The sequence below is a fragment of the Accipiter gentilis genome, chromosome 11 (genome assembly GCF_929443795.1).
Source record: "Accipiter gentilis chromosome 11, bAccGen1.1, whole genome shotgun sequence".
Lineage (NCBI taxonomy): Eukaryota > Metazoa > Chordata > Aves > Accipitriformes > Accipitridae > Astur > Astur gentilis.
The window spans coordinates 33110362-33223338 of record NC_064890.1 but is presented as its reverse complement, the minus strand read 5'-3'; the positions used below and the strand labels follow the sequence as shown (position 1 = coordinate 33223338).

Sequence of the window (112977 nt, the reverse complement as noted above, 5' to 3'; positions counted from 1 at the left end):
TTGGGAGAAATGTTTCTAATTGATTCTTCCGCCTTTATATACGAAGAGAATGGGATGGGATACAGCGTCTGCTACCAGCACAAGACTCGGATACAGTCACCAAAGCTGTAAATTCTGTTTTGTGTTATTAGAAGTAGCACCTATAGTCCAAGTGGAGCTTATACCGTGGTAGGCACCTAAGCATCACACAGCTGCTCACTCACTACCTGCCCAGTGGGATGGGGGTCTCTTATCTCAGAAGGGTTAAAGTAAGAAAACTCGTGGGTTGAGATGAAGACAGTTTAATAAGTAAAAAACCCAACCCAAACCAAACAAAAAAACCCCAAGTGATAAAAAAACCCCGGTTAGTTACTCTCCATCAGCCAACCGATACTTAGCTAGTCCCTGAGCAACAGCAGCCCTGACAAACTTCTCCAACCCCAGCCATTTTATTGCTGAGCGTGACGTCCTACGGTCTGGGATCTCCCTTGGGTCAGTCGGGGTCGGCTGTCCCGGCTGTGTGTCCCCCCAAGCCCTTGTGCCCCCCCAGGCTCCTCGCTGGTGGGGTGGGGGGAGAAGCAGAACAGCCCTTGGCTCTGGGTGAGCGCTGCTCAGCCGTGACAGAAACATCCCGGGGTTATCGACACTGTTTCCAGCACAAATCCAAAGCACAGCCCCATACCAGCTACTAGGAAGAAAATTAACTCTATCCCAGCCAAAAGCAGTACAACCTTCATGATGGTGAGAAATACTAGGGCAATACATTATCCTCAACAAAAGAGGAAACCTTGCAAAGATGCGTCCTTCTCCAATACAAGACAATTAGCTCCTTTCGTGTCCGTAGTGGTTTTATCGCTGATTTTCACGCTAACTGCTTTACCTTGTCACTCAAAGCTGCCAACTCAGCCGGTGGGGTTACAGATCCATTCAGAACCGCTCTGGCCTTGGCAGGTACCACTGAATTTCCACACTCCTTTCCTTCCTTTTCCTTTTCCCTTTTTATTCTTTTAAGGGTATCTGCACATTAACAAGTGCTAGGAGTCAGTTTTGTTTTCAGGAGCTCTGAAGGTAACAAAGAAAAGAAATTCCTCCAGCACAGCATCTGGTTCCTTCCACCAACGTTCTTTCTACCCCTTTCCAGGAGTCCCATCGAGGCTGGCCACAAGAGCAAGGACAACTTTTTACACTGATATAAATCCAAAGTATATGTTTGCTTCTACAAGAAGCAAGACTAAAACCCATGTTTCTTGCTTAAAGTAAGGGACTGGCATAATATTTTACTTATGTCGACAGAAAGCCTACATCACAAAAGGTGAAATGTGAACATTCAACATAACAACAAGTATTAAATGGAAAACCAGTTACCTATCACTCATGAATGTGAATTAAACCTTTCACAGAAATAGCAATTATAAAAAAAATTCAAAAGGCTCCTTAGTTCATGAGTAAAATTTAATCCATTCTAAAAAAAAAAAAAAAAAAAAAAAGTCAGATTAAGCTAAGGGCAACCTAACAAACTTTTGAAAGATCTCACTTGCAGAGAGATCTGGATAGACTCGAGAGCCGGGCAATCGCCAACCATCTGAAATTTAACAAGAGCAAGTGCCAGATTCTCCACCTGGGAAGGGGTAATCCTGGTTACACTTACAAACCGGGGGACGAGAGGCAGGAGAGCAGCCCTGCAGAAAGAGATCTGGAGGTTTGGGTTGATGGCAAGTTGAACACGAGTCAAGAGGGTGCCCTGGCAGCCAAAAGGGCTGACCGTGTCCCGGGATGCCTCCAGCACAGCATCGCTGGCCGATGGAGGGAGGTGTTTGGCCCACTCTACACCACCCTGGTGCGGCCCCACCTCGAGTTCTGTGCGCGGTTTGGGACACCTCAATATAAGAAGGACATCGGACCGTGAAAGCGTGTCCACAGGAGGGTCACCAAGATGGTCAGAGGCAAGACTTACGAGGAGGGGCTGAGGTCACTTGGCTTGTTCACCTTGGAGAAGGGAAGGCTGAGGGGTGACCTCATCGCCGAGGGGTGACCTCATCGCCGAGGGGTGACCTCATCGCAGTCTACACCTTCGTCATGGTGGGCAGCGGAGGGGCAGGTGCTGATCTCCTCTCTCTGGTGACCAGCGACAGGACACGAGGAGATGGAATGAAGCTGCGTCAGGGATTGTTCAGCTTGGACATTAGGAGAAGCTTCTTCGCTGAGAGGGTGCTCGGTCGCTGGAACAGGCTCCCCAGGGAAGCGGTCGCAGTTCCAAGCCCGTCGGTTCAAGGAGAGTCTAGACGACACTCTTAATCATATGGTTTAATTTTAGGCAGTCCTGTGAGGAGCAGGGAGTTGGACTTGATGATCCTTATGGGTCCCTTCCAACTCCAGATATTCTGTGATTGTAAGCTTAGGTCTTACTTTGCAGAAGAACACTTGAAAAATCAGATACTTTTATCATAGTAAATTTAATCAGGCTTCTAACAAAGGAGACCCCTAACAAACTGTACAGTAATAATGGACATTTTTAATCAAAAATATATTAAACACAATTTCAGTATTTTTTCATTAGTATTTCTAACCCAGAGCAGAAACTCTGATGTAACACCTTGAAGGCTCTCGGTCCTGTAGACAAGTAGTGAAGCACTGTAGTTACATTTCTGCCTCAGAGAAGACTTTGCCTGTGGTTTCAAGACTGATCTTGGTAAACCGGGTTGTTGCCAGAAGGGGCGGGTCAGGTCTAGCTACTGTGCCACAACAGGTTGCCTCTTCCCCCCTCTCCCTCCCCAAATTAGCATCCTGTAGGATCTGCGAGCTGATTCCCACTCACTGTGCAGCCCACACAATCCCAGGTGCCAACAAGGTAAGGTGCAGGTCATCTCCTTTGAGCAATGTGAACTCGTAGAAACCAACAAAAGCCAACTACAAAACCACACCCTACTGACATAAAAACTAATCAGGCATCTCGGGAATCTGATGTAATATATATTTAATATACCATATCAAGATTTGCATGTGTAAGATGCTGTGATACATACAGTACCTTGTACATGCAAAATCATTGTTATTTCATTTACTTTTCTGCACACCATTCTGATGAAATCTGAGAAGCTACCTTGTAAGGGGGCTGAATTCAATGACACTTAATTTTAAAATACCGTGCACTTTGGAAATGGTGAGCTTTGGTCATTAGAGTCCTTTTACAGAGTTTCAAGTGTTTCTAAATGCAAATGTATACAAAACAATCGTGCTTACGCTTACCTGTTTGTGATTATGACTCAAATTATCCCCTTCCTAAAACATTCATAAAAACCAGTACCTTATTAAATGTAAAGCTGTACACAGTCCAATAGTCAGGATACCGTCAATGAGTCCTAAATATTTTTCATCTCTGACAAGTAATCATGTAGCATTGGCAGCCTCTTGACTCACCTCAACCACTGTTCCCCAACTACAAGTTGCTCTACCAGGTCAAAAGTGGTGCCAGATATTACCCAGAACCACCTAGGTTTGAAATGATGATGAATTTGGGGTCTTAGGGTTCAACTTTACATTACACCTAATCCAAAGCAACTTGGGAGTTACTACAGAGACGGTCCTGCTCGCTTTCCTTGCCCCACTTTGCCACCCCAAATTCCTGCTCATTCTTGATGTCAGAAATAAAGATTACACACAGCTTCCTAATTGTTAGAACTGATGGATCACAAGTGGTGAGAAGGCGTAAGGGGGGAGAGGGAGAGAGTAGAAGGGACCTTTCCCTGCTCAATGGCTGCCTGCAGTTACACTCTGGAAGGTGTAGTCAAAAACATAACAAAGGAAACGTTTAGTAGCAAATAGTAACAAAACCTGGAATTCATCCTACATAATATTGCTTGCTAGTAAGGACTCGTGATATGGAAAACACCAAGATTTAAAAGGCGTTCGCAGAACCTGCAATTAGAACAAAAATACAGCACTTCTTATATCAAGTAGTTTGAGTTGCTCTGGCAGCCAGAGACTGGAGATAACACCTAGTGTAATTTTACAGAATTAATCTGAAGTTTAAAATTAAACTATAATAAATAATCTAAATCATAGTTGCGACCAATTCTGCAAGTCTTCCCTTCCTATAGCGTACATGAAAACAAGACATATTTCTGCGTAAGTTGAGGAATGAAGAGCTGCTTCTTGTTATTTTAATAAAAAATACAGTGTTTGAAGTTACACTTATAAACATCGAAATGTAAGTGTACATACATTGGACTGAACATTTTTTCCTAGGTAACTGTGTAAAGGTTTCAAAAATAGTTTGTCACTTTACAGCATTTTTGAAAAGAACATCCTTTGAAAGGAATATACGTCAACAAGTACAGGTAGGAAGAATACAATTGTGGAGACCACAGTGAACAAGATATAGTCGCCTGAGCTACTGCAAAGGAGCGCAGGCCTTGGGTTCAAATCTCCAACAAGATCTCCTCTTTCCCCGCAAAAAACAGATTTATGTATTATGGCATACACAATGCAGAGGATCTGAAAGGGTATTTTTGTCCTTAGTATGAGCCCTCTTTGAAGGATTCTGATAGATCTTGATTGGCAGCATCGTACTGAGCAATGAAATGTTTGAGTTCTTCAATGCATCGCTCACCTATTTCATGTAAATTCTGCCTCAGGGCAAACTGAATGGACTTCTCTAATGATGGATCTTTATCAATTAGCATCTTCACTACCATGCCAAAGGTTTCACAGTCTTGTCTGTAGACCTAGAAAGAACACATTTTAGAAAGCGATTAAATGCAAGACTCTTTAACACACCAACAGCCCTCATTGAATTAGGTGCTACTGCAGATCCAACCCAAACAAAGAATATTGGATTTAACGCAAGTTTCAACTCCAAGATGTATTTGCCTTTTCTTCTCTTCTGACCTGCGCTAACACAGATGTCACTAGTTCAGAACTATCTGGATAGAAGAAATAACTCTTATTGGAAGAAATGCCTTAAAGAGAGATTAAGTTCCTTTTGCAGCAATATTTAATGAATAATGGCAAAGTGCAAATGCTAAACCAGATTTTCATTGCAAATATATGTAAAATTAATTTAATTGTGGCATCTCTAGCACTCAAATCTTCATACAAAGCACCAATAATTTAGTTTGTAATCTTTCCTAATCCTTTAAGTACAAGTTGCGCTTAAATAAATTCACCAAATTATGTTTGTTTGTTTGTTGGATATCTGTTTCTCGTAGAAGTCCTTGACAAATACGACTTTAATTAGTTTGATTGCATTGGTGATTCAGCCACAAAGGATAAGAGAAGCGCTGGCAGTGGTTTACGTGAACCTGTCTGATCTTGTACTGCAGGGAATGAAGAGTTTGCAAGTCAGTTAGGTACCACAGTTGAGGAGAAGTAACTTCTCCTTATCACTGCAACTGTTTTCCAAACAAATATCTGACTGTGCTCTTAGGCGGTTTTCAAAGTAAATAGTGGCCTTTCAAATTTTTTTTTTTTTTTGGATTCCAGCTAAGGTTATTAATCTAAACACCCACCAAAAAAGGAACTTGTCAAAGTCTTCCAACTGCCAGATGCAGTTCATTTTCACACCTCTTTGGCCAATTTCCATTTAGAAAATACGCTGGCTTTTTGAATGAAGATAAGTAAGTTTTGTATCTCCGTATGTTTTTTAGGAGAAAAAAGAAGCTAAAATGTTGATATTCCTCAAAGCATGATTATCATCTAGTATGTGTGACTGTGTTAGAACTTGGTTTTTTACAGAGATGCGTGACCCTTTCCTCCCACATCTATCTATATTGTGGACACAAAACATACAACTGTGTATAAGCAATTTCCCATTAGTAAAAAAGAAAGAAAAAAACAAACACACCCCCCCCCCCCAATCGAACACCACTACTGTTTTATTCATAAGGACCAGTCCAAGGGCAGCTCAAGCGTATTCATGTCAGAGGAGCAGTAAAAAAAAACCACCACACCAAAACAAACAAAAAAACCCCCAAACCCAACATTCTCCACACAAATTAAACTATTCTCAGAAACACACTGATTTAACATGATACCTTTAATACAGTTCTCAAGTGTTTGATAGTCTATTCTATAAAAATAGTTTAAGATGAGACCCACTTTTCAAATACTGGTTGGCAAATAAAAGAAAACCTTTTGGAAGAAACTCATTTTCAATGGAGATTAAGAAGTCAAAAAGAGTGCAGCCCAAACCAAACTGGTGCTAAACATCTTAAGTGTGGAACCGGCGTGCACGTGGCATTTTTTCTGAGAGGGGATTTGTTTCCTGCTTTGTATGTTTAGTTCTTTGGCAGTAAAATATCAGCACAAAACCCAGACTCTCAGAGTTCATGTTCCATAGCAAGTAAAACACGGCACTTGCTAAGAGAACTTCAAACAGAGTAAATTGCGGTTACTTTTTTTTCTGACTTTTTCCGAGGAAAAAGCTCAGGAAGAATTGCTGTCTCTGATTAGCCATATGACAGACAGATGGTATTGCACTTACGGATAACCCGTGCCTTTCAAGTGCTTGCAGCACGCTTGCTAGCACCTTCACAGAATGATTTCTGAAAAGTTTTTTCTCTCCCCAGCCATTATGTTTTGGGGGGAAATAGTTCAAAACTTTGGGTTTTTTCCTCCTACTGATTGCATGTCTATTTGTCCTATTTTATCACCTTTGAAGTGGTCAGACCAAGGATGTGTGAGTGATCTTCCACAGGTAAGCGAACCTGGTAACTGTCAGTCTTCAGAGGACGCTGTGCAACACTGGCACGGGTGAAATCCTGACACTAATAGAGACTAGACACATCGCCTCGTCTTCTGCACGGGAAGGCGCCCAACGCTACAACTGAAGGAAACGCACTACTTTTAATCAGTCTTCAAATTAATGGCAAATACTGCTATCTGCTGTTTCTCTCGCACACCACAAAGAACTAACCCCGATGAAATTCCCTGACCCTTAGCCTATAAATATTAGCTCAACCCAAGTACATTTTTCTTCAAAACTTCCACAAAAGACGACTTGGAGGAAAATCAAAAGAGCCATCGTTGTCACTGTGTCTGGAGTCAGAAGTCACTTTGCTGTTACAACCACCTGAAAAGTAAACACCTTCATACACGAGATGAACGTTTTCAATAATTTGTGACAAAAGACTCTTAAAAAAAAATAGAACTGACCTAAAATAGGGGAAAAGGGCGAAGGTGGAGCAGGAAGGCGGTTCTAACAACAGAAAACAAAGGAAACAGCTCAGCTCCTCTAATAATAATTGAGCAATTTTCCCTCAACAAGCCTTCTACCCCAGCTGCTAATTCTGAGCCTCCTGGTGCCTCCTTCTCAACCGTGCTGATAAACCTATTTGTATAGCTGCGACGTAAATTGCATCACTGAGATGATCCCTTTTAAAATTACTTCCCCGCAATTAATGTGATTCAGCGATTCAATTCTAAAACCACATGCATCGGCACAACTGAAAGAACTGAGAGCCACAGTCGTGAAGTGGAAATAACTTCATCAACCAGTTTATATCTGAAGCCAGTGCACAACTACCAACCCTGAGAGAAGTTACTATGCTTTGCAGAAGGGAGTAGAGATTATCAATTACAAGAATATCAATTACAGGAGATATTAATTACAGCTTAATGGTACAATCAACTATTCGAAAAAATTGTGAAAGCACTCAAAGCTCTTTTTCAAGAGGATGGTGGCATGGTTTAACCCCAGCTGCAACTAAGCCCCCCACAGCCACCTGCTCACTCCCCCCCAGTGGGACGGGGGAGAGAATTGGAAGAGTAAAAGCAAGAAACTCGTGGGTTGAGATAAAGACAGTTTAACAGGCCAAAACCAGCATACATGGCATATTAAAACCCATCTCCGCCACAAAAGAGAAAGAGGCTGTTTCTGGAAAATAAGCTGAGAATGTGATGCTTGAGGAAGAAAGAGAACTGAAGAGAAGACTCCAAACAAGCAAAAAAGCTCTCTGTTGGAGAAGAATACTAGAAGAACTTGTGACCTAACAAGGTTTGAAAATAACCCTATCTTTAAAATTCCAGCTGATACTGATTTTGAGCTCAGGCCATGGAAGGCTCATCCATAAACATCTGGAACTAAAAAACTGAAAATGCTTCCATGTGTGGGGAAAAAAGAAATAACGTTTTAATATTGAAAAGCAAGAAAGGGAATGATACCAACAACACGATTATTCTGTCTGATATATATGTCAGGTAATCCTGAAAACAGCTAAAGCCATAGGGTGATCATTTACCAAGGCCCTAGCACACTTTTATTCTCTGACCTAAGCTATACCACCAGCATAATGGAAAGAATGTATAACACTTTAGTAAGCAGATGAAGGAGAAGCAGAAACAGCTGTTTGATTCCCAAATACATAAATACATTTATATTTATTTTATATATACACACAGAATATATACAGTCTTGATTTTTCTGTGCATGAGAAGTATATCAGCTGCATTCAAATTCTCTTTGAAGAGTTTTACAAAATCAGCACACCTGGCACCTGTGAAGTCAGAGGACCACAAATATGCCTACTTTTATACTATTCTGATGGCATTTTAGCTCTTTTTATTCTTAAATGACGATAGCACAGAAGCTCTGGCTGAGACCAACCCTTCACCATGCTAGTCTCTGTATAAGCACTTGGCTTTGTCTAGATGCAAATCTAAAGGTGTGATGCACCTGCCGCATGTTAGTGAACGCTCCTCGTATTTAAGAAAACTAACCCAAAATTTGCACTTTGAACTGTTTACGTATAGCTAAAAGACATTTACTTCCAGATCTAGCTGGAGCAATGGAGATATTAGTCCCCCAGGCTGGAGGTGATCAAGACCTGAAACTCAGCAGGCAGAACGAAACTTTTGAGAACTTCCTAATCTGCGTCTGTGCAAACTTTTCCCAGTTAACCTCAAGGCACCATCAGCAGTGACTTAAATTACCATGTACGTTAACGTGAAAGAAATGAAGGATACCACCCATTCTGTTCTTCCAGGCCAGCTCTGGGACGTTAACCTCTGATGGGGAAGAAAGAGAGGCAGAAGCAAGCATGTGGGGACTGCTCACGTCTTAGACTGCTATATCCCTCCTGCTATGATAATCGAAAAATGGTCTTGGCTTAAACCAAAGAAAACATATCAAATGGCTCAGCCGACGGGTGGAAAGCACCTTCACCAAAACTTTGTTGTAAACCTGAACTCTGGGCGTGGATGAAATCACACCTAGCTAGGGAATATCTTGATGACGCGTCTACTACTCACCGACAAAGTCCGCGTCATTCCCTTTCTCTGCCTAGCACAGCCCCATGCTCTTCTCCAAAACTGTTCCAAAGCTGCCTGTGTATTTTGCGCAACAGAGCTGCTGGACAACATAAATAGTAACGAGAACAAAAGCTAGAACTTAAGATGTCCTGCCCTGCAAGTGACTACAGTCTGCAGAAGAGTCAGAGACTTTGTCATCTTGGTCTTAAAAGTCTTGCACACCTGGCCAAAAAGCAGCTTCATTTCAACAGCAAGAGTAAACACAATATTCAAAGGCGACGAGGCCAGGAAAAACAGAGAAGTTAAAATGGAGATATTTGCAACCCTTATTTCAACCCACACCCCCCAAGTTTTCCCAGCTTAGCTCTACAGTCCGTACAAAGAAAGGCTTTTTAACTTCCCAAGGCAATTCAGAACAGCTAAAACTACAGGTTCTGCTCTAAGCAGCCTTTGAAGAAGAGGGAAACAAGAGAGAAGTTCCCAGATAACTGGAAAGACCCTCAGGAAGACCGGCCCCACCACGGTGCAAGTTAGCCTCTACATCTCCCACGTCCACAGCAGGTAGAAAGTACAACTGAGTAGCAAATGGGAGATGCAAATTTCTCCTCTCCAGCTCAGAACTCAAGTGAATCTTCACCTCTCATTTCTGGGAGAATTGTTCTAATGAACGTGCTTTATTTTATATAAAGGTAGACAACATTAACTACCTTCTCCAGCTATGCTTTTGAACGGATATGACTGTGGCACTTTTTTTGAACGCTCTTGGCTTTATGCAGACGTAAAAGCCCCTTGAGTAGGAATTATCAAGAGACTTGTGCACGCAAGGCTCAAGCAAGCTTTATGCAAGAGACAGGCAAATTCATTTCAACGCAGAAGGTGGTACTTCGGCTCACAAACACAAGCAGGACCACCAGGCATGAGGAGGACCGCATCCATGAAGTGAATGTGATGATTTAGCAAGTGAAATTGATGCCCGTGATTTAATCTGTAATTTTCAATCCCTTGCTCTTTTTCGGCATAATCTTTCCTGCATTTTTGAGTATTCTTATCATTCCATACATTTACAGATTGATCTAACACTTGCTCACCTCCACCAGGACTCCTTCACAGCAGCCCGCCGTGACTCTAGGCTCTCTGAGCAGCTCTGCACCGTATGGATGCAGCCCACCGTCACTGCTTGCGAGTCGGTGCTCCTCCTCGGAGATGCCTGTTCTGAGCTCCTCATCCAGAAAGCCAAAGACCCTCAAGACTCAGTTCACACAGAGAGTTAGGGTTGTGGCTCAGAAACCACGTTAAACAGCCTGCAACCCTTAGATGTTAACTCACCGCTGAGAAGACCCAACATGCCCAGCAATCACAATCTTATATCTGTGATTCATGCAAGTATTCATTTAATATGTTATCTTTCCGAAGACAGCAACTTTTCAGTTACTAAGGGCACATTCCCACAAGTATCAAATACCCCATGCAAGGACGAAAAGAAGCAACATGCTCACTGGTAGTTTGATTTCTGACAAAGGCAGAGCTTGAACTTGCAGAGCACAAGTTTGAAAGCCGTACCACATCCCTTCTAGACACCCCAGTAATGAAAAAGCAAACTGCCCGAAATCTCTCTTGCTTCAGTGATGCCCCGGGGCTCCTCTACACCAGGCAGAGGTAACAGCTTTTGTTCCCCCAGCTAAACCACGATAGCTAGGTTGGTATAGCCCTCTGGTGGTATAAGCCAGCTTCTTATTTCCCCTCTTCAGCTGACCTAAAATAAGTCTGACAAAGCAATCTCCTGTTAACACAGCCACATCTACGCCAGGTTTTCCCCTGCATGGGTAGACAGACTACGGAGTGTAATTTTTCTTGTACTCCTAACTAAGAGTAATACTAAAAGATTCTGTAATGTAGACCTAGCTCTAAGCTGATTGTATACGCAGCAAGATTTTGCATTATAATTGTGCATGTAAGCTTTAGCAAATTAGGAAACTACTGCACATTGAATGACTTCAGTATTGCTGGTATCACAGTATTTTCTTCGCCAAAGACATCTTAAAAGGAATTATTACCTCTCCCCAAATCACTTCTTTTTAATTTATTTACACACTATCTTGGATTTTTCTCAACCATGCAAATTAGACTGTACTGAAAGAGTGCAGAGAAATTTTCATGACTGCAGTGGTAATGTAATTGTACTGTTATGTTTATGAGTACAATATACAAATTATAGCTCCACAGTGCAAAGAATGCTCAGAACTGTCATTAAACCACGTTGAGACAATTCTCATGATCAAGACATTTAAAATTGGTTTTCAACCAAGATGAACTATTTTTCATGGCTACAAAAAGCTAAATTAATGTACAACAAATTTAATACTCTGTTACAATAGCGGTATACAATTTTTAATTATAAAATATCAACAAGTCTACTCCCTTCTTAAAAATGCACTAACAATTTTGTCTTGAATCTATGTAATAATTTCTGCACCCATTAATCAATGTGTTTACAGACCAATTAGATATTCATTGAAATGCAAATTGGGGGAAACAAGTTATTTAATCTACTATGTAATAATGAACAATTTCATGTTAATTTGCTACTTACTGAAGAGATGCAAAATATTAAAGTTATTTCCACTTAAATGCAATTCTGCCTCCCTTTCCAGCACTTGGTTTTATAGATTTAATCAGCTTTCAGAACGTAAGCCCACCATTTTGGGCATTTAAATACCTGACTGAAAGGTCTGCTGGCAGTCCCTCACGTGGAATAGAATAGATGCTGATACAGCCATCCTTTTAAAAGAAGCGTGAATTCCAATTTGAACTCTGCTTTGCCCTCAAGGCCCGGGACCAGCAACGCGGGGGATGGCGTGTGAGCACGGCGCGGCAGGGACGGAGCTGGGAACTGCGGAGCTGGGAAGAAATCCCCTGGGAACAGCAGCTGAGACCACCCGGCTCTGAACTCCCCAGGATTTGGTCGCTGCTCCCTGCACCGGGCCACGGCGGTTCTGTTTCAGCTGGTCTACAGCATCGTGCTTCTAGGACACGGCATCTCCTGTCTGCATTTTTATTTGTTCCTTTGATTAAACTAATTTGAAAGAGGAAGATGCAGTCTAAAACAGCGCTGCTGCAGGGCTTCCCGCTTCATTTTGAAGTAGAATTCTAGCATGAAAAGAGAGGAAAAGTGCTCTGTAAAACTGGGGTGGGGTGTCTATGCCTACAGTAACAAACTCCGCCGAGTTTACATATATGTTTTTAAGGCTGAAAACCCTGACGAGTTGGCTTGGGTCCCGAGACACAACTCTGGCCTTTTCCGCGCTGTGTAATAACACTGGGAAGAAAACACGCAGGCTAAATTATTTACTCGCATGAAACCATTATCTCCAGTTTAAGCTCAAGGCATCAGCTGGATACTCCTTTGCTTCATATCATGCCCTGGTGACACCCCTTGCAGATTACGGTGAAGTTATGGGGTTTGCTCGGTGCGGAGCCCATCGTGGCTCCGGAGAAGCCCGGGACCGGCCGGGACGCGCGATAATGGCAGGAGCACCCGAAAAAAGCCCCGCTGCCTTGTCCTCCTATGGCTTTTGTTGCGCCAGCTCTGCCCCTCAGCAATAATACTTCTAATCATCACCTCTGTAGAGAAGCAACATCCCTCCTCAACTCCTTTCTTCTTCCTCTCACCGCCCGAACAAAAATTTCCACATTTTCAGGCATTTACTCAATGCTTATAAAGCGATTTAAAGATGGAACGTACAGCTGCTGTATGACACTGTTGAGCAGTGCCAGCAAATAATAAAAATAAAAAGCGGTTAAAAAGACAAGTCCTCAACGATGGTAGTGAATGTTTACAGCTCCAGTTAAACAACAAGGACAGCTCTGTAGAACAAGGCTATACGGTTCTGAACATTCATAGCAAAACCAACCAAATCGGTACCATTTAGAAAACTGTTCTTACGAACTGGGGAACTGTCTCAGCTCTCTCTCGAGTCAAAGTGAACCGGGAAAGCATCACATACAAAGTATTCACCACAGTGCAAGATAAACCTGAAACTGCTATGACTCGTACTGCCTGGCAATTAAACTAATACCTGGAAAGTTCAGCAACAGAGTTTTGATTTATGAAAACTTAAAATTTTCCAAATAGTTCCCCATTGCCTTAAAATTATTACAAACAAGTTTTCAATAAGAAGCAAGAAGTTTACTTTAAATATATTGCTAGGAAATCCGTATATTTACTTTCATCATTTTTAATACTACAGTGGAGGACTTTAAGCGAATGTTTAAATGAAGAAGAATTGATACGCAACAACGATACATGACAATACACTTCATTTAATGTTATGTTTTGGCAAGAGCAAGTGCATTAGTTCTTCAAGAAATGTCTTGCTCAGTCAAGCAGAAGTAGCTCCCATGTGGGAGAGCAAGGACTATTATGTTACATGGTTTTACTGGAGATAATTCTTTACTAAACCAATCAGACCACATAATAACAGCATTCTAACACCAACTACAGGCCCTTGGAGACCAGTTTGTGTGTGGCCTAGATTTCATAGGCTTCTTTACAACAGATGTGTTGGATGAGGGTAGTGTTACTTCATATATTAGCTTGTGTGTTCCTTAGGTAAAACGGCAGTATTAGTTTAAGTTCCACCTCTTATATATTCTTATAAAAAATGTGTGCCTTCTGCAAGCAGATGATAAATCTGAATTCAAATAATCCATAGCAATTACAATTCATCAGTTTCTAAACCTCACTAGAAGTACTGATAATCTCTTAAAGATGTATCAGGGACACCTCTTCAGCTCACGTGGAAGAATACCCAGCCACATGTTTAAGAATGTCCAGCTACAAAAAAACCGTGCAGCTAAGTCCAAAAATTGTCTGAAAGTGCAACAACTTGTGTATCTATTATTTCCCTTTGTTCTATAATGATCTTCAAGTCTAGAAACTGCATTTTCATAGGGCCATAAATGAAAACAAAATCATAAAAGCTCTCCTCTCTGATAGATGCTAAAAAAATCCCATTACTTGAAATGCACCAGTTCAGGATTAAACAGGAAATAATCAGCTTTATGCCAAAGGAAGGACCTCGCCCTGCAACTTTTTATTTATAAAATACTGAATTGATGGAAAGCTATTTCCTAAATCTGCTCCATGGTAAACTTATTGCTCCATCCAAAACAGGAAGGGTGAAGTTTATCTACAAAAGACTCTGTCTATGTTAATTCTCATGTTAAAAATGCTTTAATAGCTTTCAGTTATGTCCACTGCCCATAAAGGAAAGCGATATTCATTTAAGCTTCATCAGAATGGGCTGTATATTAACAGCAACAATTATGTGACAAACCAATCTTCCTTGTCATAAAAACACACAAATATTTTTGTACGGAAAGTACAGTAGTTTAAAATCCATATATACGGACCGTGCTGCAGTCAAGATCAGCAATGATGCATGAGCTTTTACCAAAGAGTAACTTGTGGTGATTCAGTTTTGCCTCAATACAAGTCTTCACACTTCCAATTTCAACAAATATCCTCAGCTACAAATATTCCCAGATTCAACACTCTACATTAAGAGGGCTCACTTTTGTTAAGGGCAAGAGAGTTTTATTCTGAGGTGTGGATCACCTATATTTTCTTCAATGGCGCAATGTAAATGAGCAGCAAGAGAAGAAAACAAAACAAAAAAATCTTCCTTTTCCAATTGAGAGCAACTCCCAGCAGCCCAGTTGCATGATTAACTGGCAGCAGCATTGTTAGTGTGAACTCAGAGCTAGTGGACCGATGAGTTTAAAGAACCAGCCCTTAAATGAGAAGGCTTTCTCATCATCACCGTCTAAAAAAGCAACTTTTTTTTTTTTTTTTTCCTTCTTCTTAAATGGTTAAAAAAGAATGCTAAAGCAGGTTTTGATATGCATGCCAAAGGCTAGGTTTTTTTAATCACATGTGCAGCATAAAGAAAACACTACACAAAATAAGTACTGTATGTAACAGACAACTTTTCCGAAAGGAAAAGCAACAGCTGCAAGAAGAAAAACAATTACTTAGATTACCAACATTTTATTACTTAGTTTATGTTAAACCTTAAGGTTTCTGAAAGTTTAGAATTACTTCACACATTATATTGGCCTCACAAATCAGTTTTATTAGTGCCTCAATAACGGATCAAATTTTTTTCATGTCCAAGTCATGGTCCTGTCTCTACCCTCTAAATAGTCAGTTTCATCATTTACTTAAGCACTCATTTCAAATATAAAAATCAAATAAAGGAAAAATAAATTAAGACCATGTTTTTGAAGACTTCTGTAAGCCTTCCCTAGCTTGTGGATGGATATCTTTTTCCATATGCAGCTGTGACGGCTGAAAAGGCTATTCCCCCTTCCCAGCTGTCACCATCCCCATGCTAGAAACGATCACCCCACTTGTTTGTGTGGGCCAGTACTACACAGGACTACTCCTAAAATTCATTTTTGGGCAAAATCAATCTGATTAGGTCACATGCTAGCACACCAGTTGGGTTGCAGGGAGGAACCACCTATTCTGGGTGAGAAGGTGATGGGCAGCTGTGGATGACATCTAAAGAGAACATTTATCTATAGCCTTACTAGCGTGTCCAGTATCTTTGAGCTCATCTGGGACCACTCACAGAACTGGTACCTAACCCAGGCAGACAAAGCACACAGGATTTGTGTTGAAATATTTGCGTATCTTAGCACATATCTCGAGTCAAATACAAAATACATAAAGAAACAGAACGTAAAGCTAGCACAAAGGCTGGGGGTGAAACAGGTCAGAAAAGCTGTATGATGAAGCCTCATTTCTTATTGCAAATATATTCGTTCCTTCTGTATTTTTAGCATTCAACACCCAAACTATCTCTCCTGAATCTGTTCCCACAATTCTAGCTATTTCCACTTCAGTTTGGAAGCAGAAATCCGATCCAAAAATTGGTAAAAATAGAAAGCATGTCTCTCCCCAAAGAGAAAGCCACAAGGAGTAGAGATTGTCTTTTACGGTTAGCAAATCACATGTCTTAGGGCAGTGATTACCAGTTGTGGTTCCAAGGGAACGTAGTAGGAGTTCCACGTTTACTCAGTGGATACACCACTGACTGTATCCCACAGTACTTGGAATTAATTATTGGATAAGTTTGGGTTACAGCTGGTAAGTAATATTGAAGAATCACAGCGACTAGCTGGTTCAAAAAAGCTTGGGAATCACCGTTTTTTCCAATGTGAACTATTTTGCCATATGAAAAACAAACCTATTTTGTATTTAAAAAGATCTTCTGAGAGTAAGAACATTCGGTTTCTACTACCTCGTTACAAGCCTTTACTAACGAGATAGTTAAGCAATGCTGCAGCGTTTCAGCACAAGAACTGTTACCTATCAAACTCATTAAAGGAATGTCTGCCCTGTTCAATCCAGTGTCACTGAACATTTTCCAGAAGTTGTCTGATGAGGTGAACTGACAGAGGACGGATTTGGAATGAACTGGGCAAGGTATGTGAACACGCTCATGACTTTTTGAAGTGTTCGCTTGTCTTCAGATTCTGGCATCTACTGAAAAGCTTTGATGCTTTTCGAGTCTGGCTTCAGTCAGTCCTTATAAAAAGTATTACGACCAATAGAAGAAAACTAGGACCATCAATTACTGTTTTGTGTTGGGGTTTTTTGAGACAGAGTTTTTGAGAGCTTTACCTCTGTATTCTTCAGATAGCTCAGAGCAGCTTTCTGTGATCCCTGACATCTATAAACTGTGATAAGAGCATGATGCAACAAATCTACTAAGTCAAAAAATAACAGAGATATGTCTAGTAATCGAGACACAAAATTTAGAAGCACAGAATCATTTAGGTTGGAAAAGACCTTTAATATCATCAAGTCCAACCATAAACCTAACACTGCCAAGTCCACCATTAAACCATGTCCCTAAGCACCACATCTACACATCTTTTAAATACCTCCAGGGTTGGTGACTCAACCACTTCCCTGGGCAGCCTGTTCCAAAGCCTGACAACCCTTTCAGTGACAAATTTTTTCCTAATATCCAATCTAAACCTCCCCTGCCGATTTCCTCTTGTCCTATCTCCAGCCACCTGACAGAAGAGACCAGCACCCACCTCACTACAACCCCCTTTCAGGCAGTTGCAGAGAGCGATCAGGTCTCCCCTCAGCCTCCTCTTCTCCAGACTAAACCCCAGCTCCCTCAGCCGCTCCTCATCAGACTCGTGCTCCAGGCCCCTCACCAGCTTCGTTGCCCTTCTCTGGACACGCTCCAGCACCTCAAGGTCTTTCTTCTCATGAGGGGCCCAAAACTGAACACAGGACTCGAGGTGCGGCCTCACCAGTGCCCGGTACAGGGGGACGATCACCTCCCTGCTCCTGCTGGCCACGCTGTTTCTGGATACTAGATTTCAAGGATACTAGAGGTCTAGACTCAGTCCTCTAAGATGTTTCATGAAATAAATCTGATCTACTCTAACTGTAAAACAGGGAGGCTGATTATGGTACCAGCATTTGTTTACTAGTAACAATAGTAAAGCCTCATGTAAATTAACAAGTCAATGAAATAAAATATAGCTCGAACAAATTAGCGGCTACACAGCAACTCTGTCAACTTCCTGCAGGTTAAAGATGTGCTGAGTATCACCAGCGGCATTATGAATTGTGGTCACGTCAGAGATGCAGCAAGTTCTGCCTCTGGCCAACACTCCAATGCGTAGAACCTCACTCTGGCAAATCACACAGGCAACTAAAGGTATGCAGGAGTTGACCCTCCAACTAAACACTTTATAAAATTTCACATTAGCACCAACACCTTGAGGATTTGAAGATCTCCTCAAATAATGAGGAAATCTGTTATATTTGCAAACATACTTTGCCATATTAATCTTATCTTCAGAGATACATAGGCTATTGTTTGAATAGTCTACAACAACTCACTTTAGGGCAGGCAGCAAAACAAATAATTTCAAGTCAAACAGCTAAAATCGAGGGGAAGAGTAAACTAATAAGGAGGTAATACAAAAGAAGATCTAAACTAGATAATGAAACCGGAAACCACAGAACTATATATGAAAGTATTTATTGAATAAAACATACTGCTACAATATAAAACTATTTTATGCTGTATCTCTAAGCAGAATAATAGCTGTTCCTGATAAAGCCTACTGATGCTGGATTGATACAGTGTGTTTTGGATAAGAACAGCATGGAAAGAGAGCAGTGAAGTCTCTTTTGATAAGCAGAACTAAATAGTTTACTGCCTAAGATAAAAATAGGTTGCTAAAGGTCAGACACTTTAATGCAATAGCCAAAAGAAACAGTACCATGCCATTTACCTTTTAACCTTACTTCATAGAAGATTACCATGTGCTCTCAAAGATACAGAATAGACAGGGGTTATTCGTACAAACATATCCTGAAAAATAAGGCATTCCTTCCTTCATGCAGCCTTCCAGAACTTTTTTTTTTTTAACAAAACAGTTCACGCTAATAAAGATCTGGCTGAACTACGCTGTCTGGAAACAGAATTAAATGAGGAAAAAAGATTTAATTGTTTAGAACAGAGCAAGCCAAATTAAATAAAAAAAACCCACAGTGAAAATGAACAACATTTTCTCATTTCATTTAGAAATTCCAGTGGGCTTTTTGTTTTCTAAAATCACGTAAGGGTAGAAAGATTGCAAACTTCCTATTTTCAAATCAGCAGGTAAGACATTTTGCTATTTCAAGGATTAGTATCCACAAAGAATTGATTTACATGCTAAACAAAGGATAATTTCGTTTATTTATTTATGAGTACTATGGACTGTGTAGAATAACAGTGACTGTTTCATTTAAAAAAAAAAGTTGCCTTCTGCAGGGTAAGTCAGTAGCTTACACTCCTAATGAAGAAAATAAGACTAACACTTTCCATTTGTTGGCTGCAATGCACTGAAACCAGATCTTAGAGTCATTGCTTAGTTTTAATGTGATCCATTGACTCACTTCATCTCACCTCAACTTAGTATTAACCTCTCTTTCACTTGTTTACCTCTTCTCTTTGTTCACCTTAGTTCTCCATTGCTCAGAAAACTACACTGTGGACAAAATCAAATCACTCTTTCTGCTCCGAAGATGCTGCAGTTGGCCAACATGAACCACTAACTGCCTCTGACTACCTCTACTTCTGCCACCACAATTTTATCTGAGTCCTCCCCGTTCCCTTGGCAAGTCTTCACTCAAGCTCTCATATAACCTAGCTCTCTGAAAAATCAGAAATTCCTTGAAAAATATTTCATGTCAATTAGAATTATCTGAGCATCTTTGTATTACCTTGTGACATAAATGCGTTTACACTTCATGCATTTCTATCAAACATGAAAACATAAACAAAAGGTATGTTTCTTAACTAAATGGAAACATTTAAAGAGCAGAAACAAACACTGCTCACTGTATACATCATGTACATATGCACACATGTTCTTTCTGGGCTTTAATATAATATATAATACAGCAGCTTTAAGGAATACCGTAAAAAGCTACTCGCTTACCAGTTACACATACATGCTGAGCAATTCACATTGAAATTAATTGCAAGCATACCAATGAAAGCTTGTATCCTTATATGCATAAAACCTTACCTGACACTATACATTGAGTATTCATACTCAGTTACCATGTTAAATGACCGTGCCTCCTTTAAAATCTTAGTTGATCCACAATGGACAAAACCAAGCTCAGCTCTTTATCCCTAACAGACCTCTGCAAATCTTAATACAACTCTTCAGCAATACGCACATGTATTTTTCAAGAATACTTAGTCTTACTGTACAGAAACATTTAGTCAAACAGCAACAGACTGAAGAGAAACTGAAGCCTGAGATAAAGAAATAAGACATGAGCCATGTTACTATAAAGACACTAGACTTTCAAAAATACCCAGTATAATTCTTAACAAAAGAGTTACAAGTGATCGAATCCTGCTTTTCCTCAAGTAGAAAGGATCATTTTTATAATAAATATCATGATTCAAAAGAGTGAACACTGGTCCATACGCTGAGTAAAGAAAGAGGATTGTGTTGCAAAGCAAAGGTTACATTCTTGGAAGTCCCCAATGTATAGCACAGGTCTAAGACAAGCAAGGAGGTACCTTACATTTTCACTGCACTGTCAGAAATACATACATGCAAAAATTATGTTTCTGCCATCAAAAAAAAAAAAAAAAAAAGAGTATTTGGATCAATATAAATGAACAAGGAAGGAATACTCTTTACAGTGGATGAGATACTTCTCTTTGGAATGAGTGCTCTGGCTGCTTACCATGACACAAGTAACCCCTACACTACTTAAAAGGCTCCAGAGCCAACTCATTAGAATGATACATGCTTTTCCTGGTAGCAAACAAGCCCATCCCGCTTTAATTAGAAAGGAACGCTCCTAAAACAGATTTTCTTTGGTAACTTATCTGGGACATGAGAGACCATTACTTTAAACTCAAGATTTTTTTGACCACCTCCCATTCCCCAAATACTGGCTGGCAAACGATGTAGAAAATTCACACGCCAAGAATGCATACTGTATTTAACTAAAAGTCTCTTATCAACTTGCATATAGATTCGCAATTTCAGATTAATCACATCTGGATTACGTACGTTAATGACTCAATACTACAACCATTTTACTGTATATTTACTAGTGTCCAGATGATAATGGTCACATTCGGAATACAGATGTAATTCCCGATCCAAAAGGAGACGGCAAGAATAACAAGACCAATAATTTTGTTGCATGTATTATGAAACATTTCGCTGTTATTAAAAGCACCAAGCACTCATACGTGGGCTCAAGAAACTAACAGCCTAAACCAAATCAAGGCTGAGTGAGAGAGCTTTCCAAAGCTCAGAGTTAAACATTTAGGTATCCTGTTACTAGAAAACCAAAGGAAAAAAAGCATTAAGTGACCTCAGTGAAACAGGAAACAGAATCTTAGGAGTTTATCTTTGCTTCTGATTTTAGCAAAAACATAGTTGCAAGAGAACATCCTTCAACAGCAACGTAAGAAAAAGGAAAAATTGTACAATGGGCTTTAATTATGCCTAATAGTACCTTGGAGAAAAAACTATGAAAAGTATTTAAAAATTAATCAGGGCATTTTTTACTTATGGCTAGACCTACACTTGGGTAAGAAGATTAATAATTTCATTAAAAACTAATTTTTACATTGAGAAATTATTCATATAGGTTTTATTTGTAGTTGACGAGAAATGCAGTAACTGAACCAAACGGACAACAGAACGATCAGCAGCGACGGACATGTTTATCAAATTGTTCAGTAAGCGATTCCAGGTACTTGACGCAGGAACGCTGCATTTTCCGCCTTATGATCGATCGTAGCTTCCTGCAGATGCCTCAAGGGCATCCAGAGGGGAAGACACCCAGCTGGAAGCACCTGACTGCTCCCCACTTGTTTCTGGCACCAGAAATAGCAACGAGTTTTCTTGCATGATGTAGCGTCTCCACCCTCCAGCCAGGGAGAAACTCCACCGCATTTGCCCATGGGCTTTAGAGCTCCTGTGGAATTAATTCCCATCTCCACCCATGTTCCTCTTGTTCCCCATCTCATTCTTTTCCCCACCCTCTTGGCTGCAGCTCCTGATCGTGGCAGAAATCTTTTTTTTCTTCAACTGCAAGTCCAGTCCCACCCTCGCTCGTTGCTTCCCACACTCCCAATTCCCAACCCTACCTCTGCTGTCACCACAAATCCTTTCATCTCTTCCAGATTTCCTCCACCCTCCGATTCAGAGGTCACTTCATTCCTCAGCTAGACACAGTTCCACTCTGCCTCTTCCTCAGAAACTCTGCATCCTTTTCCCCCTGCCTTCTGGGTGCTGCTCTCCTGCATCCAAGTCCTCCTCCTATCTTTCCTTTGGCACGGTCCACCTCTCTCCATAGAGAAGGCACTTTGACAGGAAGATTCCTAACTTGGCATTCACATGCCTTCCTACACTGGTTTCTCTCCTTTCTACTGTGTGAAAAAACCCTGAACTTTTGCTGCGGGTGGAGGGCTGCACCACTCATTGCCAAGAGCTGGGGAAGGTACAGTCTCCATCCCCTTGCTCGGGGAGCTATGGGTGACACTGTCCCACCAGTAGAAGTCATCTAATGACACGTTTCGAGGAGGCTGCATCCAGCTCACAGGTCCCCCCAAAAGAACAAAGAAACATCTTTATCTTAAACCGTAACAGTCTTTCTTGCAACTTTCCTATTCAGTGGCAGCTAACAGATGCATTCAAAAGGGCATTCGGCTTTACTTCACAGTGAGTTGTGCCTTGCTGTGGGGATATTTCTCCGTAACTGCACACTTCCAGTTCTCAATCACATCAGCTGACAGGCAGTAAATAGATAAAACATTCAGAAATCTTTTGATCTTCACTTTCCTGAAGTGCAAATACGTTAACGAACTCTAAGAGATGGGAGTTTGAATTAAAAGGGACCACTTAGTTTATAAAACTGGGATATCTCACTACCAAAAATACTGGTTATTGTGACTGCTCTCTCCTCTCAAGATCTACTCAGGAACTTCAGGGGCTGGAGCGGCTGGGTACCAGCTTGGTTCCCAACTAGATCAAAATCCAGCTCCAAGAGGCCGGCTGGAAGCAGCTGTTATGAGGGTGTCTAGCGACGCACTAGTGCTCCCAAATGAGTACGTTCTCCAAAATACGTAGAATCACGGCTACTGAAGTTAGTAGACGGTGAGGTATCCTAAAGGAAGACGACAGTTCTGGTCACGGCAGCTTTAGATAGAAATTAAACAGAAATATTTTTAAAAGTTTTATCTTCCCCATGATGAAAATAAATAGTTCCTATGCAAATACCACCAAAGACTATCTCTTTCTATAGATATCTGCCTGATGATTAAATAACTTTGAGTGTCTAAGGCAGTGCTTTCAAGATACCGAATATTCAAGACGGTAGTGGCTCGACACATAACACAGCACGGGTACTCACTTGTGGCAGCAGACACGTTTAAGGAACCACACTGTGAATAAGAGAACTGGTTAAAGAAGTATCTGCAAACTTTTCATTCTTTTTCCTGATCTGATTCATAGCCAGGCCCCACAAAGACTACTGTGCCAGCACAGGGACGTCATTTCTTAAACTATGGCTGCCACCAAACTCTTTGTTACGTGCAGCTGAGGTCTGCAATGGTACAAGTTGATCGTTTTGGTTTGTTTTTTAAAGCAACTGCAGCACTTGCTTAAGGGGACTTTCTGATGTCTAATGAGATGCAATCATATTACAGTCTTTCTCCACTGGAACTCTTACAGTTTCTGCTACTGTCTGTTTTCATAAAGCTTGTAACAACTAATCATCTTGGTTTATGCCTAAATTGAATTTAGTTGAAACCTGACAATAGAGTCAAAAGATACACAGCACAGATACTCTGTGATTGCATAAGCTAGTTTCTCCAGGAAGCCAAGCTAAAAAAAAAAGGAATAAAATGGGCAAATTTCCAGTTGAAGATGATCACTGAAAAGCTTGTGTCAGCATACCCTAATCTATTTCTGATTTTCTGTTTAAAAATGCTTATGTGGAGATTTATTTAGGTAGCACATGACCAAAAAAGTTTGTATATAAATTATCTACTATACTAAGGTGGTAAACTGCTTGTGGGGAGTAATTATGGTCAAGTAAGTACACATAGTACCCACATAAGTACAACATTCTATGTGAATGAAACCAAGTATTTAAGCTATCTAGGGGGCAGGAAAGGGGGAAAGACTGCTAGCAAGGCAATTAAACCATGGAGAAACAGTATCAAACCCATCTATTAAAGGTTAATAGTGTCATTCAGAGCAATATTCGAAGTTCAATAGTTCAGAAAATTAATGTATAAACAGTCCTTCTCAAGAAGCATGAGAAGCTAAAGAACCATGAACGACATGACCCACTTGATTTTGTCAGTATTCAACTTCTGTGATTTTATAAGTCAGGTTGACTCTATTAGCCTTTCGAAGTCAAAGTATCAAGGTAAAACAGGCACACTATAACCTTTGTCCTGTGGAGAATCTTGACCCTTGTTTTTCTGCCATATTTTGTGAAGCATGCCATTGTGATATCCATACGAGTGTATGTCCAGACAATCAATGAGGTCTGAAAGTCACAACATCAGTGCAAGTAAGAGTCAAACAAAACAGGAAAGTGATCCTCGTGGGTCAGTGATAAATGATGATGTGCATTAGTCATTTACACCCCAAGATAAAAATCTAATGTTTTTATAATCTTAACTAACAGAAGAAGCACATGCATAAGCAACTTATGCAACAAAAGATTTTTTTCCCATATCATTTAGGAAAGTAAGTTCCCAATTCTGATGCCTTTTGGAATTACCTTTCTAAAAGTAATAAAACTATGCAAAAGAACCATAAGATTACCTTATATTTTTAAAGGTCAGAGCAAATGAATACTTCCTGTGCCAAGCTTTTATGATACAAACCTATATAATAAATGCTATATGCACTCAAAATAATTTGAGCAAAACCCACATAACGGTCCTCTGTACGTTGTAGCTTTTTCATTTTAAATAATTTGCTTGCTTTCCAAATGCCACCCAATTAATGGCTGTCAAATCACTAATGTTCACAGAAAAGAACAAGCTATTAAAAAAAATGTAGCCTACCCATCTTTAAAACATATTGAGTTTAACCTGCTCAGTGAAACAACTGCCAGAGAAAGAAGATACCAGGCTAGGCACTGAGATACAGAATATAAAAAAGAAACTTAAGAACCAGGTGGCAAATACAACCTGTCACCAAAGTGTCTTTGGTCACAGATGATCCTATATTTATACATGAATCAGTGTTGTATACAAATCAGATTACAAACGAATTAGAGGATTCAAGTACATGCACCAGCAAAACTGCCATCTACAAAACAAGTTTCTGTTACATTAAGATCAGCCCTACAGTCTGTAAAAGACGCACAAACCCCCATAAAACTGCAGATTCACACTTCCCTACCTACAGGTTGTCTGTGTGCTACTCTTCTGTCGCTGCCTACTCCAACCTCCTGAGGCCTAAAAGACTCTTGTCAGTGCAGGAGAAATGAAAAACCACCTTCCATGCCCAACATCACGTCCCTCCTGTCACCTGCCTTCCTACCGCTACCTTTCATTTGCCACTTACCAGGGGTTTTTGCACGTTCGCTCAGTTACCACCTTCCCGTCACCACATATGGTTTCATGAAACCTTTCCTTCATGACACTGTTCTCCGTTTGCCCTACATACCTCCTGTTTTAAGCTCCGCTTGGATTTCTGCTTCATCTCTAAGTCTTTCAGAAGATCAACGCTCAGACCGTATCGGGAATACTAATAGAGCTGACGTGAAATCAGGGTTGGGGGTGGGAGGAATAGATGCTAGACAGTAGTTCTTTGAGCTAGGGCTATTTCTGAGGCAATTTACATTTCTGGATCTAATTATTAGGTATGTGGGGCTGATCCTATTCTCATTCTGTTTCAATCCAGGAAGCAGCACGTTTCTCCAGTAGCAATGCTGAAATATTCCTCCAAAATTTAAAAGATGCCTTGATCAAGACACGGTAGGTTATAAGAAAGAAAAATGCTAAAAAGTTAGAAGTTTAAGCCTCAGTTCATTGAGCCAACTAAGAGAGAATTTTATCTTCCACCCTTAAAACAGTTCAAAAATAAAATCAAACAACACTGCCAAAACCACCTCTCAAGTCCACTGGTGCCCTTCCGTTAAAGCAAGAATAAGTTGGAGACAATGTTGGAGAGGAGGCTCTCTCTATCCTCTAAATTAAATTCAAGTTACTAAAACCAACAACAACAGAACCCCAACAACAACAACACGCCCCCGAAAAACAATAACCCTTACTCCCACAGAAACTACTGCCTTTATCAAGGCTCAGACTACTCAGCATTTCTGATTTTTTCCTTCAGCTTTCTCATGAGGTTCGCCAGTGTCAATTCTGCTTATCCATCCAAGCATCTTAACTTCTGACAGTTTTTTCAGCAGGCAATTTCTCATAATTAGTTCCTAATTGCATATCAAGGCCCACACATTTTTAGAGAGTTTCTTCTGTTCCTAATGCCTTTTCCAATCCTGTTTACACTCATCGTCTCTTGAAACTAATCTGTCTTCTTCCTAGCCTACTTGGTATTACAGTTTCCAGGTCTTCTTTCATCCTGTCATTCAGTTCTTCTGGTTTCTCACAACAGAACAAGAAATTCTAAATCAATCAAGCAATCACTGCTAGCTGTTGATTGAAAAAATACTATTTAATGGACAGCTCCCTAGATTTTCACTTTATCTGACCAAAAAGTGGATCTTGTCTTTCAGATTTGAACAGCTGGGCAGTGAGTGAAACAGGTACAACCTTCTTTCACATTTTTTTTTTGGTTTCAACAAAGTCCAGCAATTTTTTCAAGTACCTAACTACTAACCCTCTCTCATTTAAGTTTTCCAGAGATCTGCCATCAAATTATAACATCTGTCAACAATCCGCATTAAACAGTCCTCTGAGATCTTGCAATCTGCAGTACTGCTTGATCACATAAATGAAGGGCCACGACATCAAATACTATATCAACGACTACATTTATCAACAGATTGAGTCCCCAGCATTCACCAACTTCAAAATTATGTGCTCAGCACGGGCCAGGAACTGTTTACATTAAAAAACGTAAGGCAAAATAAACTGTCAAACACAAAATCTTCCATAGACAGGTAGTGATAGAAAGCTAATGCATTCAAGTCTCTCTGAGAAATACCCTACTGTTACTGGATACATGCGTACATTTCTGGTGTTAAGTTCCCTTAAACGTATTGCCCTATGAGCATTGCATATTAAATAACACTCACTTTTTATCAGCTTTCCAATGAAAAAACCTGCTGGCAAAAAGCTGAAATGTGGTAATACACTTCCTTATTAAACTATACCTTCAGGTGGTGAAGTAAAATGAATGAGTTGTGCTGATTTTGCATATGCAGCAGTTCGTAATTACGAACACTGCAGTGCATACCAAATAACCCACTAACGTCCATGGAAAGGGAAGAGAACATAGAAAAACAAATGGAAAGTGAAGGACTGCAGCTTTTAAAGCATGGTGACCCTCACACAAGAAAAGGAAAGTAGCTAAAGTTTTCACATCCTTTTACAAATATCCTGCTTTAAATCAATGTATTTATAAGGAGAATCGATGATACTACGAAGATACTGACCAAAAGCTTTTATATTTTCCATCTTGCAGTTTCATAATCATGAAAATGCAGATTTCTAACAAACAGCTCAGATTTAGAAAATTGAAAGATCCCAGCACAAAAAAGACTTAAGGCAAGTGTGAACTATAAAGATGCAAAAAAGCATAATAACTTAACTGATTTGATTTTGCCATGGTCAAAATTAAAGAGGTCTAGAATAAATAATAAAAGACAGTAGAAAAGTCAGTGAGTCAGAATTAAAATGGAAGAAAAAGTGCCTAAGAATGTGTAAAAAGTAATAAATTACTTGACTTGTATATAAGGAGAGGGGTACTGCTAAAAGGAAACTAATAAACCACAAAAGGATGAAACAAGATCATAGGCAGATGATATCGTTAAGTAAAAGAATCATCATCAATTTTTCTGAGAAGCCTAAGGCAAAATACCAAGACCTGAGACAAATGTTTTCTTGATTAGGAAAAAATAAACACACTTAATTGCATCTTACATTTAAATAAAGCAAACATAAGCTCAGTGGAAGCATGATACATACTATGCTACCAACCAAATTAGGCTGCTGCTGAGTCCATCATTAAGGCCTTGCTACTGTGTATTAAGTACACGAGGCTTGAAGGACAGCAGAAAAGCTAGGAGGGAACCAAAATCTGCAGCTTCCCCATCTTTTACTCTCATCTGGCCTGTTACTCTTGTCTGGTCTACTCCTGTCAGAAACAAAGCATGTCTGACCTCATCCATAATCGGAAATAATCCTTTAATGTGTTTTCTAGTTACTGTTCCAGTTCCTTCAGCTTCACTTAACTTACCTACCTCTTAATTCATATTTTAATTAGGGGTTTTTTTTTCTAACCCAGATAATTTTGCCTGAAATGAGCAACAGCACAAGCAGACCAACAAGTTAATCTAAGGAAACAGTAGCCTGTTTTCCCTGGCTCAGCTGACATCGAAAGAAAAGGTACATCCAAGGCTCACTTTGACAGCCTCTTTCACTCCTTCCTGGATTCCCATTATTCATTTATTTATTTTATAACAACTGCTAAAACTTAAATGTTTAATCTAACATTTCCAGAACTTATAAAACTTTTCTGATATACTTACCACAGCTTCTCATTAGCTTCTTCCTAGCCAAAATGCAGAAGCTTACACTTTTGAAGCACTGTAAACCAGTTTTGTTTGAAGCAAACCAAAACTAGCAATGGACACGGGAGGGGTTGGGGGTGAGGAGGAAGGCATGCAGTATACTTGCATACATTATAGAAACTGTAACTTTTATCATGACAGAAATGCCTGCATATTTTTTTATGGTCTGCTATTAAAGCCAAAACTTTCTTAAGAAAGTCTTTGCAATGTAACGTTTCACTTTGAGAGCTGTCAGTCTTCTCTTAGAGCAGCACCTCTAGAGAACCGAGTCCTATTAAAAAGTGTTAAATACACACAAAGGCAATTCAGTTATTGCTATATAGATCTTAACAGAACAAGAGATCTGTCAAAGCAGGAGAACAAGAAACAGTTCTTCTAAAACTACACACAGCTAAACTAAAAACTACAGCTGCTAAAACCTAACTGCTTTTCTTAACTGCAACTTCTAGGCCAAAGATTTAAGTAGTTTACCTAAAAAATGAAAGCAGTTAGACAGCAGGTCTGGAAAGAGAATCTGGACAGCCTGTTGACCCAGTCACACACCAATTTTTCCTTCTTTCCATGCACCATATCTATGAAGTTTCAAATGCAAGCTTTAGAAAAATCTGTGATTTTCAGCATCTTCCACCAAGAAGGCTGTCCAATTAGGCTAACAGTTCATTAATACAACTGAGGGCTGTTAACAAGTAATATTAATTTAGAAAGTCAAGTAAACAAATGTTTGAAGATATATTATTCTGCTGAACGTTAAAAAGATTGTTAAACTGAAAGCATCCAGTCAGCCAGTAATTCCATTAAGAAAAAAAGCATTCATGAATGTATTAATTCCTATGCTTCCTTCTTAGATGCCAGAGCTCTGGGGTAATAGACAAATTGAGGTCTGAGTGTCAAATCTCATTCAGAAACATAAAGGTTTGATTTTTTGCCAAAATCAAGGAAGGTACTTGGCTCATTTGGTAAAATTTGTCTGCAGAAAATAATAGATTTTCAGAGGTAAACCATGTCACTTCAACTTGCATATGCAACGTTTAAGAAACTGGACACATAATAATGGACTAATTAACACAGTGTTGCAGACTTGATGTCTAGACAAGATAAGACATTTCAAGAATCCCTGCGACTCATGCTCATAAAGGAACAACAAAGAGATAGCCTTTTGTGTAACACCAACGCTGAATCGCTCCAATTGTGAATTTAATACCAGCGACATATTTGTCATCACTTCCGAAAAAACCCACACTTCAGCACATTACGTGCTAAAAGCATAAGCTGATCCTTAACTATATAAAAACAGAAACTAAATAACTCCAAAACAATACTTTAATGTATACTGCATGTTATTAAATGCAAAAATCTAGAAAAGCGCATGAAATTGTGTACATCAGCAACCTATGGACATTCATTGACCTTGACAGCCAATGCAAAATTCTCTGCTACACTGTTTTCAAGTACCCAGACCAATCTTTTAAACACCTAGTTAATGGGCTCCTACGCACTGTGCTCAGACAACATATAACACCAAATTTCAAAATTATAATTGTGGAGGAAAGATGGAAAGGCATATTCAAAGGAAACACCTAGCTTCAAAAAAAAACCAAAAACCCAAAAACCCAACTCAAAACAACCCAGAAAGCTAATTACCTCACTATTTTTTCTTTTTCTAAACTCTCCAAAGTTTCTGATTGCTTAGAAGTAGAACACTGAAAGCCACATCATGGATCTAGACCCTACTTTATGGGATATATCAAAACATGAGATGTACATTAACACTGCAGAATTTTCATTCACTTGCAAAGAGGCACAAAGATGGAAAAGAAGATGCAGTTTTCCCAGTACGTGCCACGCCGAAGTGCCAGGAAAGACCCTGTTCTACCCAACCACAAAGTGGCAGAGCCAGAGGGTTCCCAGGAACTCAACCCTTCCCCGAGAGCAGCCGAGCCCAACTCCAGGCAGAGCACGACCCGAGGGGCAGGCGAGGCCAGCCAAAAGCAGGGGACCACAGCAAGGAGCCGGGATTCCGCAGTTCACGGATGGGGAGAGGAAACTGCCAAGAGGAGCAGGGAGCAAAAACCCCGTCCTTGGTGGAAAGAAAGTGGAAAGGACTGCGATGGCAGCTGAGCTCAGATGGAGAGCCAGTGAAACACCGACACAGGCTGTCCGGAGAAACGCGGGAGTCTGCCTCACTGGAAATATTCAGGACCCAACTCGACTGACCTGATCTAAGGCTCCGTTTCAACAGGAGATTGGCCCAGGCGAGGCCAACCTGGATGTTTCCATGATACCGTCACTATGCCTGTCATTTTAAAGAAGCGACCGGGATTCTGCGGTCCCAGCTCAGCAACGTTCTCAAGCGCCTGTTCACCTTCAACCGTGTTCTTCCTTCCAAAGTAATATTGGCAGACTTCAAATTAACCATATGCTTTGGAGTTTTTCTAGTTTGGGAGTCACACAAATAATTCTTGGCTCTGTTCAAACAGCGTTCGGATTTTTCCAAGCCTTTACCCATGAGCACAGCTTCCATTCTCTCTGTATGTTAATACTTGCAAAGCAACTGCAGACTCTTAAAAGACAGTCACTAAATACCAAACAGCAACTAGCACTTGTTTGACAATTTTTGCCCTGCCATAGTCAGCACACAAAGAATTTTATTTTTCTTCAAATTACAGTATTTTACATGAATGCTTGCAGTAAGTCCCCCATCAAACAAATAACAAACAAATATTTGGCTGATGAGCCGGAGCGACCGTTTACAATCACGTTCCATTTAAAATTCTGAATTTGGCGACTGTGTTACTGTAACTCAGAGGAAAGGTACATTAGTACCCTCTGTGTACCGTAACTGAGAGGAAAGGTAGAGGGAACTTTACAAAAGAGTGATACGAGCGACACATAACAGAGATGGACTTAAACAGAACACCTGTATGAATATTTCATTCAATTGCTTAAGGGATTTGTTTTGTTGTTTTTTCTTAAGAGAAATAACAGACTGTATCACAAGCTGCCACCCCCGCTCCCGCCCAGGGCATCAGGCTGCCTGTTTCCCTGCTGTACAGCAATGAATTTGCTCATTGCGACGCTGTACGTGTTCCGTCAGCACTGGTTTCTGCCTCTGGGTTTACCTGAAGTAGTACCGTACTATGAATTAAAAGCACATATTTGGAAAATTTTGTTCTTTTTCCTGGTTGGGGCTGTAGAGACAGAGGGATATGGAGAGGACAAAGCAAAGAGGGCTTTATCAGGAGTTTGGAATGGCAAGAATACCTGGGAATCAGGATGAGAATAAATATGAACTGAAAAGGAAACATCACTAGATCCGGTGCCCCAAGAAAAGAAGAAATATTTGGGAAACATTAGCAGAAGAGGTCTGATGGGTCAAGGCTTCTAATGAAGCCTCACTTTCTCAAACACTAGCTGGACCCTCACCAATTCTTAGACGCATACCCAGTGGTACAAGACGTTATTTCTACCCCGATTGATTTATTTATTTGTCTAAAATACTTTAATAGCTGTCCAGTGAAAACTGAAAACCAATCTTCCGGGAATCTTGCTTTGCAGAAGGATTACAGCTTCACCATTTTTGCAGCATAACTCTTTGCAATAAATATTTTACTAATCCTTCCATAAAATTACATTCCAGAAATAATACATTAAAACTAGGTATTCAGAAGCTATTTTAAACACCTGAATGAAATTCAACTGGAAAAAAAGTCCACAGAACAAAAAATTTTTCTGCTGTTATTTAAGACTTCGAGACAAATAATCAGAAACAAATTATGAAAAGGCTTTCTTATAAATATATTCTATAGTTCATTATCAAGTCAGTCTTCCTATTCCTAAAGTGTATTATAGCCTACAGTTCACTTTTAAGGTTTAAATGTTACATCTATACAAACAATATAGCATGACTAGCCATAGTATTAAATTTGCATGTTAAGGACTAATTTTACTGTGCAAAACCCAGAAACATACTTTCAGTTAAACAGTAGTAAAATCAGTATAAATTATATTGAGAAGTTCACCCAAAAAACCTTTAGTAAGAAGTTTACCACAGGACTGAAATTTAGTTTCCATTCCACTCTTTGCTCCCTCTCTTATTCTTTGTCCAAGGCAGAGAACTCGAGCCATATAGAATTAAACCAAATTTACTTTTACATGGTGACAACTCGAAGTCAACGGAACAGCGTATACATTTCTACAGAGAGACTGCTCCCATATACAGTAGGAAGATTCACAGTATTTCACAATTATGAAAATTGTCAGGACTATTGTAACAATAAGTTTTCTGGATTTCTTTTTTAAATTGCTAGAGCAAAAGTTACTTTTCGACATTTATCTGAAAAACCATATAGGCCATTTTACAGATTATTAAATACATATCTTGTCTAGCCTTCAACAAATTCACAGCACCTGATTTTATAAAAAAATATGCATCTCATTCAGTTGAATAAAATGTATTGAAGATGCTTCCGCTATCACTCTAAAATCTTATTTTAATTCTGCGGAAGCTGACAGCTTCAATATTCAAATCAACAACAGGAGAAACTGGTTCTATGAAATCCAAACCTTTTAAAGTTATTCCTCAGGCTTTTCTGAGCTAAGTTCCTAAAAGTATTCTGTTTTACAGAGCATAATGTAGATTTTTTTCAAGATAAGTGCAAACTCTACCGAACACAATAACGTTAGACCATATTGAAAACAACATTTGTTTTTTATGACCAAATTTTCATCTGTGTTCACTATAAGCCTGTCCTTATGACCTAGGGGAAAATAAACCAATGACAGATACACCAGCATCAGGCTAAATAATCACAACTGCTATTTTTTTTTTTTTTTAAATCTGCTCCTTGCCTTCAGTTTTTTCAGTTCGTCATTTTTAAATATCCTAAGTTTATGCATTTGGTAGTAGCTGATCTCCACGTACAACCTGGAGATCAGACACACGGGGATGAACAAACTGCATCGTGACCCTCACAGCCACAGCGTGCTCTGGTTTACCCCATCCCAGACAGACCCAGCACACATGCAAAGCCATGCTCACCAGGAAAAAGTCAACATCAAAAAAAAGAAAAAGAAAAAGAAGCAAAAACAATTCAGTAGAATTGACATCAACAGAAGTTGTTTTTCAAGTGTCAAGAAAAAAGGGAACAACAGTGTTACAGCACAGGATACGGACTCACAAGCGACGAAGTCCGCTAGAAGTAAGACGGAAAACAAAGACTTAGAATAAGCTTATCTCAAACAAGACCAGAGACCTATTTTCTTGAAGATGTTATTATAAGATAATCACGAGGGGGAAAAGTGATCTATATTTCCCTTCCACCCACCCCAGGCATACACTGTCAATCAGAGCAAGTTTGAAGAAAATAATCTCTTTCTCCCACAAAAATTATAAACTTTAAATGCAATTTCTAGAGTTGGGCAAAGCTGCACTTACATCAGAAAGATCAAGTCAGAAAAATCTCCAACCTCTCCATTTAAAGCAAAAAAAGTATGGAAACAAAACACTTCAATTGTTTATGACAAATGAAATTGAAGGTTATTGTAGATAATTTCCTCACTGTGAGGTGACATGATATTAAAAACTAATACACAAATAAAATTCCATTGAACCTCTTCAAAAACTCAATGTTACGAGAGTAATAGAAATCTTGTTTGTATTAAGCCAAGCCCCAAATACTCAACACAAAAGAGAAAAAGAATAGAAATTTTGAACACAATATCCCTCCCTCATCTAGATACAAAACACTGTAGTCAAAGCAAAACTTAAAGGTTTTTAATCTTCAGAGAATGACAAAGGCACTGAGATTCAAAGCTGACTTAAAAAATCCCCACAAACAACAAACAAAAAACAAACAGAAAACCACAACACCCCCCTCCCCCCGGCCACCTTCCTCCCCAGCCAAAAACCCCGAACAGGCAGCTTCGAGTGTTCAGTCCCAAGCTGTGTATATTTAAGTTCAGGAAATTACAGCATGAAAGTAATTTTTGATAATTTGATCTCACATAAAGCCTTACTTTTAAATTATATTTGAAATTATTTGTATTATATTTGATTTTAAAACAATTATTCAAAGGAGCAGTCATTTCCTTGGCTTGCAAAATAGCAGGTATTGCATGTAAGTTACAGAAAACTACCATTAATTCCCACGTGCAGGTAAACGCCGTGCTTCTTCAGAATTAAATAGATGGGGATGTTATCATCACATCACCTCAAGAAATCTGATTACACTCATATTACACTCCAAGAAAGAGGAACAAGTAAATCAACATATTCTACCAGATCGAACCATTACACAGGTACTGTGTGAGTGACAAAACGCCACGAGGACTCACCCGTTCAATCTCCTTTGTCTTAGTTGCAATTGCTTTTGAGCGACCAAGAAGCTGGCCATCCTCATATAATTCCTTACTATCTGTTAGATTTGTTTCTGTTTCCTCTGTTTGCTCGATGTATAATGGAGCTGAAGATCCAGCCTTTATAAAACAAAACAAAAAAAAAAATCAGTTTTGAGAGCAAAATAAAAACCTCAAAGTGTGAGAGCAAAAATAAAACCCCAAATACAGTCATTCAGTTAGATATGAGTTTGCTCATCAAGACCATTAGTGAAGTATTATTGCTACTATCTACAATCTAACAGATACAGAAATATGGATTTTAAACATGTAGAGAACATGACATCATTAAAAAAAACCCCTGTGACTCAGTCTTAACTGTGTAAAGACAATGATGTCAGATAACCTTTACCTGCCCTTCTGCTGAGAAGGACTTGTATATGTGATATTTACAACATCAACTAGCAAGAAAAATCCACAATGAAAGTGGGATTCATTTTCTGGGAAAGGATAAAAGTAACAAAATCAAAGGTAAACAGGCATCGACAAAAATCAAACTGCTGTCAGAAAGAACTCTTGCAGCATTCACGACCACAGGTTGAATATTAAACAGAGAGACCTATTGTATAGCAAAAGCAAACATGCCCTTAGAGGATTCCTGATAATACGAGAAATCTTACTGAAGTACCAAAATTGTAAAAGCTTCCCTCTAAACCAGAAATTAAGACAGTATCCCCGCACCAAAGAAAACAGACTCCCACTCTAAGGAGTCCATATAGAAGATGTAAAAAGAGAAGAAATTACTACAGCATATTTCAATCCAATACTATGGAACAGATTTGTAAAGTAGTAAACTATTTTTATTTTTTTTTACAAAATAAGATTTGAGAATTGAAGAAGATGCATAAAAGTATTTTCTACTATTCAAAAATAAAGAGGTAGAGAATCTTAAGACTTAACTAATGTGAAAGAGAAAAGCATTAGACACACACACACAAAAAAGCTTAAGCTCCTATAAGCATCTGCTCAAAACTTAGCAGCAATATAAACCAGTAAGATTGCATGCCAAATCTTGTTACTCAGTAAATCATGAAACCCCTGAGAGTGAGTAAAGGCTGCAAAACAGTTCAGTACAACACAAAGTTCAGCTATTAAGCACTATGTAAGATAAACTGGAAAAAGCTAAAGACTCTGCAATTCATACATGACAGCCTACTAATCAAGGTGAGAAGTATCCTTTCTTCTAGGACTCAGAATGAGATGCCTCACCTCCTTCCTTAATATTCCTGTTGCACGCTTTCTTAGTCAATAAACCATCTCAGACTCTGCCATAATCAATTGCAATTGTTTAATTTTGAATCTTTCTTAATTGTGAATCTTTTTGCCACTGCAGTTTTCTCTGAGGCACAGCGAGAGCTTTAAACAACTCTTCTCCATATGGCCCACTGTTCTTTCCTTCCTTGCGTTACCTTCCACTCATCAAGAACAAGGAGCGACATTTCTCTTCACGGTTACTCTCCGGAACCTCTCAGAAATGTCCATGCATATGTTCTTTGTATGGCATCCTCACTCCCCCTCTCCCCCCCCCCCCCCCTTTATTTTTTTTTTTTCTTGGAGGGAAATGAACAGGTTATTTATCCAACTGGATCTTCCTGTCCAGTACCAAGAAGCTGCTGATGCACTCAGCCATTACATCAATGGACAGGACTTAAAAGTTCAGATAAATATGGATCCAGTGAGTTCATTTCTATAATCAAGCCCTTAGGTTCCACAAGCATGAAATACAGGGAGGAAATCTGATGCTTGCAAGACGCTTTTATTTTCCCTCAAATTATTTACAAAGAAATATAAAATACAAAGCCATTAAAGTTTAAGACACGTGACTTTGTAAAGTAGGTACTATTTTGTTTTTGTAACAGTGCCTCTGAAGTTGAAGCAAAGTGAAAGTTGGAAGATGAAGTGATCACAGAATTAAACCAGACTATTTTACAAAAAGACATTACATGACATTTTGTTTGTTTTAAACAACAAATACATCTTCCACTAACATAGCAGAATCCAAAAAAGACATGCTATCCAAGAGCAGCATAACAAAACAAAGACTGAAAAGGGCTCTAATCATACCTCAATATAGCACGGGGCAGAAGACAAGGAGGGGCAAGAACAGATGGGTATAAACTGGTAATTAATTAATGTCGATTATTAATGAAATACAGGTTCTGGAAAAAAAAAAACCCTACCCACTGTAGTACCAAGGCAAAAGCTTAATTTTTAATATAGGGGAGGACTGCTTTCTGAAAAAGAATACATGACACGGCAGGCTGACATGGCATGGAACTGAACTCAGTAAACCAGAGTTTCTCTTCTAGTCTTATGTTTTACATGTACACTTGTATTTTGACTCAGAAGCCCCCTGCTAATTCTAAGGAGTTCAGTAGGCATACAGACTTACACTAGTGCAAGAGCTCCTTGGAGAACCCCTGGGAGAGCTGGAGCCTTATTTTGTCAGTTGTAGTGCAACATGAATTTAAATGATGCTAACAAAACCTACTCTGGTTTTGTGTATTTTTAAAAACAAATAAATCACAAGGCTTTAGTCTCACTCCCTTTCAACAAACATTTAATAGCATAGGCAGACAAATTCAGGGGTAAGTTAGAAAATGTGCCTTTCAGGAGAGTACAGAAAAACAAGAGCCTATTGTTCTAACACTTTAAAATAAATCGATTAATAATCCTGTCTTACATCATACTCCGTTATTTCGGGTATATTGCTTTCATCGGCCTTCTCTGACTTTTCAGCTGCCCACTTGCTTGCAGCTTCTGCAAGTTCCTTTTCCGATAGTCTGTTGCTCTTATCCAAGGCCTGCACAAAAACATTATAGTCAAGCTTTAACATGAAATATATTTACACATGGCAAAACATCTTCAAAGCTAAAATAAACAGTTATTCAGATCCTCAAAACATTTTAAAATAGGAAATAAGGAAGCTGAAGCTATTTCATTTGCCTACTGATTTCTTTAAAAAGAAAAGTGCGTGGGGAGAGAGCAGAGATAAAAGAGAGAGGAGAAAAAAAGATAAATCAATGATGTTCAGTAAAAAAAAAAAAGGCACCATACTTTCAGAATCAGTTTTATTAAATTAACGGGACAGAAATAACAAACATTATTTGAGACCAGTTGAGTTTAGAGACATGGATCAAATGGGCACTAAGAAGTCAGATACAAATGTGCAGTGATCTAATAATTCAATGTGATTTTCAAGCATAAAAGATTGTAACTAATTTAAACTAAACTATTAAATACTGTGTAGGGTATAAATCCCAAGCTAATTAAGGACAAAAAGTATTTTATACATACTTTAAATGATCAGAGCGGCTTCTGTTAAAATTCATTAATTTTTATTTGGGGGGAACATTGATCATTTATAACAGAATCAGTCATGGCTTTATGGTCTTTTAATCTTCCTTTTCAGATGGAAATACTCACATAAATAATATTTAAAAATTCACTTTGCTCTAAGACTGTGATTTGGCTTTTAGTAACAGAGCAACAAACAGACAATGACAAATACCCAGGTACCAAAACCAGTTTAGGAATAGCTACCTTACAAATCTTGTTACCGCTATGCGGATATTTCATTTGAATCAACTGTATGTATGGAAGCATCCACCCAAGAATCTACACCACTCTAGTATTAAAAAACTGCAACACTAAGATGGATATCTAAAAAAAGATACAAAAATCCTATTGCCTGAAAAAGGTTGTCCCGGTTTCCACCCAATACCTGTTCCATCTTTGCAAACAGGTGGACAAAAAAAAAAAAAAAGCAAACATGAAACGAAACAAGAAAACCAACACTCCCCCCTCTTATTATTAGTTCATTCTAAATTACGTAAACGGCCAGCAGAAGCAAATACTGTGACTTGTAATAAGACTGCTTCATCTTCAGACCTTTTGCGCTGACCTCAAGTAAAATATTACCCAAACATCTCTTTGTGCTGTAGTATGGCATAAGTATACAATTCCCAGAACCCTTCCAGGATTCTGTGTCATAGACACCACCTTCATCTGAATCCAGAAGAGACATGCAACACAATGTTCAAATAGGAATCTCTCTTTTCTAGAATTGTAAATTACAGAATTATAACCAGCAAAGTCAGGAGGTGGCAAAGTTCAATATGTAGGGGTATGAAGAGAGTTTTTAAAAGAAAGGTGTGATACAATTCATAGAACAATTAGCCCAGCTCACCTTTCCAAACTACACAATTATCCTTATACTAGTCTCACTACAAACTATCTGCTGCCAAGTTTTTTTCCCCCGATGTTCTTATTCCCCACAGTATGCCTGACTTTAACCTGACTTTTCCCTAGCTGCCAAAATCTTGTACTCTGGTTCTATTATTAATCTCTCCCTTTCCTCACATGTAACTCTGGCCAACACTAACAAAAAGAAAAGACCAGTATCTTTGTCACCGACAGTCAGCTTTGCAAGAAATGAAGATAAATAAAATCTCACATGACCTACAATATTTCTACAAGCCATAAACAGAAACTAACCACTCCAGTATCTACTGGAATACAGCAAAAAATCTGTTTAATTTAATCTCACTAAATTTAATTCTATAGGTCTCATGTCAATAAATACATATTAAAAAATCCTGAGTGCACTTTATGTAATAAAGTAATGGTATTTCCACAGGTACACTACAACTGAAGAGAAAGAACAGGAACACATTTCTTGGAGAAAAATGTCTGCAGCTGCTTACGCTGCAAACTTGGAAGAAATGAACAACCTAGTGTATCTCATAAAAAAGCAACCAAACTTCCCCCTGCTCGCCTCAAAACAGAGGTGTCTTTCTTTTTTTACCTTATGCATAACATAAGAACAGCAAAAACTTGTCAGTTTTCTGCTATCTTTGCTGGGAAGTTTTCCCTGTCTCACACATCTGCCTTTTGCTCCAATTATGTTGGATACAGCCTCCAAGGCTCACAGTCCAGACAGCTATTAAAGCAAAACACAAAAGACTTCACGCCATAGTCAGTTAAACAGGTGCTTAAGATCAGATAACAGCAACATGTATTAATTCACAGGCATGAATATGTAAAAAATTAATTATAAGACAGATAGGAATACCTTTTCAGATTTGCATATAGTTACTACAGTAAAAAGAGATACTGCTGCAGAAGCATACACCTTTGTAAGTATTTCAAAGCTAAATTATAAACTTAGAGCATTGAAAATTATCTCCTTTAATCTATAATATAAAGTATATAACTCATTTCTCAAGTCTAAGTAGATTGTAAGACCCTGGCCCTAGAGATGGTCATCATGTTTTGCCAAGAATTTTTCCTGTCAATATTTCTATGTCAGTGGAGCACTTCTATATCTTAACAGGTTAGTGTGACCCAGCCTCAGCCCAAGAGGCTCCACTGATACAGGCCAGTACATTGCAAGCAGATTTGGGGACTTCAAGAGAAAAGCAATAAAAGGTAACTGAAGTACTTCCATTTCTGCAGCTGATGCAGACCCAATAAATATTTGTATTGTCTGAAGCAATGATTTCCATCAAGCAGAGAGTTTCACTTTGTGTAGATTATATCAAGTGGATATCCACTGCCAGCAGATATGCGCAAACTGCTGGCAGAAAACCAAATACAGCATAGGTCAGACCTGACTGAAGAAGAAAGCAAAACATTTAAAGAATACTTTATAGTTCAAGCTCACACTGCATATTAATACAAGAGCAAGAGATTTTGTGATGCCTCCTTGTTCTCAAAGGTTTGTATTAACCAAGGATTATTAAGCTCCAGTATGCTGAGTCTGTAAGCAAAATAGGCGAACTAATTATAAAGTGTATTTTATAATCCAAATTAGTGTAACTTGTACGTAAGAGCTTTTATCTTACTTTCCTTATTTACATGACTGAAAATATATCGCTTGCCTCCCCCCCCTTAAGGACACTGGCAATTAGCTAATGCCCAGCACACCAGTTCTAAAAGAGCTGCATAAGGGATAAGTACTTAGAATGACATCGCACAACTAAAGCCTGATTATTTTTTTTCCCCACCTAATTATTTCCTTCGGTTTCACCTTCTCACAACAAAAAGTACCTTTCTTTCTTCCCTGGTTTTTTTTGTGTGTGCAAGCATTCCACTGCTTTTATTAAAAAAACCTCAAGCACCATGCTAGTACACCATGCTACTTAGGGTGAATGCTACTTTTTAATAGGACCTTATTCACTTAGAACAATATAATGCATTGTTTCTTTATTTCTCATTAAGGTATTTCTCTACAATTTAGAGAAAATACTCCCGTGGAAGTGTGCATTTTAACCTCAAATATAATTTACAGGCAAGCAGTCTGTGATGTGAAAATGTTTTTGCTGCCACAGGACAGCCAGAACAATATTGAATGCCGATTGTTTATTAGTGTTTATTAGCCTGTCCGTTTAACTAATTAGCAAGATGATGTAGTTGGTGCTCAGCCCACAAGATTTGATGGGAAAATAAACAGCATCATTTAGAACATAAAACGACATTTACCAAACTATCCTGCAATGTGGCTCCCTTCCCAAGTAAATGCTATCGTTCTTGCCACATCCTCAAGCAGCCCTGCTTCCAAGCCAACTCTGCTATTCACATTATCTTCCCAGTTAGTCAGACACTTCACCACTCTGTTTCCAAATCCAGTCACAGCTTAGGAATCACTAAAGGATGGAGTTCAGTGCAAGTACAAGCTTGTCCAATTGATCTGTTGCTCCTAAAAACGGCTTCCCCATTTTTCTCCTTGCCATTCCTTTTCTAGCACACTCTGGACTTTGGAAAAGGACAATTTTAAACACATACCAAACTCCCTTTCTCCTGAAGTGAGACCGTGAATACAGAATAAAAAGGTTTGTCAGTGTCATCATTAGATACACAGCCTTATCAGCACCTTCCTGCCAGAAAAGGGAAACCTATCTTCTGCTGGATCGCAGAGCAATTCGAGATGCTCCTTTCCTTAACAGCTGTCTACAGTATCTCCTTCCAGCTGCGGAAAAAATCCAACAAGACTGAGAAATCTGAAACCATGCTGAGAAGCACTCGAAAAAGAAAATTCACCTTTGATGATGGTACTGCTGTGGAGCCTGAAGGTGATGCATCTCTTGATGTTTTCAGTGATTGAACTGACGTCCTCTCTTTACCTACAATTAAGAAAAAATTAATGACTGTAAAATTATATTAAAGTTACATGTTGCAAATATAGTTATTGGCTTAGAAAAATTGCAGTGAAATTCACTCAAGTCAGACATGAAATCTACATGCTCCATCTGATAAATATTGATAACGCATTCTTTTCTTTGCAAAGAGAGAAGAGATATAGCTATATAGATAAAGATATTTAGGAAAACCCATTGTCCTTTTTTTCAACATTAACTGAAAGGGTGTATCGATACGATTTGGCAAGATGATATGGTTTTACTTTTTAATATTCCTGTAATAATATCAATGAGTGAAATATTAGACACCAGCTGATCACTCCAGGAAACCAGGCAGCGAAGGAACTGGTTGAGCAGGCCACAGTATGTTGAAAAGCCCTGCCGTGGGAAACAGTCCTGTACTGTATCAACCACAGGCTAGATGCTCTTAGCGTCATTAGTGTTTTTCTTGTAAGTTAAAATCGGCAAAATCACAATTCAAATTCTCTGTGCTAATCACAGTCTGTGCATAGCCTTGCCACAGGCCGGTTACAGGCAGCCTGCAGCAGCAGAACTGGTTGCAGTGTAAACTACTAGTTTTCAACCTGCGGTCCATGGATTACATCTAAGGGATCTGCAAAAGGTAAATACAAAGAGCAAATGTGTTGTCAGTAGGCCTAAATTAACTAGACCCTTCACACTCACTGGGAAATGGTTGACTGTTCACAAATGGAAAACAACATAGACTTACCTTGGTTTCCATTAAATTTGTATCAATACAATTAAAGGGATGAATTAAAAAGTCTATCAAATACTTATGAAAACCAGGAAATTATTTGAGAACTGTAAACAAATACAGCTTTAATTTAATGAGTCAAAGCACTAAAGAGCAAACATGGCATCTCACTCCTAATAGCTGAGCTATTTTCTTATTTTACTCAATGCCATAAAATAAGACTGCATCATGTTGTGTATTTTAAAATACCATTACCTACACAAAGAATTTAAGGAAAGGTCTATGCAAAATGCAGACTTTTAACAATAGGAAATGTTTAAGAGGTATTTGAAAAGGTGGTCTTCTACTCCTTGCCCACATTTTCATAACATATGTATAGTGTAGACTTAATACAAAGCGAAACTCAAACACCTAGGTCATCTCTGCACACTGTTAGAAGCAAGTGAGTTACTGCTATGATGTTGAAGACCTACTAATCCATGCAAAAATCTTCACAGCTACTGATGGGTCTTTCGAAAATGCTACTGAAAATAGTTCGGGAAAGTCCTCTGGCAAAAGCAAACATTCCCAATTGCAGTTTAACCCTCGATTTGAAGATGATGCTAAATGGAGAGCGTACCTAAAAACATAGCAAGCAGCCTTCTTAAGAATTTCCAGTAGCCATAAAAGATGAATTATGAATTATCTTTAACTACAGAAGTTCTTTAAAAATGAAAAGAAATAGCAAAAAGAAAAACTGTGAAAAGTTAAAAGTTCCTATAAATACAAATTAGATGACAAGACCAAAAACATGAAGATAGAAATAACCACGTCTTTAATCCATCACACTCCCCAAAGCACAGAATGTCTCCCTTACACCACCAAGTAACAGAAGTTTTGCTCCTGTGATACCTGCTCTTCAGCCCCATGGATAAGCCACCTCCTTTTAAATTTACAGACTACTCTAACTCTGCCTCCTACATGCCTCCTTCATCACCCTGGATTCTTTAAAGATTATCTCAGTTGAGTGGATTATATGTTTGTGCTTGAATAGATGAAATAAGCTGATACAAGTGGCAGTAAATCATTCAAAGTTAAGCAGAGAGTGAAACCACCATTTAATTTGGAGACATTACTAGGCCATTTTTTCTGAATGCGCGTGGCTATTTTGAACCCACAAGCCCTATCTGTACAATTGAACATGATGTTTTCCAAGCACCACTAGTCACCGTCTTGCATCTCCTTGGCATACCACTCTAGAGACCCCTTACTGACTGCCCCGGTGAAGTAATACCCCCCTGCTTCTCTCCATGCTCTCCACCACAGCTGAATGCCTGTCCTTTCCCACCAGCCCTTCCTCTCCCTTTACCAAGCTCCTTTACGTCCCCCCAGTTTTCTTTGTTCAAATCCTGTATTCTTCCTAATTTATGAAGGGCTAGAGAGCACGGAGTATTCATCCTTCGGTGGAAATCAGGAAGCCAAACTGATTCAGACTGCATGACTTTAAACACTACTACGATATTTAAAAAGACAGCGTATTTTAAGTTCCACATGAAATAGTGCATACTTCGCTTGTTGTAAATCCATTTAAGTACAGACTAAAATGTACTGCTGACATATGAGACGTGTCCCACTTTATGTTCCTTTTACATATGTAATACATGAGCTTACCTAAGACAAGTCATATCCAAACACGATTCTAAAAGTATTATTTAAGCCACGTATACCTTGCAAATGGGCCATTTTAATTCAGACATCTAGAGGAACAGTTTAGTAGTACTATTTGACAGTGAACAGGCAGTTATAGTCTAGTGTACGAGCCATCTGGTCTCTTAAAACTGATTTAAAGATGATGGGAAGAGGTGTTTAACCATGCAATTGGAAAAAAATCCCAAAAGCCACAGACCTAAATGCAACCTCCTCTCCTGACCAGCATCTTTTCTGGTTTGTGAAGATGTCTGCTTCTACTTTGCTACCTCCACTACTGTTTGAGTAATTCTGCCAATATACTACAAAAAGTCGGCTGAAAATTTTTAGAAAACCTTGAAACATTCCAAAATTTCATATGGTTTCTCTCAACAATGTTTTCCTGTTCCTGGTAATTACGAACTGCACATCTACAACACTTCTACAAATTTAGTTGAATATCATATTTTTCTATTCCTCTCCTACACGTAGAGGAATTCACATTCACTGACTATTGCTACAAAATGTTAAAAGAATTGCAACGATGAGCTAGAAAGATCATTTGTATTCTCCAAGGAGCGAAATGATTCCTCTAAATATGTAAACAATGTTAATTAAACTCCACCAGATCTTTTTGGTCAAGAAGTGCTACATAACAGTCCAGTGTGCCACTCCGGAAACACATACAATATGCCTATCAGTGAATAAAAAAAAATCTAATTAGTTTCTTAAAAACTGCCAATATGAACAGTAGGTTTGTATAGTTCACTAGAAAGCATTTGCAGAAAGGGAAATCAAATCAGAGTAACTTACATAAGCTGTACAAACAGCAGTGGCTCAGATTGTAGTATACTAAAAAAAGCAGTTTTGCCTGGTTTTTTGCCAATTATTTAAATAGGGAAACCTTAAATATTTTCAAAACAGATAATTCATTAGATTTCTGGGAAAGATTAACAGCCAAGCTTTTAAAAGGCAGAACATACACAGTATAGACTTAACTATGTTTCACATTTCTTTGAGGAAAGCAAGATTTGAGTGAATCTGATAAGATGAAATCGCTAAAAAACAACCAGATTCAAAACCCTAATAATACAGTTCTAAGAACATCTTTAACTTCTCCAATTTCTTTCAATCCCTCTTTTCCCCTGGTTGCAGGAAGAAAAGTCTTCATCTGCTATACATGACAGAAAAGTTTCTTATAAGGGAATCCAACAAAGTACTTAAAGAAGTAACAGAAGCAGTTGATGCTAAAAGGAAAATAACATACGATACTGGAAAAAGCTGTGCAGCTGAAACTCCTACAGTCAGTCTAGAGATGCTACCGAAATAACACCTACAGTCTCCCACACGAAATACATAAGGGAACAGAGAGTACAATGAAACAACCAAAGAGCAGACAACACATAATTGGTACAAAATGTCTAGTTTTCTCATTGTAAAAGACAGCACGTAAAGAAAAAGGGCTTATATAGCTAGTTGCAGTTTCACCTCACTAACCAGTTATCATTAATCCAGCATTACCTTGCTGAGAAGAAATATTTCTTTTATGTAAAGATGACATACTTCTGCTATGCTGGGACTGGTGGAACGGATAGGCTTTGCTTCTTTCAGGGGAGTAGCTCCTGCTGCTGACACTAGAGCCAGATCTGCTGTGCGGAGAATCCCTTCGGCTCCCTGGCGATTCCCTGAAGAAAGGAGAGTCCCTCTTATGAGGGGATCGCTCTCTCATATAATGAGAAGGATAGAAGCTTCTTCTTCTGAAGCCATCTCTGACGTCCCTTTGAAGACAACAGAAAAAGAAAAGCTACTTGGTTATCCTTCCTATGTTTCTGGAACAGCATGAGATAATACAATGGCAACATTTTACATCTGGTAAATACAAATAGCTCAGCTGTCATCTGCAGAACACACCTGAAATCTTCAGCATTGTTAAAGTACAAGGCAACAAATGAAAAACAAGTAGGAAAGTAGAAAAAACAGTATGTATATGTATGTAATTTTTTTCAGATTTCATTCAACCACTTCATCACTAGAGGCTAATTCCTTTCAATTTCTCGATAATACAGCTAAAATATAAGAGAAAGAGACATTCAAGAAATTGGGACTCTCACATTTCATTTCTTCAGATTCACTCCACGCTCCACTTCACCTGGAAATTAAGCCTTAATTTACAGTAGCTAAAAATGCATATGCAAACATTACTCACGCTATTTGACTCTTTTTCAATTCTATTTTTATCCTACCCTTATTTTCAAGGGACTACGTCCCTTGTTTGATTTCAAACACCTTGCTATGGGAAATATCATTGAGGGATTTCAGTTTATATCCAGCAAGGACAAAAACAAAACTGCAGAATATCTATCCTCATGCCTATGTATCCAGCCAAGGTCAAACCCTGAATGAAAACACAAAGATTTATACCAACTAAAAAGTCTATCTTTCACAATACACAATATTCAATCTGAATGAACTTTACTGCAAAGTGCCACAGACACACTCAGCGTTACATGAAACCCAACCGATTTGAAACCATAATCTAGTAAACACCAAAACTTTCTACTAAATTTATATATTGTTACTCCAGACCATACCCCAAATGTCCTGGTTACCTGCAAATTATATTAAATACATATATATATATGTAAAGGTCAAAAAAACAGTATCACACTGAACTTTTCCTAAAGAATCTCAAAACTAACAAACATGAATGCAAACACCTACTGAATCTAGACTTGTGACATTTGCCTTGGTCAGAAGACACATTGCTAAGAGAAGCAAGTACCTCTCAGCTCCTCCACAGCATTACTAAGTAAAAATAAAGACTTCACAGCATTTCTAGTAAGCCAGAATGTACCTTATTGCACTGCTTTTCTCTCCTATTTCTCATCATAGTCCAATATTTTAAGTAAGGGAATGTCTCACAAAGGCAAGCAAAGTTCTGGTGGTCTCATTTCGCACAATGTAGCTATAGCTAATTTTATGTTGGTGGATAAAGGCAAAAAAGCCCTCTAGTGTACAATTCCTATAGCATGTTACAGGCCCACATTTGTGACAGGTAACAAAGGACTTCAGTGTGCCAAAGGTGTTTTGGACTACTGAAACTACACAGGTAGCACCACAGTAATACAAACCCTATTACCCTGGTGTGTTTTATACAGTGCTGATTTAATTTTTGCGTGGAAAGCACATCTGCATGAGTGGTTCTGCTTCAGAGCACAAATATCCCACACCACCACTGAGGTTATTCTGCAACAGAAAAATCATTGGGGTGGGGATATAGCCAGTAAAAATACAGACAATCCATCAGCTTATTTCTCCAATTCTAGATGGAACAAAAGTATCAGGAAAATAAAACAAATCTTTATTTTGAAAATTTTCATACGAAACTGAAGTACGACTCAATAGCTCTCAGCCACCCTGGTTTTCAGTAAAACACCAGTGAAGCAAAGCCAGGTTTTACAGTTAAAGAATTACTTCACTGTTAACAGACTACAGGCTTTTTATAGGTATCTTATCTTACAGAAAAACATATTTTACAGGTCTGCATACCAAAACTGATACAAGACAATGTTGCACAGATTTATACCTAACAGGTGTGTTAAAAATCAATATTAATTTCCTTACTAAACATCTTTTTCTTCTTCTGTTTCTTGCAACACTTCCTTCTCCCCAAGCCAGCCAGCAAAAGAAACAATTACAGAATTGTTAAATAGTACTCTAGTTAATAGCTGCTATACAGTAGCAATTGTATAGATACTTACATCAAAGAATGAATCACCCCAGAATACACAGAAGGATAATCCTCCTGTCTTCTTCAAAGGCCTGAAAGCAATGTCCCCACCTTTGGACACTACTCCTTAGAAAATGTGTAGATTAACGGGAGACTTTCCAGAAGGAAATAACTGAAATTATCAGAGACTGAGAAAACATGTGTAACAAAGAAACACTCAAATCCCTTTGTCCATTTGAATTTAGCAAAAAGAAATCTAAAGCAGCCAGGCAAGTTCTCAAACCTATGAGATGTAGCTGAAAATAGGGGACTAAGGCTTTATCTGCATTACATGCATGAACGTTTCATGTAGCAATAGAGTTAAACTGAAAGTTCAGACTTCAAATATACTAGAAAGATTAGCTCAACACTGAACTAGTTTGTCTAGTTAAGTGCGTGGGGGGGGCGGTATTTATTAAAGTACATGTTGATCAAATATTTATCAGGATTGAGTTAGGTACAGCACACTTTTTCTTCAGTTTCCTTGTAAATCTCTCTCTTTAAATAATCTTACCTATTTTTAAAGCACAAACTTTCTGGCAGACCAGTACACCACTTTTATGCCCAAAGCACATTTTTATGAGCAAGTTATTAAGCCCTAGTATACAGAGAAGTTTATTATGGAAATGTTTACAGAGCTGCAGCTATTGCAGACGGATAATAAATGCTCTAATATCCACACAAGAATTTACAAAATATCATTGAAACACACTTTTAAACAGGAAAACATTCAAAAGCCTTGCTCTACAATAACATTATGCACAAAAAAGTAGAATCCTACTTTCATTTTTAAAATTTTCATTTCATCACTTCATGTTAATTCTTAACCAGACCCTATCTCATACTGAACACTCAAGCTACTAACTATATTAAAACAGTTTCGGACAGCATAGCATTTCTGATGTTTTCCATTAATGTAACAAACTACACTGAACAGAACAAAATAAGCATTGTTTTACTCCCCCCCCCCCCCCCCCCTTAAATACTTAAGCTAACATACACCTGCAATTTGGTAATGAAGGCCCCAATTCAGCAAAGCAGTTAAGCACATGCTTCAGATTCCAACACATACTCAAAAGGTTTATTGAGCAGGGACAGTATTTAAGAGAGATGCAAAATTTTGTGCTCAGCTGTAACTTTAAAATAGAACTACTGCCCTTAATAACAAATACGGGATTAATCCCTTTTATATAGGATCCCTCTTATCTTTACTCTTTGTAATCACATCTCGCACTTCGTCCCAAAAGCGCAAGTTAGTTCTCTCAGCAGGATTGCAACAGGAAGTATTAGCATTTTTAACCCCCATGAAACTTGACCATTAAATTCTCACTAAAGCTGATAATCTTGGATGAGCTCCTGAGATTTTATAAGTAAACAGCCATACCCTGATATACCATCCACCAAGGGCAGATGAGGGAAGAGCAGAAGCCTGAGAGTTATTTCAGTTAACCATCAGTTCCAGTTTTCTGGAGGAAAAACCACAAATACAGAATAGGCAAAGGTACAGCTTTCCGCATAGCAGGAGACCAAGAGAATACAACACAAGGGAGCTTTTCAGTCGCCAAAGAATCAGAGACACCACCTTTCCTAAGCTACCCCTACTACACTGAGCACTTCTGGTCTCGTGCCTCCCAGCCATTTTTAGCCCTGCAAACCATTCAGCACCAAAGTTGTGGGAAACTGAGGGCTACAGAAAACCCTCCAGTTTAAAAAAAGGGAGTGCTACAGATTAAGCTATGTGAAACAAAGACTAACACAAACTAGTGTGTCCGTTTTATAATTTAAGAGTACATAAAGGCAAAATTCAATCACTTGCGAGATTTGAAATGCCTGGAACGGAAGCGTACTTGGGTACATGAAAGCACACCACTTGGAACACGGGAAAAAGTTTTCTTTGTAAAAGGAATCTTAGTTCACCCTCATTGAATTTATGCTACTGGACAACTGTGTACAATACTTTGTGCTTACTATTCTCCTGGACTTCTACATCCCAATCTACGTCCCAAGACGTCCATCTTTTCAACTAAAACATTAATCTACGATGCAGTCCAGCCACAGAGGATGTATCTCAAACTGGTGACACTGCACTGAAGAGACTGGCAACTCAACGGCACATCGCTGTGGAGCAGAAACTGTAGGTTCTTTCAGTGACTCAAAGGTGAGTGCAGTCTATCACCTAGATAAAATGTCAAGAGAAGTTTATGTGAGCCCTTCCATCTGAGAAAGATCATTGTTATTGTCAAAGGGGTTAAACATTCCATTTATAGGTTTGGGATTGATTACTAACCTTGCCTAAAAGTAATTCACACAATTTTATAAAGAAATTGAGGAAATTATACACATCTCCTAAGACACCAGAGTTCAGTGCAACTAGATAAAACAGACAAGATTTGAACCATGCTTTTTAATGCAATGCACTTTCCCTGTCTCATAATAAACTGGCAAGAGGAAGGGGGAGGAAGAGTGAAACAAAAAAAAAAGTCCTCTTGCCTTCCTTGTCAGGACAATGCAGGGGCTAATAGAGCTACCAACATAATTCAGATGACGTAGAAAACATTTAATAAAATATACCACACCCCTGACCTCCAAGTTTCTCAAAAGATTTGCTGTGTTAAACATCCAAAAAGCAAACACAAAGAGTCAAGAACACCTCTACTTTTAACACCTCCAAAGTAAATGTAGGTGGTAGAAGATTCCAACCACCATCTTCTCTCCCAGAACTCATGCCCTTTCTTTGGAAGTACACAGAATGTGTTTGTGCAACTAGTCCAAAGATCTTTATGCTGATTTATCATAAGCTAAAACAATACAGTGAATTACACCATTGTAGATACAAGTAATTGAATCTGATTCCATCAGCTTTCATATGAACATTTGAAATGATGACTGATTTCTTACGACAACTGGTTTTCAACATTTGATGACTAAGCAAGTAACTGCAGTACTTGTAAGTGATATTTGTGTTTGCTTTAAATGAAATTAATGTAATTAGGTCTAGTCAATGTAATCTTATTAACAGCTTTTCAGATGAAAGCAAAAGGAAACAGACATTGCAGAACAGTAGTCACTGTCATGAAGAGGATAACTAGACATACCAAATGTACAACAAAATATTTAAAATATATAAATGCTTCATGATTTTTATGCTGCCTGTGGTACTATAGAAGTCATCATATGCAAACACTCCAACTTGACACTGATGCCACTTGTCTACCTCACTCAGTATGAAAGCTACTAACTTCATCTTCCCCCGCCGCCACCTTGGAATGTCATGACAGATTGCGCAATAAAAATTAAGAAAACTTGAATGTTATAGAAACATTAGCGAGAAATGCCTGCTCTGTTCCTTAATTGAATAGCAAAGCTCTGCACTTCACCTGAAACTGGAAATCAGATTACACACCTCTTTATCCTTAGTAGGGAGTACCCTCTTTTCTACTGTCATCAATAACATATTTTATTAAACTTGCCAGAAGATAAGCCCACACAATAAAAGTACATTTAAACTCAAACACTCTCTCTCTCTCTTATTTGACAGAGAGAAACTATGGTCAAGCATAGAGATTAGGACAGAGGACCAAGAATGAAATAAAGACTTCGGAGTCCAGAAAAACACAGATTTAAGTTCCAAAGAATTAAAAGCAAACAGCTTTACACAACTGTATGCAGAATAAAGACAAAATATTAATTAGACAAATCAAGAGCAAATTAGACAAAATAATTGCATTCAAATACATGTGATCTTGGCTTCTCTTCTTTTTGAAAATGAGGCCTTAGTAAGTCCATGCAATTTCTCTACAATAGAACATAAGTCATAGGTCTGAAGTTCCAGAGTGCTATATCTGCTTGAAGTGATGGAACAAAGTTACAGTTCCTATTAAGAGTTAAAACAGCACAGAATTTCACTAATAAAATATTTACTGGCAGACACTGCTGTTGGACCAGATTTCACATTCTCGACTTTGTGACCAGCAGATCATCCCAGAACAGTCAAGCAGTTCAGATAACTATGTCAAGGAATAAACTTCTCAATATAGTAGCAACTGAATCAATTCCTAAACAGCCTTAATTCAAAATGGAAACCATTCAAATCTGGTATCTCAATATACAAGCTTAAAATTGGAAGGAAGACAGGAAGCAAGATAGGTATCTTCACAAACTCGTATTTTTTTTCCTGATACCATAACAGACCACAGAAACTGGCCATCATTATTGCTTCTAGAGAAAGTTCTAATGGGACAGACCTTCCTAAGCAGGTGCTCGCACATTTACTGTCATCCTGCCTCAGGCACCAAGACCAGCACGTGGGAAAGAACTTTAAAAAGCTTCCCTGTGGTACCAAAGAGCATGGGGTTGATGGGGTAGGAGACAGAAAAAATTCCTAAGTACTACCCAAAGCAAGCATAAAGGTATTGAGAACAAGCATTTGTGGAGAGTAATGGACTATGAAACACAAGTAAATAGCTCTACGGAAATTTAAAAATAATTTTATTGTTTAAAGATCTTCTAAATAGGTGTGGGAAATGACATGAGACTGCAGAGAAAAAAAATATTTGCTGTTTAGAGACATGCAACTGTATATTGCCAAATTTCTAAACAAAACAAGTTGGGAGGAGGGGGGTTGGTGAGGGGTTTTGTTTGTTTTGTTGTTTGGAGGGGGTAGTTTTGGTATTTTGTGGGGGTTTTGTTTGTTTTGAGGTTTTCTTTGGGGTTTTTGGCTTTGTTTTTTACTTCAGGTCAGTGCTTGCCAAGAAATTCAAGGTAGGCAAAGATTTGTCTAATAATATACACATTAAGCACCTGAAAAAAAGAAGGAAACACTTTTGCACAATATTTTAAGGGCATAAGTGAATTTTATGTTCAGCAAGTTATTAATCTTTTTTCCCAAAGGCTATCTTTAAAATTCTTAAATAGAAGAACCCAGAAACCATGAAATATCTGCTGAAGGAGCTCTTAAGGCTTTTCATCGGTATGCCACAGAATGCCATTAGTTCATTGATACTTAAGAGAAAGCAACAAGTAGCGTACTGTACTAGTATATACTGAGTTGATCAACCCTTGTGGTTGACTTTCTAACACTATCAATAAAAAGCTGCAAAAGGAAAGAGCAAGTTGTGGAACAGGTCTGTAAGCAGTAATATCTTATGTCAGTTATACTGACACACAATACCCTTATTATACTTAGTTTTCTTCTCTTTCCAAATCCCTTAATGAGATCTATAAATCAGAAAAACACTCTATTTTTCTCTATATCAGAAAAATGCTCCACAAATTGCTATGTTTTTATTCTTAAATTAAACTGAAATTTGAAGCAACTGGGTCAAATAGGTTTCATTTGCTTTTGCCCCAGAAGTTTAGTAATATTGGTACAGAGTTCTGCATAGCAACTTTAAATAAAAGTTAGCAAACTACCTCTGCTTTTGGATTTTTTGAAGATAAAAGATATCATATGTATATGAAGAAAAATTTTGTTGTACATAATGGGTTTTTTCCTTATTTGATCTCATTCCTCCCTGTCAAGTATGTAGTTTGTTCAAAGTCAGAAAGCCCCAAGTTAAGACATAAGTTTCCTCTTATAAATTATTCAGCCATGTAGCTTTATCTTTTTTTTTCCAGTTTGCTTTTTTCCTTTCACTTTGCTTACAGTTTACAATCACTATAATACACATTAATGTCTCCCCACCCTCCCCACCCCCCCACCCGCCCTTTATATTACAAATAGCACTTACTTGAACATACTTAACAAGCCGTGCTCCTTGGGTAAGCTCCTTATTAAAAATCCTTTTGCAACTACTGTATGCCTTCAGTTATTTCAGTGATTTACAGTTAACTTTAGAGCGCACCTCGATGACAAGTCATACTGATTCAAAGTGGTGCTGCTACAATCCTAATCTTTTCGACCTTCCTTGAAACCATATTCCCACTCTATGTCTAACCTGGCATTGATATTTTCTCTCTGGCAACCAAACTGGTAGATAATTCTTTAACTGATTGCGGTGGGTTAGCATGCAGGACCAGCTTACTGAAGAGTACTAACACCTGCAGCAATACCAGGGAGAGGGAAGGACTGGAATGGTACCAGCTTAGATAGGTTTAAACTACTGTGGAAACAGATTTTTAGTTTAGAAAGATCAGTCTCCTTACTGCATTCATGACTTTTATTTATCCATGATAAATAAAATAGGCCCCTTGACAGAATTTTAGAGTAGTCAAAGTAAGCATCAGTAAGACTCAAAGAATACATATTTTTTTCCTAAAAATAATAGAAGTACATATCTAAGCATGTCTAAGTACATATCTATTGTGAAAACACAATATTCTGGCTGTAATAAATGTAGATTCAAAGATAAATTTTTAAACAGAATACTGTTTAACAGAGACAAGTTTTAGTAGGGTATAAAAATTAACAGTAGCTGAAGAGAGTTTTTGAATAAGATAATTCATTGCTTTTCACTTCAACCTCCTCTGTTAACATAATCCTTTGCCTTACTTAAATAACCCTTGTACAAAATTCTTCCAAAAAATGCATCTAGTAAGATAAAAATTGCAGAACACACACAGAGTTTAGTACTTCATCAAACCTGAATTGTTTTGCCCCTCTACTCTGCTCTGGTGAGACCCCACCTGCAGTCCTGCGTTCAGCTCTGGGGTCCTCAGCACAGGAATTTCATGGACTTGTTGGAGCGGGTCCAGAGGAGGGCCACGAAGACAATCAGAGGGCTGGAGCACCTCTCCTGTGAGGACAGGCTGGGAGAGTTGGGGTTGTTCAGCCTGGAGGAGAGAAGGCTCCAGGGAGACCTTATTGTGGCCTTTCAGTACTTAAAGGCGACTTAAAAGAAAGATGGGGACAGACTTTTTAGTAGCGCATGTTGCAATAGGATGAGGGGTAATGGTTTTTAAACTAAAAGAGGGCAGATTTAGACTAGATAGGATGAAGAAATTTTTTATGATGAGGGTGGTGAAACACTGGCACAGGTTGCCCAGAGAGGCTGTAGATGCCCCATCCCTGGAAACATTCAAGGTGAGGCTGGACGGGCTCTGAGCAACCTGATCGAGTTGAAGATGTCCCTGCTCATGGCAGGGGGGTTGGACTAGGGGACCTTTAAAGGTCCCTTCCAACCTAAACTATTCTATGGTTCTATGAGTCAACACATTAAAATAGCTTTTCCATTCTACTTCCAAATTGCATAAACATGCTCTCAAACATAATTTCCAAAAATAATTAGGCATACTAGACTAGGTAAGGTAGGACTTCATGTAACACGAAGCGACTGTTAGAAGTCAGATTTCAGAAGAGCAAGACATTCCCACAGCTGGCTGACACAACACTGTCGTGTCTCATGGCATCAATAGTCAGTTCCACTTAGACAAAAGCATTTGTTATTAACTCGCAAACTAATACTACGAAGCTTCATATACTAGGGAAAGAACCTTGTATGGTTATGCAAATGTATATCATGAATAAATGTCAAGACTAACATTAAGAATAATTTGTTAGCATACAAAAATAGCATCACCTTTTAAAAATAATACAAATGGCTTGAGAGCATGGAATTGCTTTACTGATGAACTTTTCCTCAGATGTAGATGATAACACACTCAAACACAGCAGTAGGTGGAAATGGCATATCAAAAATCTTCTCTTTGCAGCAAAATGCTCAACAAAAGGATGCCTATACTGTCAGTAACACCAAATTTTTTTCTCTCCTCTACTGAAATTTACAGTGCATCTCATTTCATCAATTCAGGTGGGGGAGCAACTCGCATTCATGTGAAGAAACAACATTTAAGCAAAGCCCATCCTAGTATTCCCACCCTCTCTCAATGGGAATTAAATTCCCTGAAATATTTAGTATGTACAAAATACAACAAACAAGTCCCTGGAACCTAACAGATCAAGAATTTATCTTCCTAAGGGAAATCATGTACAAGTCCTTTGTGACAATACTCCCCATCCTGAGAAAGCCATGACTGCATTAATTAAGTCAATTCACTGGCTAGGCGTTGAGACAACTTACTTAGATGCCCATCCTAACAGTAGTTGTCTGGACTCAAAGACAGACTAGACTCCCTTCTCTTTCCCTCCCTACTGTCTCTCAGTACCTAGCTGGTTTTCAACATGTTTGTTAGGAAACCCTTTTAGAATAATCAAGTACTACCCACAGGAGTTTGCTTCATTATTTTCCAATACAGCATTAACTTGCTAGTTTGATACCATCTACCAGCCGATTATAATGCTAGCTATAAAACTGGACCAGATGAGCTTGCTTTTTAAAGTCTTCTTTAAAGTGAGGTGTTAGCCAAGATCTTACAGTGTAGAGGTACATAATCTTATCTTTAGGCATGTTGCCCTATCATATGTTGTAAACAGAGAAACTCCTTACAGTTTATTAGCATTGTGTAAACATCATTGATAAGAAGAAAATAATCCTTTTCCCAAAACGTGACTTAGTTTTAAGCAACAAATCCATGTTATTACAAAATTTAACTGAGTTTGCACACACGACTGAATTTTTCCTTACATCTTGTCCTGGTTTCAGCTGGGGTAGAATTAATTTTCTTTCTAGTAGCTGGTACAGCATTAGGTTTTGGATTCAGTATGAGAAGAATGTTGATAACACGCTGATGTTTTCACTTGTTGCTGAAAACAACTGAAAGTTGTTTACACTAAAGTCAAGGATTTTTCAGCTTCTGATGCCCAGCCAGCGAGAAGGCTGGAGGGGCACAAGAACTCGCGAGGGGACACAGCCAGGACAGCTGACCCCAACTGGCCAGAGGGGTATTCCAGACCATGGGATGTCATGCCCAGTATAGAAACTGGGGGGAGTTGGCCTGGGGGGATGGCTGCATCGGTCGGTGAGTGGTGAGCAATTGCATCGTCCATCACTTGTTTCGTATACTCCAATCCTTCCATTATTATTGTCATTTTTATTATTATTATTATCATTATTAGTTTCTTCCTTTCTGTTCTATTAAACTGTTCTTATCTCAACCCACACGTTTTACTTTTTATCCCTGATTCTCTCCCTCATCCCACTAGGTGGGGGGGGAGTGAGCAAGAGCTGTGTGGTGCTTAGTTACCAGCTGGGGTTAAACCACGACACGTCTATATCATAACATACTAACAGCTGTAGTAAACAGTTCTCATGCAATGACCACTGTAAAAATATACTGATGACACTAATTCCATATGACAATTTACAACCTTACAAAAACTGCAGTGGGAAACAGTTATACACACAAAAAGCCATAGATCCTTAAAACATACTATAGCTTTGGATCAAAAGCAAATTAAATAAACACATGATAGCAGCTGAGAACTGCTGTGATGAAAACGTCTAGGTTTTTTGTTACCAAATTTGGTGTGTTTACTGTAATTGTTGCAAATAAATGAGAGCCAGTTTACTACCTAGCTGTTGTTTATTCAACAATAATTCAGGCTGGGTTTTTAAGAATACCAAAATGTTCTTTGAGAAGAATATAACAACCTGTCTTTAGCCCAAAGAATACTTTGTCAGTCCTTTAGAGTCACAACATAGAGACCATATTTAAATGTAACTGAAATATTTCAAAGGATCAAAGTATAAGAAATACCATACACACAGAATCTGAAATTACCTATCTGAAATTATGCCTTTCAGAAATAAGCTTACTGAGTATTCTCTTACAGCTCTCAGAGTTAAAACCAAGATTTAGAAGCGTTCTACATTTCATATGAAGGGTAAGCTTTACTGCATGACGCTGTATATTTACAAGCTCAGCAGGAAAAAAAAAACCAGGTAGTAGGAAGTTCTGCTAATTTGACAACTCCCATATATGAGAAACTATGAAATGTTTTGATTAGAAAAACAAAGCTTCCATGACATCATTCAAAAATGAAATAGAACAGCCAGACCCATCTGTTACCAAAAACAGCCAAAGGAGTCTCCCACCAGGTAGGAAGGGAAAAAAAAAAAAAAAAGGAAAAAAAAATATCACAGCTCAGACTCCTGTGGGAGGCTCCAGGGTCCTGGCTGAATAGCAGGAATACTGGCACAGACCTCAGAAGGTCATCAGGAAAAATGGTTAAGAGAAAAAGAAATTAAATTATCAATACAGCATATATTATAACTTTAAAGTTTAAACTCCTTCTCCTCAACCAGAGATGGAAATTGCATAAGTAATTAAATCAGAGTGCCACAAGATCCGCTATAAGGAATAAAATTATCAGGAAGCAATTTTCAAAAACAAACATGTTTTTTAGAATGGGAATGAGAAATTCTGCAAAGAAATAAAAGAAAATGGGCCTTCCATAATGATCACGGTCAATAGTTATGCAAATAAAAATATTTTAAAATTAAAAGCAATCATTCAACAGCTACAACTAGCTGCCAGTGAAAGCAACACTCACCTTACAGAATAATCCCACAATTAGCTGAAACATGCAAAAAAATCCAGTTGAAAACAAGACAAATTTTTACCTCATCCCCATATTTTTACATTGTAGGATGGGGGCAAAAAAATTTCTGCAATTGAAACTCTGTCCACCAGTCTCTCCTTTTCTCCCCATTCTCTCAAGTGACAAACATTTCAGAAGCGGAGTGACAGCAGTCTTGCTTTGAATGACATTTGAGCATAATCTAGATATAAATAGAGCTGGTCTGACCAACATAAGTGGCAGCAGAAACTCAGTTTGACATAATAGTCTTCGTAAGAAAACAGCCAGTGTTCCCATACATAGTTTTAAGTCTCTGGGTTCTAAGTTAAATGGAGGAAAGAGTTTCATCACAGCAACAAAACTAGACTTATCTGAATTGAAACTTTTTTACTTCTGATTGCATTGACCTGCAATAGTGGACAGTCCCAAACTGTTCTTAGTTATATACAGCCTTCAGTAGAGGCAGTTTTAAAACGCTAAGTGATATCTGCATGAAAAGATTCCAGTTCTTAATATCCATTCAAAATAAAATCCTGTGGTCCAAAGGAACCCAAAGCATTAGTAATACAATTAGACATATATAATTTTGGCCAAGTAATGAAAATCAAATTATAAAACATAAATCTCAGTTTGCAAACAAATTGGTTGTCCCAAGCACAGAAGAGCTAAAGAAGCAGTGGAGCAGAAGACAGCCCTCAAAGAAAACGTTGCAACTACTGAATCAGTAAGACTGCTGCATGAGACTTGAAGTGTAATATGAAGTCATTAAATGTTTAGTGTAAACCAGAATCTACTTTTAAGTTAACTTATCTATTACCTATTATCTTGTTCCAAAAAGTTCTAACTCCCCCCTCCACCCCCCCCAAATACCATAAGCCAAGGTAAACTAATTTAGCTAGCAGCCTAATACAATGGGTCTTCTGAACTAAAGATTTCACAGACAAGTCCTTGCCTGGAGTTGTAGACAGGTATAACGAATCTACCACAATGACCTATTATAAGGAAACTGTAATTTCGTATATGAATAAACAAGTTGCTCTAGTAGTTCATGTGAATACCTCAGAGGTTCGATGTTCTGGCAGAGATTTTATTTATTTATTTATTAAAAGAAAAAAAAAAACATGCGCTAATGAATATGATTAGAACTCTGCTTATCAATCTCTCTGAAAAACAAGACCATTTTCTTTGGGTGATTGCCATATTTATTTTCCTCCACACATATTTTTTAATGAAGAGTGAGGTTCTTGTACGGTGTCCCTTAAGACCTGTCAAATATTGCAACAGAACAGCAGACTTACGTACATTTTTAACACCGTCTCATAAATCCCTTTGGCCAAGTTTCTCTTCTATAAGCAAGACAAAGATCAGTTTACATTACAAGAAAGTTTAAATCGAAAGCCTAAAGACCTCCCACAATATAAAACGCTGTTTTAAATGAGTATGAAATATTTAAACAGGTTCACTGTTTCATTCATTAGAGAATACATACGGGGCAGGGTGGCGGGGATGGAAGAAGAAACAAGCTACCCCCTGTAATTCCAAGGTGATTGCACAGGGATAATGTAAAGATAACTGCCTTGGCCTATGACACATCTGAACCCTCAATATTAAGTCCTGCTTTATTGAGAGAAGAGTCAGTGACCCTTAACTTCTACCTGGAGACTCTCTCATCAATGGTTTTGTTTAAAATAACCATTCTTGCCAAAGAACAATTTTCTTCTTAATGTACAATCTTCAGACCACTCCTCTAGAACATCCTGTCATCACATACTGCACCTGCATGGGGTGAATCACCAAATGGAAGAGTAGTTCAAGCAGAGATCACAAAGCCACAATTGCTGGGCTTCTATCCCCCACTTTGCTACCAATTGTCTCCATGGTCTTCAGTAAACACAATCTCACTGTGAAGGTTTATGCATCTACAAAAATAGTTACCCTAAAGAGGTAACTTTAATGTTCAGAAAGCCACATAAAGTTTTCAGAGGACAGGCGTGCCATTGATTTAAAGGATTTCCAAAACAAAATAAAAGAACTGACTAATTAATCTTAGTTGTTCACAGATCACTACTTGTTTAAAATGCAGTTTCAACATTTTGCCAGACAGTTTTCTTTCATTTCTAGCATCAAAATTACTTTTTTATTATTCTATTTATTACAAAATATTTCCTGTGCCCACCACAGATAACCAGATGTGTTTTATATACACAAATACATAGGTATTAAGACTGGACTAAGACTTCCTAATTTCACACAGGACATGAAAAAAAACCACCAACAACCACCAATAAACAAAAGAACACACGTAGTAGCAGCAAGTTTCCTTCATTAATAAAGGAAAACTTACTCATTTCAACAACTTTAGAGGAGATATTCAAAAATGTCCTACATGAGCCACTACCCAGGAGTCTACATTATATGAACCAACATTACTACTAATGCAGAGTACTTTGTCTACAAATATGGCAATCCTTATTTTACAAAAATCTGGACCTCAGATAATTTCAAGGATCAAATTTAATGCATGTATAGCCGGGATTTACAAGTGCGTCATTTTGTAATTTCTCTTTGAAGATGAGTCTTACCCATCTTAAGTTGCCAAGTTTTGCATATTTCACATCTTATGAACTCAGTTTGGCTAGAAAAAAAAGAATGAAGTAATGCTCTGTGCACTCAAAAGGATTAAAATTTGGTATGACTAAAGCGAACAGCAGCTAACAATCTTCTAAAGCAGTTCTCACTGAAAAGTTCATCTGACTTTATAAAAATGAACTTGTATGCAAAATCCATTGCTATGAGGGCCCATACAGAAGTACTGTAAAATTTGAGTTCTTCAACATATAACAGCATAGTTCCCTGCAACTTTTCAAAAAACTGACATGCATAAAATAATGTGTTTTGAATAAATGAGTTTGATATATCACTAAAGACAAGTAGTTACACAGCCCCAGAAGTGATCAACATCAGTAAAAGATAAAGGTACAGAGAAGTCATATGTTATTTGATCTCTATTCCTCTCATAATTTCCAAGTTTCAAAATTCTCATAGCATCAGCGACCAAGACATTAAGACCGTCATCATGGGCGCAGAAAATTCTCTGTTCTCCAAACTAACATATTCTGCTTTGATGTACAATTCTTTATACATGCCGACTAGGCTTGAACGAAGAGGCACTTCAAACCAAACTATGACTGCAAGGTTACACAATCCACATCAGTTCCTGCAGTTCAGAAATCCAGCAAGAATCCCTTAGGTCAGAATAGGAGAAAAAGGGCTGGGAACTCATTTTGAAATCTATGCCCAGCACATCCTCTGAATTACCTTATTTTTTACATATAAAAAAATGATGCTACCCTAAAGGAGTCATGGTCAGGACGAAAGCTGTTCACTGAGCATAGTATAAAACAGGGCTAGCAACTCTCAAGAACTGAACGGTCCAGGAAAGAGCAGAAGGATCAGTAACACTCTGCTCAATAGTAGCCTATTGGCAACTGACAGCTGCTTGGAAACTGGAGCATAACTCCATAAGAAGAAGGCAAGAAAAAAAGGCAGCTAAGCCACGCGGTAGAACCTCAACAATCCTCTCGTCACTCATGGAGAATTACTGGTGGTCAGCGGACGCATCACAGCTCAAGCCACAGCTATGCAACTGCATGCACTTCCTATTCTTCAGGAAAAGGCAAGCTGCTTAAAAATAAATAAATAAATCAATCACAAAAGAAACCACAGCAGTAGCAAAAAAAAAACCCCAAAACCAAAAAACCCCCCAAAAGACACTAAAACCCCCACACTCCAAAAAACTTAACAGCTGATTTCTTCAACATAGGAAAGTTTTGCCCCCCCCCCAAATTCTGCATCATTTAAGGATTTTCGATATTCCAGATAAGCAGCTTCTTTTACTTTGGGAGAATCTTGAGTAGTGTTTTTCAGCACTCCGAAGAAAGATAGGGAACAAAAATGGAAAGAGTAGGAGATCAGAAACTACTTTTTAAGTTGCCATAATGAAAGCAGGAAAATGTGAATGATTAATGCTTAAAAGGAAATGATAAACATAATATTGACAACTTCTTACAGCACATTTTTAGCTGCTGAATGAGTTTTTTAAAATACTCGAGAAAACTGATTATTTATGTCAATAAAAGAGCTATTCTTTTTAGAATTTATAGTCACTGTACTGACTATGAAAACCCATTAACTTTATAAGTCTCCTGAGTGTTTTTAGCTCCACAAATCTAGCTTTGTACTGTTTTAGCCATATTCCATGCAATTTTTTAAAAAGTACTCCTGGTTAAAGCAATCTTAAATCTCCTTCTACTACTTAAAAAAAAAAAAAAAAGAAAAATTTATATGTACTCCAGAAGAACTTACCCAAAATAACTTTCATCATATCCAAAGTGAAAGCATTTTCACATTTAATCCTTTTTTAATCTCATGTTTTATAGTTGCAAGTGTCTTTGAAATAGAAAGTAATTAGTGTTTTCACCACAGGAGACAACAGATACCAGGTACTGTACTTCCATTTCCTCTGCTGAGATCCACTGCATAGCTCAGTAGTGAGCAGCGTGCAAAAAATAATAATTATTACAAAGCTTGTAATACTATGAGTGTTTAGCAGCCTGATCACAGGATTTTACATCCAAGGTTATTTACTATCCCTGTGCTCTTCTGTACAGTCAGACTTCTGACATGCTAATGCATATTTATATAATAAATCAGTAGGGCTTCATTCAATTGCAAATACATTCTTATACCCTCATCTGAACCAAGTATCTTCATGAAATTCTTCCATAGTGTTATGCAGTTGTATAACAGTTACATATTCTGAAATATATAATAAAAACTCAGATGGGACCATCACCTATCACACAACACATTTTTAAAGCCTTCAACAAAATGAGCTGACATTTTATCCTCACATTTTAAATGGAAGAAATCAGGATGCATTTAAGACAAGCTTTTTGACCACTGGGTGCCACTCTTGTTCTGTGTAAAATACACGGCCTGGCACTAACTCAGTTTTCTCAGTCTTTTTTTTTTTTTTTTTTCAGCTTTGAACAACTCTGATTCTTTTACTAGTTTTCAAAACCCTCTACTGTTGCTTCTAGCCCCAAGAACACAATTTTGAGAGAAGTCTAATGCACACAAACCCTTATGGTATATGAAGGATTTTTTTATGGTGAAGTTATGTAATAACCTACTTACGCTACATCTAAATCATCACATTCAAAGGAACAGATATCTCCCTGCAACTGTGTAGCACTGTATTGCCATCACTTCTAGCAGCTTCATATTGTGTTTGCAAGGCCTCAAGACTGAGGCTTTGAAAAAGCTTGTCAGGCTTGCTCTGTCTGAGCTTTTCCCGACCTGCCTGAAGTCTTGTTTTTTAACTTGGTGCAGGTTTAACAGCAATTTTTCTAACTGACCAGGTGTCTATAGCTAAATTGGTTTACTGTTGTTGATTTTTGTATAGTACAACCATAGTTTTATATAGATAGCAGTAAGGAGTTATTCTATGTAGAATGAGGTATTTATGACTAACACCCTGATGCAGTATATAGAAATACAGGCCTGAAATAATAGCAGACACCCCAAGAAGTGGAGACACAGGATGTAGCGTATAAAAGTACAGCATGAGATTACATTCTCAGATTAGACTGTTAATATTTCAGTTATACTAACAATTAATTCTTATCTGAATATTTAAGGCGAGTTTCATCTTTGTCCATTAATTTTGAGTGTAACATTATCCTGTGCACTTTAATTATCATATCAAATAATCCCATATCAAACATCATTGCAGGCATATGTATGTTCCAGCCCTACTGTTTAGTACTATTCCTTACATTTCATAGATGGGAACCCAAGGTATGGACCAAGAGGTGCTTGCAGAAATTAACATAATGCATGATGGAAATATCTACTCATTGGTCCAGCTGAGAAAACAGGGAGGTCAGAACAAGGCCATGGTGAACTTCATAATCCCATTTATTCACCCCACCAACCTTTAAAGTGACACAGGTATCTTTCCACTGTATTGTCACCCCAAGGTACTGCAGTCACAGAAGCAAGTATTAGACCAAAGAATTCTGTGAAGTTATATAAAAAGTGGAACTGATCAGGGAGTTGCACTAAATTACTTAACAGTCCCAGGCTAACAACCTAAAGATGCTATCATTATACCTCTTATCCTTACTAAACAAATACTAAAATAGAGACTTTCACGTCATACCATTTATTTAATTTTTATTTCAAACAATACAACTAGAAACCACTTTTCCACTATCGTGTTTTTTTCCAACAGATGTCCTTTCCCACATCCCTGCCACTTCACTCCTCTGCTCCACAAACTGGTTTCATAACAAACTAAAAATGCCCTAAGTAGTCCCAGCCTATGCATGGCACTACTGCAAAGTCTTATAAAATACCTGTATTCAGGCTGCCGACTTATCGGATGATCATCCCTTGGCCATCTGTATCCTGATTCATCCTGCAAAACACACACGCAAAACAATTGTGTGATGTGTATCTCAACATCAGATGTCAGGTATAGTTAGCTGCCAAATAGTACTTATTTACTGCAAAACCCAAGCATTTAATGAGCTAAAAGAAAGTATTAATCATTCACAGCAAGGTTTCTCTCAGTTTATTCACTGTACCCCATTCCTCTTATTTTCTTCCTCTATCAATACTAAAGAAAGCAACTTTGCAATGCTGTACAAAACACAAAAACTAAAATAAATTTCTGAACTATATACATAGGCCCTGGCTTAAAAAAAAAAAATCCTCATTGAAATGTAAATTATCATCAATAGCTTGAAATTACAGGATTTCAAACAGCTGGGTTGGAGGAGGCAACAGCAATGACTTTCCAAAGGGACCATAAATTTTGTACTTCAGTGTAGCTACTCGGGGGGGGGGGGAACATTCAACATCATGACAGAATTTAAATAAGTGAACAACTACGCGAATTAGAAGGATAGGTAGACAACATTCAACAAGTTGCACGTGCAAGGATTTGTTAAATACAATGATTTTGCAATTATTCTTCTATTCATTCAGATAACTTTGCACTGCATTAGCGAGAGGACTTCTGGCCACTTTTGTTTTCGCAGTTCAGACTCTGAGCTTTCCACAGTGCTGGACGAGAGCTCTTTTCTAAGTCAATAGAGTAGCTAGCAACCGTAAGAAGCAGCAAACGGGTACTACCATATAATCACAAGAGTCTTAGAAGCACAGTGACAGCAAAAAAGCACCAAGTATCAAAACCTGGATGTTTTTTCTACTCATTCTTTTTCAATTTATGAGAACAGCAGTAACATCAATGCTCTCTCTGAAATAATATTTTAGCTGTTCAGTATTTAAGCGTTAATGAGCAAGTAAACATCATAAACATGCGAGTAGAATCACCTTACGTACACCTCGGTGTAGAGGGCCACTTCTTCGTTCATGGGCAAAACTGCGACCCTCTTCATAGTCTCTGTACTCAGTGTGACTGTAATCATCATACCTACTATAATTCCCATCCCCAGGTCTTTCAAGCAGCGGTGGTTTCTTGGGCACAATGTTTACTACTCTATGGTAATCATCCTAAAAGACAACACAAACAAAATCATATTGCTTTTAACAGCTGGAAACCTATAGTAAATACACAAAAATAAAAACAACAAGTTATTTCTAAGTATGGGACTATAATAATCTTAAAAGCTGAAATAGCACAGGGGAGCAACAAACATTAAAAATCATGCCAGTCTGATGGTGGAATAACTTACTAAATCTAAATGGACACCATTCAGATGCAATCCTTAGGCATTACAAGATTAATTAGAGGGATAATTTTCAACATGGTTTAAGTTTCTTTTGAAAGTTTAAAGCATTAGCTACCTTCTAAGCATCAGCTACTTTCTTTTTTTATGCATTAGCCACATGTGTTTCTCAGAGACTTTTATGTTAACTTAGGAACGCAATAAAGAAAGTTACTCCTGTAATGCCTGTAAAACATAGAGCCCATTTGAAAATACTGTCAATTTTCTTAATGTCCATAACATCCTCCACACTATGGAGATTACAGTGAAGACAGTCCTTGCTTCATAATCTGAACAGATAAGCATCTCCTCAATACAACAGAGTAGGTGATCTGAGTATTCAAGTGACAGAGTTTTAACACTTGGTTTTTCTTATAATGCAAGTTTTGGATAGCTTTTTAATAGAATGCAAAATTAATTTATTGTATTCCCTTCAAATAAAATGTCATGCACCATTTACCAATTACAGAAATCCTTTGTTTATTAAGCACAAATTGCACAGTTGCAAAGGATACAAATTCAATTTTCTAGAACTAAGTATTATATCAGCCAACTGCAAATAAAAAGCAAACAAAAACATGAATGCAAGACCTCGTATTTTAAGTCTTCTTCCTTTAGCAAGATATGTTTTCTATGGGCCTTAAAAACACAGGCTATAAATGCAGAGACTTGAGTTAGCATGTGCAGGTTGGAGGCAGGGAAAGATACTCAAATTAGTTTTTCTAACAGCAGTAGAAGTCAGAATTTAACGCATTTTTTGTAAAAAAAAAAAAACCAAAAAAAAACCAACACTAAATTCACAAACTGCTAAATATTGTCATGCAAAAAAAGTTAGTTCTGATTTCAGAGACCACCCAACAAATTCACTAGAGGGCAATCCAAAGCCAGCCTACAGCCATACTGATGCAAAGTAGAGACTACATACACATCCATACACGGCCACAATGCTTGATCTACCCTTACCTCATTGAACATCCTTGACCTGTATATTTTTTTTTAGTTTGCTGTCTTACAAAGAAGATGTGCTCTGAAGCTAAAATAAAACTGCTCCATGCTTCAGCCTCACCCAGAAGTCCCTATCGCATAACTATATTGACATACAGAAGGATAGTTACATGAAAGCTCAAGGTGTCCCCACTTAGGGTTAACTGTGCCAAGTGCTTGCAACTTTATGTTGTTTACCAGGATCTGAAAGCATGTGTTTTCACTATGCTCTATACTTGATATATAATTAGCACCCTTTAGATTAGGACAAGCCTTTTGCTCTCTCAAACAAGAGATACTTCATTCTGTATCATTGGCATGTTTCAGTTCCAACATACTAACCTATCAGCAAATGCTGAGTGTTCATAGATTGATTAAATTAATTCCACGTTACGTGTCTAGTCAAAATTAAGTCAGACCTCTACATGTGGACATAGATACAATGGCACAGGCGTACAAGGACAGAAACTGCCTGCCAACTATCTTGAATCACCAGAGCTGTACAAGAAGCTTCATAACCATCTTTCAGCAAGGCAGAGAGACACCAGATCTTGGTTTGTCTATGTATCTAGTTAATTCTTGCATCAAAATAAGGGCATCACATCTTTTAAATTGTAAAGTAAATTTTCATAATGCATATGTTCCCTGGTCAGCTTGAAAGACTAAAAGAATTTAGGATTGTCACTGTTGCAATGGTTAAATTAAATTAATGCGTTAGTCAAGTCAAGCATTGATTAAAAAAAAAAAAAAAAAATCTTGAAAATACATTCTGCCTTTCCTCACGTCCTATTGCTCTTAAATATTTTGCAGAAGCAGCTAAATACCCTGTGCAAACTTATCTGATTTCCAGTTTGCTGAAAATGCAGAAATTTTGTTGTTGCCTGTAAAGAGAGTTAAAAACGTCACAGAGCAACCAAACACTAAAACACTATGCAATAGAGAAGACTACATAACTTGGTAACAAGTTACCAGCACTGGTACACTTCCAAAACAATAAGCTGAAAATATGATAGAGGGAACCCAGAAAGTATGCTAAATCAGCTATGCTATTATTCCAACATTTAAAAGAATTAAAAGAAAAGCCAGATAACAGGCACAGGCACCTGAAATTTTATTTTGCCAAATGTACATTGCACAGCATGTAAATAGAAATAGCAAAAAGTATTCTTAAAGTTGTATTTAAGGTATAATAGCTCAAAAAGACAAAGCTACAACCTGTTTTCTTTCTTCTTTAGAGACTTCGGACCGAGGAGGAAAAACAAAAAAATTACTCAACTCTTTGGCACAGAGATTTTTCCAAAAGCATTCTAAAGTTATTCTACAGCAGAGTAAGCATAGCTTCTGCATTTGCTTTTACAAGCATAGCATACAGTAGAAGTCTCCATGCTTACAAAGTAGATTTCCATCGAAACTTTTCTTGATAAGCATTTCCCTTACAAGACTCCAAAACACAATTTAGCAAAGATGTATTTTCAACATTTGTTACAAACATTTCCTTCTATACTTTAAGCATCATAGTAAAAAACTGCATCGGTGACAAGAACAATAAAGAAAATAGTCATTTTACCACCTCAAATCACTTCAAAGATGTATTAACATTAAAAAAAAAGTCTGGGAAAAAATACAACACGGTATGCGCCCTTGGTTCTCCAGACGTTATTAAAAATCCTGTGTTGAATTACACAAAGAATTACACACAAAAAAAAAATCAATTTATCAAAATACAAATATTCTTAAACACTTTCAATAGTTTTGAAAAAAAATTACAAGATTTAATTTTGTAGGCATCCTATTATCTCTGTGCAGATGCACTTGCTAGACTATTGGCTTAAATGAATGAGAAAAGAATGGAACTTGGGGTATACTAGGAACATAAATACGTACATAAATCCAGCCCTTATGGAACAAGTCATGATATAAAGGTATAACAGTATAACGCTAAGGAGACATACTATACACTTACATCAGGATGAATCCTTGGAGGGAGACGTTCTCTTGGAATTCTTTCATAGTCATATCGCCCTTCAGACCACATTTCATCTCTTCGATATGCCACTAAAGACAATGAAAATCCAATTAGCCAAAACCAGACTCATTATGAATAGACGAAAGGATAACAAGCATAGAAAAAAAAGTTCCTGGACTTCTCCCACCATAATGTATTATGCACAAGCCGTCTACATACACTTTTTTTAATTAGCCCTTTCAAAAGTAAGTCTATCTAGTTATAGAAAGTAATTAATGAACTTAAAGCAAAAATAACTCACAGTAAGTGCAAGAACAACTGAACAAATGGAAATTAGTGCAGTATTAGCAATATAATTACAGGACTTAAGGATACTATAAACAGCTCTATTGAAATATATATGCACATTGCAAATACCAGCTGTGCATATAAATTCATACACACATACCCTATAGCAATTTTGATATCGCTCTGCTAAAAATAGAGGACTTTTTTTTAAAAAGAGTTCAACTCCTATTTATTAGATTGAAGAATTTCTACTTTGTTATATCATATATAATAACTTTGAATTCTTTCATCATCTCAACCACCTGGAAAGAGGTTAAAATGCAACACATCATTCAGTTAGTACAAAGCTCCATGTTTTGAATACATGAATGAAATGCATTCTTCACGTGCAGATTTTTCCTGGTTTAAACTGGTAGTCAGCAGAACACAAAAAATTCCTCCTTCCAAAGAAAGGCGACTTTCAAAGTCAAAATTACTAACTAAATACAGGTGGAAGTAAACTATCACCATAAGAGATTCTAGTCATGCTATGTTAGACAACACAAACTTGAGGGGTTCTGATGGTTATAAAGGTGAAAAATTATATATTATACTTCATTGAAAATAGGTAAGAAATTTCTAGAATTTTATTTTTCAAAGTTTCTCTTCACAATGGTAGTTCTAGCTAGGAAAAATAATAAAAAAAAGAAACAGCAGGACATATTCAGAAGGAGAAATACATAACATCTACTTCCACAAAATAGAAACTTTTAACTGGAAATAGACTTACAAGACTATATAAAAATGTTAATTATTACAGATGTTAAGAAACAATAAGACTAAAGGGTATACTAACTGTAAACAGAGGTAGCACTAAGTCAGGTACATATTTTTGTGAAAAACAACAAACACTCTCTTACTTACTTTTCTGTCAGTTTCAGCAGCTCTGCTTTGGAAGACCCATTCAATTACCTACCAAAAAAAAAGAAACTGAAGTCAGCAAAAAGTGCATTTATATATATATTCATAAGTAAATTTTTTCTTTTAAGTAAACCAGACATTTAAAATCTAAGTCTTTCGACTGCCCATCCCCAAGACTTGTCTGAATTAATAGAATTCACTACACTCGATTAAGAAAGAATATTAACTACTCAGCTGAATTCACAATATCAAAAAACTTCCTGTGACAAATTATTACAGATACAACACTTTCCTAATAAATTCCAGAGTTTTCTTTCCCTTTTATCACTTTTTACTCACTGTCTCAGCTTTTCTTCCATTTGTTAGCAACAGCTTTTGGAAACTACTTTACCTGCTTTCTTAAAAACACTCAGCAAAGTATTAAATATATTCACTTAACTTACATTTATTTCAGTGTCTTTCAATATCATTAAGTAGAGAAAAATAAGACTCAGTTGCATGTGATGAGAGGTTAATGAAAAGTTTGATTTAACAAATGTTTTTCCTTTGGAAATAGATAGTAAATCCTGATGAAGTAGCTCCTTCCTCAACTGTTAATAAGCCTTTATGTTCAGATTTCGACCCTACCGTTGGTACAAACAAACCAGAGTACCTTCTTAAAACTCTGTTCCACTTTATGACAGACTTGACCTTAAGTACGTTCCATAACCAAGACACAGGACTAGTCTGATGTAGCCACAGATTATAAATCAAAAGCTGACTAAATCAACGGGAGTTTGGTAGGTCCTGATTTTGGTAAGGGCAAGTGCTAGAGCGTCTGCTGTCCCGCTCTTTCTCAAAACACTTTGCCGCTGGTTCCCCACACCCAGCCCTTGCCCCAAGGTGGACCATTCCCTCCGTCCGTACCCGCTGATGGCCGGAGAGCACCCGAGCCTCCCACGGCGCCTGCGCGTCCACAGCCCACCCACCCACCCACCCCGCACATCCGCACAGACTTTGGTACCTGATGGCGAGCCTCACTGGGGTTTTTTTAGACCAAGAGCAAATACCAGAAGCTGGATTCAGATAAGGTTTTCCAGTGGGGGGGGGGGGTTCTGCATGTTGACAAAAACAGTAGGGTCCACGCCCTGCTGCCTGCAGCAGTTACTGAAACTGTTAACTGAACACAGGGTTCAAAAAGCAACGCACTGCAGGCTGAAGCTAAGGGCAAGCTTAGATACCACGCTGCTCCCTGTCAGTCATGCCGCATCCAACATCCCATCACAAATCACCGGCAACAGGCACTGACATTCATGTACACGCTCTGTTATATTATCAGGCAGAAAGGCTTATAAAAATGGGAGCGTTTTTTATCATTGTCGATGGACCTCACTCCCACTAGCAAGCATATCACCTGTTTTTGACAAAACAAAAACACAAGCTGGAAAAAAGGTAGAGATATACTATCACAAAAGTCAACAGACTGAAGAAAAAAAAAATACACAACTACATCAGACAAGACGTAAGTACGGAGGTGGAAGAAAAATCTCAGAAGTGAAGAATATTTTGTGTGTAGTGGAATGAAATGAAGAAAATTAATCAGACAGAATTAACCATCAAGTACATTGCTCAAAATGCTGGTAAGGAAAACCAATATGGGGAGACCAATTTCACACAGAAGACTAAAAAGACAAATTTTAGCTGGGACCAATGAGATAAAGTAAGGATGCATTTGAAAATACCAGACAAAAAAACCCCAACGTTTAAAGAGAGGAAAATGCATTTCCCAGCCTCTTGAGCGCATTTCATATGTTTCTACAGAAAAAAAATAAATTGTATTTCTTAGATTTTGTGACCTAACACAGCTTTAGTAACAACCATGAAGAGACTAAATTCTTGGGATCAATATGAGAAGATTCCAATAAAAGGAATTCAAGAGATCAAACCTCAAGATTACTATGCTGCATTTAGATTCACCTGTTCTCTCAGTACAAAGCTACTCTAAAACAAAGATTAAAAAAAATAAATATCTATTTTTGTTTCACACCTAATGCCATTGTCACTCATATCGACTATTTTCTATTAGCATAGACAGCAAAAGTAGTTGATATTTCTTTATTATCATGGCATATAATCACTTGCTATATTAATTTAAACAACCTCTTCCTATTTTTGATCAGAGGTGACTGTTTTCCCCTAAAGCAAGGTCTTCATTTTCTCAAATAAAGACACTTCAGCATACGCAGAAGCCATTCTATTAGTGCAGCACAAGCTGCTTCACTGCGGCCAGCTGCCAAGAACGGCTTTGCTCCGATTATCACAGCGCTCTGTCTTGCTCTATGCTAGTATAACCGATGTAATACAAAAAGGGTTTCTTCATCAAGTAGATTACACGGGTCGCTTAAACTTTAGATTTTTGGTACAACTGGGTTTTCTTTATCAATCAATCATTTTTTTTTCTTTCTTAATAACATATCCTAAAAAAATCTCTGACATATTTGCAAAAGCACTCCAGTATTCTGCAATATTTTGTGCACAATTCTTGTCTTACTCGAGACACTTACTTGAGACATCAATTTTCATCAGGGCTAGAAATACCTACTTCTCCAGGATTTGTAATTTTCCAGTGTGTGCTATCAACCTTCTGCAGAATCTACATTTTTGTTTCAAAAACACACAGCTTTCTAATCCAGATGGCTACATCTTGCCATATGTGAACAAAGCATAAAACCAATGGTGTGCTGTAAATGCAGAGGCAGGCAGCTGCAGTATCTCTGATGCTACTGGTATATATCTGGTTTTATACTGTTACTTTGACAAACAGCAGAGACTGACAAATGTGGGCCAGTTCTGTTACTGATTTGTTATTGATTTGTTATTAGTTAGAATTAACCACATTCAATTTTAATGGGAATGTAGAATTATAAGAAATATTTTAGCAAAAACTATACATATCTATTGCATTTTACATTTAACCAACAGTTTGATTAAGAAGTAGAAAATTGTGAAGCATAGGTATGGGAATGTTAAGTTTGAAATATAGTCATAGGAACTTAGGAACTTTAGAAAAATGTACTATGTGTAACCATAAGAATTCAAGTATTGTCTAAAATCATTTAAGCACAGAAACTTTGACAAAGATTTGTTGATCAGTAGCGTTTTGTTTTAAGAAACTAAGGAAACCGTAATGGACACCAGTTTGCTGCTTGGAAACCCCTTACCCTTCCCACCTCGATCTAATTATCAAGGATTCCAATCAGTAGAGTTAAGCGAAATTAACCAATGATCGTTTTAACATAAGAATATTAATGAGATGGTGTGACAGAAGGACCAATCATTAGAAAGGTTATATTTAAGAATAGACATAGTATGCATTTTTATGTAAATTAATATAGATGATGGCAAGAATGTACTGCGCAGAATCACCCGAGAGGTCAAGAAGCGGACAAGTGAGGAAGACTATGAAAGACCACCAGAGGACTCTAGAGGACCACCAGAGACCTCCACTGCGCCTGCGTAAAGGACATTTGTATATGCTAACAACTTCCCAGAAATCTAATGAATATGCATAACCTTTCTTGGAAACCTAATGAATATGAATGAATAAGTTCAATATAAGGTGTATGATTTTGGTGTTCAGGTGTGCGTGGTTCGTGAGAGGACTCACCCGCGCACCCGTCTGTCAATAAAGAAGTGTCTGCTTATCTACACTGAATTGGTGTTGCTAAGTTCTTTATTCCGAGTTTTTCGGCAACAGTTCCATCTCTCCTCCACTTTGGAAAGCTCTCACAAAAAGCTTGGATGCTTTTGTATGAGTAAGACCTAGGAGAGATGCTTAGAGAATTGTAACTTATTAGAAACATTGTGGCCAACTTTGCAAAAATTGCTGCTTTGAGGACTGACATAGAGACAGACAGAAAACGCCGCTTTTTCTTCCAACAATTAGAATCTGTATTTGTTAGTGCTTCAAAGATATCCCAGTATCTCTTACCTAGACAGGAGGCAAGACAGATAAAACTGGGGGGAGGGGGGTGGGGGGGGAGAGTAACTTTCTCCTCCTCCCCCCATACTTGGGACAGGTAGAAAACACTGAATAGACATAGTCCTCTATTGGTAAGATGAAAAAGCAGAAGTGTAAGAGCACCACAACAGTACATAAAATACTGTGAGGGAGGCATTGAGAAAAAAAAACAGGGGCGCAATGAGAATGCATCTCTTCCTAATAGCAAATATTAGGCTATAAGATTTTCAAAAGCAATTAGAAACATGACTGCAACAAGTCTAGGCATATTCAACCTAGATACAAAATAACCTGAAGGAAGATGCTTTCTTCCAATCTTTCCTGACCTTTCACAATAATTTTGACTTAAAATAAGAGAAAGAAAAAAGAGAAAAGAAAAAAAATATATTTAAAAAAGCACTGACCACAAAAGTCAAACTAACTCTGACCTCAGAAGGGAAAAAACCCAGAAATGCATAAGCTGAATAAAATCATTAATAGCAGCATCATTCTGATGAGGATTTACGATCCCAATGGTTCAGTTTTCTTACCACACCATTCTAATACATCACTGGGCGCAAGAGAAATGGAGGCAATGTATTGAGGGTTATATTAATACAATGACTGATGTATTAGTACTTATCTTTGCCTGAACACCTGCAGTTACTAACGGCCCATCCTTTATCAGTGTCAATGCTGCAAAAAGAATATTCTACCAGGCTGCGATGGGGCTGCTATGCTAGCAACGTCAATGCAAACAACTGTATGGATCACCGCCTCCGCCGTGACTTTCCATCTTGCAGCACAAACATTTTGACAACAAAATATGTCAGCTCACCATAGGGTTGCCGCAACAGGTCAAAACTGCGGCGCTTTCAACATTTACACTTAAAAGCACCAAACAACCCTGAATATTTCACCCTTGGCAAACGGCTGTATCAAAGCCTACTTGTTGCTTGCACAGGTTCTGTGGGTTTCCACACCTTTTTGTGTACTTCTGACAAAGACTTTGCTCCCTTGAAGTCCCAGACGTGTCAGATAAAGAATTGCAATAAGACTATCTGCGAAAACTCTAATGCATGATAAAGAGCCTACTTAAGGAGCATGAATGAGAACAAAGAACGACGGAGAGCAGACTTAAAGTGTTTAGATAATGATAAAGACTCCAAATGTATTACAGGACACCCTATTGTTCAGCTAAGCATACAGATTTACCCTAGTCCTTTTAACGAAATCAGCTAAGTGGCACCCCCAAGCCTTATTTATCCCTCCAGAAAGGTAAGGACACCGATGCTGCCCACCGTACCCACGGGACGCCTCACGGGCAGCGTCTACAAGGGGATGTATGCCGCCTCCAGCCATCCACTGCTCGTTACTGAACTTTAAAATAGCTCTCAGAGGCACAGCACGAGGAGTAACGTCCTCCCCTCCAAAACAAAACGCACAAACTGAGCTGAGAAGTCAAAACCTCCTGTCACGAACGCGGGTTTTAAGAAAGGCTGGAAGGCACGGTTTACAAAAGCCGCCCTCACCGCCTGCCCGCCCGCCCGGAGGGGCCTCCCCGCCTCCCCTCCCGCCAGCCTCCCGTCACCCGAACTTCCGAGGAACCCGGGGAACCAAAGGGATCCCGTCCCGCGGGGAGGAGAGCAGAGAAAAGCAAAGGGCCGCCCGTTACCGCCGCTCACCCACCTCCCCGTCTCGCTCCCGCGGCCAGCGCCTCACCACCTCCCGCCGCTTCCGGCGCTCCTTTAGACGTCACCGGAAACGCCCGCCTCCCTCCCACCGTCCTCCACCGTCTATTGGCCGCCAACCACGCCGGTCGTCAGCGCGTCAGCGGAAGAGCGCCGGCCTTCCTGGGCCTGGTCGTTCCGGTCCGTCCCGTCCCGTCCGTCCCGCCGGGGCCTGCACGCCGTCCCCTGCCGCGTCTCACCATGGGCAGCCGCGCCGGCTGAGCGCCGCCGTGACGGGTAGGCCGCTGCGAGGCCGCGTAGGCCCCTGAGGGGGCGTTAGACGCGGAGCACCGGCCCCGCCGCCGCCGCCGTCCGGTGGAGCCGGGGGAGGCCGCTCGCCTGGCTGCTGGCTGTCGCGGTGGTAGGGAAGGGCGGCAGCCGGGGCAGAGCGGGAGCGGTGGAAGTTTCCGAGTAGGTCTTTGGGTTGGGGTGGTCGAGAGGCTGTTGCGCTCTTTCTTCCGATAGCGTCAACTTTATTTACCTAGTTGTGATCCTACTTAATGTTCGCCTTGTAGTATTTAAGCGACTAGGTGGAGATGAAGCAGGTTGCGCTCTGGGAGCTCGTTACGTGCCCCTTGTGTAGGACAGAACGGCGGCGAGTGGTTAATGCCCTTGTCTGGGACCGAGGAGAACGCCAGCTCGGCTTCCTCCTTTTCCACAGACTTTTGATTATAAGCTCGAGCTAGCTCCTGCCACAACTCATGGTTTGTTGATTTGGGTCTAAACTCTGTTGATACTGTTAAATCGGAAACAAAATAGGGTGGCTTAAGGATCAAGGTAGAAGAACTCGCATTAGTTGGCCTGAGTAAGCTTGAGTAACTTGCCCACAAATCAGTCACACGTGCTTTAATCGCAAATCTGGCCTTGCTGCTGTGTACTTAAAAACAAAAAGAAGTTTGTGCTTAAGTTGAGATGTTGATGCCAAGTCATGAAAATATCAGTAAATTCAGACTCCGCTTGATGCTTCAGAGGCATCTGAACTATTTTGGTGGTCTCCTTATGTCTTCTGGCACAGAGTAGAAAAGCCAGTTACTGAAATTAATCATTGTCTTCTCTTATGATGCTCTCATCATGAGTGACAGATGCTGCATTAAGCATATTGGATTCAAGCAAAACATACTCCTGTACCCAATATATTTTGCAGGAAACTTAATCATTACTGACAGATGGCTCTTGTCAAAGAATGGCTGCTTTTAGTTCGAGTTGTTGGAAAAGACAAAAAAGATTAAATTCAAGAAGTCATAGTAATGAGGGACAACTCCATCCTGGAAGTTAATATGTGAAAATGATAAATGAAGAAGGCATTAATATTACAGAGAGGCTATTACATTAATGGGAGTTGTGCTCAACCCCACGGAGATAATGTGCTGGCTTCCAGCTAGTGCTTTAAAGTAAGTCACCAGGTCATACCTTGAAGATAAGGGAAGCCCCATAAAAGCATTCAATATAAAACAGAGATGGTTTGATTTGTCAGGGAGATCTAGCAGCATATAGAAGCCAGGTTTTACATGACTCTCAGCTGAGTCCCCTGCAGCAAGTAGAAATCTCTGATGTTTTGGGGGAGGTTGTTTTTGTCTGGTTTTATTTTTGTGGTGGTTTGTTGTTTGGGTTGGGTTTTTTTTTTTTTTTGGGGGGGGGGGGGGGGGGGTGTTTGTCAGCCTGTGAAGTGAAAACCTATAAAGCAGAGAGACTGGTGATCAAGGAGGAAGAATGTGATGAAAATATTAAACTTGTATTGGACAGTTCTTTGAAGTTAGAAAGTTCCTGAAGTAAAAGGACTCTGAGCCTTGTAATAAAGAGCCTCCGGATGAGATGTCTCATCTAGAGAGTTAGATTAAAGCTGGAATTGGCTTTTTTTACCACCCCACCCCTGCCAGCTAGAAAACATCAGACCGATAAATGTGAAGCTGGTATGGCAAGGTTGTCATCCATAAATGAATGGGGCGGGGGGGGGGGGGGGAAGAAGCTATTGTTTATATGGTGTTGGCACTTGATATCCCCGCGGGGACTTCATGGTGCTTTAAAAAAAAAAAAAAAAAAGACTAATGGATTGGTTATAGCAGAGCTAAAGTTGACACATGATGTTTTGTTAAGGTTTATCGGGGTGGGAGGAGTTGTGCCAGTAGTTGGATCTAAAATTGCATTTATACCACTGTATTCACAACAGATAAGCAGAAATCTGTGTTTTAACATGCTCAGGCTTTTTTGAGAGATTGCTTTTGGTAGAATGTTATTTTTTAATGTTCTGCAGAAAACTTAGTAAGGATGACCAGGCTTTTAAGCAGATAGCAACATTTAGGCCATTCATCTATTGTGCAAACCTGTCAGTGTATCTGCTGGCTTAAATAAGGTATTTATAAACCATCCCAGTGACCCCATAGTATTTAGAAGAGGAAGTCCTCCTGCAGTTCTGGGGAAATACACTTTCCTGGCATGGCAAATTTGAACCTTTGCCGTCTTGAACACGAGCATGGTGATAGCCTTACAGTTACTCTACTTCTTCTTTTATTAGAATTGTGCCTGTCCGGTGAGTTAGACATTAAAAGTAAGAAATCCCGGTGTAGTAGTCCTAAATGAAACAAATTGCTAAGAATATTTGGGCAGTCAGAGCAGCAAGACTGCTTCACTGAAATTTGTCCAGGGGACTAGAAACAAAGCTCAACCTCAGCTGTCTGGCAGCCACTGCTCCAGGGTGCAACTCTTTCAGCTTGCTTCTGGAAAAAGTAGCGTACAGCTGAAACTGGCAGCTCTGTAGCTTGTATTCATTAATAATTTCCTGTCGCCTGAGCTGTTAGGCCTGTAGTAATCTTCACGTGATGTATCACCTTCTCTTTGGAGGCTCGCGCTGCGGTGTTGCAGAATACACAAGCCCCCTGCTCCCCAGTCGTGCCGTTCTTACTGGTGTCTGTTCATTAACAGGGGGCCCGCTTTGCCTCCTGTTACAAGGTGCTCTAGCTTCTCTTTTAGGCAGAGTTAAATTGCTGTCTGCAGCCACCTGAGGTTCACCTCTGCTGTTTTCTCCTCAGCTGTTGCAATATATTAGCATTGGCGACATATTGTAATGCAGCACTGAGGTAGCTCTTACCAAATCCTTTGTATCCACTGTACATCTGGATAACTGCACTTCAGGCCATCTCTTTGCGTGGCATGTTGCCAAGTCAGCATGGTTAGGCTTGTCAAGGATACTAATGCCAAGCAGCAAGGAATTTGGGATAATGAATCCACTCTGTGTAACACCAGATGCAATGCGTGGCCTTTGTTGCAAATTTATTCTGTTTTCATTTGCTTAACCTTTATGTTGCCATTTCTGTTCATGCCAGAAAACACATTCTCTGAACATGGAAGAACTCAAAATTTGATCACTTGGAAACTGCTGCTCAAATGAATTGTGGTACAGTAGGCATGTCGGGAAAGAGAAGCAAAACGCTTGGATAATCAGCGTCTACTGGGAATATCAGGTCTTCAGATGACTGAATCATGAAATGCCAGAAAATCACCACAGCCGGATTAGAGTGTGACATTAGTTACTTCGCTGGCACTTGGCCAAGCAATCTGCTCAGACTCACTACCTGAAAAGTCCCCGAAGAAGCTGTGTACTTTGACAGATGTTGATTTTTTAATACTTTAGTGTCTTTTATACCTTCATCAGCTTTTGTCTGTGTTTTTAGAAATGAATTGGTCTTGCTGAAGAAATGGCTTGATCCTCAGTTAGGAATCGGCTAGGGGTGCCAAGAAGCAGGAATAAGGCTGCGGGAAACTGGATAAGGAGGTAGTAATTGGAGTGCTTGGAGAATGGTTTTGCTGAACTGTTTGGTGTGCCCTCTCATAAGGGCTGTGCTTTATTCTGATCTTAAATTTTACGCGCTTAGCTCTTGGACCGAGCCATGGCTACAGAGTGGATCAAAGGGAAGAAGTGTTTTGCACAGACTTTAGCACCACTTAAAATTTTGGGAAATGTCCAAACATGAGGAAAACCCTAGGCTGTACTTTTTCAAGTTAGTTCAGTTGCTCTTCACCTAGTATTAGAGGATCTGTATGCAGTTATAACAGTGGTTTTGAATTGATTCATTGTTTCCAGACATATTTAGTTTCAAGAGCTTAATAGGGACTGGGAAATGAAAATGGCTTTGAGATTTCCCTGGTTTCTGCCAGTATAGAGCTGCTTAATCAGCAGGAGGAGGAGGAGGAAAGGGAGATGCCGTCTGTGATGGGCTCTGGACACTTGCAGTTCCAGAGCAGCGTAGAAGCCTGACCAACAGATACAAGAGGAAATGCTTGCTGCTTTAGCATCTTAGATACATTTTAACATCAATGTAGTATCCCTGTTTCTCCCCTGCAGTAATTAAGACTCTGCTTTAGGGAAGCTTTTTTTTTTTTGCCGTAAGTGATTGTGGTTTATTCTATGTTGAATGCAGCTGAACTGAAAGTTGTATAAAGAATGAGATCATGCAGGTACTTGAACAAAGGTCAGTAATTTCCCATAATGTTTAATAAATGGACATTACTTGTTTCTTTCTGGACACAAACCTTTCTTTACTGCACAAATCAGCAGAGGTTTATTTTAAGTACACTAACTTGTCTGTTTTTTCATGACTTACAAAGTGACTCGCATACAGCAAAAGTATGCTCTGGATCCAGGGGTGGGGGAAGGAATGTATGTCTTCTGTAGCACGTGAAGGCAAACACTAATTTCATGTAAAATGATGAAAGGCAAATGAAAGCTGTGCTTTCCTGCAACTTTATCATGACTGTCTGGGCTAGGCTTGAAAAAGAACATTAAAAAAAAAAAGTTTTGCGACGTTTTTTTAATTGATTTCTCTGTTGGATACAGTTTAACTCTTCTCTCTTTCTCCTTTCATCAGAAAAATGAGTGGTGGGTTGGCACCAAGCAAAAGCACAGTGTATGTGTCCAATTTACCCTTTGCTTTGACAAACAACGATCTATACAGGGTAAGTTTTTAAGAGCTGCGTTGTTCAAGTTAAACCTGTTGACAACAGTTCTGAATGTAAATACAATACTGCTATATATCTTTTACTTAGAAAAGTATGTCTTGATAAATTTATTACTAATGAAATGCAATTGTCAGTTCTTAAATCTTTTCATTTTGTTTTGTATTTCAGATATTTTCAAAGTATGGGAAAGTTGTCAAGTAAGTGACCTGATATGGCCTGCTATTTTTGTAGCTTTCATTTTAAATATTTAATGTCTTTGCTTCACTTGAAAGTCTTGTGCTTTTTATACTTTAAGTATGAATGTGGAACTGTATTGAAGTCCTGTTCATTTTTAATAAAGTATAAATTTAATTTAACAACTGGAAGTTCTTGCAGTTACATGCATAATGTAAGAATATTTGTGCTGGGGACAGGTTTTGCTAACCACTTCTTAAGAGCAAGCAGAATGGTGTCACTTACCAACAGTCTTTTCTCTGAAGTAGTTGAAACAATATTCTTCTAGCAAGTATTGTTCCCCTTCCCCCCCACAAACGCCGCCAGGGACACAAGTGGCTAAGTGTGAAAGTGGGAGCTTCTACTTATGTGAACTAGATGTCACAATTCCCACAAACAGTTCGCACAATTGCAACGTGCAGTTCCTCTATTTGTGGTTCTAGAGGGACTTGTTATTGTGACTGCTTAGTATTATATTTAAGATTAGATGTAAGGCTGCATAGTAATGGCTTTTAATATGTGGGGTATTCATGAACAGTACTTGTGAATACCTGCCTCTGTGTTCAAATGATAGAAATAAATGCCACAGTAAGGAACTTGCTGGCTTTGTTTCTATTTTTTTAACTGGTCAGAATAATGAGACTGAAGACTTCAGTTTTTAACCCTACACCAGCAAATATCTACTCTAACTTCTAGTATCTGCTGTAACAATCTGTGAGATACAGAGCTACCTTCAAAGTCTTTGAAGTCTCAGGAGTGTGTTTCAGGTGACAACTAGCAGGAAAAGCCAAACTATAACTTTAGAAATATGTATTTTTTTTAAATTGACCGAGAGGAAAACCCTTATGTAGGGCTCTGGCAGACATGCAGTGACCAATACAACTGGGCACCTGCAGTCTCTGTTGTTTCCAGAGTGGGGTGTCTGACATGTTTAAGTTGATTGCTGAACCACTGATTTAGAAAAATCCTAAGCAAAGGTTGTAGTAACGCTGGTGTTTATCCATTGAGGGTCCTGTTCACTGTAAATGTGACACTTCTGACCTCCCTGCTATCATTTGGTAATATATCTATACTGTGTGTGTTTGGGGGTAGGGGTCTCCTCCTGTCTTGGCTTTTGAACTTGCTTGATAGGAGGATGAGAATTGTATGAAGTATTGGCTGTATGATGTATTACTTATTTCAAAGGTGTCATAGCAGCATTTTCTTTTTTTTTCCTTTTTTAAGAGTTTCTATCATTCTATTTGCTTTTTTTTTACTGTCATAGGCAACAGAAATGGTGTTTTCAGATGCCTATGCAGAAGAAATCCTGCACTGCATCCTGTGTGAAAGTAGCTAATTTAGAACTTGCAATTCTGTCTGCGCAGTTGCTACTTTCCCCCGCCTATATATTGTCTTGCAAAAAATTCCCTTACTGACATTCACTTTTTCCTGACATTTTGTCTAGTTACTGCCAGAAGTTAAACCAAAGGTAAAGAGTCACAGAATACCATATGTAAAATACTATGATTTTTTTTTTTTTTTTTTTATCTAGCAAAATTTGTTTCCTGTTTGCCTCTGTGCAAGCTGACCTGGCTATAAACGGTGGAGATACTGTGAGATTCTACTGGTATTCCCATTTCCCTGTGAAACTGAGGCTAACAAGGATCAGTTTCCTGTTTGTAGCTAGTCATTAATTCCCAAGAAAAATCTTTTCAAATATTAACTTGATTTCTATAGAGTCTTTGTTCAGGGACTTCAAAACACTTTGCAGAAAGCTTTGCGATGACATCTAGGTCAGCTTTAACTTTATTTAATTAAGCTTTATTAGACTTTTTTTTTTTTTTTTTTTTTGAAGCGTGTCTTGACTCAGCAAAATCATGCTGACTTTTCTTCTGTACTACATTTCTTGCCCCAATATATCCTGGCTATTATGATTGCATCTTAGTTTGTTCAGTGAGAAATCAGACTTTCTAGGGCTCCAAGAAGTTGCTGACTTCTTAAAGATTTGTCACACTTGTTTCTTTCTATGCTTGTGTTATTAACTGGTACATTTGATATCCCAGTTAGAAGCTTGACAGTCATATTAGGGTTCCATTGGAACTGTTGGAAGAGTAACTTGGCAAAAGAATTAATAGAATTGTTCCAAAGTCGGCTTTATTGACAATTCAACTCAATGCATTCAGTTGGATGCATCCTTGTTCGGGAGGCTTTGGCAGAAAAACTGTTCTAAGCTCTATCTTTCTGTGCATGTATTTGGGGGAAAATTGAGCTTTCTTTACTGAGTTTTTATCTTATATACTTTTTACTATGTAGGTCAACTGTTACTTATACAGGTTTGCTGGTAGGCCTTCTGCATTGAAGTGGGGCTGGTTTATTTCTTTTGGTGGTTGGTTTTTTTTAAAGCATCCTATTACTTCTTACAATTTTGGCTTGCCCTATGGCTGAACCTTGTTCTGCCTGTGGTGGACACAAGGAGGAGTTTATTCCCTACTTTTTAGCATGTGCTTTTATTCTTACGTACATGCAGACTGGTATCCTGTTTCCCACTGTTTGTTTTTTTTAGGGCTAAATACAATTGCTGTTAAGATTGAAAGACTTGAGGTTGTGTGGATTCCACCCCTCCTTCACCTCTTGTCATTCTTTTTCTTCGTTGTTTTTACTGGGTCTAAATCTGTCTTGAATTTTTTGATGTGCTACTGCAGCTGTTGATTCCAATGTTAGACTGTAGATTTAACTTTATATGTCATGTAAAATAACACATGCATCCATGACCTGCTTGGATTCCAGTTGGAGATATTTGTAGAACAATGCTGCATATACGTATCATTTTCTCTCATGAACCTGTTTAGCTGGTTAGCCCTACACAAACATAGATTTCTCAGTTTGGGTGCGGTTCAATACACTGTGTTTTTCAGCAATGATAGCAATGGTCAAGGTTACTCCTGAATTTTAATTTCACCTCCAGTATGTGTAGTTCCCTCCAGTTAGGTTGTCTGCAAATCTAAAGAGTATGTTCTCTGTTATTCAAGTCTTCCAAGGGAATAAAGAATGATACTGGACCCAGAAAGATCCCACATACTTTTTTTTTTTTTTATCATCTTCACTCTACCTGTAAGCATATGGCCAGGTTAGCTCTTCCTTTGAATTTCTGTTTAGTGAGCCTTCCTGTTGTTAAACATACTTTTTCCTTTTTGCTATATAACAAATCTAAGATCCCACTGAAATCTTTAAGGAAAAAATGTCTCTGAAGTAATTTTAGTGTATCAATAATGTGGTTATATGTTTTCAGAGTTACTATTATGAAAGACAAAGACACCAGGAAGAGCAAAGGAGTTGCCTTTATTTTGTTTTTGGATAAAGAATCTGCACAAAACTGTTCTCGGGCACTTAATAACAAACAGGTAAATTGTGGAAAGTTGTTATAGCAGGAGGGTTGGGTTTACAGTCCCAAAATCTTTACCTTTTTTTTTTTTTTTTTTTTTCCCCCAATTTGCTGTAGCTGTTTGGAAGAGTAATAAAAGCAAGTATTGCCATTGATAATGGAAGAGCAGCAGAATTCATTCGCAGGCGTAACTATTTTGATAAGTCTAAGTGTTATGAATGTGGGGTGAGTAAAACCAAAAATGAACTAATATATTTCATCTTTTGACTCTGTTGTGGTTTAACCCCAGCTGGCAACTAAGCACCTCGCATCTCCTTGCTCACTCCCTGCCTAGTGGGATGCAGGAAAGAGAATTGGAAGGGTAAAAGTGAGAAAACTCATGGGTTGAGATAAGAACAGTTTAATACTTGAAATAAAATAAAATAATAATAAATGGTAATGAAAAGGAAAATAACAAAGAGAGAGAAATAAAACCCAAGAAAGACAAGTGATGCAAATGAAAACAGTTGCTCACCACCAACCAACTGATGCCAATCCCCGAGCAGCGGCCACCCTGGCCAACCTTCCCCTGAGTTTTATTGCTGAGCGTGACGTCCTACGGTCTGGGATCTCCCTTGGGTCGGTCGGGGTCGGCTGTCCCGGCTGTGTGTCCCCCCAACCCCTTGTGCTCCCCCAGGCTCCTCGCTGGTGGGGTGGGGGGAGAAGCAGAACAGCCCTTGGCTCTGGGTGAGCGCTGCTCAGCCGTGACGGAAACATCCTGGGGTTATCAACACTGTTTCCAGCACAAATCCAAAACACAGCCCCATACCAGCTACTATGAAGAAAATTAACTGTACCCCAGCCAAAACCAGCACAGACTTTTAGCTTGTTTCTTCAGTTTGGCCATTACGAATCCTGCCCATGCTGTTAAATTAATTTTTTTCTGTTGATATTATCAACCTGCATAGCAGTTGTACCATTTTCAGGAATGATAGTACTGCTTTTGTTTTTTATTTGGGATTTTGGGAGGGGGGGGAAATGAAAATATGTATGTATAAGTGCTGCTTAACACACTGATGAGCAGACAGATCTGAGTATCAGTATAATGCTGTCTGAGAAGGAAAACTTCCTAATCTTTGCTTCAAAATACTTGCTTTTACTGTATCTTTGGAAGTTCACCCTACAGTTGGCAGTAAAATAAATATTGGAAACAACTGTTTTTATACAGAAGTGTGTTTTAAGTTTTAGGCAATTCCTCACTTTTCCTGAACATAATAACATAGGAGATTAAGATTTAGATAGTATTTAATGTCAAATACAGACTCGTTTTATATTCGTACACTTTTTAGAGCAAAAATGTTGACTCACTCCTGTTTCTTAAACTGCTAATGCTGAGGTTTGTATCTTGTCTTGAACATAAACCGTGCTGTAGTATATTCAGCTATTTCAGTAGCCAAAAAAAATCTACTTTGCTCATGGCTTGTTCTCAATTTGCAGTTAAACATGCATATCACCACCAATCTCTCTGTTTCCATGGCAAGCTTATAGAGGAGAGTTTGTCTTCTGTGTGCTAATTCAGCATTACATTTATCTTACTAATTGCTTCGATTTTTTTTTTTCCGTGTGAACTGTCTTACATTAACTTTCCTTATTATATATTTTAACATATAGTTGTTTGTAATGGTTTCTGTTAAGCAGTATTTCTTTTTCTCCAAGGAAGCAGGACACTTAAGTTATGCTTGTCCTAAAAATATGCTAGGAGAGCGGGAGCCCCCAAAAAAAAAAGAAAAGAAGAAGAGGAAGAAAATAGTTGAGCCAGAAGAAATGTATGTATACTTATTTACATGTTACTACTTCTTTTAGGAAGCTTTTTCATACTGAATACTTAAAATAAAGATCTATATATTTTTCTCTCTCTCTGCGCGATGAAGCGAGGAGGAAGAAGAAAGTGAGGAGGAAGGAGAAGATCCTGCTCTAGATAGCCTCAGCCAAGCCATAGCTTTTCAGGTACAAAATTGAAGCATTGCGCATTTATTACTTATTATTATTTAAATGCAACTCTACTTCCTTTTTTAGCTGCTTTTGAAAAGTTCTGAGATACACCTGTAAGTCCGTCCACGCTGTAGCACTGAGGGCACTCTTGCCTGGCAGTAGTTAGTGACTATAGTTGGTTTCTTCATATTGCAGGCATATTCAGTCTTTTTTTATAATTATTTTTTTAACTGTTTCACTATTGCTGTGTTTGTGCTGTGCTGCTGTATTAGGTTTTTGGTCCACAAATCCCTCTTTACTTTGTTAACTGAGCAGCCAGAAAAATAGTCATGTATAAATGACCAGGTGCATCCTCTGCCCTCACTCAGTAGAATATGCTTGAACAACATCTGTTTCTGGAGCACTTCCTTTGCCTAGTACAGTCCATCATGGTCTCTAACAGACCTCTCAAAACCTATTTAACATATTTTTTGTTACGTAGATAGATAGTCTGACAGTTGTATTACTATCTCCTTTAATACTTCTTTACAGGCTTTTGCTTCACTACACGGAGCAAACCTGTCCTGGTGTTCAAATTTCTTTGTCCTCAGCTGTCCCCCATGTGCCCCATCTCCCCCAGAAAAACCCTCAAGAGGTTTTAAGATAACTTTGTCCTGAATATGACTGTAATGAGTGCAAAGCTTTTCCGTGATGTAGTCCAAAAAAACTGATGCAAATATGCACAATTATCCCCACCTCACCCTCAGAAAACTCCACAACTGGAAGTAAAACCTGTAAATGTAAGCAAGCCAGGAAACATTCCCATTTCTCTCGCCATTCAAAGATTTTAACTGGGATAGCATATTTCCTAGTAAAAATAGGAAGCATCTATTTAAACCTTCAGTTGAATAACCTTTACATCCCTGAAGACATTCATTCCCTGACTGCAAAAGACAACTGATAGAAGGCTTGTTAGTGGAACAAAGCTGATTCAATAATGTCAATTTAAAACATAATGCATTCTTTGCTTCAGATCTCAGCTGCTGTATAGTTCTGTAAGTTTGCCATGGGTGAAAACAGAGAGTACTCCATGTGGCCTGCGTTGGTGCAGAAGACTTAGTGTTTGCATGCGAGAACTACTTTCAGAAATGTTTTCTAGTGCATTCATTGCACGGTTTATCTGGAAATGGAGATAAACCCTTTGCATTCTTTAACTTATTAAATACTTCAATGCATATTAATAATTAGCATTGTTATTTATAATGCATCTTAATTTTTCTTAATCCTAGCTAATACTTCTCCTTCTTTGATTGCAGCAAGCCAAAATTGAGGAAGAACAACAAAGATGGACACAGACTGCAGGGGAGTCTTCCATTTCAGATGATTCGAAACGTCCACGGATTAAGAAAAGTGCTTATTTCAGTGATGAAGAAGAACTTAGCGATTGAAATAATACTGTTTTATATGCATATATAATATATATAGTGTACATTTTGTAAAGTCCTACAAAGTTATCCGTAATACAGGTTTGTCTTGGTTTGAAGACACTTACTGAAGATCATTTTCCCCCGAACCTCCTATCTTTTGATACCTCTCTTTCAAAACTTCACCTTTCGAGGCAGCTTCTTGAGAAAATGATGTTTCTATGCTTAAATCCAGAAAAATATCTGGGAGAGTGCTTCTTCCTGTTAGTATCTAGACCCAAACCCTGGGAGTGAAATCTTTCATAAGAGAATTTCCCAAGATTTTTTTCTGAAGATGAGTTCCTCTTAGGATCACTGTTAGCACCACTGATGCTTTATGTGTTGGTCTGGTTCTTGCCTGTTTGGAAGCAGTGCTTTAGTGGTACTTTACTAGTATATGAATCTTGCACTAGTTCCTCTGCATAGGGTTGAATTTCAGCCTTAAGCATTGTACTGGTCTTTTAACTCTTTATGCAGTAATAAAATAGATTACTGTCACATCAGCTTGATCTGTGAAATCGTTGTAGACTAAACAATGCATTTGTCTGTTTTCCAAGAGGATATTAAGATGTTGTTCTTGCATCTTATGCACAGTTTTAGTAACTTGCTGTATACTCTGTAGTATTATATAGCCTGTATAAAATATAGGCTTCCTAGGAGATGCAAGTTAACAGTGATGTGGTAATTAGTTTAGTCTTGAAACATACTTAATATTTTTTTAAGAATGATAGTTCTGTTGCTCTTGCATTAAAAATGAGAATGGCCTTAGGTTTTAAAAATGGGTGTGTGCATATGTTTTAATATGCTCTAATCTGATATTGAAGGTCTCTTGCTGTGGTAAGGGCTTATACTGCACAGTTTTTCCTGACTGCATTTTGGGTGCCTAACATGGTAATTATGGTTATGCACGGGGTTTTAAATATACTTGTGTCTTAACATGGATCACAGTCCGATGTTCTCAGGCATCTGAACCTGCTGGCAAAATCTAAAAGGCATAAAGTTTCCTGCATGCTTAAAAATCAGCTTTCATGTATACTAGGAAGTGTCATGGTCTCTAAGCAAAGTGTGTTGATGCCTATTTTGCACCTAAAGCTGTTCAGATCTTTTTGCATAGGGTCTCCATCCTTAAATCTCTGTAGGGTGCTAGTCACGTTCTGCTAAAAAGTCTCATAGACACATTAGGAGAACAGTACAAAGCCTTGCAGCAGTGATCACTCCCAAAACCACAGATACACAGTGATGCTGGTAACCCTTTTGTATTGGCCATTTTGTGTAGTCAAACTTCTGATTTTTTTAGGAGGCACAATATAAAATACGTTCACACTTTCACACTTGGAAGAAGAGACAAGCTGGCCTCTGTTTCTATTTTCAGCTCTTCCTGTTGGTCATCGGGACTTGTTTGTTTTCCAAATATAGAAAATGTAAATCCAAATATACCATTACGTATTCTTAACCAGTTTACATTCAAATATATAACTGGGTGCAAAGCAAAGAGAGACACACAAGACAAGACACCCTGTAAGCTAATATAAAGCTGATATGAAGCAGTCACATTCAGAAGGTCATTCTGGGGTCTTCTGTTGCTACTTCCACAAGAATTCAGAAACAAGAATAAGGTAATAAAGTAAAAGATTTTTCTGTACAAACTACTCAAGCCACAGAATGGGGAGAAATATTGGTCTTTATACATGGGAAGGTCTCGGACTCAGTAATCCAAAGAATATTAAGACTGAAGCTTCCTTTACTGTATTTCGGAAAGAACTCTTGATAGTGAACAGCCAAGTGCTAAAGTGCCAGGTGTAACTTAGTGTTAATAAATGCAAATCACTCTGCATCATGAGTGTAATAATGAAGACTGAGAAGTTCTAACTCTGCTAAGGAAGAAAATCTTGCTGCCAGCATGAAGCCAGCATGCTTCTCTGCAAATGCTAGGTTATGGCTCAATGGCATTTAAAAAAAAAAAAAAAAAAGAAAGAAACTGGGAGCAAAACAAACAAACAAAAATATTATGCCACTACTTAAACTTAGGGTTTGACATCTTCTCCAATACCATGTTTGATGGCATTTAAAAAAAAAAAAAAAAAAAAAGATAGAAAACTAAAATGTGACAGAGGACCAGTTTGACATTGTCTGTGACTTTGGTTTGGAAATGTTTGCTAGCTTATAAGAATTAAGGTTTCAATGAAGTCATCAGGCAGCAAGTTTCAAACTTCTGTTTCATTACGCTGTGTAATGTAGTAGTGGAACTCACTGCTATGAGACTTTTTTCAGGGTCATAGGGTGAAAAGGATTAGACTTATATGTGGAACATGATATTTAATATTAGTTTAAATACAGTCTCCACTCAGAAATATCGTAAATTACTGACTACCTCTAACTGTAAAATATACAGAGATATTAACAGTCTAGGAATGTTTTATTCTTATATACTTTACTGTTTCATATTTGCTACTGGTGTGTTGTCAGAAAGAATAAAAACAAAACTGCCCTTTGTTCTGACCTCATACAGTACTTTTTCAAGAGTTCCAGTAGCTGAAGCATGTTGATACATCTTTCTACTCTGCTGCTTCTGCCTCACTGCTTTCCCTGTAGGAATTGCTTTTGTCAGCGTGAAGCAGTAGCTCAGTCCAGACTATTACAACTGACCCAGTGGTGTTCCTCCGTGCTCTTTTGTTCCAAGCATAAAGTCACTTGAGGCAGGTGACATTGGAAAAGAAACAGATAAAAATGAGCCTGCCTCTGTGAAGAATTGGCATCTAGAATTCCTTACCTTAAATCATCATCCTTTTAACAGGGTGGTTTTTTTTTTTAACTCTGAATTTCTATTGATTAACAATGCTTTTAGTTTTTGGCTTAGAGTCAGGATAAAGAAGAAAGCACCAAGTGCCGAAAACAGGACCTAGAGGGACTTTGGAGGAGTAGGATTTTTGCACTTTAGTATCCTGAATCATTTTAAGTTTCTATTCTTTGTTGGTAAGACAACGAGCATCTGTAGGTGAGAAATTCAGAATGCTAGCGTTAGTTAACCATTAAGTCAGATAGCGTGAGTACCTGTTCTGCTTGCTTAAATCCAAAATTGTTGCCTGCAGCACCCCCTGATGCAGCTGCCTCATTCTGGAAAAAAGCCAAAACTTGTCAACTAAGTCCCTTTTTGATCTTTGAACACCAAGGGATTTGCTCCTGTTGGTGCCAAACCTCCCCTACTCCAAGCAGCAGGGCTTCAGGTTTCCGTCCGAGTCTGATCAGTGCTGAGAAGCGAGGTGGAGTGTTAACTAGGCTCCTAATTTAGATCAGGCCAATAGAGTGCAATTAGTTTTCGAAACTTGAGCAACAGAGTGGTGCTTTTGTCAGTTTGGTATCTCAAAGCACCAGCTCAGGAAGCAGAAAACAGCTTTGGTGGCTGCATGGCTCTGGGCCAGACAAACGAGGCTCTGTAGCCATGTTATCAAAAGAGAGAAGAATAAAAAAACGCCTTGTAGAACACCTTCCTGTTATTGTTAGAAAAACCACAGGGGGTTGGGGGGGGGGGGGGTTGGTATGGGGGGTTTTTTTTAGTACTTTGAGGACCTAGCTTAGGCTAGCAAGCTGAATGCTAGTTTTAGAGTATATATAATGTAGCTCTGATGATAGAGAAAATTACATGAAGTAGCAGGCAGATTTTTATTTTTTTAAATGGTGTCAAAAACTTGGATCTTTCCACAAACGTCCGCTTACTAGATTTTGTCTTTCGTATTTTCAAAACAGCTTCAAAATTGTCAAAATAATGCTTTGTGGGTCACGAGACGGACCTCTTGTCTATTGTAATGGCTAACCAAGTAGTGTCTCAAAAGAAGATAACTTTTATCTGTCCTTGGGGAGGAAGGGGCTATGAAACGGGGAACAAGGATGATTAGCTCAACTGATTATAATTGGTATTACTCACTGTGCCTGTGCAGCACTTGTTAAACCATTGCAGCTATGAGACACTGGAGTAAATTTAGTCCGTGTTTAGCAGGCTCCCACTATGTTCTTGGCATATTCAGGTTACTACTCTCAGCAGAGCAATAGAATGGGCTGTAAATATAAAGAACTACGTGTAGCTAAATAGGTGATGTCTGGAACAAATTGTAAACGCTTTATCTTTGGCTATCTGGGTCACCGTGTTCTCTGGGATAGCCCTTTTTTAATCTGCAGAGATGACTTATTGTAGCATAGGAAGGTGAGCTGTACATGCTGTTTGGCTGTAGTCTTTTGAGGCACAATATATTAAATTACTTAGAAAAGCTAGATGTAAAGCATGATATCTAAAAATAGGATTTAGTGAGCGCTACTATCAATGTTTAGAAGTAACTAGTATAGAGACCTCTTTGTTTCCGCTTTCTATTCTATTTGGCATCGGCGGTGTCAATATGGTAATATAGACCATCACAATTCCACCATTGCTCTCCTAGAAAAATATTTCAAGTAACACTCTCCCAGATGTGTTATCTTAAAATAACTGGTATTGGATAGCTGATTGCTTCTTTTTAGTATAGATTACGAAACTGTCTTTAGGTGTCCTTAAAATGTTCATACTAAACAGCTTTGTTTATCTGACAGATCTTAACAGGGTGAGTTTTTTCTGTAGCTGTTGATGGCAATATTAAAAATTACTACACTGTTCCTTCTTTAGAGAAAAAGGTGTAAAGTGGAGGGTTTAGTCACTCTCAACGTAGATGACCTTGTTTCTTGTATCTGTGCTGATGTCTGTAAAACGTGTCCTAGAAGCGATAAGCTGAGGAGATTCTGCATGTAGAAGTATTTTTTAAGTTGAAGAATTGTACAGGTTTGTGAGATAATGTTTCATCAGTGCCAGGCTAACCCTGCCCCTGCTGTGCATTCAGATAGACGAGATGCGTGCTTATACAAGTATTTAACGGATGGGATGATAGGTTGTACAGCGAGCAAAGAGTTACAGAAATTGTGGCAGTAAAATGTGATAAAAGCAGGTGTGAAAAATCTAACCAACCCGGTGAGGCAATGTAGGTCACAGTGGCTTGAAGAAATACCACAGTTACTAATATGAGAACCTTACCGTCTGATTAATAGGATGCTCCAGAGAATCAAATGCAACTCTGAGATTACGAGTCCCTCAAAGGCAACAGCCACAAGCCTGCGTTGAGATGAGCTGATCCATGAAAATTCAGTTTAATCAATATGCAGTTAAAGGAAATTAGAAGGCATCCAAATTTAGATACTGCATCAAGCTTGGTGCAGTACAGCGAAAACTGTCACTTGGTTGCAGGAGTAAAGATGCATCGTTATAACTGTGTACGTGGTAGCAGAGGAGGTAGACACGTTCTCCCCAATGAACAGATGCGGCTATGGAAGAAGGAGAGACCCAAAATAGAACCAAAAAGGATATTAAGGACCGTGTGGGTATGCTGTGAAGTTCCAAGGCACTGAATTGTATTTTTAGAGTGAATGGGATAGAACTGCTTGTACTATGTTGTGCTTAATTGAAGAATGAGTGTCTTGTCTCTGAAAATTGTGAACCTTTTGGTAGTACAAGGTTGTACTGATCTGCAAATGTTCAAGAAAGGGAGAGGAACTAAAGGAGGATACCGTTCTCCAAAGGACCTCACTCGGGATGCCCTTGATGTGCGAATTAGATTGGGTGGCAAAGAGCCATCTGCCCACGGAGCCTGGAGCCATGAGGGTGCATATAAAACGAAATGACTTAGTAGCATATGGCAGTTAGGAAAGATGAGAACATGCAGTACTTGGACGTGATGGTTTTGAGTTCATGAACCATGTATCTGGAATGAGTGATTGTAGTCCTTGAAATTATGTTCCTTCAAAGAAAGTTTTTTGAAAATTCAACAGCTAGATTTATTTTCATCTGCTGCAGCATAACATTTTTAAGAAGTGTTTTTACTGTGGGAAGCTTTCACAAGAAAAGCCTGACGGAGGAAACTCAGTTAATTAAAATCTGGAACACAGTTCTGCAGCAAGGGTGGATTCTCTGCGAGTCCCGTGCCTGCGGCATCCCAGAGAATGCAGGGCCCCGGGGCATTATTCATGTTCATATTTAATTTAGCTGAAGCTGCTGGAGAACGTCCAGAATCCTCTCCGTTTGCTGCACAATTTAGGTCAAGCCCATGGTGGAGTCTTTGAGTTCAGGACAGAGTAGCCCTCGCAAAACTTTCACCTTTTTTTCGCTCTTCTGTTATTTGTGGATTTTGTAGGATATTGCACACACGTCGTATGCCCGCTAAATATTAAAAGAGTACAACCTACAATACGTTATTATTACTCCTGCCCGCTTACTGCAAATTTGGCGTGGTGGTCTTCCTTAGGGTTCCGTATGAGTGCAGTCATTACTTCAACCTTTGAAATGGCCAACTGGTTGATGGGAAGGCACTGAGCTCCCTCGATGTGAGCGTGGTCGGAGCTCTGCACCCAGATTACTCTCCTCCTTTGAGGACGGGGCAATCGGGAATTCTTAGAACAGCATTTTCTGGATGCAGCTTCACCGCTCCTGGGGGCTAGGAGCCAGGGGAGGAGGCAGGCAGGGCACAGACATGAGCAGGCCAAAAGTCCATGCAGAATAAGCGTATATCAGTTATGCTAAAAGTTTTCAGGTTGCTTTCTACAGATTCCCCTCTTAACAGTACTTTAGATCAGAATTTTTGAGGATTAAATTTATGTGGCTGGCTGGAGTACGTAGGCGTAAACTCTAACTGCAAAGATTGGATTTCAGTCGCAGAGAAGCATAACGAGTTATATTAATGCGAACGGGACTCGCTACATCTTCACGTTAAGTTATCTTCATGCTTTAACTGGCTTCTGCTGGGGACCAACGACACCTGTCTGTTGGTAGAACTATTTATTGTAAACTATTTTTTACATAGCTGTTATATTTAAATAGATTCTGACATGAGAGGCTTGAATGCAGACAGCACAGCGGCTTTGTGGAAATTGAGAGGATGTGTTATGCTTGGGAGGAGAGGAAGGAGAGCTTCAGAAGCGGGGGGGGGGGGGGGAAGAAGAAAATTGGCTGGTAAGACTGAGAATATTGGTAGAGCAGAGACCAGCATCTGAATAAGGGGCAAAAGGGAGCAAAAAAGGTCAACTAAAAACCAACACACACAATCGTCTGTAGCATTAATTCCCCTCTACTTAAAGAAGGCTTTTATAGGAAATGAGCGATTTTGCATATTGCAGTGAAGGTTTGTTTTTCACATTCAACTCTGAACTCAGTTATCTGATTTTCTCAGGTGCTAAACTTCACAGCAATTTGGCAAAGGTGGATGCGGCTCAGCTTTTTTTGAAAAATAAAGCCACGAACGACTTCCCAATCTATCCTTTGTGTCACCGGTTATTGTTCGAGAGCTCTTTGGCCAATAAATAACTTCTGAGACCTAATGATGCTTCTGAAAACCGGTGTCTCTTAAACTCACCTCCCTGCTCTCCTGTCCCTCCTGCCCCCATGGGTTTGTTATCGTTCAGAGCTTTCTCCAGTTTTCCCAACTGTCTGGATGACAAAGTCCTCCTATCTCTATTCACTTCACCATTGATACGATTTATGCTGAGGGTTTTTTCATAACTTGCTGGTTTTCCTTCTGCCTATGATGAAGGTTTCCTCCCTAGATTTCTGACTCTCTCAGATGGAGAGATTTCTCTTCTGTGGTTTTTTTATGTGTTGAAATTCAGGGTATCTCATTCTAACTATACTTTACCTGCAAGATGCCTTTAAAAAAAAAAACCAACAACAAAACCAGCTATGCCATTCATTTGGTTATTCTGTCCAATTGCTTTTCCACTTTTATTATCATTGACTAACTTTAATATCTAAATAAAGGCCTAGGTTTACAGCTGAAGGAGACTTTACTCATTCAGGTTCTTTTCCTTTCAGTAAACTGCTAATAATGTGAGGGGTTCAGTTATCTTCTGTCACATTTACCCGTCTATTTTTTAATTTTTAATTAACCAGAAAAATATAAAATATTTAAAAATGGACACAACCCTAGCAAGCTGAAGTGAGCAACTAATAATAAAAGTTCGTCCTATGTTTTGTTCTAAAATTACTTGTATTAATAATGAATGAGGAGCAAGAAATTAATTCCAAAATTTGCTGCCTGGAAATTTTCCTCTGCCGTCTCTTGTTTCTCTCCCTTTTTTTTGCAATGTAATTGTTACAGTTCCTAGACATCATATGAATGAGTTAAACTGAATTCACTGAGATGATTAAAATATATATGGTCATCATTAACTGAATTATAGCAAAACCAGCAATGAATCACGCAGGCTAATGTTTGCTGCCATGTTTGATGACAGATGTATCATACTGAGGCTTCAGCTGATGAGAGAGGCCAACAAACTATATTTCAAATGTCTAGACATATTCCTTTGGAGAATACTCAAGTTTGAGTTTCATATACACCTCCAGTCTGAGTGATAAGTGCATTATTCACTGATAACTGGTTTTAAAAGATGTATATTGTGCTACAGTATTATGATAGGCAGGGTTTTTTTGTTGTTGCTGTCTTAAAAGTTTTATTAGCTGTTCTGTTATTTTTTTCCTTTCTTCTTTCCTCCCTCCTTTTCAAGGGTTTAAGAGTTCACTCTGGAAATCTGCTGATGTTTGGCAGAAAACACTCACTTCAGAATCATATCTTTATTTCTAAAATAGAAAGCAGGGTGGTGGGGAATCTCTGTAAAATTTTTATATGATTTCAAAGATAATGTCTCAAGCTTACTCAGTTCATTTAATGTACTTTATTTCACTTAGAAATAAAAATCAGCTGCTTGTCCCTTTTAATAAGAATAAGCCAACCAGCAGATGGTTATTCCATAGTCGAATTCATATTTCTATAGATCCATACGCAAGCCGTTCCCAAATGGTCACATTTCTTACTAATACCACTACAGCTGAATACTGGTTTAGGGAAACTTCATTTCAACTCAAATTTCAATTACAGGAGGGAACTGAGAGACTGGGAGGAGCCTCAGTAGGCTGCTAGCATTTACATGGCACGAATAGTTTGTGAAGAAACGGGAAAGTCATATGAAGTAAAGAAGTCGCATTGCTGAGGAGAAATCCCGCACAACCAATCCTTCACTCTTACTGGTTTCCCAACCTATTTTTCTCATCCAGAGAGAGCGGCTCAAGTTTCACTTCGTAAAAGTACTATCGATCCCATTAATTTTCGAATAGTGTCGCAACAGAACTGAAGCAGTAAGAGATGAGAACTCGGAGCTCGCGGGAAGTAGTCAAAAGCCAAAAAAGCAATTCCTTAAAGAAGCTGCGACAAAGGCAAACTACCCCAAAGTGGAATAAACTAAGGAGAGAGAGATGAGAGCCCAACTTAACTAAACCACAACACTTTCACCAGCGTTAAAACAGAAAAAGGGGAACCTACGTCAGTTTGCTAAGCGTAATTAGCACAAGGATACAGAGGCGAAATCAAAAGTTCAGCCAATCAAACAAGAAACGGCAATGAGTGCTGTACGAATAACAAGAAAAGAGGAGCGCGTTCATAGGAAGGGTAGAACCAGGGAGCGAGACGATCCACCCTTCTTCAACGAGGAGGAGTCCCCCGTGCAGCGGCTGGAGAGGCAGAGGCGTTTCAGCCCGGGTGCAATCAGCCCTCACTAATAAATCGACCGTATTGCTAGCAACCATCTATCAGGGCGCAAGCTGCAACTGGGAAAGAAAGGGCTAGGGGATGCTTAGATTAGTTCGGTGGTGTTAAAATCGCTGGGCCTCCCAGAGTACCTAGAGAGCCCCAGGCAATTTTAGGAGTTGTTTTTGAGAATCTGCATTTACAAGTATACGCTCAAATTCAGCTTTTAAAGGATGGGAGCTGAGGAATTTTAGACCCACGGTTAAAAACAAATCCTGGAACAAAATTATCGAGCAAAGGGGGGGAGAAGTAAAAATCAATATGGACTGTAATCAATCGGATGTCTTTCTGTACAAGGGTACAGACTTTCCATGTAAAAGAGAGGTGGTAGATATCCTTTATCTTGACTTCATTAAGATTTGCGATAGCGTGACGTAGTAACGACATGGCCTAAATGCTACTACTGTGACCCGAGTAAAATTTGGGGGGGGGGGGAGGGGAAACTGCTCTCAGTAGCTCACAGACAAACTGATGCGAAGTCCTGAGTGGGGTTCTGCGGAGATCCGTCACGAATGCAACACTGTTCAATACTCCCTTCAAAACCTTGGACGGCGGACTGCAAACTACGCTTGTAAAACTTGCGAATAACAACCATCACGTAGGACACCAGCTGTCTTGGCTGTTCGGCCGACACTGCTGAATATTGAATGGGCGTAAGAATAGCTCTTCCTTTCCTGGCTATTCCTGAGCTAATCAGTCACCTCCGACGACCTCGGCGAGCACCTTCTGCTCAGCCCTCGCTTCTCCCCGTGGTTTTTCCGTGCTGGCGTGGGCTTCTGCCCTCTGCTCGTCGCAGCCAAACCGACCTGTGCTCAAGGCTTATGCGTCTTTGTCCTGTGGGGACGCTGGCAAGGTGATCGGTCACTAAGCGCATCTCCAAGGCAGAAGAATATTTTCATAAAAGCTTTCCGGATGAAAATGGGACTGAAACCCCTAAATCTGTTTTCACACGCCTGACCATTTTTTTCCTGGCTGATCTAAGCTTTCAGTAGATTCTGTATCTCTCTCTCCCAAAGAACGGTAGGTCTGGTAATGTTTGGTTCGCGGGTACTTTAATATTTCAGGAAGAGATCCTTTAAAGCTGGGTGGGGTGGGTTCTTTTGTTTTGGGGAGGGGGGCTGTTTGGTTTGGGGTTTGCGGTTTTTTTGGTGGGTTTTTTTTTTAATCTTCAAAGTCCCTGTCTAGCAAAACAAGACCCTTTTCCTTGGAGGCAAGTTATACGATCTTCAAAGCTAATAACTGTCCTCTGTCTTTCAAGGCTGTGTTGAAGCCTGGGGCCATAGACTGTATTTCCCACAGCCCCCAACAAGCTCCAGTATGCCTCTAGCTGTGATGCTCCTCTAAGTATCAATAACCTCCCATCACTAACAAGGTCAAATACCACATTTATAAAATACTTCAGTGTTCTTAGATTGAGGGCAATCCTACCTTTGCCCGGGTTCATACTCCTTTACAGCAGGAGGGTGGTGCTCTGGTGAAGTGGTAGGGAGAGACATCCATTGCCAATGTAGTAAATGCCAAAGCTGAAATAATACAAATTTCCAGAGCTCGTTTTGAGTTCAACCCCTTCAGTCTGTCAGCTTGGAGTTTGTCAGCGTGTGGGGGAAAGAATGAGGAACAGACTCTTGAGCGCGAATAAGTGACAAAACTGAAAAAAGGGCTCTTTAAATGTGTTCTTGCACTTCAAGACTTTTTGTTAATTGGAAAGAGAGCCTTGTGTGGGATCATCACTTAAGGAGGAGGCAACTGCAAGCAATTTCCATGAGACACAAAGAGACGGTAAACCTGGGTGAGCTGTTGGTCATGTTCATTACATTTCTTATCTAATTCTGTGATACTATCAAGCCCTACTCACTGGCAACCCAGCCACTCTCATTATGTATGGAATCGTGGTGCTAAATAACAATGTGCTTAGATGAGAAGAGTCAACGCTTTAACAATTTTGCAGCCTTTCCCATATGTTTGCAGGGCAATAAGATGAAAATTTCCAGGTCCTGCTTTGATAGATCACGGCTTATAATTATAGTCACGTTGCATGGGAACGTGGGCACACTGCTGGCTAGATTAGAGAAAGAGGCAGACAAGATCGAAGCCTCCCTGTTATTTTTTTTTTCCCCTCTGCGAGTGTGCTAACTTGTGCCTATTTTAGGAATTTTGATGAGGATGTTTTCACACTTTTTCTCCTTTCCTCATTTTTATAGCTCTGAAGGTTTCGGTGGTTCTGCTTTGTTTCACTTCTAATAAATTCTTCTTTTGCTTGACCTTTATCTATTCCCACCGCATTCCTTTGACCGTACCGTATTCCTTTTCTCCCGTCGCCGCGGTCAGAGCTCTCCACCCCCTCCAATGCCGTCTCCACCTCCCTCCCTGGAGGCAGCCCCTGTCATTCTCACCTCTCCTTCGCTCCTCTCTTCCCTGACATAAGCGAGAAGCTCGATGACACACGCTTCCCTGCCTAAGAGGAGGCTGTTCCTCGCCAGCTTGCATTTGTATAATAACCCCCTTTCACAACGGCGCTTTACGGTTTATTCTAGGAGATAGAGGAAAGAAAATCGAACGGTGGTTTACGGCACGGGTCCGCTTGCCGTCCCTGGTTCTTGCCCTGTACCGGCAGACGTGGTGATAGTTTGGGGGGCTGGGGGGCTGGGGGTCACAGCCTGGCAAAGCACTAAGCTTGGCTTTTGAACGCCTTGCACCCCCTCAGAATATTGCGGCTACATAATACAAAATACCGATGGGGTATAAAGTCGCTCCAAAAGGCGAAGTGTTCCCCAAAGGGGTTGTTTGCCGATGGGTCTTATGACAGGTCACGTATTTTGTTTTCTCACCAGGGCTTTACTGGATGTCCCATCTCTCTCCTCAAGTCTTTTCTTGGTCAGTTCTTTGCCCTCTTATAACTGTTTTTGCCCGAGAGCAAAGGTGATTCCTCAAAGCACCCGTTCCCGGTCCTGCCCACCCTTTTCCTGCAGGAACGGCAGCTGGATCTCTACAGCCTTTACCTTGGACCTCGCCTTACACCGCAGGTCTCCATTGCCGTAGTAGCCAGCAGCGGCGCCATCCCCCACGTAGAGCCCATCAGAGGCCGTAGAAATGTCACTCGGTTTCAGTCTTATCGGCCGTGATCCGAAGTGGGTCCGGGAAGAGACCGGCCGAGGGTCTGGAGAGGAGCTGCTGGGCAGCAGTCCCTCACCGGCAAAACGGCCAGGGATGAGGAATCCGGTGCCGGTGCCTTGTGCGTGCTTAAGGAGAGGCATCCAAAGGGCTTGGACTAGTGGAGCGTCTAATAAAGGCTTTGAAGAAGGCCTGTAAAATGTCTACGAATACCGGTAGACGGCCCAGTGCCAGGGGATGTCATGTTTGTAGCAGAATGAACTTGGCTGCGGTTGGTGTGGGAGCGGGGATGCAGTTCCCGGGTGCGGCAGGGATTTGGGGGTACGGCTCCAAACCTCCTTTCCCCTCCTCTGAAGATGGGCATCCATGTACACCGATCGGAATATCGCGAGAGCAGCGTCGGGGGGCACAGCAGGTAGACAGGACTTCCACAGTTCCCGGGTACCCCTGAGAAGGTCCCAGGCTAACAGGGGCACGAAATGAGAGGGACGACCCCCTCTGCGGGTTCTTTGCCTCCTTTTCACGGTGAGTCTTATTTTCTGGGCACGCTGCTGAGCAGCAGGGTTCTCCAGCAGGGCCGTCCAGTCTTCTCAGTTCTCCCACAGCCTGAGCTTCCCGCAGCGGGGATGCCACCTTCTCTGGCTCATCCCACCTCAGAAGTTTTGACCAAGACCGTGTCACCTCCCCATCCCTCCTCGGTGGTTGGGAGACTACTTCAAAGCATTTTGGGTTTGCTCGCTCCCTCTCCCAAAACCTTTCCTGCTGAACAGGCGTAGACACAATTTGTAAAATGATGGCAGGCACGTGCACGTGTTTCACGCAACCCCAGAGCTGTTTTTTATGTTCAGAAAGTGTTTTGGCGATGGCTGGACATAGAACCAGCCTAGCTGTCCATCCTTTGTCAGTGTTCAATGATCGTATATGTATTTGACTTCAGTGATACCAGAAATTAGGTGCCTGCTTTTTGGTGAAAACTAGGCATACTGGGGCACCTTTGTGACCAAGATGTTTTCTGGTGAATTAGTTCTTTTAGTTAATGTGTTTAATTCCACCCAGAACATAGTTTAGTTACCTAATAGGTTTGATTTTTTAGGTTTCAGTTTAGGTCCGATTATTAACTGAAAAGTAAGAACTGCACAGTTTACTTCTTACAGAGCTACCGAGCTCCTTCGAGAGCTACCGGTTCCTTTTAATTTCATAGTAGACAAAGATTTTCTTTTCCAAATATTGACCTCAGTTTAGAATCAGCCAGGCCTTTTCAAGACGCTAAGCAAATGCACCTAGACAATGCAGATACAATAATTGCCCACAGGAAGATCAGCTGAAACGCTGCCTCCCAAGTCATGTTGCTCTTATCCCTAACCTCCTAGGAGAGTGTGAGAGAGATGAAGATATACCGCAATTTCACCCACGTATTCTACTCCATACCTGATATTACCCATGACGACAAGAAATACAAGGGGGAAAACGCTGAATATGCACTTCTAAGAGATAGATGCCCTGAAGCAACAGAAACACAAAGCGGCTCCCACAGGAGAAGGATAGGATTAACGATCTTGATTGTTTTATAATGGCCTCTGGTATGTTTTTCCTGTTATGAGGCAAAAAAAGCTATTTGCTACACACAAAAAAAATGTAGAGCCTACCTTGTGCTAAAAGGCAAGGGCTTGAAGTAGAAATAACTTAGAAAGTGAGAGAATGAGCATGGAAAGAGTCCTGCATGGATTCATCCAGGCATGTGTTACTGATAGTGCAAGAAAAAACCAAAAACACAACACCTTAGTTTGAAGGAATTTTTACACGTATCTCGTTTCTGAGGTGCATAAATGGTGGCTCCAGCTCCAGCGAGGGGCAAGCCAATGAACGCCAAACTAAAAAAGCCAAAAGAAGTGAGAAGTAGCTTACGTTACCTTATAATCTTGTATTTTCTCCAGTAGAGAGACCGCGGTCAACGTGTTCTTCCCCGAGAGCGCTTCGCTCTGCACTTCATCTGGTAGGACTGTGGGCCGCCACCAAAGACGGCGGTCTTTCTGGCTCCGTGTCCCCACTCCCACGCGTGTCCCTGCTCTCTTCCTTGCATCACGTCGAGGGATTATGCAACTTCAGGGTGAATCAGCTCCCCCCAGCCAACAGAAAATGAATAGTTTTTTGGTGGGATGGTTTGCTTTGGGCTGACCCGAGCGAACTGAGCTGGAGGTAGACGGGGGAGAAACTGGTGAATGTGTGGGGCAGTTTATTCTTTACCTCCATCAGCTTCAGCCAGAGCAACGTCTCTGACTGCCGTCTTAGGCAGCTTCCAAACTGGAAAAGCACACAGGGAGAGCTGTTTTCTATCAATATGCTGCTGGACCAACAGCAAAGATCTGGGGGAGGAGGAGGAGGTGACGGTAAATGTGATGGAAGAGGCAGAATTCTGAGGGGTTTGAATGCTAAAGCATATGGGATATTTGGAGAATGGGGAACCACCGTCTCGGCTCTTTTTGGAAAACAGAAGGAGCCGGACTCGTGCATCTCCCATAACCGAGTGACTGAGGAGAGGTTTTGCTGAGGAAATGAAAATCTCACTTAGCTTCAACCAAGAAATATTAATTGTTTTCTCATTTGCTGCTGTTCAGATATTTGCCGCTGATCGCAGTCTAGCAGATGATGTGCTATGAAAGGTGGAGGCAGCGTAAAATGCCTTGCTGAATAATTGATCACCACCCCCCCCAGGCTATGTCCATGGATGAATGCATATGCCAGTTAGGATGACTGTGTCCCCAGTTAATGCTCTTAATTGACAAACACTTGATCTGAATGAAAATAGCATCTTTAAAGGCATCTTATTTATGTCAGAAAGGTTTTCGTATTTTACAACGTTTCTTTTGTGTGTGTGTTTTCTGATCAAATGCAGGCACCTTTTGGTCCTCTTTTTTTTGTATGGACGTTTGGAAATGGATGTATTTTTAACAAACAGCGGTGTAAATCTCGATCACGCCAAATCAATGGGAAACCTCTAGTTCACCTTCCCACTGTACTTTTTCATCCAATGTGTGTTGCTACCAGCATGTTATAATTCCCCCATTTTCTTAAGAGGAATTAGGGCACCAAATAAAAGCCAATATGTCAGGGCCCCGTATCTCATCCACAAAGGCAACACAACGCAGCAAAGGGCCAGAGGGCTAGGCAATAGGGCTGCCGAACTCATTAAAGGGCAGAGATTTCCCACCTTTAAGCCCGTTCTACAGATTTCTTAGCCTTTCACAAGAATCACAGGAGGATAAGAAATTTTACCTGAAAATAGCTCTGCTTCCTGAACATCTAAAATTTTTAAGGTGGCTGATGTTATGCACATATTGTCTTCTGAAATTTACTTCAGACTCCGAAAGGGGAGGGGGAAGGGGGGAGGAAAATAATAAAAAAAAAAAAAGCAGAAGGAATTAAGAGAGTTGGAAAAAAAGACAGCATTAGTACCAAATGGTGCCACTGTATGTGAGCTCTCCTCTCAGCTTTCTGCCTCATCCCAGCTTTCTCAGTGTTGCTTCTCCCGAAATGCACAGGGTCTGGCTCTTAGAGGCCCTAGGCCATTCTCTTGTCTGTTCGCCTCTGGGAGGATTAATGGTTATTTGGAGGCAGCTGCCTGGATTTTCTCCCCATGTGACTGTTCACGCGGTCACATCCAAACTCGGTCATATTTGTTTTACATTTGCTGTGATAAGCTGATTTTCTATTTCCTATGTAAATTGTGTAAGATGACCTTGTAAGTCCAAACATAACATGAATTGTAAAAGGAGATAAAATCAAATCTCATCATTAATCATTTTATTTTTCAGTCTCTTTCAAGGCATTTTTTATTTTTCTTTCAGGTGAGAACCTGGTCCAAAGTATATCCAGGTGTGTCTACACACATCATGCATACTGCATATAACCCTCTACATTACAGGAATATTAATTGGCAAATAAGGTCCAAGGTGAAGCTTTTGAACGCTAGAAAGTGGCAAGTTTAAGATCCCCTTATTACTCTTTTTTCATCTGTATTCTGCACTGAACCAGACAGAGATCCCATGGAGGAACAATACGTGCTGATGCTGCATAATGCACTTTGCGCAGGGGACCAAGTCAAGGTCGTACAGTCAGCTGGCATCTCCTAACTTTTGGGTAGCTGACTTTGCTACCCACGTAGCATCCTTTTTAAGTAGCTTCCTTGCTTCTTTTTTGAAAAAAAAAAACCCCTCACGTTCATTTTAAAGAAGAAGATAGAACCACGTTATGTGCGTCCCAGGCTACGGACAGATGCCCTTTTCCAGCTCCAGCTGTGCTGGGTGAAGAGTTATCCTCCCCGCAGTTCGCGGTCCCTCCCTCCCTTCCCCAGAAAAAACTCCTGTGCCACCTGGCTGAGCCTGCCGTCCGCCTCCGAGGTCGGAATGAAATCGCTCCGGGTTAAACGGGCTGAGCAGGAGACTTCGTTCACGTGCCTCCTTCGGACTGAAACGCTTAGGGGAGAGTCAAGGGACCCAGGCTGGGAGTCCGTAACTCTCTCCGTGGACCCAAGGAGAAATGGTACCCAAGAAGTAAGGGATGCCTCCCGACGGAGAAGGCGGTGAGCGTGCCAGCGTGCTGTTTTGCACGGAGGCATTTGCAGAAAACTCTTCTGCCTGCACCTGAGCGGCCCAAACAGGAGAAGGGCAGTGGTGGTTTTTTACAGTTTTGTTCTCTGCTAAAGCTACGTAGGTGTTTTTGTGACAGAGGAAAGGCATTTCCCCTGGAAAATGTCACAAACTTTATATAAACAGTGCAACTTCCCAAATAAAGAGAATGATTTTTCAAGGCAAGAAAGGGCAAAGCCCCGAGCAACCCAGTCTGACTTCAAAGCTGAACCTGCTTGGAGCAGGAGATTGGACTAGAGACCTCCTGAGATCCCTTCCAACCTGAATTATCCTGCGATGCCATGATTTTTTAAAGTGAAAAATAACCAGCTACAGGTTTGCTGTCACTAGTGCTATAAACTGAATGCAAACAATTAGCGCTTTGGAGAACTGTTGGGAGGGTTCCCATTACAGCTGAGACAGTCGGATGCCTGGCTGGCCCCAGAAGGATGGGTTCCCGTTTTGCCAATCTTTCAGCTTTCTCGTTACTGCTCACGCGGCCCCGCGGTTTGTTGGATCTGCTGGCCGAGCTGGCAGAAAGCTAGTAGAGTGAGCTGACCTGGCTCACCCATGGGTCAGACAGCGCCAGAGGCAAGAAAATGGGAAAAAGTGGGGCCGCATGGCCGGGATTAACCCTGGGAAAGCCGGGCCTTAGCTTCTCAAGTCAGCAAGCTGTGAGATTGTGCAGTGTTATTCTTGTAAGTTAACGTAGATGCGTCTAGGCGCCGTCTGCGTCAGTTCTCCCACTATCACGTTGAATTATTTAATACAGGACCTGATCCTTCAGGACTGCAACCCCGTGACGCAGGCTGGTCTCTGCGCCTGCGTCTTGCAACGTGCAGGGCAAGGGTTTCGACTGTGAGTGCCAGGAATCAAGTCCTGTACCTGTGAAGTACCACTTACGTGGCTGCTGTTAAATAAGTGATGATCGACAAAGAGCTTTTTTGCTTCCCACTAAGTTGCCTGTTTGGAGGCTTTTCTGTCTCTTGATCACAGGTCAGGTTCGTGTCCTTTTTGAGGTTGGGAAAATTTCTTTTTTTGAGTGATTTTCAGTGCAACCTCCAATGCTGTCTTATTGCTTAGGTTACCTATTTTTATATTGCCGGCTTGTGATGTGCGCAACGAAGCCTGACTCGCTGCAGCCTAGAAAGAAGGGTCCGGCTCTCTCCTCCTCGCCTCTGGTTACGAGCTCCCGCTGCTTCCAATCAAACAGCTGTGGGCTGAGCCGGAATGGCTCACAGATCAGAACGGAGAAAATGAACTCCGCAGAAAACCCAGCAGAGCGGCTCCAGTCAGCCGGGAGAGCTGATCCAGCTCACCATGCCCTGCTCTGTCCCTGCGGCAGCCGAGGCAGGGGGGAGGCAGAAGAAGGGGAGCTCTCCCTTGGGCGACAGCCTACAATTAGCTTGTATAAAGTGGTCATGAAACTGCAAGATCAGTCACCTTCTGCTCTTCAGAAGTACTTGCATTCAAATTTTTCTTCAGGTGATTTTACACGGAAAAAAAGTTCCAGGAGAAATTCACCCGGGAAGCTGCAGAATCGGTAAAAGACACCCTACCGTATTATATTTTTTTTTTTTTTTCCCCTCGAACAAATGTAGCAGAAAAGAATGCTTATTTAAAAATGATTCTTTCTTCTGGCATAGAACAAGAGCAAGCCGGAGAATATTTTATACTTCATCAGTTAAATATTTACAATAGTGAAGTGGTGGTTTTCTTTTTAGCTTTCGGCAACAAATGCAAAACTGTGCAGTGATTAGCTTTGCATGAAGCCAGTGTGAAAGAACAACAGTATTTTTAAGAAGCTGTCAGTGGCTTATCTCACAGCTGGCACCTATTAATACAGTGAGTAATTTCTGCAAACCCAGATAGGCTCCAAAATTAACACTGTCCATTAAGAAAGACCATGGAGTGCTATAATTATGTCAGAATACTTTGGCTGGCAATAAACAAATCATTCTTAATGTTGTATTCAGAGCCATTAACACAGGTTTCTAACCAGAAAAGCGGTAAATTTATTTATTTTTAATAAAACTTAATCCATACATAGTTTAACATCATCCAGAAAAATAACAAATTTTCTATTATTTCCACATCAGCAATTTTTGTGGGAACGAGCCAGTTTGACATCACACTTTTTTTCTAGCAACGTTCCCATGTTAATATGTGCTTTCACCCAGCCTCCTCAGACTGCTCAGAAGTGGCACAATTACTTCAGGCTCAGCAGTGCAGCAATAAATTACAAATTGTCCTCTAGCTTGTTTTTGCACACCCACGGAAAACTTCTTCCCTGCGGTTGTTCTTAAAAGACTTGAGATTCCATCTGCTTATTTTATTTTCCAGGTGGAAAAGAAAGGGAAAAAACCCAAACAAGATAAAACCGAAAAGTCTTCATCCATTTAAACCTCTTCAAAATCCAGAGTGAATGCTTTGATTTAAGAGAGTCACTGAAGATTTATAGTGACAGATGAGAACTCAAAATCTCAGTCCAAGGCTGAATTAGGAACACACGTAAACAACCTGGAAGCAGGTCTAAACAAGAAGGAACTTGCGCCCACTGTTTATTTCAGTGTAAACACGTAATGCTATCGTGAAATAAAGTCTGTGAATCAATTCAGGCAACAAATTTGACCCTGTTAACTGCCAAAAGAAGGTTCCTCAGCTGGGACACTGGAGGAATATTGAATACCAAGCTCCAGTGCTCAGCTGCTAGTTAAGTGGGAAGCCAGGCTGGAGTAAAGGAGAATATTGCCATGATCCTGGGGATTTAGGTGTTGTAAGGGCAGCCTCCAAAAAAACCCAGCAAGCTCTTAAGATCTTATCTAACGTAGCTCATTTGCTGAAAGGACCAAGAGGCTACAACAACTGCAAGTTACTGGACACATAAAAGCTAGTAGCAATAACTTTTCCTGAAAACATAATTTAATCTTTCTATGGGGACCTCAGTGCAAACATTTGCACAGGTTACTGGTATCCTGGAGGAACGTATCTGGGCTTTCCAGCTGAAGAATGGGGGGTTTTTCCCCCACCACAGGAATGCAGTTATCCTAATACAGCTGAAAAACATGGTGCATCACTACTTCTTACAAATGCTCTGACTCTTCCCATCTCTGATTTCAAACACAAAGTGACTGGGCAGTCACATTTGCCTGTGCAAAATAGTTCACGTGCAATAGGAAAAAAAAACCACCAAACAACCCAGCTATTACGTAGTTTGTTACCCTCTGCATGATGTTCAGTTGCTTCTCAAACTGAATGTGTATCTAATAAAGCAACTTAGTAGCTGATAGTTTTTCTAAGAAAATACAAACCCTACAGTGACTTACTTTGTGTATGACATTTCTTGACTTTTGGAAGGCTCCTGATATCAGAATATGACCCCTCTTCCTCGCCAATTAAAAATGAAATAAAACAGCAGACGACAAAAGAAAAATTTCACCCAGACCATCTTCTGGAACTGACTGTCTCTTTCTTTTTATCTCCCTGGCTTTCCCACCATCCAGGTACGGCTGCAGCAGACGCGTATTATCACTGCCGTTCCCACCATTCATCTTTCCATGGGTAACATTAGCTTTACAATACTTCCCGTCTTTGATAGCACTGGAAACAGACATTTCAAGGTTGCTTCAGAACTTGGAGGTTTTGTATAGCAACATCATTCATCAGCACATCTAAGACACTATGATTGGACTGGCCAGAAATAATTCTTCCAGGCTCTTTACTGAGGACTTCAAACTGAAGCGGCAGCATGCTGTGAGAGATCATCCCGACTATGCCTACTACGCCAACCCTTTCTACACCTTCTGAACATCAGAGAAACCTTATATAATCTGTAATATCACCGTAGGGGACCTTTTTTTTTTTTTTTTTTTTTTTTTGTCGCCTTTCCAGACCTTGAATGTACTGTAAGGAACATAGAGTACTGGCATGTTTGTGGTATATGTCTTCTTACAGAGATCTGAGTGAATGGTTCGACACTCAAAGCTTCTTTGCTTTGAACGTATCAAAGTTCGAGGTCCTTTTGTATGGATTGTAAGGTGCATCACCGAGGCCATGGATTTCATAGGATGCATCACCTATGCTTCGGATATAGCACTTTTTGTGACAATTTACAGATAAAATGGTTTAATTCATTTGTAACTTAAAAATTCAAAGAAACAAACAAAAAAGACGCAGTCACTTTCGGAATTTGCCATTCGCCAATCTTTTATGCCACGTCTCTGTTCAATGATGCAAAAACATAGGAGCATTCAAACTTTCCGTAGAGTCAAAGCTCCTGAAATCTCACATGTAGGCTTCAGCTGGAGGACATACATTGACAGTATGTTATTAACGACTGGTCTAGAAACTGCTGTGGGCGACAAGCAGGTGCAGATCTACACCTCGATGTATAACACTGGAGGTAACAAAGCCAAGCGTCACCCTTCCTCGCTCACTGATTTGCATGAGTCGGTTTAATTGGGCAAAATCAGTCGGGGACACCGGCCTCATCTGTTAATAGCTCTCCCTGACAGCGCGCACAATTACCAGCCGGTCCCCAATGCCACTCTCGTAAAGGTTCTCTGTGCCTGACTGCTAGTCAATTAATGATCAGGCTTATAAAGTCTCTTTGGCTGATGTTAGGTTCCCCAGTAACGCAAAGGAGCTGCAGACCTGGCCTAGCTTATGACTATATTTTGTTTGCTTTGCATCGCATTCTGTAGCAGGACAACGCAACCAGTGCCTGCTGATGAATCTGCCTCAAAACTTCAGATACGTTTTCAGCTGAGCCAAGATTCCTCATATATATATTTTTAGGTTTTGGCAGGTGTTTTGCCACCGTTCTTGTGTCTTCTTATCGGGTTTCTTCCTGGGTTTTATTGTTAAATGTTCACACGTAAAAACCTTTTAAAGACATTCTCAGACAAAGATGAATGTTAAATTGGAATCGATATTGAGAATGTATATCACTAATTTAACTGAAAATACTCCCAGAAAAGATGTGAACTGCATCTAGTGATGGCTACCCGCATCGAAATCTAGATCCCCTTTTTTGCGGATTTGGTCATATCTGCAACCGATGAACTGAATGTCAGGTCCTGAACGGACACTACCAAAGAGACTACAAGTAAACGCGTATTCTTGCACTGAAGTCTGCTAGCTATGCTTTGAATTATCAGTTGAATAGTCTGTTTTATTTCTATACTATTTTATCCTTTGATCTATGGATTACAACACTTGTTAAGAGATACAAATCTGCTGCATATCTAGGCAGAGAGAGAAAAACTATTAGATTGCATTAGTCTTTTTTATTGGTGTTGATAAAGCAGGCAGTTTGCTGTCAATTACAAAGTGTTTCGTTTACCTAAGCCTATATTCAGACCACCGATTAGTCATGCATATCAAGGCAATCTGATGATTGAAGACTTCTGTATGTCCATCCCTTGTCCCAGTCAAGCCAACTAAAAAATCCCAGTGGTTGGTCCGTTACCAGCATGACAAATTGAACTTCAGACTATGTCCTCTTACTCTTTGAAGCTATACCATCTTTGGATTGCTACAGCGTCTAAAATGAAAATTGGAAGGATGATACTTCCTGTGGTACCCGACCAATTCTATAGCTTCAAAGATTATAGATTAAGTAGATTTGTTTTGGAAGATTAGAGTATCAATAATGCTAGCAGTAATGAAAATAATGCCCTTCTACCCTATAATGGGCTTTCTTCCAGGTCTAGTCTGCCTGCCGCCTTCCTCGTATCTGAGAAAAAGGTTTCAAACATCAAGAATTCCATATTCTGAATTCCATTTAAATCATTTATTATCAGTGCTGTTTCGAATGCTTGTTTTTGAGGCACTCCACATTTTCCCTGCCTTGTAAGAGTGCTACGATGCCCTTTATTCTCTTAGACTAATCCAAAGAGCACGCTCGATATACTTGAGTGTTCTGCTCTGTCAGAATGATATCTTATCCTGGCAAATGTCCAGCTGGTATTTCATTTAAATTTAAACAATAGAACTCCCGTCACTCAATTCCCATCACACAAACCCACGTTTGTACCCCAGTGCAAATACACGACCTTCCCGCAACGCTGTTTGAAATTAAGGGAGAGTTAGCTTTTGGACATGCCCTCAAATTATAAACTGTAATCTATGTTAGAGCTACAACTTGAATAAGGCTCAGTTTGGCAGACCAGAGAGATTATGATTCATGCTTTAATTTTATCTGTCAGGTGCTATTGCAGTGCTATTCTGGCTAGCGTCCCAGGCAAACTCCTAAGAAGACAGAACACGGCTCTTAGAATACGTGCACATTTTCGACTTCGAAGCTCTACAACCTCTCTTGTATTTGACCTCCTGAGGTTACCAAACGAACACAAAGGCAGTCAATCATTTTCTGCCACTGTCTTGCTGAGGTGCTTTTTCCCTATGTCTACTATACAGTTTGTTATCTTTGAGTTACACGGGGACAGATTTTTATCTGGAGTTAAGAGTACAGGTCAAACAGCTTGCATAAAGTTATGATGGTTAACCCAAGCAGATTATCTAGCTCACTTTACTGCACGTTACTGACAGACGTGGCTAAAGAGTTTCTGCTACATGTCTCCCTTCTTAACTGTGAAATAGCTTTTTTCAACAAATAAATCCAATTACGGGATTTTTTTTTTTCTTTCAAAGAACTGAGCTACAGATAGAACTACTGAATTTATGTGAAATCTTCTTACACGTGCAGCTAACAAATATTCTGTTGTTACTATATAAGCTAGTAACTCACATTATTAATTACTTTATCTGCTTAAGTACTTCCCCAAGGATAAGGGAAATGGTAAAGCCTTTACTGCGTGTTCTACTGGTATCATAAAAAAGACATTCAACACTTCATTCTTAAACATTATTTATCAATGTTTATATGAAAACGGTAGTAGTTAAATAGATGTAGTGAGGACAAATTTGAACATTAAACCTGCCTAGAATGCTACAGAATTTGCAATTAATTAAAAATGGAAGCTTCTAGATAGTATTTTTATAAATCCAGTCGTCAGGAAAATGTAATTCTTCTTCTCCAAACCATCTCATTTAATAGAGTGTGTATAAAGATTTTATTCTTCTGGGAGAGGTATATTAAGGCCCTGCGTGCCCTTATGTGTTTTGCAAGTGGTAACTAACAAACCGAGGCAGAGATCTGTGGGTACGTTTGAAAGCATAAATCAGAAGCTGTCAGGCAAAGCTGACTTAAAGCTTGTGCTTACACTGCCTTGATCCCGGGGTTTCTTTGAAGATTTCTTTGTAAGGCTGTAAGAGAGCAGCATTCTGAGGGTTAGTCCGATGGACGTAATGGCTACAGACGATGATAA

At 39.4% G+C, this 112977-nt stretch overlaps 2 protein-coding genes across 7 annotated transcripts; one reads left to right on the top strand and one right to left on the bottom strand.

The window, feature by feature from the left end:
* Nucleotides 1-1811: 1811 nt before the first annotated feature.
* On the bottom strand, nt 1812-76347 carry PPHLN1 (periphilin 1). 6 transcript variants are annotated; one of them, XM_049814337.1, is made up of 12 exons: nt 76283-76347; nt 70618-70665; nt 69424-69515; nt 68285-68341; nt 66082-66261; nt 65100-65161; nt 46013-46269; nt 42014-42096; nt 37656-37775; nt 34913-35053; nt 4589-4703; nt 1813-3894 (listed from the first exon to the last, which is right to left on the bottom strand). In XM_049814337.1, coding segments are annotated over exons 2-12 (1128 nt in total). In that variant the 5' UTR covers nt 70619-70665; nt 76283-76347; the 3' UTR covers nt 1813-3874. The 6 variants fall into 6 exon arrangements, with proteins under 6 accessions (XP_049670290.1, XP_049670294.1, XP_049670289.1 ...); XM_049814333.1 differs by having other exon boundaries at nt 1812-4703; nt 46055-46269; XM_049814332.1 differs by having other exon boundaries at nt 1813-4703.
* An 81-nt stretch (nt 76348-76428) lies between these two features.
* Nucleotides 76429-90755, top strand: ZCRB1 (zinc finger CCHC-type and RNA binding motif containing 1). The gene is made up of 8 exons (XM_049814339.1): nt 76429-76560; nt 81186-81273; nt 81445-81473; nt 84758-84869; nt 84968-85075; nt 86546-86655; nt 86761-86836; nt 88117-90755. The coding sequence occupies exons 2-8, from the start codon at nt 81190-81192 to the stop codon at nt 88246-88248; spliced, it is 651 nt and encodes a 216-aa protein (XP_049670296.1). The 5' UTR covers nt 76429-76560; nt 81186-81189; the 3' UTR covers nt 88249-90755.
* Nucleotides 90756-112977: the final 22222 nt, after the last annotated feature.

What these genes read in the sequence shown, in the direction of transcription:
- ZCRB1 (XM_049814339.1), top strand. Translation starts at nt 81,190, where the DNA reads ATGAGTGGTGGGTTGGCACCAAGCAAAAGCACAGTGTATGTGTCCAAT. An exon ending in AAGTATGGGAAAGTTGTCAA is followed by an intron (nt 81,474 to 84,757) that starts GTAAGTGACCTG and finishes ATATGTTTTCAG; the next exon opens with AGTTACTATTATGAAAGACA. An exon ending in GCCAAGCCATAGCTTTTCAG is followed by an intron (nt 86,837 to 88,116) that starts GTACAAAATTGA and finishes CTTTGATTGCAG; the next exon opens with CAAGCCAAAATTGAGGAAGA.
- PPHLN1 (XM_049814332.1), bottom strand. An exon ending in ATCAGATAAGTTTGCACAGG is followed by an intron (nt 66,262 to 68,284) that starts GTATTTAGCTGC and finishes GTTGTCTTTTAG; the next exon opens with GATGATTACCATAGAGTAGT. An exon ending in AGACAAAGGAGATTGAACGG is followed by an intron (nt 4,704 to 34,912) that starts GTGAGTCCTCGT and finishes TGTTCTTTCTAG; the next exon opens with GTCTACAGACAAGACTGTGA.